This window comes from Chiloscyllium punctatum, chromosome 40 (assembly GCF_047496795.1).
Source record: "Chiloscyllium punctatum isolate Juve2018m chromosome 40, sChiPun1.3, whole genome shotgun sequence".
Classification (NCBI taxonomy): domain Eukaryota; kingdom Metazoa; phylum Chordata; class Chondrichthyes; order Orectolobiformes; family Hemiscylliidae; genus Chiloscyllium; species Chiloscyllium punctatum.
The window spans coordinates 46,773,374-46,895,269 of NC_092778.1; the positions used below are offsets into that span (position 1 = coordinate 46,773,374).

Below are 121,896 nucleotides of genomic sequence, written 5' to 3' on the forward strand. Positions count from 1 at the left end.
TGTAATTTTAAAATTTCAAAATGATAAATGAGAGATCAAAACTAAGGCTAAAAATAGTGACTAATAAATCAAATAAGTAATTCGAAGGATTCCAAATGAAGAGTTAGTGGATATGGCTACTGGGAGATTTTACTGTGGACAAGGACATGGAAGATAAAGAATATATGGATCAGATGGTGACATCTTGAAAAATGTCCATATTACAGAGGAGGAAGTGCTGGATATCTTGAAATGCATAAAAGTGGATAACTCCCCAGGATCTTTTCAGGTATACCCTAGAACTCTGTGGGAAGCTAGAGAAGTGATTGTTGGGTCCTTTGCTGACATATTTGTATCATCGATAGTCACAGGTGAGGTGCCAGGAGACAGGAGCCACAGTTTAAGAAAGGTGGTAAGGACAAGTCAGGGAATTATAGGCCAGTGAGTCTGACGTCGGTGGTGGGCAAGTTGTTGGAGGGAATCCTGAGGGACAGATGTGCACGTATTTGGAAAGGCCAAGGACTGATTAGGGATAGTCAACATGGCTTTATTCATGTCTCACAAATCATGTCTCACAAACTTGGTTGAGTTTTTTTAAGAAGTAACAAAGAGGATTGATGAGGGCAGAGCAGTAGACATGATCTATATGGACCTCAGTAAGGCATTCGACAAGGTTCCCCATGGGAGACCGGTTAGCAAGTTTAGATCTCTTGGAATAGAGAGTATAGAACTAGCTCAAAGGTAGAAGTCAGAAGGAGGTGGTGGAGGGTTGTTTTTCAGATTGGAGGCCTGTGACCAGTGGAGTGCCACAAGAATCGGTGCTGGGTCCACTACTTGTCATCATTTATATAAATGATTTGGATGTGAGCTTAAGAGGTGTTATTAGTAGTTTGCAGGTGACACCAAAATTGGAGGTGTAGTGGACAGCGAAGAAGGTTACCTCATATTACAATGGCATGTTGATCAGATGGGCAATGGGCTGAGAAGTGGCAGATGGAGTTTAATTTAGATAAATGTGAGGTGCTGCATTTTGGGAAAGCAAATCTTAGCAGGACTTATACTTAATGGAAAGGTCCTAGGGAGTGTTGCTGAACAAAGAGACTTTGGAGTGCAGGTTCATAGCTCCTTGAAAGTAGAGTTGCAGGTAGATAGGACAGTGAAGAAGGCATTTGGTATGCTTTCCTTTACTGGTCAGAGTATTGAGTACAGGAGTTGGGAGGTCATGTTGTGGCTGTACAAGACATTGGTTAGACCACTTCTGGAATATTGCCTGCAATTCTGGTCTCCTTCCTATTGGAAAGATGTTGTGAAACTTGAAAGGGTTCAGAGAAGATTTACAAGGATGTTGCCAGGGTTGGAGGATTTGAGCTATAGGGAGAGGCTGAACAGGCTGGGACTGTTTTCCCTGGAGTGTCGGAGGCTGAGGGGTGAACTTATAGAAGTTTATAAAATCATGAGGGGCATGGATAGAATAAATAGACAAAGTCTCTTCCCCGGGGTGTGAGAGTCCAGAACTAGAGGGCATAGGTTTAGGGTGAGAGGGGTAAGATATAAAAGAGACCTGAGGGCAATGTTTTCACACAGAGGGTGGTACGTGTATGGAATGAGCTGCCAGAGGAAGTGGTGGAGGCTGATACAATTTCAACATTTAAAAGGCATCTGGATGGGTATATAAATAGGAAGGGTTTGGAGGGATATGGGCTGGTGCTGGCAGGTGGGACTCGATTGGTTTGAGATACCTGGTCAGCATGGACAAGTTGGAGCGAAAGGTCTGTTTCCGTGCTATTCATCTCTATGACTCTGTAATTGAGGAGAATGACAAGGATCTAATGGGCCTGTTTCATGAGGACCAACACTACATGAGGAAGGAGAGTAGAAGAATATGTTCTTAGCATGAACTGAAGTCCTTCTGATGTGAAAACCAATTTGTGTAGATTGTATGTAGAGCCCTCGAGTTTCAGAGAGGGTTGTTGGGGGATCTGTCATATCCACCTGAGTGGGCAGAGCTAGTTTTAACACCTGAGCTAAACTTGCTCTGAAGTGATAGGTGAATTATGTCAACAACATGGATCACAAAAGAACTTGGATTCATTAATGAGCCAAGGCTGACCATTAAACTGAGGAAATAACTGGAGTGAGGGCCGAGATGAGGGAAAGCTGGACTGGAATCACGGCACCGGCTTCTCCAGGAGGAACTCAGATCCTGTTTGTTCAGTGAGAATCCACCCCTCAGCTTTTCCATTGGCAGACTTAAACGTGTACGTGTACAAACCAGAGCCAGTGGAGGCAGACAGTTGTTAAACGATCTCAGTCCATTCACATTTTGTTTTATTATTTCTCGCTATCTTTCATCTGGATATTCCTCATCTCTGTCGCAGGTATGTTAAAAAAATTCAACTATCTACATTCTATTAAAGATGCATTTAGGACAAGAGATGATCGATTATTGTTGCAGAGTTCTTGTTTCTGCACCTGTCTGTAATTTGGTTTGAACTTTTTAAACTCTGCGTTAAACGTTGCTGTTGAATCCTTATTGTAACAATAGAATTGTATTTTAAATACTTGTATGTTGTATTTAAGTGATGATATGCGTTGCCCATTTGGTTTTGCATCCTAGGCAATTATTACAACAATGTATTTTTAAAATTTAGAATAAGATTTTAACAGCGGAGCGCAATGCAGGAGGATGGAGTTAAGAAATAACATTTTAATTATTTAAAATGCATTTATCAGCGCATTGATTCTGAAATGGTCTTTTTCTGTCTCGCCTGGAGAAAGCCAGGTGACTAGAGATTTTACAATTAAAATGTTTAACTTTTCCAAACTGCACCTTGTTTTTAGTTTTGCGACAGGTTCTGCGTTTCCCGCAGCCACAAGATGCATCTTCAGCCGAGAAACGGCGCAAAGGAGCAGGGAGTGAGAGGATGAAATCCAAGCTGCCTTTCCCGTCTCCTGCATCCTCCTCCGGCCTGAAGGACAGGTTCAGCGCGGCTGCAGGAGGAGGAGGAGGAGACTGCCCGGAGATGGAGCTGCACCTGGGGACCCAGGCTACCTGCAGCAAGGGAGACAGCTGCTGCCAGGGGCGGAGCCAGCGGCCGCGGCCCCGCGGGATGCGCGGGCGCGGCGGCCGCGCGGTGGGTGGAGCCAGCGGCGGGGACACGGGCGGCCGGCGCAGGGGAGGTGGACCGAGTGCGCGCGAGCGCAACCTGCGCCGCATCGAGAGCAACGAGCGCGAGCGCCAGCGCATGCACAACCTGAACAATGCTTTCCAGGCGCTGAGGGAGGTCATCCCCCATGTGGAGGCAGACAGGAAGCTCTCCAAGATTGAGACCCTCACCTTGGCCAAGAACTACATCAAGTCCCTCACCTCCACCATCCTGTGCATGACCAAGGAACACCCAGTGGTGCCCATGCCACAACCTCCTGACAGCCAGGGTGAACCCAAAGGCTCAAGCCCACCCTTGCGCTCTCTTCGCCATCGCCAACATCGTATTCCCCCCAAGGATGAATTCATCTGGGCATGAAGCTAGAAGACCCCAAACTAGGGATTCCACAATCTCTCAATTCATCAACTCCATGCCTTCCAAGCAGACCACTGAGAATCGACTCTATCGTTGGGAGTTTAGTTGCTTGAATATTCTCAAGGAAGGATAATTTATTTTTTGCCATGTTTTTCCATATTGCCAGTATGAATCCAATAGTTGATCCATGGGAGGGCTTTTGCTCCAGAAGAGGTAACCTGAACCTTCTACTCAACTTGTGGCAATTATTGAATTGAAAGGAACATATGCAGTGCCTTCTTGGACCTTCAGAAAATGTTCTGATTGGGACTTGAGACAATGATTTTACAAAGAGCAATGTTTAATCTGAAGGGAAGTTGTATAGCACCTGGTCTGTCACTTTGATGGACACCATAGAGGCATACAATTGTAATTGTGGACTTAAAATCAGCCCATGGACAATAATGTGAAGGGTTTTATCCAGAACTGGAACTATTAATAGCCAGGAGGGTTTCAGGGACCAATGCTTGTGTCAGTTCACTTGGAAGATTAGACAACAAGTCTTTTTTTAAATGAATGAGGTGTTTCAGTATGAATTTTTAAATTTGTATTTTAATTGAATATTCAGAGCAGTAGCTTGAGTTTTCTAATTTAAGGGATGCATTGCCATCTCATTATCACAGTCGTTTGGTAAATAACTTCCCTGCAACTCGTCTAGGAAGTTAAATAGCCCAAACTTTTTAATCCCTACAAGATTGAACCCAAGCACATTACTCATTATGGTGAATCTCCTGTTCATGGATCATCCTGTATCCCACTTCATACAAACTGGTGAGTCTTCTTCTGTTTACTAAGTCAACAACACAACAAAAATGAGAAGCTACAATTTCTGACAAAACCACTTTTGAAAAAAATGTCACAAGGAAAACTATAGCTCCTTGCTCAATTAGGTTGCAGTGGGTGTGAAATTGCAGGTGAGATCCTAAATTGGTCAGCTCAGGGCATTTTAAATGATTGTAGATCAAAAAAATCAGTTTAAAGTGCACAGCAGCCACTTAGTTTCTATAGCCTGGAGCAAACCATTTATCACAATTTACCTGAAAGGTTGTTATTTAAACAGACTCCTCTTTAGCTGTACGCTTTGATTTCTCTCACTATGATGTGTTAGCTATGAGAGTGAACAAGTAGGGGGACTTTCTCAGTGATCTGTTTCTAAGCCTGATCAAGAACAGTTCCCACAGGCACAGAATACCTGTACTGTATGTGGTTCCACTGGGTTGCTGCATCTGCCTTCTGCAGTTAGGTAGACTTGGAGAGTGTATTCACTATCAGTGTGCATTATTGATAAGGCAAAACTGACCACGTTCACGTACACCATGGATGAACGGCAACATCTTTAAGAACATTTCTCTGAAATATCTTGTTTATACAACAGAGCCCAATGCTGTTTTGTTGTTCCATCTTGCAGTAATTCCAAAATTTTATTTATACAGATTGGCATGCATAATCAAACCTTCAGATTGAATTTACTAATATCTCTGATCAATTTTGACTTTTGCCAAATGAAGTAGAGGCTTCCCGTGCCTGGGTTATTTTTTGGAAATGGTCAAGAGATTATCACTCAGCATTTATCTTTTAATTGTGAAGGCTAGGTGTTAACAGGCATTTATCGTGTCAGGAATGAAACTAACAGCTTGAGTTAAGATCACCATTTGAAGTGTTTAGGATTTTATCAAGAACCCTGCGCCGTCTGAGTAGCCAGTAATTTCCAACTGTAACTGTGCTTTTAATTTCCCATGGCCATTTGGAAATTGCAAACCAAGTTACACATACCAAGTAGACTGCCCCAAGACAACCTGTGCCCAGGTGCTGCGCAATGTGGCTCTGGTCTGGAATAGATCTATTCCATAATTATATTTTAAAAAGTTAATGAGCAAAGATTTTAAGTTTGCCTGTGCTACGTTTTTTGGAAAAAGTATTGCAGTTCCAAGCTTACAATGTAAGTTATGAGGCAATAGCAGAATCTCCATTTTATTTTGAACACCTTCACAAAATGGGCTTTTCATGCTGAGCATCCCTGAGGCTGCAGTCAATAGAGCCACAATTATTTTTCTCCCAGCCAGTGATATTCCAAAGATTGTGCAGGAAATAGGAACTGTATAGTTCCAGAAAATGCAGCAGCACTTACCTGAAATAATGTGGTGCTTGACACCAACTTTGTCTGTTACGTGTTGTGCTATGGGTAAAATAAAATTGAAACATAAACTTTAAGGTATTGCTGTTTAATACTTTTTACTTGAACACTTGGGCAAGGGCATGGTGGTGGAAGGTAAAGTACAGTAATTTTTCCAAAAATATAGATTATAGAATTTAAGATTTTTTGTGTGTGTATTTTTTGTGCTATTGTCAACATCACATTGGAAATGCAATACAATTTTTGTGTCAAAAACCAATGGACATTTTAAGAAGAGCCTACATTAGTGCTACCTATTACAAAGCTTAAGAAGCCTGAAACAATCCCCTTCCCATTCATATATGACTCCATGAGTTTTTACGTGTCCTCTTGTAAACATAAGAAAAAGGAGCAAGAGTAGACCATTTGATCTTCAAGCCTACTCCGATGTTCCATATGATGATGGCTGATCATCCAACTCAGTGCCCTACTCTGTATTGGATCTCAGAGGTGGACAGAGCTGAGATTAAAAGTTCTCTCTTCACTTTACAATGGAATAAATTCAAGGGGGATAATATTGAGATTCAGCTTATCCTGGATTCCATACTTAAACATGAAAGAATCTAAATAACTTGAAACTTTAATCCTATATTTTCCCACCTTTGCTTCGAGTAGGGTAAAAATTGCTTCCATTTGCTTACTATCTCTAGTTGGAATTAGTAGCTCAAACTTTATGGGTAGACTGGCATACCATAACTCCATAATACCTCACTTTATAATCTTTTTGAAAATGTTTCCTGAGCAAGATATTCAGATTGTGCCTGTCATCAAGAATTTAGTAACACAGAATTGATGAAGTGTTCCCTGTGTAAACTGTTCCTTCTCCTCATTTTTTGAATCCATCTCTTTACAGCCTGTAACTTTTAGATTCCTGTTCCTTTTTTCAGCTTTTCTTCCATTCAACCTTGGTATGCTGTAATACTTCCTGTTGCTAATCTCTGACTTTCTACCCTGCATGCTTCCAACTTGTTCAAAAAGCTTAATTGTCCCTGTGCTGCCCTGCATTCAGTCCTGCTGACTCACTATATTTCTGTCTTCCAACACATCAAATTTAAAATCCACTCTCTTACCATGAAATCCCTCAATCCCATTTCCTTTGGATTCACCAGAATAAAATTCCATGACATGAAGACCGTTGCATTAACTTGTCCTGTTATTCCTTTAGTTTAGAAAATTGAAGGGTCATCTAATCAAAGTATTTGAAGTAATAAATTTGATTCGGGTACTAATGGATAAAGTGTTTTCACCAGTGGGGAATCTAGATCCAAGGGACACAATCTTACAATTGATAGGAGGCCATTTAGGGGAAACCTCTCTTCAAACAAGGAGAAGTAGCGATGTGGAACTCACTTTCCCCAAAATGATGTGTGTCAATTGGAACTTTCATTGATAAGGGGGATAAGTAGCAAAAATAGATAAATCAAGCTAACTACAAAGCAGCCATCATGTAATTGAAAAATGGAACAGATTTTAGAATCTGAATAGCGTCCACTTGTTCTTACATTCCTAATTTATGGCATTTTTTACATTTAAAGATGCAATCTAAATAATGCAAGTTAGTACCTTATTACAGTTCAACAAACATGGAAACTAGTGCTGCAGATTTGGATAGGGCAGTCAGGTTCATTGAGACTTCAGGGGAGCATTGAACAGAATTGCATACACATGTTGGGAGTAAAAGAATTAAAAGAAAGAGAATACGTATATAGATTTCTATGATGGCTTTCACAACTTTGGAATCCCCCTAAGCACTTTATTGTTAATGAGCTACTTTTGAAATGTAATCGCTGCAGCAAACTGCCACACCAGAGCTAATTTGGATCAGTAAGGTGATTATCAGCACTGAGGAGTACTTAGGGAGTTATGGGAGGGGTTGTGTTGTAGTTGAATCTGGCAGCTGGCGCGACCTTGTAAGTACTGCCATTCATGCTGCTGCCCACAATCAGTCAGCAGATTCTAGAAATGCCTCCTTTACCACTTCTTGTTGAATTTGGGAGCTGGTCAACAAAACTGGGTGTGCTCATTCTGCTGGAAATAACCAGGAGTAGCAAGATGGATGAATAGTGGGACTGCTCTGTTCTGGGAAAGAGAATAGCTGCCAGTGTTATGCTGGATTGAGCATAGTCATTCACAAACACAGGTAATATCCGCTTTCTACCTCATAGATATAGAACTTCAAATTGCTGACATCAGTCATTCAAAATGTGAAAACAATGCTGAATTAGAGGTAGTAATCAAACAGGTTTTCTTAAATGATTAAAGAAAATCATCAGTTTCTATACTAACAGAATTTGACAATATTCCCTTGTGTTAAAAATAAAACCAAGGACAATACTTCCCTCACTTAATGTAAAGCTGATAGAGAGTACTAATCAACAAGCTACACCAGTATTCAAGATTACACATTTAACTAGTGTCCTTAAAAATGAGGGGTAATAGCTGAGCTTATTGTGGTAGTATTGAACATTATGGTGGCATACAGAAGTACTAAGAGGGTGCCTGTAAATTCCAGTACTTTTCCCAGCCTGACCGGTAGAAAATAAACAGCTTGTATTTATATAACGCCATTCATTACCTCAGGATGTCCCAAGCACTTTGAAAAGTACCTGAATGGTTATAAAGTGTTTAGGAAACATGGCAACCAGTTTAAGCACACCAGGGTCCCACAAACGGCAACAGTTTAACAAAAAGTTAGAAAATCTGATTATTTAAAGGCTTGATTGAACAATAAATATTGTCTAGGAAAACAAGGAAAGCACTTTTGAAATAGCATCAGGCATACAAGGAAGCAAACAGAATCTTCAGTATAATGAGCTGAAAATGTGTTGCTGGAAAAGCGCAGCAGGTCAGGCAGCATCCAAGGAGCAGGAGAATCGATGATGAGACCTTCTTCAGGAAGGCCCATCTTCAGTATAATGGAACGATAACACCTGCACCTGTGCAGAATTTCCTCAATGCTGTGGGTATTGTGAGCCTGGATTTTGTGTTCAACTATCTGAAATGAGACTCAAACCCTGCCCTAAATTTCTGACACTGAGGTGAGAGTGAGGCAAAGTTGTTGCTTACATCTTCCAGCAGGATGGAGGGACAATCTGAGAGGAGGTGTTTTTTCAGTCTCCCTGAATATCTCTCCTTTGGGATTGGAGCTATTAATGCTGTGTTACTCTCATGAGGTTAGAACTCCAGCACATCTCAGAAATTGGTTTGGACAATTTGATTTCTTTTAACCCATGAGTGCTGGCGAATTTGAAAATGGAGAGTTGTAGCACTGGAGTATGTTGCAGAGATAGTGAGGGGGCAAGAATATGGAAGAATATAAAAACATAAAATTTTAACAGCACTGAGGGGTAATAGTGCACCATTAACATGGACCAGTTAATATGGATTACTAATACTTTGCACACTGTCTGTACATGTTGCTAACTTGTAAAGGGATACTATTTTCCTTTTCCAATTACAATTTCTTTGTAACTTAATGTCAAATAAACTGACTTAGAACATAAAACATTACAGCGCTATACAGGCCCTTCGGCCTTCAATGTTGCACCGATCTGTGAAATCAATCTGAAGTCCATTTAACCCACACTATTCCATTCTTGTCCATATGCCTATCCAATGACCATTTAAATACCCTTAAAGTTGGTGAGTCTACTATTGTTGCAGACAGTGCATTCCACACCCCTGCTACACTCTGACATCTGTCCTACATTGATCACCCCTTAATTAAAGCTCCGTCCCCTCGTGCTAACCATCCCCATCTGAGGAAAAAGGCTCTTACTGTCCACCCTATCTAACCCTCTGATTATTTTTATGTCTCAATTAAGTCACCTCTCAACCTTCTTCTCTCTAATGAAAACAGTCTCAAGTCCCTCAGCCTTTCCTTGTAAGACCTTCCTTCCATACCAGGCAACATCCTACTAAATCTCATCCGATCCCTTTCCAAAGCTTCCATGTCCTTCCTATAATGCAGTGACCAAAACCGTACGCAATACTCCAAGTTTTGTACAGTTGCAGCATGGCCTCATAGTTCCAAAACTCAATCCCTCTATCAATAAAAGCTAACACACCATATGCCTTCTTAACAATCTGGGTGGCAACTTTCAAGGATCTATACACATGGATATCGAGATCTCTCTGCTCATCTACCCTACCAAGAATCTTACCATTAGCCCAGTACTCTCTATTCCTGTTACTCTTTCCAAAGTGAATCACCTCATACTTTTCCGTATTAAACTCAATTTGCCATCTCTCTGCCAGTTCTGCAGCTTATCTATGTCTCTCTGTAATCTACAATGTCCTTCATCACTATCCACAACTCTACTGACCTTAGTGTCATCTGCAAATTTACTAACCCCATCCTTCTATGCCCTCATCCAGGACATATATAAAAATGACAAGCAGCAGTGGACCCAAAACAGGTCCATGCAGTATACCATGAGTAACTGAACTCCAGGATGAATATTTCCCATCAACAACCGCCCCCCCCCCCCCCCCCAATCTTCTTTCAGCTAGCCAATTTCTGACCTAAACTGCTAAATCACTCTAAATCCCATGCGTCTGTATTTTGTGCAATAGCCTACCACGGAGGATCTTCTCAATGACTTGCTGCAGCCTTTCTTGGAAAGCAAAATACTGTGGATGCAGGAAATCCAAAAAGCAATAACTGTGGAGAGAAAAAAACGATTAACATTTCAGATCAGTGACCTTTTATCAGAGTTCTCACTCTTTCTACAGATGCTACCTCTTGCACATCTATTAATTTGCAAGGTACATGAAGTTTATGATCTGTTTATTTTATTAGTGAGGAAGGGAGCAAGAGGGGAAGAGCAAATCATGAAGTTATTTTGTGCAAGTAATCTTGTGAATGTGAATTCTTTGCATACTGTAATACTTTCTTTAATGTGTATGATGCATTTTAATTTTTAAAATGCAATGGCTTTTGTGTGACTTTTTAAGGTTTAATTTCTGTAGTTTAGTGAATGGCACTTGGTACAATAATTTCCTTTTACACCATGTACATTTTAAAACTAAATATTTAAGTGGTTTTTTTTTTGCATTTCCATAAGTCAGTTGTGATTTAAAACAAGAACTGTTCAATAATTTTGTTATAAATAAATGGTTTTCTGGTATGGTTTTAGATTAAAGAAGTTAAACTGTTTTGTGTCATAGTTGTGACAATGGCTTTCAGAGGTGTATTTTTGTCCTGGTTTCTTTTGAGACAGACTGAACAAGAGGCACTGAGCAGTCTGTGGAAATGTAAACAACTTGTGAGGTACTTTTTAAAAAAAATGGTGGAACAATAGAAGCAGCCTGGATGGGTATGGTCAGCGCTCACAGACCAGGATTTCAAAGTTTTTTTTAGCTTTTAGAATGGACAGAAGCTACTGGAGTTTTGAAGAAGTAGAAGCTACTTTTTCTTCTCTCTCGGTTACAGCAAGAAGCCAGGGTTTCTGTTCCTACTGCAGGTGTTGCATGTGAGAAAATCTGATGTCTGAATTAGCCTTTTTGCTAAGGGGGTATGTTTATGGGATGTTGCTATATTGGAATAAATAATTAGTAATAGTTACTGTACCTATTATTTTAAGTTTTCCAATAGAGTTAAATTATTCTAAATTCTTCTTTCTTTTGTTGTATTTAAACTATAGTATTTTAATAAATTGTGTTTGCTTAACACTGAGTGGTTTGACTAATTGAATTGCATCTGGAACACAGCACTTTACATTTGCCTTTAAAATTAAGAAAAAGTTAGGATCTAAGCTACCTTAATATATTTTGAGGGGGTCTGGTCTGATCCATAATAGTCAATAATAATTACTGAAACATTTTCCAGATTACTCTGTAAATATGCTCAAAATAGCTTTAATCATTTGCAGTCACAGTTTATTATAGAAGGAGGTCACTTGGTATATCATGTCTGCCAGCTGTTTGAAAGAGGTATCCCTTGGACTTGCCTCCTACTCTTTCCTCCTAACTGTGCATTTTTTCATTCCTCAAAAGTATTTACCAAATTCCCTATTGAAGTTACCATTGAATTTGCTTCTAAATATGTGGTTTCTGTTTATTGATCCTTCAATCAGTGGAAACAATTTCTCCTTACGTATGCTGTTAAATCTCTCATTGACTTTATGACCAGTGAAATTGATATTCACCTTCATAATGCCCACCAATTTGCAATCTCTAACATTAACTGAAAGAAATAATTTTCCAGCCCATGAAATGCATGTGTGAAGCATTGTCATTGTTGGAATGTAGGAAATGTGGCAACACATTTGAGTATGGAGTTTGCCTACAAAAAGCAATTTGGCAATGACCAGGCAATCTTTCTAAGTAATGTTGGTTAAGGGATGCATATTGGTCACCAGGCAGGACAAAACCCCACTGATCATCTTTAAAATATTGCCACAAATATATAATGCCCACCTGAGGGAGCAGGCATGGATAACATAGCAGCCAAAAGTACTAATTGGCCTGTCAGCCTGGATTTTTATTTTTGAGTCGCTGCAGTGAAATCTGAACCCAGAGCCTTCTGATTCAAGAGTTGACTGTGCGACCCACTGAGTAATGGGTGGTACAGTTTATCGTTTAGACTTGCGCTTTGAAGATGGAATTTGGTATTATTCTTTTGGTGAACAATGATTCAGTGAATAAATTTTAAAGAACACAAGTAACAAACAAATCACTCAAATTGAAAGATGATGTTGTGTCAAAATAGTATTTACATAATACATCAGGAAGCAGCATGATACATGTTGGTCATATGGCAGATCTTTATGGCAGATTTCCAAGACTTTTCCTCCTATGACATCAGGTGCATGATTTACATATGTTAAAATATGTTTAGAGATTGAATTTTGAACTTGTGTCATATGGGCACAATGGAATTTAATGATTATCATGTATGTCTGAAACTTGCGCTTTTTTTTAAGAAAAAAGACTTTTTGGAGTGGTAATGGGAACTTGTTTGAATTGGGAGAATGTTTTGTATGGACAGAGTAAATACTAAAGAGCATCTTCTTCAGTACAGTCACTGGACTTGAAATGTTAATTTTGCTTTCTCTTCAGAGATGTTGTGAAATTTGCTGAGTTTTTCCTCCAACTTCCAATTGATTTTGCTTCAGATTTCAAGCATCTGTCGTCTTCTGTTTTTACTAAAAAGCATTAGGCTGCTTACAACGAGTGTTTTTTTCCCCTCTATGCTTATGGAAAATACTCACAACTTGTAAAGCCTCTAGTTTCAGTTTGTAGAAGTCTTTGAAGTAAAATGTATGAAACTGTTTTTCCTGGAGAAAGATGTTAGTTCAGAAAATTTAAGAAACAGGTCACATCTGTTTACCAGTTTTAAGTTGAATGTTCTAGGATAGAAGTGTTTGATTAGAATCTTGAAGGTGTTATTCAAAGCTCAGGGAGTTTCAGTTCAGTTATATATGTGAATACTCAAGGAAGAGGCTATCAGTCTCTCATGACGAGGAACTGAAAAAAAACAGATAAGTTATAATTATAAATATGATAGAGAAGCAAATGCTTGTTGACATTTGATACTGGAAAGGGATGCTATTGAGATAGATGCTGTTTCAAAATCATATTGTTATTTATAAATAGTTTGGCTTATTCTATTTTATCTTGTTTCCTTCGCATAAAAAAATTGTTATTGTTAAAACCAGATCTGCAGCATTGTGGACCAGTATTCCAGTGAAAGACCACATTATTAAATAAAAAAAAAACAGATTTCAGTCTGGCATGGGGGTTGGGATCTGAATTATCCAATAAAAACATTAGCTGGGATCATAACAGTCACCCTATTAGTAGAAGATATCAAGAGGAGACAAACACTTCCTTGCATGGAAGGGGTACAGAAAATAATCCAGAGCAAATGACTGTTACTCAGGAAGCAGATTGTCATTGGCAGCAAGTTAGAGTGGAATTAGTGTGGGTGGTGGGGATGGTATGGGTGGGGTGGGTGGATGAGGGAGGGTAATGAAAATCTCAAGGGAGGGTAATGAAAATCTCAAGACAGGTTAAAACTTCATGATTAAGAAGAGAAGGGAAAATGATTAACCTACACCAATGCCAGTAAGCTACCTGGTCATATCTGTGCAGATATATTGAAAGTAACAATTGCACCTGTTACCTTTAATCAGCATTCCTTGTGAAATGAGATTGGAACAGAGGGGTTATGGTTTGGTTGGAGATTCAACTCAGAAGCTCAAACAGGCTGGCAGAGTTGCTAACCCACTGGCAGTCAATAGGCTTTTCAAATTCTAATTAGTGAATTAAAACATTTCTTGCATTTACTGAGGGGCATAGATTCTTCTTAAACACAGGGTGCAGAACCTTGAGGAAAATCGTAATGGAAGGTGACAACAGTGGTATTTAGTGTTTCTGAATTAGAATTAATATTCTCTCTCCTGGTTTGGCAAGAGGTTTAAAAATTGAGATTACAATTTCCTATCCATTTTGAAGTATTGGTTTGATACACGATATTCAATTTCTGCACTGCCATGAAACAGTTTCAGTTAATTAACTATTCAATTACTCTGCAGAGCAGTCAGTGGGATAATGAATAATATGATAATGAATAATAAAAACAGAATGATACTATCGGACCAAGAAACTTTGTTTTGAAAACACTGGAAGATTTGAGATTTCTTTATGTAATGCAGCACAGAAGTTTGGTTCACTGAGCTATTACGTTAAAATTATTATCAGTGTTAAAGTAAGCCAGGAGTGCAGGAACAAAAAGTCTTGCAAATATTTAGGAACAGTAGATGAGATTGCAACTGTTATACGATAAGATACAATTTAACCATTTCTAAGCACAAATAAAAGATTTTACAAAAACAAAATATTGTTGATACTGGAAATCTGAAATAAAAACAAACTGCTGGAGAAACACAGCAGCTCTGGCAGAGCAGGAGAAAGAGTTAATGTTGAGTCCAAAATAACCTTTTCTTCCGAGCGTTTTTATAATGAGGAGTAAAGTCCCTCTCTTTGCCTGTTTTGCCTCCCTATGATATGTTAAGGCTCCTGGTCTTCATTCCTTCTGTGTGGGATTTAGAAGTGGAGGAGTAATCTTGTTTCCCTCTCTAAAATTCAGTCCAGTGAGCCTACACCTTAGCAAGGAGCCAAAACAACACACCTCCTTCTTGTACTACTTTATTAGGGCTATATGTTACAATGTCCCAAGTCACTTGCCAGCAGTTTGAGAGAAAATTTGAGCCATTTGGAGGTAGGACAGATTATAGAGCTAGGTTTCTGAAGAATGATTTGAAGGATGAGAGAGGCCTGAGGTTCGGGGAGAAATTTCAGTACTCATGGCCTTGGTAGCTGAAACATGATCCTCATTGTTGCAGCAATGAAAATTGGGATGTGCAAAAGTAAGAATTAATGAATTGAGAAATCTGAGGACTGGAGGAACCTTAGAGAAATTGGCTTGAAATGAGGATAAGAATTTTAAATTTGAGATATTACTGGACAAAGTAAGACAGCAAGTACGGGGTAATAAAACCCTAAGATATAGGAATAGAATTAGGCCATTCAGCCCATCAAGTCCACTCAGCCATTCAAGCTTGACTGATCTGTTTCTCAATCCTATTCTTCTGCCTTCTTCATGTGACTCTTGATCCCCATACTAATCAAGAACCTATCTATCTTTGTCTTAAGTACACTCAATGACTTGGCCTCCACAGCCGTCTGTGGCAATGAATTCCACAGAGTTTCAACCCTGTGGCTGAAGAAATTCCTCCTCATCTCAGTTATAAAATGTTGTCCCTTCACCCTGAGGCGTTGCTCCTGGATCATAGTCTCTTCTATTAGAAACATCTTCTCCACATTGAAACCTTTCAATATTCTGGAAGTTTCAATCTGATCCCCCTTCATTCTTCTAAACTCTATTGAGTACGGACCAAGAGTCCTCAACTACTCCTCACATAAGCTCTTCATCCCTGAGATCATTCTTATAAATCTGTACCCCTCACAAAACCAGCTCATCCTTCCAGCAGTTTGTTTTTATTTCAGATCCTTCCTACTCACAATATTCCAAATACAAACTGGCTCGAGCCTTATACAGCCTCAAGTCCATTGTCACATTCTGATCACTCAATCTGAACTATCAATATCCTTTCTCTTCCAGCACTGCCTAACCATAACCCCCCCACAACCCTACTATCACATAAATGTTGTCCCCTCCATACTTCAATTTAGCCCTGATGAAGTAATCTAAACTTGGACTATCATCCATGGATGCTGCCTGACCTGCTGCGATCTCCAGCATTTTTTGTTTTCAGTTCAGATTCCAGAATCGGCAGTAACTTTCTCCTATTCAGAAGTACATCACTGCTCTTGTTTTCTAGCCCTCTTGAAATGAATGTTAACATTGCATTTGCCTTCCTAACTGCCAATGAACTGGCATGTCGACATTAAGAGAATCCTGAACTAGAACTCCCAAATCCCTTTGTGCTTCAGGTTCCCGAAGCCTTCCCCATTTAGAAAATAGTTGATGACTTTATTCTTCCCACCAAAGTGCCCAACCTCACACTTTCCCCACCCTATTTCAACTTCCATTTCTTTGCCCATTCTTTGAGGCTTCTGCAGCCTCCCCTCTTCCTCAACACAACATGTCCCTCCACCTATCTTTGTGCCATTTGCAAACTTAGTAGCGACAACCTCAGTAGATTCATCCAGATCATAGTGACCTGAGACCTGATGCAGATTACGATATGACTACAGTTTTGGAGATTTGCCCTTAACATATCCATAAAATAATCTAGCAGAACACATGGTCATGATCTACTGCCTGTGCAGATGGCTTCAGCCCAGCAGCTTCTGCATCCCAGAGTTCATTGACGGAGGCCAAGTGGGGCTACAATGCCAAGAAGGGAAGTGATTTTTTTGATGTGGTAGGTGGGGGGAGGTGTTTCAGGCGAGAGGTCCTTGGGACAAAAGGGTTCAGAGGCAAAGATAGGTTAGCTTTTAGTGGTCACCTAATGCCTGCCCCAGCAAATGGTGGAGGTCCCAGCAGCTTGACAGGCAGGTCAGTTTTTGTGCCTCAGACCAGTGGCAAATTGAAGCTGTTATTTGACCATTGAAGGTTCTTAATTGGTGGCATCAAGGCACCCAAAGATCTTCTCAACTAGCACTTAATTGCAGAAGTGACAAGAAGGAGGCAAGCATAGATCTCTGTCCAACTCCCCCAATCATTTCCCCTTCTCTCCTGGTCTAACCTGCCCAATTATTTGCCCTTCTCACCACCTCCAGGGAGGGAGAATTGCACTCTACATCTTGATACATATACTGTATATTATGGAAAAAAGATCATTGTAAAAATACTTGTGCATAGGCAGTCTTAACTACAATATAATGACTCCTGCAAAACTTTGGCTCAACTTAAGTGAAAGGTAGCACCTCCTGTTGCTGCAGCACTGCCTCAGTAATGACTATCTGGCGATGCAGTGTTCCCTCCATACAGCTCCTCTTGCAGTGCAGCACTCACTCAATATTGCACCAGAGTGTCAGGCTACATTTTGTTTCCAATTCACTGTTGAGGTACTGACACTGCTATCACCTATGAACAAAAGCAAATAAAATTAGGATCCATGTCTGTGTTTTACCAAATGTGTGTGGATCTTTGCCCTTTTGCCACCCAAATGTCTGGTAGCAGCTCCTGCAACTATCCTTGGATGCCTATGTCATAACTAAAGGTGTTCCTAAAACTGTTGTATTTGGTGTCACTGGGATATTAAGGTTGAATAATAATGGTATGATCATAGTATTGATGCAACTTAAACCTCCAGGATAGCTAGAACAAGCAATGTGTATATGGAAAGGCCTTTCCTTCAGCTCATGGAGCAACTTTTACCAATGTCTGCTGACAAGAACATTTGAACAAGATTGTTTGTTTAAAATGTGGCATAGAAATATTGCAAAATTGGCAGTCCCAGATTGATTTTTCAATATTGTAACATGCAATTTTGGAGAAGATTTGTTGTGGATCAGGTTATAAGTTTGCTTGTTGAGCTGGTAGATTGGTTCTTAGACGTTTCATCACCGTGCTAGGTAACATCATCAGTTAGCCTCTGATGAAGCACTGATATTCTGTCCTGCTTGCTAGTTATCTGTCTTGATCTGTTGAGGTGTGGGGTATATCATTTCTGGTTCTTTTTCTGAGAGGTTGGTAAATGGGTTCCAAATCAATATGTTTGTTAATGGAGTTCCAGTTTGAGTGCCAGGCCTCTGGGAATTCCAGAGGCTTGTCTTTGTTTAAACTGTATATTGTTCCAGTTGAACTGGTGTCCCTTTTCGTCTGTGTATGGATACTAGTGATAGTTGGTCATGTCTTTTGGTGGCTAGTTGGTGCTCATGTATGCTGGTGGCTAGTTTCCTGCCTGTAGTGTAGAGTTTATTGTTTATATGTTTGTTGCAGTACTTGCAGGGTATTTTGTATTTGACGTTCATTCCACTGGTTGTTGGTACGGGGTCCTTTAAATTCATCAGGAGTTGGTTCAGTGTGGTGGTAGGATTATGGGCTACCATGGTGTCTAGAGGACAGAGTAATGTGGTCATCATCTCTGAGATGTCCATAATGTATGGCAGGATGGCTAGAGTTTCTGGACATGTTGTATCTTCTTGTTTAGGTCTGTTGTGTAGGAATTGACAGACTGTGCTTATCGGGTACCCGTTGTTCCTGAATATGTTGTACAGGTGTTTTTCCTTGGCTTCTCTTAGTTCCTGGGTGCTGCAGTGTGTTGTGGCTCATTTAAATAATGTCCTGATGCAGTTCCATTTGTGGGTGTTGGGATGATTACTCCTTTAGTTGAATATCCGGTCAGTGTAAGTGGCTTTCTTGTAAACGCTGGTCTGTAGCTCTCCATTGGCTTTCCATTCTACGGTGATGTCCAGGAATGGAGTCTGTTGTTGTTGTTCTCTTCCTCTTTGGCAAACCTTATTTCAGTAAGGATATTGTTTGTGTGTTTCTTCTAATTTATTGCTTTTCGTGATGACAATGGTGTCATCCACATAGCAGATCCAAAGCTTGAGCTGGATTGTGGGGCGGGCTGTTCGTTCTAACCTCTGTGTAAATGCTTCTGTTAAGAGTCCTGATATTAGTGATTCCTTAGGCGTCCCATTGATTTGTTTGTAGGTCTTGTTGTTGACAGTGAAGTGGGTTATGAGGCACAGCTTGACTAGTTTGAGAATGCTGTCTTTGCTGACGGGTTTGGTGCTGTCAGGTGTTTGTGTCCTTGGTTCATCTAGCAGTGAGGCCAGTATTCCTTTGGATAGGGTGATATTTATTGATGTGAGTAGGGCTGTCACATCAAAGGAAACCATAACCTAACATCCTCTACCTTGGTGTCTTTGATGATGTCAAAGAATTCGTGGGTGGAGTGGCTTGAGTCTCCTTCTAGGTGTTTCAGTTTGTGTTGCAGTTCCTTTGCTAGCTTGTATGACGGTGTATCTGGAAGTGAGACTATGGTTCTGAGGGGGTCCCCTTTTTAATGTAGTTTTGGTAATCCATGGAAACTTGGTTTGTTGGATCCTTCAGGTTTCATTCTTTGTATGTCTGTCTTGTTAATTTCACCTGACTTGTGAAGTTTCCTCAGGGATGCTGTAATACAGTTTTCTCACTGTGGAATTGGGTCTATCGTCACCTGTTGGTAGGTGTCAGTTCCTGCAAATAGTGTGTTTGCTTTTTCGACGTATTGTGTTCTGTTCAGGATGACAATCATGCGCCCATTGTCTGCTGGTAGGATGACGATATTTCTGTCTTTTCTGAGTCTTTCTAGGACTTTCCTTTCCAGTGTATTGAGTGTGTTTCCCTTCTTTCTTTCTGCTTAGTGTTGGTGCTACTGTCTGTCTGATGACCTGCTGGATTTCTTATGTAAGTCAGGGGTCTTTCAGGGTGAATTCCAGTGCTATTAGGAAGTCCTTTTGTTCGCGTCCCTGTGGTTGAAGTTCATCCCTCATACAAGGATGGCATTTCCCATATCTGAAAGTGATCGGTCCAACAGGTTCTTTATCCAAGTGTCTGAACTGCCAGTGTTATTGCTGTGCGTTTGCTTGGCCAGTTTTTCTTGTTAGGGCTTGTCTTTTCTTTGTCTTGGCCCGCTGTTGTTTAGCGTTGATGGCTCGTTCTAGCATACTTGTCCATTCATGGTCAGTTGCATTAGTGTAGAGTTTATTGGTGCGAAATTTCTTGTTTGTATTTGTGGAGTTGGTTGTGGGCATTGTTTATTATTTCTCGTAGAATCCTGCGGCTGTTCTTCTGGCTTGTAGGGTGTGAGACAAACAAATCGCCTAAGGGTTCACCACTATCAGGACTCTTAACAGAAGCAGTTACACAGAGGTTAGAACAAACAGCCCTCCCCACAATCCAGCCCAAGTTTTGGGTCTGCAATATGGATAACATCTTTGTCATCATGAAACGCAGCAGATTAGAAGAAACCCACAAACACATAAACAACATACTTACTGGTATTGATCTTGGTTTGCATTTTAGCTGCATTATCTTAGCTTTCAAGATCCTGAGAAACAGATCCCAATCAATGTTGGAAATACTCAGCAGATCAGACAACATATGTAGAACTAGAGAAAAGGAATGAACATTTCAGTTATTCCAAGGCTTTAAAGAAGTAAAAGGCTGCAGAGTGGGAGATGGGGAAAATTCAGAAACAGAACAAAGGATGGAGTGACAGAGTGGAAGACAAGTGATTAAGTGACAAATGTGTTGTTTTTGCAGGGCTAAACTAAGGGGTAGAGTGAATGGTAAAAGGATGAATAATTGTCGCTTAAAAATCAAAGCAAGAAAGTGAAATACAACAATAAAACCAAAGCCTGGCAAAGTGAAAGGAAATAGAGGTAGAGTTTATGATCTCAAATTATTGAACTCAGTGTTGAAATACATAAGTTGTGGAGTGCCACGTTTTTCAACTTTTCACCTTCTGTATGACAGCTATTCATCTCTTTGCCAGTGACACCTCAACACGCACAATCTTTGTTTCTTTGCTTGTCTCATTGCTCTTTTCTTTTGGTCTGTAAAATCAACACTCGTCATTTAATCGCTTCTGCTCTCCTATCACAGATCCTACATTTGTTTTTTTTTTGCAACCTCCACCAAACTTCACTGACTTGCTTTAAAACCTGTTATATACAGTATCTAATTCTTCCTTGTTCTAATGAAAAATTAATCCAAACATTAGCCCCATTTCTTTCTGCACAGAAGCTGCCTTCCTGACCTGCTGAGTATTTCCAGCATTGTGCTTTCAAATTTTCTGTATCTGCAGTATTTTATTTTTGTCTAACTAGCCTATTGTGTTAAAAGGAAGATAGTTGCAAGAATGTATGGATTGTGCCACAGAACTTGCAGTAGTTTTCTAGTGTACATGCTTTGTACACTACCTGATTTAATACATTCCTGCTCGCTTTTCTAAATTAATTCACAGAATGAGGGTGTCACTGTCTAGGCCAGCATTTATTGCCATCCCTAATTGCCCAGATGGCACTTAAGAGTCAACCATATTGCTTTGGGTCTGGAGTCACATGTAATAAAGATCATGTAAGGATTGCAGTTTCCTTCCCTAAAGGATATGAACCAGATGTGTTTTTCCTAACAATTGACAATGGTTTTATAGTGATCAAACTCTTTAATTCTAAATTTTTATTGAATTTAAATTCCACCATCTGCCTTAGCAGGATTCAAACTTGGGTCCTCAGAACATTACCTGGGTCTCTGGATTAGCAGTCCAACAAGTAATACCATTAGCCTATTATCTCCCCAGAGGTGATATGTATGGTGGGGGGCAGGGGCAAGCTAAACTGTCTGCAAAGTCTGGATTGGAATGTTTTCCATTAGTGATGCTTCATTTGTGTCTGGCAGAAATGCACTTTCCCCTTATTCCAAAGTCTTATTTCAATGGCACTATAATATAAGTTGCATACAAATGAACTGAACATGAGTATGTACAAAGACCTCTTGCAAACTCGTTGCCCTTATAAGAATGAAATTATCAATAATTTGTCATCATTCTGATTTTATTGGGACAGCAGTTGCACAATGGCAATAATTGAACTAATAACCTAGAGACAGGAGTTCAAATTCCACCATCATAGCTGAGAGAATTTCAATTTAATAAAGTTTAACATTTTATTCCAAATTGATTTACTGTCAGTATGATCATGATATTACCTGAAGTCCGCCAGGGATAAAATCTGGACAATTTGTGACTCCAAACTAAAAGCAATGGGGTTGATTCTTAACTATATCCTGAAATGGTCCAGCAAGCCCCACAGTTGTGCCAAACAAGACTGAGGTAAGTACTGAGTGTACGTATACTACACTGACGACAGCAAATCAAGAAATCGGCTAACCATGACTTTCTTGGGCAATTGGGATGGCCAATAAATTCTAGACTTGCCAATGACATTCACATGAATGAACTTTTAAAAAGTAACTTGTCAAATAGCCAATGTTTTCCTATTCTGACCTTTCAGTCACAATGCACTCATCTAAGCAAATAATCAAGATGTAGAAACGTCCTGTCACAATAGCTCTTCAAGTCAAGTTTCTTGCTGAAGCACATTTCCATTAGATACTTAGGGGAAAAGAAAAGCACAGGATTATTGCTTTTTGTCTGAATTCAAATTTAGGGCTACATTGCATGGTTAATGAGCACCTTCACAGTTATTTTGCTGAATGCATAAAATTCCATAAAGCATTTAGGAATGGAATGGATTTGCATGAACACTTCCTGTGATTGGATGTGTCAGATTTTTGCTGTGAACAATGGTTAAACAAATGACACCGTATTAGTACACACAGCAGGAAATTGGTACATTATATTATGTTTTGGTAAAGCTCTGAACACTGCATTACATTCAATATGTTGAGTAACACATTTACACCATGTCTTTGACAGAGAAAGTATCCACTTACATCACAAGGAACTTAGAATCACTTCAAAATATAGACAACACAAAACTGAACTTTGTAGCAAATTTAAATAGTTACACATAATTTAATACAAATATTTAAAACCATCAAGACCCGTATAACCTCGGTAACAACTGATTTTTTTCAAACTTTCTCTTGCATTTGATTTATTTACATGGCTCAGGAAAGAGAATGAATTTGCCATTAAAATGGTGTTCTCAAGATTGAAAATCAAATAGGGGTTGTGTTATGGCTGATTATATCCACTGAAATACACCCAATGGACAAAACGGTCCAGCTGACATTCTGCTTTTGGGTTATGAATGCATTTTTTTCACAAAATGACCGTAGGCCAATCAAATGTTTTCAAACACAAATAAATCACCAAAAGCATGTAGAGATACAATATTAAACAATTATGATGCTGATTAGAGAAAATGCATGCAATTAATTCATGTTCAGAAAATGGTCCTGCTATTTCACATTATTCTTAAGACACATCTTTTACAACTTGTGGTAAAGATAATGCAGCTGTACATCATAAAATAAGACATAACATAAAAGATACCTTAGTTAGTGAAGGTCAGAGAACCTGTGTAAAGTCAAGTCTTAATCTAGAACATTAATCAAACATCACAGTTATCAAAACCTAATAACATGATTTTCAAACATCCTGTATGAATGGTAATAGATCCTAATACTGGTTAATTCTTCTAGCTCTCAGATATTTAAAGATCACTAACTTCCCAATGGTTTGCCTTACTGTAGAAGTTACAGTAAAGAAACCAGCTATTAGACCAGTTTATCAACATTATTCAGTTCCTATTCTTATCTAGTTTTCCTTTAAATACACCTATGCTTTCATTCATCAAGTATATCCTGCATGGAAAACTTGGATAAGCTAGAGATGCCAACAAGAAGAATGTCAAAGGCAACAGCTCCTAAAAACCCGTTAAAGGTTGGGTCCTGTGACCTTTCCTTTAATAGTGAAAAATAAGTGTTCTATCTGGACATTATACCTTTCTTCCTTGGACACGCAGAGAAGAACAACTAACACAGTGGCAAGTATATTCTGAGCAATAACCAGCACTCAACTGTATACAACACCTGCAGAGAATACCTGCTCTTTGAAATGAACATGAGAACAGAAGAAGACACTCAGCTCCTTGAATCTATTCTGTTATACAATTAGATCATAGCTGTTCTATGACTTAGCCCAAATGTCTTGATACTTTTGGTTGGAAAAAAATCGATCAATCTCAGTTATAATTTGCAATTATACCAAAACAAGTGATATTTGAAAACGTCAGTTCCAAACTTTTACCCCAACTTGTGCAAAAAGCAGATTTTTACTTCTAAGGGTTTGGCTTTAACTTTTAAGGCTACATCTTCCAGTGTGAGACTTCCCCAAACAATGAAAATAGTTTGTGTGTAGCCCTTTTAATATCTTGAAAACCTCTATCAAATCTTCCCTCAAGCTTCTAGCTTCCAAGGAATGCAACTTTGAGTAATCATGCAAGTGACTTTGTAAGTAATAACCATGTTCTTCGTTAACATGTTCCATATATTATTGGATTCAATTAAATGTCTCTTCTGTCAAAGAGACATTTAACCAAGAAGTGTACTATTATATTTTCTAAAGTTGGCTCTATGTAGCCATCTTTCATCAAAAAGAACAGATAGAAACAATGTTTAACCATTAAATTCACTACTACCAACTGTGAACCCTGGTACCACAACAGCAGAGAATAAAATCTGTCAGCTCACATTCATCCAACAAACAGACTTGCAGGATGAACGATCAGGTGTTAGATACTATATTTGTCCAACTGATCTAATACATCTCTCCAGTGTGTGATCTTACTGACTGAATTTCAGAGACGGTCCTTTCACAGCCAATTATGGGTAAAGAACACTGTCCCACCTAATGAATGAAAAGTAACAATACTTGTTCACAAGAAGCAGCCTCTGACAAAGCACATTATCCTACACCATCAAATGTTGGATAGGGCTGCTAATCAGGATGAAAGGTTCCAATCTGAGGACTTCCCTGATCCTCTGAAGCTGTTTGATCTGCTGTGCTTTTTCCACCTCTACACGTTATCAACTCTGACTTTCCAGCACCTGCAGTTCTCACTATTTCCAAGTGGCTGGAGATACTCTGAGAAAGGGAGGATATGAGCAAGAGTAGGCCATTTAATCCCTCGAGCCTGCTCTGCCATTCATTATGATCACAGCTGACCGGTGAGCTCAAAACCCTAATCCCACCCTCCTTCCATATCCTTTGATCCCTTTAGCCACAAGATCTATGTTTACTTCCTCCTTGAAAACACAATGTTTTGGCCTCAACTACTTCATGTGGTAGTGACTTCCACTGGCTCACCCACACTCTGCATGAAGAAATGTCTCCTCATCTCCGTCCTAAAAGGTTTACCTCTCATTCTTAAACTACGACCCCTGGTTCTGAATTCCCCCACCATTGGGAGCATCCTTCCTGCATCTAACCTGTCTAGTCCTGTTAGAATTTTATAGGTCTCGATGAGATCCTCCCTCATTCTTCTAAACTCCAGTGAATCCAATCCAAACCGACTCAATCTCTCCTCAGATGTCAGTGCTGTCATCACAAGTATCAATTACTTGGTGAAAGTTCTGGATTCAAGCATTAGAAGCTAATATTAAACAGTTTATTTTCTTCAATGTAAGAATTGAGGAGTTTCCTCCTTATCATTTGTACATCTACCAATGAAGCATAAATAATAGTACAAAAACACCCCTACTTTGTTTTGAGTTAGTGGATTTGGAGCCTTTAACATGGGTAGAGGACAGACAAGGCCTTAATTTGATTTGAAGAATTCATGTCTCTCCTTGGTACTGTGAAATTGTCTAAGTAATGTGCAGAGGTTGCCAATTAAGAATTGTAATCTATTTTCTTTTCAAAGGAACTCATACATTTTTAAAAAAAGAATTAGGGTTTTGGTAGAACCAGAATTATTATTGAAGGTGTGACAGCAGCCTAATCTTCAACTTTACATGTGAAAATCGATAAAAACAATAAAAAAATGCCTTGTCACAAACGAGATAGAGAATAGTTACACTGAAAAACTAAATTAAAATAACAACTGATTGGACTTGAAATATATTAGCAAAGCAGTACATTTCACCACGTTAACTCAGGAGCAGATATTTAGTACAGCAGAAGTTAATGTAGATTATTCATTAAAGATTCAAATTGTGACACATGCCATACTGCAGTACTGAATGGAATGTGGCTTTTCCACTAATACATTCCCAAACACAGGTGGTATGTACCATAGCGGACATTCTATAAGACCATATGACATTGGAGCAGAAATTAGGCCATTCACCAGAGTCTGCTCCGCCATTCAATCATGGCTGATAAGTTTCTCAACCCAATTCTCCCGCTTTCTCCCAGTAACCCTATCTATTACAATCTTAAATATACTCAGTGACCTGGCTTCCACAGCCTTCTTTGGTAATGAATTCAATAGATCCACCACTCTCTGGCTGAAAGAATTTTCTCCTTATCTCTGTTCTAAAAAGTCTTCCCTTTACTCTAAAGCTGTGCCCTTGGGTCCTAGTCTCTCAGAGGGTCAGTACCTCCTTCCTGAGATATGGGGCCCAAAACTGTGCACAATACTCCAAATGTAGTCTGACCACAGCCTAATAGAGCCTCAGAAGTACATCCCTGCTTTTACATTCAAGTCCTATTAAAATAATTGCCATCATTGCATTTCCCTTCTTAACTACTGACTCAATCTGCAAGTTTACTTTGAGAGAATTCTGGACTAAAACTCCCAAGTCTCTTTGGACTTCAGACTTCCGAATTTTCACCCCATTTAGAAAATAGTCCATGCCTCTATTTGCCCCACCAAAGTGCACGATCTCACACTTGCCCACATTGTACTCCATGTGCCAATTCTTTGCCCAGTCTCCTAACCTGTCCACATCCTTCTGCAGCCTCCCCATTTCCTCAATGCTACCTGTCCCTCCACCTATCTTTGTACCATCTGCATAGTCCCCTGTAACTATGCAACGGTTCCTTTTATCTATCCTGTTTTCAGTATGTTTTAACAAGGTTTAATTTCTTTGTGAGCTGAAATGTTCAAGGTTTCCAATGTGTGTTGCATGTTATTTTCCAAACTGGGTTTGTAATGTAGAGTTTATGGGTCAGTAGTTCAAAAGGACAGGCTGTTCCTACCGCACTGATCTCATCCTTTTTAACATACAGTGCTTAGGCATTTCAATGCCACAAGATGAACCATTTTAAAATATCCTCCAACTATTAATAAAACATCCTGTGTGAACAAACTTGTGATTTAGCAGCAATATCACATCTACCATTCCCATTTGCTGTTGCTTTGCCATCTACTCCTGAAGCACACTTTCCTGCAGCAAGTCTCCAAACCTGACTCTAGAAAAATTTTACATGTAAGCTCAAAGAGTAAAGGTGTGATTTTAATAAGTTGCAGCTGGTTGGATTGAACTGAAGTCACTGGAAAGCAAAATTGGGCCAGCTGTAATTAGAGAAGCAGATATAAATGGATAATGAAGTTGTAAATAGAGAGCTTTAAAATAGGAGGCAAATGGGGGCAAAAATTGGTGGAGGATATAAATTTGGGATATTATAGGAGGTAGCTAGAAGTGGGTGGTGGTGTCAATTGGAGTAGGGTGTTAATGGTTGTGTTGTTAAATATAGGGGCATTTAATGGGGAGGGGAGAATTAGTGGCTGTTGTAAATGAAGCAGGGTGTAAAGATTGGGCAGAGAGTAATTCAGGCAAATTATATAAATAAAATACAAATATAAATATGAAACTATAAGTCAACAAGTTTTAATAACCTTCAGGGGAGACAGTTATTGGAAGAGAAAATGCAGAAAAAGTCACCCATAAATCTAATAGGGAATTTCAAATAAATTTCTTTCCCTAGAGAATGCTGAGAATGTGGAACCTGCAACATGGAGCCAGATAACAGATGCATTTAGAGTCAATAAAGGAATAGAGGTTGAGATGAAGTGGGATAGGAGGTGGTTCTTGGGTAGTGCATAGACCAGTAATTCTGAATGGCTCATTCTGTGCTATTCATTCCATGTAAAGATGAAGATAATATTTGAGTATAAATCTACCAATCTCTCATTGTAACAACAGTGATTTTTCTGTAGAAACTTTCTATCATAATCCAATCATCACCCCGTCATCTCCCTGCTAGTGAGTATCAAGACAACTGGATTTTACAACTAATGATTTTGGGTTCAATCAAATATTTAAAGGTGGCACTGTTCCTGAACTAACTGAGAACCAATGTAAGAATCTATGGGATCAGAAAAAAAATTGCTAAAGCAGGGATCAAGACAATGCATGGCAATGAATTTTTACAGATTTACAGGTGTGCCAGTTGTCCCATACATGTCAGTGTGATGATGTTAACAGAACAACTGTCTGATCCAGTAGGGGACACTGTCCTTAAATTATTTAGATTAATGCATTGTTGGGCTTTCAATCCTGGAAAAAGACTGAATTACAGATGTAACACAGTCTGATCAACATGAAATGGTATGGAACGCAACATATTGAGTTGGATTGCGAACATTTAAGCATTGTACAGTTTGAAGTAACTGCACAGGTGCTGAATTTCCCACAAAGTTTCTCTGTGAAAAGTGCAGTACAATTGGAGTGACAGCGAAGCACTGCTAATGGAGAAACATTACAAGAATATTCTACTTATTTAAGATAGGAAACAGTCTCAGATGATTTACAGAAGATCAGTACCAAACTGATAACACCGCCAAATAGAATACACAACAATTAAAGTACAAATTGTCAGCAGTTAACAGCATGTCCATTAAGTTCCTGTTGTTCACTGACTATTAAATTGCCTCTGGAATTATCACCAACAGTTCCATCTTGGTTAGGCAAATTCATTGGTGCATTATCAGATGCCATAGAAACAGGATTATGAGAAGTTTCCATGGAGTTTGCTCTGATTGTAATATGGTCCCAGCCACCCTTTAAAAAGAGAATTTCATGTTAACTTAGTGGAACATACCTCACAGTATGACACTCAAACTTAAATCGCATGTAGTTAAGGATAATTAAAGTTGTTTTATTCTGTTGATGAATTAAAATTGTGGTGTTTTCAAACATTTTAAACAGACCCTTAGAGAAACAGGCCATTTGGGTCATCATGCCTTTGCTGGTTCTTTGTTGAAAGAGCTATTTCAATACTTGCAGCCTCCAAATGCTACCCCTTCCCCAGATGTCTACAAAACCTTTTCAAGTATTTGCCAATCTCCTTTTTGCTTCTTTGTAAATGTTTTACTTTGAAAGTAAGAGCTTTGTTGTCAAAAAGTGAAAGGGGAAATCTGAAAGAGGCCTAGATCTTTCCAAATAAATTCTTGTAATCCAAGGGGACCAATTTAAAAAAAATTGTTAACAATACTAAAATTTAACAATTCAGATAATCGGAGTATGGAATGGCAGAATGTCAATGAGCTCAATTGCAGTTCTCAAAGTTCTGCCAAGCTCTTTTTGAACAATAGCATGAGGCAAATATGAAGAAATGAGGTGCATGGTTTACAGTAAAGTGATTGCTGATAGGTAGATAAATTCTAGAGGAGATTTTAGAAAAGAAGTAATCTAACATTTAAAAAGAATTTAGAAAATTATGATAAATGTGTAAAGAGATGCTTTAACAATCTTCATACGAGATTTGTGGAAGTGACTTTAATAACAGATCTTAACTGAAAACTAATAGAAATTATATCATGCTCCTCAAGGCTTCTCACGTATTTCTGAACTGAATATTAGAAACTTGTACATTTAATTAAACATCATGTTAAAAGGAAATGTTCCAGATATATATCTTATTTATGATGATTATATATAAATTACTCCTATGACATTTACAACTTGTTCACTTACTCCAATACCGTAGTCCCAACCGCTACCGATGGGCTCTCGTGGCTGGACACCCATTCGATGACACACTGTGCCACAACTCAAGCTATGGCTGCCCTGAACTTTATCAGCAACTATCCAAACCTGTATCAGACACAATAGTATATGTACTGTTGGTTACATTAATCTGAATTAACAGTCAGCAGCATTGTTATGAAGTTGAAGGCATGTACTGTACCTTTAAGAGAGAGTGAAAGCTGTTTTGCACTGAGAACTTACAAGCATCTGTCATGTGACTGCCTAGCAGGCTCAGAGTGTGCAAGAAAATTGAAAATATGTAACATGTGGCTGTGAAACAAATACCTGAGTTTTGGTTGCTATGTTTTCACAACAGTTTGAATTGAACTAATCAGTTTACATTATGCCCCAAGATACTAAAACTCAATCAAATTTGAATTTTACTGTTTTGCCACATCAAACTAATGAGACAATCTGATGTTTAGGGTATAAAGAAGCAGACATTTTGAGAGATAGCCAGAGAGAAACAGCGACCAACTGCCATTGCTAGAATACCAGCCAGGAAAACACTCTTTATTAAAAGTACCTTTTTTCATATGAAATATCTTTGCAGCAAAAGACTGAAGATGACCCAGGGAGATCTACAGCCAGAGGAAGGATGACACTGGAGAAGATAGATGCTGTCTGGTTTCTAAATTAAGTTGATGTAATTTTAATACGGGTGATTATTGGAACAGTATATTGTTATAGAGTTGGAGGCGGATAACAAGCAGTTAGGAGAAAGGAGGCTTAGAGTTGTAAATAGTTGTTGTTTAATGTTTACTTTTAGAGTTAAACAATAAATTGATATTTTTTCTTTAAATAGTGGAATTTGGGTGTTCTCTGTAACTCATATTTTAACAGATTACGAGGAGAGATGAGCTTTTCTGGGTGGTTGGTTTAATTAGCAGAGGGGTTCACCATTGTGTTGTAACACTCTTCAGTAGCACATCAATAACAATTCGCAGTTAAACAGCACCTTGATGGGAATGTATCTCATGGTTGCACAGGAATGATCAACAAAGAAAATCTGTTGCAAACTACAAAGGTATTAGGCTAGGTGATCAAATTTTTGGTTGAAGGATACAGGTTAAAGAGTTATTTTAATAGAAGTAAAAGGAATTTGACGATGGTATTTAAGAGCTGAGAACTAGACAGATGAATTAAAATCAAGTATGTTCAAGAGGTCAGAATTGGAAGAGTGTAGAGATACTTTAGGCGGTTGCAAAAATATGGAGGAAGGTGAGACAATGGCAGGAGTGAGACGATAGAAGGATTTGAAAAGAGCAAGGAAGAGAATTTTAAAATTGAGATGATACTGGATTGGGGTCAAATATATATTCTGTTAATGGAAAAGTTCAGTAAATTTGATATACTTATGCTCATGTCTTTCTGGCAGAAAGTGTTAAATAAGATTCTATTAATTGAAGTTTTAAATGCAGAATATGAATATTCAATAATATTGGCTACTCATTCTATACATCGCTAGCAGATTTAAAAAGATCTGATGGAACAGAATAATAACAAACCACACAGTGACATCATCATTCTCATTACTCAGTATCAGTGCATGCTGTATACCTGCAATTGAAATATTATTTGTTTCAGAAGCATAGGGACCAATTTTAACTCTACCTAAATGAATTGGTTTTGAATGAGTTAAAATAGGTTCCATATAACTTTTAATTCAGCAATTAAAATCCCTATTTAGTTTTCTCCTGAGGATGACATTAATCTTGTGAAGTCACTGTGTTTTTGAGACTTGGTGCAGGTTAAGATGATTTTTGATTTTACATTTTTTCCAATCAACAGCTTCCTAAAAGTCCAGATGATATTCACAGAAAAAGGGTTCTGTGCTTTTGCTCTCTTGGGAAAGATTAGGATGTGGTGAAGGGAATTCAGGTGGCCATTCTTTAAGATTCTCGGGGATATGAGGAGATTATGTCTGAGAAACGTTCTTCTGATTAGTTCTTGAGTCATTATAAGGCAACTGATAGAAGATTCAAAAGGTCAAGTGGTGACCTGGTGATCTGGACACAAGGAGTTTTACTATGAGAATCTATTCTTAGTAACCTGTGATAATACTCCATATACTGATCCCGATGACCAGAACATTTCTTAAAGTATAGGAAATGAAAATCAGATGTATAAAAATAGACCTGCATAAGTTATAAGAATTCCTTAAGTCCTTAAGGAAACTTGTTGTCTTTACCCAGGTCTGGACCTATATCTGACTCTGGTCCTCACCAGTGTGCTTGATTCTCATCTATGATTTACATTGGTCTATCATCTACAATTACCATTAAGTTGTTTGGTTCAAGAAGGCATCTTACCATCCTTTTTGAGAGTAAATAGAAATACCAAGAAGGCCTACATTCTCAAGAATTACTGCTAAAAATTGTTTCGGGAGTGCTAAATATCTGGAGAAATAGGATCTGTTTAATTTGACATAATTCAAAGATCATACAGTATACTGAGCAACTTGGGAAATGTTTGAAAGTCCAAATTTAAAATATTGAATAAATTAATCATTCATTTAATATTTCAGGACAGCAATGCTGGAGAGAGGGTATGATGACCTTGAAAATATGGCACTGGAATTACTTAATCAAATGGTGGGTCAGGTTTATCCATTCTGCAGTCCATGTTAAAATGATCATGTGCCAAAAAAATCCAGGCAACAACAACTTGTATTTATATAGCATCTTTAATGCAGCAAAATATCCCTGGCCACCAAACAAAGTTTGTCAAAATCACAGAGAGATATATTAAGACAGGTAAGGTCACCATAGTCCCAGTTGACCATAGGAGTTAATTCTCATTAGAGAGATGACTGCTGGTGCTTTAATCTGAGAGTCAACCACACCTCAACCAAGGTGAGACCTTCATAGCGACCTCAGCTGGTATGGCACCTGAACCTGGGCTGTTGGCATCACTCTGTATCAGAAACCATGATTCCAGTCAAGTGAGCTAACTGATGTCCAATTATTAATAGGAAAGAAAGAAACCCAATGTGCAAAAGATCAGAATTGAAGGTTCTGAGATATCTTGGAGAGGTGCATAGCAGGAGGAGATCACAGAAACAATGCAGAGAGAACTGAACTTGTAGAATGTTTACTCATAAGATCCCCTGGTTAGCGATGAGTTCTGTTGTGCTGAGAAAGTGGTTTTAGCAAGATATAGAAGTTGAAATATAATGCCTTATCCATCTTGTACACCTGGCCTAAACTCAGTATCCCTAGAAAACAGATAATTATGACACAGAAAAGTCTTAGAGTTTTTTTTCTTCACAATTCGATTTATGTCTACTGATGCAGAGGTTCAGAGCTGTCAGCAAAAGGACCTTACTCATTATCCTCTGAAAGTACAAAAAGAGTTGTATGCCTCTGAACACACTTTAGCATTGTTGCACTGGAGGTGAAAAACGGTTTATATTCTGGCTGATGTAAAGCTAACAATTTGGAGTTGTTAGAAACAATCATAGCAGTGTCAGGAACTCTGGAACATTGTCAAAAATGTGAATGAAATTCTCCACCTTGCAGTCAAAATGTTTGCAACAATGGGAAGCAAAGAAAGAAGTAAAATATGCTAGATACCAAATCTGATTTAAACAGAAAATACTGGAAAAACTCAACACGTCAACAGCAACTGTGTACAAAGAAACACAGCTAACTTCAAGAACTGTGGTCTCCACATTACAAAAAGAAGAAAGAAGCACTGGAGAAAGTACAAAAAAACTGTTGAAGTCCGATGCCAGAGTGGTGAGCTTACTGAACATTCTATAGCTCTTTTCACCAGAAAGAAATGACTGAGGGGTGACCTATTTGAAGTTTTATCATTTTGCTAGAAGAAATATAGATAAATTATTTTCACCTATGGAGGAGATCAAAATTTGAGGCTATAAACAGAAAACTGATAATCCAACAGGGAATTTAGGAGACACCTCTATAGCCACAGAATGGTGAGAATGCAGAACTTACTACAAACATGGAGTGGGGGACGTGAATAGCAAAAGTGAATTTGAGTGGAAGCTAAATGAAAACAATGGAGAAAGGTATGCTGAGGAGGTTAGATCAGGCTTGTCAAACCTTTTTTGTATGGTGAGGGTAGACATATTTTAAATTTTCTCTCACTCTGTGGGCCAGTGACTAAAGGTACAGTTTGGTTCAAAAGTAAATATGAATTTCAGAATAAAATTCCAATCAATAAATTGACAATTTAAAATGAGTAATTAATTAAATTGGCCTTTAAAACGTGATATTTTGGAGAGCCAACTAATTGCTTTGCCTTCATGTTTAAGAAGCAGAGCTAAATGAGAGGCAGATTATGTCCAAAGTCTTATTCACCAGGGAAGGAGAAGGGGAAAGAATAGGTGACTAGCTAAGGCTTAATGAATACTGATCTTGCTTTCATGCCTTATGGCGCATATTCTGAATTGGCCTCAGAATTCATGCAAATGTAGGTGTGGGAAGCAACCCTCCAGCCTGCTTTATGCAGGTGCTTTTGACAAACGAACAAGAAGAGGAGGAGGAATAAGAAGGTACGGGGTATGGAGGAGGAGAAATAATGAAGAAGAGCTGGAGGAGGGTAGGACTAAGTATAGCTCAGTCTCAGGGATCACAAAATCATCTTCTCCTGCATTATTCCACTTTCCCTCCTTCCCTGGCTCCACACTTCCCTTTTGCCTTCATCTGCACCCCTCTCTTTCTCACTCTGACTGAATCCCCTCTCTTTGCTTCCCTCAATTGTTCCTCCTTCAGCTTCTCTCAATCACTCCCTCTCCCTCCTTCAGTTGCATATGATTCTTCCCCACCTCACTCATTCTCTCCCTCTCTTCTACAGTTGCAAAGCTCATAGGTTTGCAGGCCCATTCCAACACCTTCAGTGAGATCCTCCAGGTGTCCAGGTACTTGCATGGGAAGGACTGAATCATCTTCTTCTTTGACTCGCTTGCTGACTTGGAACCTCATTTCCTGCGCACACCTAGGAGAGTCATTTTCTGCACACTCGTCTGACAGATGTCCCACCGTGGGACTCTGTTCTCCCCCTCAAGCAGACCTCTGCTAATGCTGATGTTATTCATATTGTGTAGGCCTCAGCCTAAACTTAGTGACCCCTTTCTTCACAGCTCTCGCTCTTCCAATTAGAAGTTGTATGTCTTCCCCATTTACTGCTTGTAAATTAACCTACATCAGCAAATGTAAGCGATAAACAGCATCTGATTGGAGGCGCATCTCCTTGGAGAATCTTTAAGCTCTGTTTCCTGAATTTGGAATCCTGGTGGTGGGCTGGATAGAACCCTTGATGGTGTGTCCCAAGGACTGCCTCTTGGACAAGCCATTGTAGGGTGGCAGGAGGCTTTGGGAAACCATAAACACAGTCATAGACCAATTGGAATGATAGGCCAATTTCTGTGCTATAAACAACAATATAATTCAATGCAAACAGTTCAATTTCAAGATCTTTCATCAGAACATTTCACTCAGATCCAATGAAAGGTCATCAACTTGAAAAGTTAACTTTGTTTTTCTCTCCTGTCTGACCTATGGAATGTTTTCTAGCATTTTCTGAAGGTTAAATGAATTCTGCTTCTGGTATGGAATATAAACAATGTCAACTGAGGTTAACACATAACCAAGCACTAACCTGATCAAGAGGACCTACAGACACTTTGCGAACATTAGTAGAAACATGCTGCCAGCACGATCCTTGAGGATAACTTGGAGAAATACCTTGGCGAAACCATAAATTACCTAAAGAAAGAGCAGCAATAATTTAGCAATACTCAACTCTTAATCATGTAGAATAATCATGTTCAGTAAAATCTTCATCTTGTAAATAAATAAATTAAAAATATTTTCTACTGATCCCTTTTTAATTTTCTTTAACTTAAAGAAAATTATTTATGTTACTGTCGAGAAAGGTAGTGGAAACAGATTCAGTAACACTCAAAAGGGAAATGGATAAATATTTGAACGGAATAATTTGCATGTCCATGGAGAAAGATAGGGGAGTGAAAATAATTGGATAAGGCTTTCAAATAATTCCTGATGAAGGGGTTTATGCCTGAAACGTTAATTGTCCTGCTCCTCAGATGCTGCCTGACCGGCTGCGTTTTTTCAACACCACACTCTCGAAGATATAAAACAACCCATTTCTTCTCAAATGCTTGGTCACCTATCCTAATATTTTCTTGTCTGCCATGGTTTCAAACTTTGTCTGACACTATTTCTTAGATGTACCTTGAATCATTTAACTATGTTAAAGGTGCTAAATAAATGCAAGATGTTGCTGAATGGAAGTTCTCTAACCAATGGACAGGACTGAAATCACTTATGGGTCAGACCTGGGACAAGATAGCAGACTCAATTTCCTGAACGACATTAGTGACTAGGACATTTGACTGGGTTTTACCAATAGTTTTCAAAGGTGCTAGTTTATTAATGTATCAGCTCAATGCAATATTGAGGGATAGCACTTAATGTTTTGATCAGGTATTTTATAAACTCATTATTGAGTTTGCTAATTTAAGGTCATAATCACTGCTCCATTTTTTTTTGGATAGCAGATATTGCTAATGATTCTGTTATTACCATTTATGCCTTTTCTGGAATCATCTTTTGTTCTTTACTTGTGCCAGTATCACACCCGTTGGATTTACATTATCTTTAATTCACTTCATCATTTAAGAACTTGTGCCTTCTACCTTATCTCCAATTGGTCATTCCTCTACTGGCATAATGTTGATTTCCAACTTTTCTCAATTCTGATATAATGTAATTGACCTAAAATATTAATCCTATTCCTCTTTCCACTAACACTGCCAGCTCTGCAGAGTATTCCTCGAACTCTCTTTTTTATAGCAATATATCAGACTGTTTAGAAAAACATTGCTATTTCACATGATGGGATTTGAACTTGACCTCTGCCTTGTACATTCAAGATGAGCAGATTCACATTCCAAATGTCTACATAACTAATCATGTTACTAGACAAACACAAAATAATAGCTTTATTGCTACTGCCCTTTCATTAGAGTGAAAGTTCGTACAAAGCAAGACAACTTACCATTTTCATCCACTGTATAAACAGATGTCTGGCCCACAGACACTTGTATCAGCTTCTGTTTGGAAGGGGGTGGAATGTGGTACCAACAATCACCTAGACAGAAAGACTTGCACTAATAGCATTTTTCACAGTCTCAGATTATCCGAAAGCACTGTATAGTCAATTAAATATTCTGTGTTCAGCCACTCTGCAATGCAGGAAGTGTGGCAATCAATTTATGCAAACTTCCACAATTTGACAATGAACAGATAATCTCTTTTGGTAGGTCTTTGGAAGATAAATATTGGCCCTCCTTCACACCATGATGAACTCCTCTGTTCTCCTTCAAAACAGTGGATGTGGGATCATGAGGGCAGACGGAGTTTCAGAATAGCATCTCATCTGAAAGATAGAACCTCTGCCAACACAACACACCCACTGGTGGTGTCAGCATAACTGTATTCAAGTCATCAAAGTGGAGCTTAAATCCACAATGTTCTGACTCAAAGTGATACTCAATAAACTATTGTTGAAAACAAGAAAAAGGGTATTACACTACTCATCAACAGAATTCCAAAAAATCAGGATTATAGTAGGTTTCAATTACTTTGTTATCTCAAACACAAACTTAGTTATGAATAAGGTTAAAAAAAAGGCTGTCTAGTTCTTTAAAATAAGTCTGACTGTGTCAGGAATCCAGATGCAATAAATCTAAAATTACTCAAAAAAGAATGACTACTTTGTAGGATTTCAGCCTCTGAGGTATGGATTTACCTGTAGGATTTTGTGGAGAGACAGAACCACGGTAGAAAGCTGCTCCATCCCTGGCAATGGCCCAAACCTGGTAATAGCCACCGATAGACACTGATGCAAATGGTTGATCTGTACCAATGTGCAGCCATGATAAACCCTGAAAAGAAAGTTAATTACTATGATATTCAATTATTGCTTTGTACAAAGCCCCACACAGATAGCTGCTCCTAATTCATTCAATAAGTGAATGGCTAGGCAAGTAACATCAGGAGCACTTATATCCAGGTCAGAAGCCAGGGAAGGAGGGAGAGTGGAACAGTGCGGGAGAAGATGATTTTGTGATCCCTGAAACTGAGCTATACTTAGTCCTACCCTCCTCCAGCTCTTCTTCATTATTTCTCCTCCTCCATCCCCCTGTACCTTCTCATTCCTCCTGAGCAGGTCGGAGTACAAAATCTAGGCTGACTATCATGACCATACAGTACTTAGAGACTGCTGCATTAGCGCATGTGCCCCCTTTCAGAAGAGATGTTAAACTTGTTAACTCAATAGTTGTATAAGCTCCCATGGGACAATATAAAGAGATGGTGTGATCTCATACGATCTGGAAGATATTTATTGTTTAACCAATGTAATTAAAACAGTTTATCTGGTTAGTGAGTTTTTGAGAAGATTTGTAGAAACCCAAACCTATAAATAGAAAGCAGGAATCATCAGCAATGCTTCGTCCAGAGGTTCACTGAAGATGTTACCTAGTATGGTGATGAAACGTCTGAACATGAACCTTCTAGTTCAGTGAGCAAACCTACATCCAGTTTATCTGGTTATTGTCATATTGCTATTTATAGGAGCTTGCTCTGTTTCCAACAAAAATGACTGCACTTTAAAAGTGGATCATTGGCTGTATAAAAACACTTTAGGATGTCCTGACTTCAAGTTAACTTTCTTTATATACCAGCATGACCAAAAACAGTTGAGCACATTGCTGTTTGTGGGATTTAGCTTGAAAAAATGGCTATTGCATTTGCCTATATTTTAGTAATGATTATACTTTTAAAAGAAATTTTGTGCATGAATCCCTTTGAGCTGTCTTGAAACTCACAATCCAATATTTTATAAACGCAAAGGGAAAGTGCATCCCCACACAAAGAGCAGCAGTTAAATGGAATAATCTTCAGTTAAAATGCTTTAAATGGCATATTTTTTAAAAAATTAATTGTTTGTTGAATAACAAATCAGCACTGGGATGTACATGTAGCAATGATCAAATGTGTTATTGCAGTGTTTTGGTTTATTTATTTGAGAGGCTTGTGTTAAGGAAGGTAAGTGGTTGGCATGAGCAATACAGGACACAGGATTAAATTCTCCACAGTTCAGCTAACGTTACTTTTTGTGGGAGATGAAGAACAGTAATTTCCAAGTTCTTGACACTGATGATGAAATGTCATTGTGGGCAAGATCCACATTATAGTGGATTCAATGGTCCAGGGCAGAAAAGGCACATTGGCCTTAATACTTCCACATTTGCTTCTTCTTTTGAAGATGATCAAAGTAAGTCATTTAAGAATTTCAAATAGGTATTCACTAAAGGTGCAAAAACTCAAAAGAGGTCAGTGAACTGTGGCTGAGAAAGGAAATTAAGGATTGTCTAAGATTCAAAGAAAAGGTTTTTAAAGTTGCCAGAATTAGTAATAAATCTGTGAATTGGGAAGATTTTAGAATACAGCAAAAGAAGACAAGAAATTGGTAAGGAAAGGAAGAATAGAATATGAATACAATCTAGAAAATAACATAAGAATGGACTGTAAAAACTTGCTAAAGGGAAGTAAAAAGGAAACACTGAACAAAAAACTGAGAGAACTGTGGATTTTGGAAATCAGAAACAAAAACAGAAATTGCTGGAAAAAACTCAGTAGGTTTGGCAGCATCTGTGGAGAGAAAGCAGAGCTAAAATGTTGGCTCAGCTTTCTCTCCACAGATGCTATCAAACCTGCTGAATTTATCCAATGATTTCTGTTTCTGTGAGTAAAAAGGAAATGTTTGGCAAAAGCAAATTAAAAGCAGATTCAGGAGAATTTATAATAGATAGTAGAGAAACGACAGATTGAATGATTACTTTGTGTCTATTTTCGCTGAGAAAGATGAAATAAATCACCCAGAATTATTGATCCAAGTGACTAGAGAGAATGACGAACGAAAAGCAATTAGTTATTAGTAAGAAGGGTGCACTGGAGAAATTAATGGGGCTAAAAATGAGTAAGTCTGCGGCACCTGATACTCTGGAGGTGGGATAAAGATATTGATATTTTGGTAATCATCATCCAAAATTCTATAGGTTCTGGAATGATTCCTGCAGATTAGAAGTTTTCAAATGTGACCCCATTTAAGAAAGAAGCAAGGGGATAAACCAGTTAACTTACAGACCCCTCAGGCTTATGTCGGTAGTGGGGAAAATGCTCCAATATCGCATAATGGATGTGATAAATGGACACATGGTTAAATATAATCTGATTGGGCATAGAAAACATGGACTTGGGAAATAGGAAATCGTATTTGACAAATCTGTTGATTTTTGAGGATGTTTCAAATGAAATTGATAAAGGGAATTGAAGAATGTATTACATTTGAATTTTAACAAAGCTTTTTGGAAAAGTCTCCAAGGAAGGTTGATTTGCAAAATTTAAGAACATGTTACAATAGGTAATGTACTCACATGAATTAAGAATTAGCTTTAGATAGGAAAGAGAAGAATAAACAGGTCATTCTTGCATTGGCACACAATGTCAGTAACTGGGACCCCAATTTTCACAATATGATTTGGACATAGAACATAGAACATAGAACAATACAGCACAGAACAGGCCCTTCGGCCCACGATGTTGTGCCGAACTTCTAACCTAGATTAAGCACCCATCCATGTACCTATCCAAATGCCGCTTAAAGGTCGCCAATGATTCTGACTCTACCACTCCCACGGGCAGCGCATTCCATGCCCCCACCACTCTCTGGGTAAAGAACCCACCCCTGACATCTCCCCTATACCTTCCACCCTTCACCTTAAATTTATGTCCCCTTGTAACACTCTGTTGTACCCGGGGAAAAAGTTTCTGACTGTCTACTCTATCTATTCCTCTGATCATCTTATAAACCTCTATCAAGTCACCCCTCATCCTTCGCCATTCCAACGAGAAAAGGCCGAGAACTCTCAACCTATCCTCGTACGACCTACTCTCCATTCCAGGCAACATCCTGGTAAATCTTCTCTGCACCCTCTCCAAAGCTTCCACATCTTTCCTAAAGTGAGGCGACCAGAACTGCACACAGTACTCCAACTGTGGCCTAACCAAAGTCCTGTACAGCTGCAACATCACTTCACGACTCTTGAATTCAATCCCTCTGCTAATGAACGATAATACTCCATAGGCCTTCTTACAAACTCTATCCACCTGAGTGGCAACCTTCAAAGATCTATGTACATAGACCCCAAGATCCCTCTGTTCCTCCACCTGACTAAGAACCCTACCATTAACCCTGTATTCCGCATTCTTATTTGTTCTTCCAAAATGGACAACCTCACACTTGACAGGGTTGAACTCCATCTGCCACTCCTCAGCCCAACTCTGCATCATATCTAAATCCCTCTGCAGCCGACAACAGCCCTCCTCACTGTCCACAACTCCACCTATCTTCGTATCATCTGCAAATTTACTGACCCACCCTTCGACTCCCTCATCTAAGTCATTAATAAAAATTACAAACAGCAGAGGACCCAGAACTGAACCCTGCGGAACTCCACTTGTAACTGGACTCCATGCTGAATATTTACCATCTACCACCACTCTCTGCCTTCGACCGGTTATCCAGTTTTCTATCCAATTGGCCAAATTTCCCTCTATCCCATGCCTCCTGACTTTCCGCATAAGCCTACCATGGGGAACCTTATCAAATGCCTTACTAAACTCCATGTACACTACATCCACTGCTCTACCCTCATCCACATGCTTGGTCACCTCCTCGAAGAATTCAATAAGACTGGGGATCAAATGTAATACTTCCAAATTTGCAGATGATTTAAAGCTATATGAAAGAAGATAATGTAGAAAATTAGAAGGTTATTCATTTTGGTAGGAAGAACAGATATGTAAAGTTTTTCTTAAATAATGAGAGGTTGGAAAGTATAGATGTGCAAAGGTATTTATGTGTCATTGTCAGTAAGTTACTTAAGGCTAACATTCAAGTGCAAAAGCTATAAGGAAGGTTTAATGGAATATTAGCCTTTGTTGCAAGAGGATTTGACTAAATGAGTAAATAGGTCTTTCTTCAATTGTGTAAGAGTTTGTTTAGAGTGTGCTTGGGAGTACTGTGTACAGTTTTGGTCTCCTTATCTCAGGACGGGTATTACTGCTACTGAGGGAATACAACAAATGTTCACCAGACTTGTTCCTGGAATGGCAGGATTATTCTATGAAGAAAGACTGGGCAAACTGATTCTGTACTCTTTAGAGTTTTGAAGAATGAGAGGTAATCTCATTGATTTCTTACAAAATATTTTAAGGGATAGACAGTATAGGCTCAAGTAAGGTGTTTTCCTTGGTAGGCAAGTCTAGAAATAGGTGACAGAGTTAAAAATAAGAATGAAGAGGAAGACTAATCTTTTTCCTCAAGGTGGAGTGTCTTTGGAATGTTTTATCACAAAGGGATGTGGAAGCTCATTCTTTGAGTATACTTAAAGTAGAAGTAATATATTTTGATTATCAATGGCAAAAAGCTTATGGGAATACTGTAGATAAAAGGCATTGAAGAGTTTGATCAGCTATGATTGTATTAAATGGCAGAGAAGACTTGACTGGTTGAATGACCTAATCCTGTATCTGTGTTCCCATGTATACTAGATTGTTGGTTGAAGGCAAATTTTAAAGAAACTGTACTGTGACAAAAAGAGATTTGCTCGTTACGAACTGTAGGCCAAAATGCATTTTCTTACTAGTGCATTTTGCTTAGTTATTCCCAGTCTACACAAGACGTCTCCTTTGCTGCTAATGGCCCACAATGCTGATGCATCATCTGCCTTCTGAGATACACATGGAATCAGTGAAATGTCCCGGAGTGCAACAGGTCCAACCTCAAACCAGGGACCTGTTGTAACTATTTTGCATTTTCTACAGAAAAGAGAACAAAAAGTACAGGTCATACTTTCCAATAGAAAAGTTCAATCAGGTCAAGACAACATCATTTCTTTCCAAATAAAATAATTACAACATTAATGTAAAAAAAGCCTTTCAATTACAATCTTTACCTTGCCCACCGTCTGCGTCGCACAAAATCTTTTATCGTCTTATAACCATGGTAAGAGCTGAAAAGACATCACATCTCACAGTTAAAAACTCATTTCACACTTGAAATCTTTAAAAATCTTACAGATGAAACTTACATGTTGTAAAACTGTACTTAAAAAATGATCAAAGCATCCCTAAAATAAATGAAAAGGTGTTTTTATATGTTGGCATCAGAAATCAAAACTTCCACTGGCAATTATCCTTCATGCTAATGGACCCAGCTACACACCCAGATTTTGAACAAGATACATACATACATTTTGCAACTGGACAACATTTAATTAGTCCCCTGCAGTCATGCACTACATCTCACAGTAAAATTTAAAAATGAAAAATAAACTTTATAGAAGTTTAATTTTCGATGAGAATTACGTCAGCACAAAGGACTATTTGAAAATCCAATTCTCATTGCATTGCGTGAATTCTGTCAAGTGAGGCATGTCATTGCTGAAGAATATTTCTCTACTTTGTCCTGCCAGTTATGGCGTTAAGCAATACAAGGTGATTCAGAGCATGGTTCTGACTGAGTGTAAACTTCCTTCGATGAAGTGTGATGACCTGATGTTTGTGCTGTGTTATTAAATCTATTCAGTACAAGAATGAAGTGTTTAGAATCTTGAACCTTTTCCACCATTCATAGTTAATTTACTTCCATCCACTTTAGTTCAATACCCTTGGCTTGAAAAAAATCTATTGATCATAGATTTGAAATTAATATGAGAGTCAGTGCTTTTAGTAGGTAAGCCTTCTAAATTTCTATCATCTTCTTTGTGCAGAGAAATACTTCCTAATTTCTCTCCAAAATGGCCTGGCTTTGATTCTAAGGCAAAAGTCTTTTTTTTAAGATTCCCTACAGTGTGGAAACAGGCCCCTCAGCCCCACTTGTCCACACCGACCCTCCGAAGAGTAACCCACCCAGACCCATTCCCCCTAACTAATGCACCTAACTCTATGGGCAATTTAGCATGGCCAATTCACCTAACCTGCTCATCTTTGGACTGTGGGAGGAAACTGGAGCACCCGGAGGAAACCCACGCAGACACGGGGAGAATGTGCAAACTCCACACAGACAGTTGCCCGAGGCTGGAATCGAACCCGCTGTGGAGGTAGCAGTGCTAACCACTGAGCCATTGTGCTGCCTGCAAGTCCTCAGGTGATGCTTGTTAGTGGTATCATGAAGGGTTGAAATGAGAATGGCAGGTGGATGGGAACCTAAGGAGGGTGAAACAGATTAGGAACAGAAGGCACATAGGTCAGAATAAAAATTGGAAGGCAAAAAGAAAAGGCAGCTAACAAATTGGCCAGAGTGCAAAATAAAGCTAAGATGACCAACAAGGTTAAAAAGTTAAGTTTAAAGGCTTTGTGTCTTAACACAAAGTATGCACAATAAAGTAAATGAATTAGTAACATAAATAGACATAAATGGCTACAATACAATTGTGCTTTCAGAGACATGACTGCTGGGTTACCAAGGATGGAAATTAAACATCCAGTAGTATTCAATATTTAGGAAAGATAGATAAAAAGGGAAAGCAGATTGGGGAGTGTTGTTAGTAAAGGGAAAAAAAAGCAATCCAGTATTGAAGTGATTATTGGCTCAGAAAAATCATGATATGGAACTGAATGTGTGGAATTAAGAAACACAAAGGCCAGAAAACATTATTGGAAGTTGTTAATAACCCCCAATAAGTGATGAACATGTAAGGGAAGACATCAAACAAGAATTCAGAAATGCATGCATAATCATGGATGACTTTAATTTATATATAGATTGGACAAACAAACTAGAAATGCTATTGTCGAGGAGGATTTCCTGCAGTATGTACCCGATGGTTTTTTAGACCAATACATTGATGACCTAATCAGAGAACAGGCTATTCTAGACTGGGTACTGTACAATGAGAAAAGAGTAATTAACAGTATTGTGTGGGATTCTTTGGAGATTTTTCCAGGATGTAACTAATTGATGAGGGAGCGCCAATGTAAGTGACATATTTAGATTTTCAGAAGGCTTTTGACAAAGTCCCCCATTAGAGGTTAGTGGACAAAGCTAAAGCACTTGGGATAAATGTGGGTTTTCAGAGGAACCAGAGAGTGGGAATAAATGGGTCTTTTCCTAAGTGGCAAACAGTAACTAATGGGTTGCCACATGATCAGTGCTTGAGACTGTGCTATTCACAATATATAAGACCATAAGACATAGGAGTGGAAGTAAGGCCATTCGGCCCATCGAGTCCATTCCGCCATTCAATCATGGCTGAAGCGCATTTCAGCTCCACTTACCAGCGTTCTCCCCGTAGCCCTTAATTCCTCTAGACAACAAGAATCTATCAATCTTGGCCTTGAAGACATTTAGCGTCCCGGCTTCCACTGCACTCCGTGGCAATGAATTCCACAGGCCCACCACTCTCTGGCTGAAGAAATGTCTCCGCATTTCTGTTCTGAAATGACCCCCTCTAATTCTAAGGCTGTGTCCACGGGTCCTAGTCTCCTCGTCGAACGGAAACAATTTCCTAGCATCCACCTTTTCCAAGCCATGTATTATTTTGTACGTCTCTATTAAGTCTCCCCTTAATCTTCTGAACTCTAATGAATACAATCCCAGTATCCTCAGCCGTTCCTCATATGCTAGACCTGTCATTCCAGGGATCATCCGTGTGAATTTCCGCTGCACACGTTCCAGTGCCAGTATGTCCTTCCTGAGGTGTGGGGACCAAAACTGGACACAGTACTCCAAATGGGGCCTAACCAGAGCTTTATAAAGTCTTAGTAGTACATCTCTGCTTTTATATTCCAACCCTCTTGAGATAAGAGACAACATTGCATTCGCTTTCTTAATCACGGACTCAACCTGCATGTTTACCTTTAGAGAATCCTCGACTAGCACTCCCAGATCCCTTTGTGCTTTGGCTTTATTAATTTTCTCACCATTTAGAAAGTAGTCCATGCTTTTATTCTTTTTGCCAAAGTGCAAGACCTCGCACTTGCTCACGTTAAATTCCATCAGCCATTTCCTGGACCACTCTCCCAACCTGTCTAGGTCTATATATAAAACTGACCTGTACGAAGGAACCAAATGCAATATTTTCAAGTTTGCTGATGACACAAAACTGGGCAGCTTTGAGAGTTGGGAGGAGGATGCAAGGAGGCTTCAAGTTGAGTGAGTAGGCAAACATAAAGCAGATGCAGTATAATGTGGCTCAGTATGAAGTTATACACGGATTGTGAAAAACAGAAAAGAAGGGTATTATTTAAATGGTGATATATTGGGAAGTGTAGATGTACAAAGGATTCTGAATGTCCTTGAACGCTAGTCACTGCAGCTAAACAGACAGGGCAGCACCAGTTAAAAAGGCAGGGTTAATTGGCATTCACTTTAAGAGGATGAGAGTTCAGGAGTAAGAACGTCTTGCTCCAAATATACAGGGCCTTGGTGAGACAACATTTGGAGTACTGCATGAAATTTTGATCTCTCTACCTAAGAATGGTTCATCTTGTCATGAGAAAGTGTAGCAGAGGATCACTAGGCTGATAGCAAGGATGACAGAATTGTCCTATGAGGAGAAATTAGTTCAACTGGACCTGTATTCATTCAAGTTTAAAAGGGTGGAAGGGGACCTGATTAAAATATATAAAATTCTAACAGGGCTGGAACAGACTAGTTGCAGGGAGAATGTTTTCCCTTGTTATTCTAGAGCTGGGGTACACAGTCTCAGGATATGGGGGTAGACGATTTAGGATTGAATTGAGGAAAAGTTGTTTCAGTCAAAGGGTAGTGAAATGCAGAACACCCCACCACAGAAGGCTGTAGAGGCCAAGTCACTGAATATATTCAAGAAAAATATTGATAACATCTAAGAAAGAATATGGCCTGAAGATAGAAGATCATACCATAATCATATTGAATGGTGTAGCATGTTCGAAGGGCCAAATGGTCTACTCCTGCTTCTAGCATCTATGTTTCTAAGGCTATGTCTCTTATCCTTGACTCTCTCACCAATTGAACAATGTAACAATTCCTTTCAAATTCTATAAATTTGAATCAAATCACAATTGAATCCTTTATCTTTTAGGGAATATAAGCAATGCTTATTTAATCTCTTTTCATAATTTAACTCCTCAGGCTCTGGTAATACTCTTGTGACTTGACATTACAACCCTTCCAAGGTTAGTGCATACATACAATGCTCAGAACTATACATCGTGCTCTAGTTCAAAGTCTGTTTGGGGGTTTGAAAGGGCGTGGAGTGATCCTCTTATGCTCGAGCTACTGTGACATTTCATGGTAGCTCACTCTAAACTTTAGGCATTTTCACTTGGGGTTGCTTGCACTTGGTGGAGATAAAAGCAAATTACTGCGGATGCTGGAATCTGAAACCAAAAGAGAAAATGCTGGAAAATCTCAGTAGGTCTGGCAGCATCTGTAAGGAGAGAAAAGAGCTGACGTTTCGAGTCTAACTGACCCTTTGTCAAAGCTAAAAATAAGGGGAGGAATAGGAGGTATTTATACGAGGCTGAGAGAAGACGAGTCATGGCTCCAGAAGGAAAGGTAGCAATAAAGAGGTGATAATGACAGTGCATAGAGAGATTATAGGGAGATTAGGAGCTGTGAATGACCAAGGCTGAAGTCAGTGTTGTGTGAAAAAATATGTGGGGGATTGAAGGGGGGGGTGGGGGGGTGGCGGTGGGAGGGGTGAAGCAGAGGCAAAATGGAAAACAGGGGAGAAGGGTAGCAAAGGGAGAAGAGGAGAGGAAAAGGGTGATGAAAGAGTGGGGAGCGAGAGAAAGAGAGACAGACAGACAGACAGACAATCAAGAAATAAGGTACAGAACAGTGAAAAAATATATTAAAAAATACATAAAATAAATGAAATAAAAATGATCTGAAATTGTTGAATTCAATGTTGAGACCGGCAGGCTGTAACGTGCCTAGTCGGAAGATGAGATGCTGTTCCTCCAGTTTGCGATGAGCTTCACTGGAACATTGCAGCAGGCCCAGGACAGACATGTGGGCATGGGAGCAGGATTGTGTGTTGAAGAGGCAAGCCACAGGAAGGTCCAGGACCTGACTGCGTACAGACTGAAGGTGCTCAGGAAAGCGATCACCCAGTCGGCGTTTTGTCGCTCCGATATAGAGGAGACCACATTGGGAGCAACGAATACAATAGACCAAATTGAAAGAGATACAAGTGAAATGCTGCTTAATCTGAAATGAGTTACTGGGGCCTTGGATGGTGAGCATGGAAGAGGTAAAGGAGCAGGAGTTGCACCTTCTGCGATTGAATGGGAATGTGCTGTGTGTGATGGGAGAGGTGATGGGTGTGATGGGAAGGTGCTGTGTGTGATGGGAGAGGTGTTAGGTGTGATGGGAAGGTGCCATGTGAGATGGGAGAGGTATTAGGTGTGAGGGGAGAGGTGTTAGGTGTGATGGAGGAGTGTGCTAGGTTGTCCCGGATGGAACGATCTCTGCGGAATACAGACAGGGGGAGGGAAGGGAAGATGTGTTTAGTGGTGGCGTCATGTTGGAGTTGGCAAAAATGGCAGAGGATTATTCTTGCATGTCAAGGCTGGTGAGGTGAAAGGTGAGAACAAGAGGGACCCTATCTTTGTTCTGGGAGGGGGTGAGGGTCGTGGCGCAAGAGATGGACCGCACGCTGTCGAGAACCCTGTCAACAACCGTAGGTGGAAGCCACGGTTGGAGAAGAAGGAGCACATATTAAGAGCACCACTTTGGAAAGTGGCCTCACCGGAACAAATATGGCCGAGGCGAAGGAGTTGAGAGAAAAGGATACAGTCCTTACAGGACGTGGGGTGAGAAGAGCTGTAGTCCAGATAGTTGTGGGAGTCAGTGGGCTTGTAATGGATATTAGTGGATAGACTATTGCTGGAAGTGGAGACAGAAAAGTCCAGGAAAGGAAGGCAAGTGTTGGAGATGGACCAGGTTGAAGGTGATGGAGGGATAGAATTTTCAGTATTTTCTCAAGCAACAGAGAGTTACATTCAGACAGGAGACTCACCCCACCGTACTTCAACAGCAGACACTGCGAAAGTTAAGAAATCATCAAAACCATAAATAAGATGCAACTGTAATCATTACCGCTTTTAAGTACTTACGCAGGAAAGTCAGCTGCATATTGCCATCCTTCCCGATCAGTCCCTCCTGGAGCATTGAAATCAATATACCAATCAGAAACCTGCCAGTGAAGAAACAAATGTATTTTTTCTACATGATTTCAAAGAAAAAGGTATCCACACAGCATATGCGTGTCTGGAGATTTGATCTTTTAGCAGGTAACATGAAAATAATGAATTCAAACTTAAAATCTAACAGCATGGGTGATTTCTCCATATTCTTCTTCTGCTATGCTGGTTTCTGCTGCCACCACCTGATAGTTGTCCGCAATTACAGAATTAACTCAGTTATGCAAGAGGCCAGAACTGCAGCAGTACGGAAATCATGAAGGGCGATAGAACTGGAAGAGGTTATAGAGATAATGAAATCATTGCAGGCAAAATCCTGACAGAACATTTTTTGTTGAATCATAGTTTTGAAATTCCTGCTAAATTACTCTAAACTGTGTGAAATAAAGGTAAAATACTGCAGATGCTGGAAATCTGAAACAAGCCCAGAGAATGCTGGAGAAACTGAGAAAGTCTGGCAGCATCTGTGGAGAGCAAAATAGAGTTAACATTTGAGTTAGGTATGACTCTTCTTCAGGACTGGAGTTAACTCTGTATCTCTCTCCACAGATGCTGTCAGTCCTGCTTAGTTGCATGTGCTCATTGCAAAGCCAAATGTTTCACATAACTGGACTTTATGTCAAATGGGATAAATTATCAACATTCATTATTAGCAGGATTTAAGAATTGTGCTTTATTACATACTTTGTAAATTGGTTTATTCAAAATTTATAGAAGAAGCGACAGGCTATTAACCGCTGTCCTCTCAACGCTAGTGGTTGAGTATGGTTGAAACAGCTGGCCCAGTAGATGTGAGTGGGAATCAATATTTAGCGAATGACAACTTCTCACAGCTAAGATGAACAGTTGAAAGTGAAGGAAGAAAAATAAAATGCCTGATGGCAGAATTTTATAGTGGTCAGTGTCTTCTAATCACTGCTTAAAAATTCACAATGATTTAAAGGTTTTTGACAACGAAAAAACATCTGCACTTGCACACTCCTGAAAATAAACACAAGTGATACAAAGTGCTTACAGTTATTGTGAATGAAGCATGTTAATTAACCTGAGTTCAGATTATAAAGGTACATGTTACAAACATAGATTAGATATGTGGAAAGTGTAGAATAAGTGGCCTTCTTAGTTGGAAGTGAAATTTTTATGACTTCTATTTCAAAGAACAGCAAGAAAGTTATTCTGAGTTCTGACCAATCTTCATCTGTCAAACAACATTACTCATACAAATAATCAATATGTCAAAACTATTTATGAGGTCTTAATGTGAACCAACTGACAGCCATATTTCTTACATTAGCAGTAACTGCATTGGCTGTAATGTATGTTGGAACCTCCTGAAGTCAAGAAAGGAAGGTATAAGAATGACAGTCTTTCTTCCTCCCCTCCGTATAAGACGTAAAACAACAGGAAAAGTGTAAAATAGGTTTTAAGATATGAAGAGAAATCTACATACCCAAGTCCACTGTGGAGGAGGTTTGGTGTGCGCTTTGGTACATTCTTGCAGACCTGATGCATCGCTCCACATGTACCTATCGGTTGGCAGTCCCCTGTGAGAGAGAAGTCTTAGTACCACTGATAGTAGTGCACATCCTTCTGTCACAGCGACTTCATTAAGACATTATCCATTATACAGAATTATAAATCAGGCTGAATTTTTAATCTCCACTGAATCCTGAATAGGAGTCAAAAAAGAGCTAAAGAGAGTGCCCCACTGGTTCTTATAGTTCTTAGGTTCCAAACGACTTCAGGATATTTTTGGAGGTGACAGGATCAGGGAGCAGCAAGCCAACTAAGTGACTTTTAATGGGCTAAATTGGTTACGTGCAATTAAAGGAGGCCAGCTGGGATTTTCCACTTGGTGTCTAGGTTCCAGCAGCAGAGAACCAGTTTAGGTCTCTGGAGGTGGGCTCCAGGTAGCAGGCTTGTTGGGTGGGGACAATGCTCCAGGTAGACCATGAGGCCTTCCTGCATACAGATGTAGACATAGGAAAGTCTGTACAATAGCTCCTCACTTTCTTTAAATTTTTAAGTTTAAATGTGAAGTTACAGAGAGGCCTATTGCTTCCCTCAAGATGGAAAGCCCCTCACTCGCCATTCCTTACCTGCCTACCATCCTTAATTGGAAGTAAGCCTGTCCTGATGCAAAAATCAGAATAAGTGGTTGTTTTCCTGCCACCTGACAATAATCTTCTGTATTATGTTCCAGCTGTTTATGGAGCACACAAGCCTCTACTCACCTTATTAGGATATCCTTCCATTCCTTTGTCCCTTGTGTTCCTTTCACTCAAGCTAAATGCAGACATACTATTCAAGTCAAATATTACCTGTTGTAGTGACTCCCAAATTCTCACCATACCCTAGGTGAACACGTTTCACCTGAATTCCTTAAAAGATTTGTTTAGATTACCTCATATTTTATATTTTGTTCTTCTGGTCTCCCCGACACATTAAAATATCCTCTCAATGGTTACGCTGTCAAAATCTTTCATAATATTCAAGTACTCTATCAGGTCAACCCTCGGTCTACATTTTACTAGAGCCTGTTCAATCTTTCCAGATTACTTTGTTTACTGTTCAACATATTTTCAGCTCAAAAACACACATTGTAATACAGTTCTGGTAATTTATACACTGCTACCATTTTGATTAGAGCAGAGACATGTTCCTAGTGGCCTGACCAACATTCAAACCATAACTAAAACTAGTTATCTAGTCGTTATTGCATTTTTGCTTATGAGTCTTAGCTGTGCACAAATTGGCTGCAACATTTCCTATACTACAATAATACTACTTAATTACTGAATTAGATGCAATGCATTTTGGGAATGCTTGATATGGTGAAAAGATTTTCCAAATCCATAAGACCACAAGATATAGCAGCAAAATTAAGCCATTTGGCATAAATCCTACTGTGCTTCATATTTCTGAAGCCTTTCCCCATTAAGGAAATTGTCCACACCTCTATCCTTCCTATCAAAGTGCATATTGTAATCTATCTGTTACTTCTGTGCCCAGGCTCCTAGCTTGTCCAAGTCCTTCTGCAGCCTCCCATCTCCTCAACATAACCTGTTCCTCCAGTTATCTTTGTCTCATCGACAAACTCAGCAACACTGCCCTCAGTTTCTTTGTCCAGATTATTAATGTATGGCGTGAATGGTTGTGGTCCAAACAACGGAGCCTGTGGAACTCCACTTATCACCAGCTGCCATCCTGAAAAAGACCCCATTATCCCCACTCTCTGCCTTCTGACAGTCAGCTAATCCTTTATCCATGTCAGTACCTTTTCCCTAACACCATGGGCTCTTACCTTATTTAGCAGCTTCCTGTCTGGTACTTGTTAGATTCAATTACAATTGAGTAAAGGTAAATACAAATACATGAGTGAGGAACTGACCAGAGTTGATTGGAAGGTGAACACAACAGGGAAGATGGTGAAGAAGCAAATTGCAGGAAGTTATGGACGTAATTCGGGAGGCACAGCAAAAATTCATCTCAAGAAAGAAGAAACATACTAAGGGCAGGATGAGGCAACAATCACTGACAAGGGAAGTCGGGCACAGCATACAAGCAAAAGAAAAAGAATACAGTGTGGTAAAGATTACTGTGAAGCCAGATGATTGAGAAGCCTTTAAAAACCAGCAGAGGACAATTAAAAAAGCAATAAAGGGGGAGATGAAGAAATTCGGGAAGATGATGAAATAAGAGGGTAAGCTAGTCAGTAATATAAATGAAGATTGCAAGAGTATTTTTAGATATATGACATTGGACCGCTGGAAAATGAGACTGGAGAAGTAGTAATGGGGAACAAAGAATTAGGCAAAAAACTGAGTCAGTCCTTTGCATCAGCCTTCACAGTGGAAGACACTAGTAGCATACCAGAACTTCAAGAGTCAGAGGCAGAGGTGAGTGTAGCGGCCATCACAAAGGAGAAGGCACTGGGGATAGAAAGGTCTGAAGTTGGATAAATCACCTGGACATGGTTTTGAAGGAGATAGCTGAGATTGTGGAGGAATCCAAGGTAATCTTTCAGGCATCCATGGACTCAGGGAGGGTCTCAGAGGACTGGAAAATGGCTAATGTCACACCTCTGTTAAAGAAGAGAGGGAAACTATAGGCTGATTAGCCTGACTTTCGGCATTGGTAAGATTTGAAGTCCATTATTAAGGATTAAACTGCGGAATTCTTGGAAGTCCATGATAAAATGGGCTGAGTCAGCATAACATCGTTCATAGGGAGGTCATGCCAGACAAATCTGTCAGAATTCTTTGAGGAGGTAATAAGCAAGTTAGATAAAAGGAGAGTCAGTTGGCAATAAAGCTTAAGTTTTAAGTAAATCTTTGTTAAGAGTCAACATTCTAACAGGAATTCAGTACAAAAGCTTTCTGCTGACACATTTGAAATTCATTTCATACCGACTACTGTATCCAGTAACAGGATTCCAACGCTGGTTTTCGTAGATGTAAACACACATCACATCTGCTTGCGTATAAATATTATCTGTACTGCTAGCCAGACCTGAAAACAAAATGGCATATCAAAAAAGTAGTTTGCAACAAAAAATCAATTTGTTACACTTTCACATTCATCGACTTTCAGACACTTGGCATAAATGCACATTAGAGAAACAAAACAGCGATATTCAACAGTTAGATCATTTGCATGGTGTCAAGTATTAATTTTCAACAATTGATAAATGAAAAGATCTTTCTTTTTTGCCCAGCGGTGGGTCAATTTTCAATTACGATAACGCAACATGCACTAATACAAAATCCTTAAGATATCACAAAGTCTTTCACAGCAGCAATTATTAAAAATGCTTTGACACACAGAGGAGGAAATATTATGTTAGCTGATTTAAAAGTAAAACTGAGATCAGTTTTAAGCAGCGTTTTAAAAAAAGGACAAAAAAGGAGAGATGGAAAGTTTTGAAGTTCATCTCCCCAGCTCTACAGCTCTCTTGAGAACTCTGCACTCCTTTAAATGTGTTATTTTGCACACCTATCACCTTCTTTCCCACATCACTGCCTTCATCTGGGCAGGGTTGAAGCTCTTTCAATTATTACAAATTCCAGAATCTTTGGATAAGGCACAAGTGATTAGATTAGATTAGATTACTTATAGTGTGGAAACAGGCCCTTCGGCCCAACAAGTCCACAGTCCGAAGCGCAACCCACCCATACCCCTACCGTTACCCCTTACCTAACACTACGGGCAATTTAGCATGGCCAATTCACCTGACCTGCACATCTTTGGACTGTGGGAGGAAACCGAAGCACCCGGAGGAAACCCACGCAGACACGGGGAGAACGTGCAAACTCCACACGGTTAGTCGCCTGAGGCGGGAATTGAACCCGGATCTCTGGCGCTGTGAGGCAGCAGTGCTAACCACTGTGCCACCGTGCTGCCCCTAATGAACCATTAGTGAACCACTAATGAAGAATGAACTGTGGGGTGGCACGGTGGCTCAGTGGTTAGCACTGCTGCCTTACAGCACCAGGTACCTGAGTTCGATTCCTGCCTCGGGTCACTGTCTGTGTTTGCACATTCTCCCCGCGTCTATGTGCGGGTTTCCTCCGGGTGCTCCGGTTTCCTCCCACAATCCAAAGATGTGCAGGTTGGTGAATTGGTCATGCTAAATTGCCAATAGTGTTAGGTGCATTAGTCAGAGGTAAATATAGGGTAGGGGAATGGGCCTGCGCGGGTTACTCTTTGGAGGGTCGGTGTGGACGTGTTGGGCTGAAGAGCCTGTTTCCACACTGTAGGGAAGAGCTCACAGTATCTCCAGAATAAAAGGAGAATTTCTGCTTAATTTCCTGATGCAAACTATATTAAATGGGAAGATGCAAAGCAGAAATTTATAGAGGATACATACTGTGATCCATGACTCCACTTAGTAGACAACTACAGAAATATTTGGGCAGGAAACCTGGAAGTATATTCATAAGATAATTCAACACAGAAGTAATGAGCTCATTGACCATAGCTCTGGGGTAGTGAGGATTGTTTATAAAATAAAATTAACAAAACGAAAGGAAAAGAATTAAGATAAATCACCTTGAAAAAAGCCACCTCCATATCCACCAGTGTAAACCCAGGCTGTGTGATCATATCCAATGCCCCATACAATTCCTTGGCTGTTGGATTCAATGATACGGAGATGTCCTCCAATCTGACGCCAATACCTATGGAAGACAATTTTAGAATTGCAGTTTGGCAGAAGGCCATTGTGACTCATTGTGCCTGCGTCAACTCTCTGATGAAACTATCCAATTATTCCCATTCGTCCACTCTTAATATGCACATATTTAATTTTTAAAGCGAGTACTCAATTTTCTTATGAAAATAAGCACAGAATTTACTTCATGTGCTCTCAGGCAGTGTTTTAGTATAAAACAATACACAATTTTATTTTATTCATCCATGAGATGTAGGCATCCCTGGATGGCAAGCATTTATTGCTTGCCCCTAGCTGCCTTTGAGAAAGTGGTGATGAGCTATCTTCCTAAACCGCTGCAGTCCACATGTTGACTCACAATGTTCTTAAGGAGGGAATTCCAGAACTTTGACCCAGTGACAAGAGAACAAATAGAGATATATTTCCAAGTCAGGATGGTGTGCGTCTAGGAGGGGAACTTGCAGCTGGTGGTGTTCCCAGGTATCTAATACCCTTGTCCTTCTAAGCTGAAGTGTTTATGGGTTTAGGTGCAATCTCAAGATCTTTGGTGAATTTCTTCAGTGCATCTTGAATATATTACACATTAAGCATCAGTGGCGGAAGGAGTGAATGCCTGTGGATGTGGTGCCAATCAAGCAGATTGCTTTGTCCTGAATAACGTCAAGTTTCTTGAGTATTGTACCAGCTGCAGCCATCCAGGCAAGTGGGGAGTCAGGGTTGAGTTACCTGCCACTGTATTTGTAGCCTCTGGCCTGTTCTTGTAGACACTGTGTTTATGTGATGAGTCCAGTTAAGTTTCTGGTCAATGGTAACCTCCAAGATATTGATAGTGAGGGATTCAGTGATGGTAACACCATTGAATATCAGTGGGCAATTGTTAGATTGTCTCTTATTGGAAAAGGTCATTGCCTGGCAATTGTGTGGTGCAAATATTACTTGCCACTTGTCAGCCCAAGCCTGGATATTATCCAGATCTTGCTGCATTTGAACATTCTCACTTCAGAGCCTGAGAGATGGAATCCAAAGATGTTGCCTTTATGTACAGGAGAATGCTTTTAATGAAAGCTTAACTTCTGTTCGGTTTTGGAAACATCTGTAGACTTCTGAAAAGTTTAGCAGATGGTGAATTGCAAGTGGAAATATTTCAAGGTGTGGGCTTTTCAAATTTCACTCTGCAGGATTTAAACATACACACTGATATCGGCACTATGCACTAAAGTATCTCTCCTTCTATCCATGTGGAAAGGAACTCAGATCAATGTCTAATGAACCATTACTGTCCATTCTGTGCCTTCAAAATATTACTGATGTCGCTGAGAAGGATTCACTGTAGATCCGCAGTTTCCCTTGGAAGGTGGTCGTGTTGGATAGGCTTCTTGAACTGCTAGTTTTGGTTTTATATTAGGCCACTTCAGAAGGCAATGAAAGGTAATCCATGACAGTGTGGTATTGAAATTACATTAAGGCAAGGTAACTGAGGCAAGTTTCCTTCCTGGAGGACATTAGCAAACCAAATTATGTTTTTAATAACAATCCAACAGCTTTGTACTCTTTTTTTTTCTGCATTCTGTTTAGTTACAAGCTATACTAGCTTTATTATTGTAAAAGATGCTGCATTATTGTTTAGTCCTGGGCATTCCAACAAAGGCAAGAGGACTTACAATTGATCACTTGGCAAAGGATGTTGTGCTGCTTCCAAATTCGGGGTTGGCTCACTGACGAAGATATCTCCTTTACATGTGACAGACCAAAGGGCCTGGTTAGATGGGGGTCCATGGAGATCTCTACTGTCACAGCATGCTAAACTCAGGACAGCGAGCTGTAGCAAAACACATGATACTATAGTACAAAATATAAATATAAGACAAGTGATTTTTTTGAATAAAATTGCCTCTTGTAGATGGCTACTAACAGCATGCATTTTTCCACCTGACCATCGCAAATAACAATTTGCATCTATATATTGTACTTTGAATGGAATTTCTTTGGAGTGCTAGCAAACAAACTCAATTCTGAACCATAAATGGAAACAATAGAATGGATGACCATAAGTACCAAAGAGGTGGCGCTTAAGGAGTGCCTTAAAAGAAGGAGAGAGAGGCCAAGGTGCTTACGGAGGAAATTTCAGAGTTTAGGATCCAGGTAGATATGCACATGGCTGCCAATCAGGGGCAATTAAGATTTAGATGCAAAAGAAGCCAGACTTGGAGATAACCAGAGATCTTGAAGGATTTTGGGCTGACTATGCCAATCAAAAACTACTTAATTTGGTGGATTAAGAAATTTTTAAAAATGCTCAGTTAGTATAGCACTACAGTGCCTTTTATAAATTTCAATGGTTTTAAATTTCAAGCACGAGGTTCGTTTTCATACTTCATTGTTTTGTGAATAAGGTGATATAAAAAAGGAGAGAAACTATTGTGCGTCTGATGCTGATATAATATTATCAGCAACTACAGAATTGCTGAGTTGTTACAGTACAAAATGAAGTCATTTAGCTTATTGTTTCAGCACTGGCTTTCTTAAATAAATAACTTACTTAGGTAATTTTCCTGCCCTTTTCCCTGTAACCCTGGACATTCTCCCTTTTCAAATTACAGTCTAACTCCCTTTTGAATGATTCAATCGATACTGACTCAACCACTCTTTTTACAATGCATTCCAGTAACCATTCAGTGCAAGAAAAAGCTTTTCTACGTGTCCTTTTTGTTTCTTTAGCAATTCTGTGTGCTCTCATTCTCAGTCCTATGTTGAGCTGGAACAGTTTCATCATATCCACTCTGTGCAGAACTCTCATGACTTTTAAAATCTTACCAAATCTGATCTCAGACCTAAGACCAATGAAAACAGTCCTAACTTCTCCAAACAAGCTTCATAACTGAAATTCATCACTCCAGACACTATTCTTGTGAATCTCTTCTTTGCTCTCTTTAATGTCTTTGTATCCTTCATAAAGTGTGATACCCAAATTTGAAAAGAATGTCTATGGATATCAGATGTTCCTTGTGAATCTAGCACACCCCTTTTCATAGCCAAATAGAATACCAACACATATTGTCACTCTCAGTGTTTTCAGGAGAGGATGAGCAAAAAATTAAGTTGTGGAAAGGGGTTACCAAATCAAATTACTTATTTCAGATGTAGCTTTTCTTGTACAATTATTCTTTCTAGAATTGATATACCTCCCTTTATAGCGAAGCATTTGCTCCTAGACTTTTCTGAGTCTAGTGAAGAAGTGTGATACAGGGCCATATCCTACAAAGTCTGTGACAAAACAAGTTATGTGCTAAGCCTCAAAGCTGCCTTTGTCTGGTCATTTTATTGAACATGACCATTGCACAATGATTTGGTTCTCACTTATACTATACAGTTCTGTTCTGCAGAGATATTGGAAAAATAAAGGCAAATAAAACGTTATATCACAGACAAGTTCCCTGGCTCGCATCTAAAATTCATATTACATCACAGACTCCCAGGTTGGTTCAGTGAATATGTAGATGACGATGAGCAAGAATTTCCCAGCTTCAATTCTTGGTTTACATTTAGTTGGCTACAATTCTCCTTCATAGGCAATGGGATCTTAGAATACCACATTCGCTGGCCAAAAGAAAAATAAAAATCCAGCAGAGCTTTTGTTACAGATCACTTTTCAGTGAACTATGCTAGGATGTTCAAACATAGACAGCCTGAACCAGCTCTGACAAGCACAAAATATAGGCTGACACTCCTGGTACTAAAGCAGAGGGAACACTGCTTTGTTGGAACTGCTGTTTTCTGGTTGAGAAAAGCAGGAGAGTTCATCCAGAAGATTTGTTCAATATTTATATCAGATTGAAACAGATTAACTTGTCACTTATCCAATTGCTTAGGGACTTTGCTATTTATAAATTGGCTGCTGTGCCATTCATCATAATGTGGATTAAACTTCAAAATTACTTCACTGACTAAGAAATAATTTTGGACATCCCGAGATTGTGAAAAGCACCATTTAAATTGCTGAACAGAGGTGGAAATGCTTATCTCTGACATCTGTATGCTTTTCATCTATTCCTTCAGTCCTGAAGAAGTGGTGTATTCAACTCGAAATATTAACTTTGTATCTTTCTTCACAAATGCTGCCAGACCTGCTGAATCTTTTCAGCACCTTCCGTTTTTATTTCAGATTTCGAATATTTGCAGTATTTTGCTTTTACAATATTAATAGCTTTCCTTTCTTAAGAACTAACACAGAATCTTTATATTCTTGTTTTAATGTTGCATTACTCCCTTCCACTTATAAAGTATCTGTGAGAATAGCATTGCAGCCACTGAAGAATTTGGAAATGAATAATATTCCCAGCTTTGACGACATGAAACAAAAGTAGAAACTTCTGAAGAAAATCAGCATGTCTGGCAGTATCTATGGACAGAGAAACAGAGTTAAAGGTTTGAGTCTGACATTAGTTCTTCAGAACCTACTTTGAGGGCTTGTTGGACTCGTACCCCTGAAGTCAAGGCATCAATAGGTACATGCTAAAACAAAACCAGAAATTGCTAGAGAAACTCAGCAGATCTGACAGCATCTACGTAGAGAATGCAGACTCAACGTTTCATATCCAGTGACCCTTCTTTAGAACAGAAAATGTACAGAGCTGACTGATACCAGCCATGTTGGCAGTGACATACAATTCTGATCCCAGTTATTGCAAGGTATTGCAAAGTATTTGCAGGCCATTTGGTATGGTCCACTTGCGGCTGTTTCAATGCACCCTATTAGTACTTCACTAATTCTTTCTACCTCATTTTCTGGCTTTCCCTTCAATGGAACTATGCTATTTTGCTTCAACTGCTTCTTGTGATAACAAGTTCTACATTCTAACCACTTTCTGTGTTCAGTAATTTCACCTGAATCCAATGTCCTTGTTCACATATAAAATGGCTTTTATCTTTCCCAATTAACAGCAAGCTGTTTTTCAACTGCTGGATTCAGACAGCAGGAATCTGTCAACATGCGATTCCACCATCACAAAGGCTACTTATATAGGTAGTGATTCTGTGCCAGAAAACACACTGACCTCCAGGAAATGGTTAGGATACGGAATGATTTCTCCTTCGATCACTTACCCAGTCATACATTTCTTGCTCTGTAGTTGTTGCCAACCTGATTGGCCATCTCTGCTTTGTCCGCTCAGGAGTATAAATAGCAAATGAGTGTTTTGTTTCATTAGCAATCGGAACCAAAATTGTAATTTCATTCGAAAACACGTGAAGGTACTGTAAAATTTAAAAAAAAATACATCTGACATACGAAAGAATAGTAAAATGTTAGATATCGACAAAGAACACTCAAAGAGTGATTATTTCAGAAAAATCAGCAGTGTTCATAAAAAAGGCATCTTTTATCTTTGTGCTTCATGTACTCTTATTCTCCATGAACATATGTTTGTTAAATAACTTAGGGCTCAATACCTCAGGCTAGTTTGGTGCAACATCCAATGAGCCACCAATTTGGGACTTTATCACTATGAAATACTGCTGGGAGAACACAACTGTAGGCGGATTACCACCTGTCCACTCACAGGGAGAACTTTTTAATTGGCTTTGTAACTTCTCTTGAGTATTAAGGCACACTTTTCTATAATCACAAGTCACCCAGGGCACTTGAGAACAAACTCTCCAAGCTAGGCTCTACTGAGCCAGGTGATGCAAGATATATTGGTATGATTTGACCAAAAAACTGCTATGCATTCCTAACAATGAGATGATTGAAACTGAACTCTCTTCCACAAACAACACTTCTTGCTAGATCAGCTTTTAATTTTAGTTCTGAGATAGATACATTTTTTTCTTAAGCAAAATATTTTAGGGATATGAGCCAAAAGGCAGATCTATGGAGTTAGGCCACAAATCAGCCATGATCTCATTGAATGCTAGACCAGGATCAAAGGGCTGAATAGCCTACTCTTGCTGCTATCTAATTGACAACTTTCAAATCTTGTGGGAAACGGGAGGGGCAGGATGAACATCTACTCCAAACTATCCTTCCATTATGTTCTTTCATTTGTTACTCTCTTGAACTCCAGCAAATAAGGAGGCAATTTAACCCCTCTAGCTTGTTCTGCTATTCAATTAGAGCAGAACGGATCTGTATTTTAACTTTACTAGTATCTTGGCTCCTGAACCTTTAAGGCTCCATATTCAACAAGAATTTATCAATTTTTGTTTTAAAATTTTCAGTTGACCTGAATCCAACTGAGAATTGCACATTTCAACAGAGTGAATGACTGTCCTATCAGATCAAAAACCATGGCTAAAGAAACAAAAGTTACAGCCTGCAGATATGAAGATACATGGTGTAGGAGGATCAACACTGGAAGTATAATACAAGTAATAGTTCAACATAAAATGTGCCAGAAGTTGAGAATGTATACATTATTCATAATCAGAAATTTTCATTCTTGACAAAGAAGGTGTGCTTAGTCTTTTATTTCATTCAGAAGTCCAAATGCATAAATTGTTCACAGGATTAGGCTAACTCACCTCCAACTAAGTTTATGATATGCTCCATCAAGTTCTTTTGGGAAAGCATCAAAGTGCAGCGCAGAAGCAAAATGCTGGAAAGACTGTATAAGATGACAAACATAGGCACCATCCCAAAGTTTATTTCATGTACCACAGATACCCAACTACTTGGGTAGAAACTGTATCTCCTTTGAACTAACCTGCTTTTTGTTTAATATGTAATGAATAGGACTGAGTGTCACAGGAATAAACATTTATATTTTTGACCAAGACAAACAAGAAACCTATACGATAATAAAAGAAGAACTGTGGATGTTGGAGATCTGAAACAGAAACAGAAATTGTTGGCAAAGCTCAGCAGTAGTTTCTGAGCTGCTATCAGTTCTGTTGAGGAGTTATCAGACTCTAAACGTTAAGGCTGCTTTCTTCCCACAGATGCTGCCAGACCTACTGAGTTTCGTCAGCGATTTCTGTTTTCTTTTCAAGAGTTGGTGCATGTATGGAATAAGCTACCAGAGAAGGTAGTGTACGCTAGTACACTTACAACATTTAAAAGGCATCAGGAAGGGTATATGAATAGGAAGGGTTTAGATGGATATGGTCAATTAGAACTAGATTAATTTAGGATAGCCAGTGGGCATGGACAAGTCGGACCAACCTGATGATATGCTGTACATCCCTATGACTCTTCCAAATTGTAGTGATCAGGCTAATACTAATGATTACATTTATTTACAACTAAAGATAATTACACAGAAGCCCTACAGTTTTTAACTTACATAATACTTAGATTGCTACAAGGTTAGACCTCACCTACAGCACCAAGAATTCAATTCATGATTGTTATCCATTTTGATGTTTTCATACATTTTAGCTTATTTAAACAGCATGATTAAAACTGTTCTCCAAATATCTCAAATTCCAATCCATAAGACTGAATTATGTAGTGGAATAAATGAATTCCCCTTGAAGCAGCAAAGTACATTTGACAAAGACTCTAGTTTCTAACTCCTACCATTCAGTTCTGTTTCTGACATAAAGATAGCTGGACTGCAGAATCTACAAACAGTACTCACCTTCTTCTCATCATTGAATGTGTAGTAAATGAAAAAGATCCCATCCCGTTTTCCATCATTCCCTGTAAACTGTTCCAGTGCTACCCTGACATCTATCCATTTGTATGGCTTTCCATCTCTCCACCACTGCATTGCTCCTTTTTTTATCCATACGGACTAGGCATAACAGCGTGGTATAAGAGGGAAAAGAAAAATTATGGATCACTGGAAACATGTTTATCCAACTATAAATAATAAGCAACATTCTCACCAGTTAAAAATCCTAGCTCACAAGGGTAGAAAATCACATGTTAAACAAATTGAAATATGCAGCTCCTTAAATGATGGTTACTTTGACATATTACAACACAACAAGAATAGCTCTGCTTTACAAAAATAACTTGAGGTTTAATCCCCTGGCAAAACATCTCTTATAAATTAAGCAAAGATTAAAAACATATCTGTGAGAAACATTATGATATCATAGTCTAGATATTCAATTTATCCTGCGCCAGCTGGCGATCTGTAGGTATTGTCTCTGAATCAGAAGGATATGTTTTAGAAACATAGAAAATAGGAGCAGGAATGATCATACTGAATGGAACAGCAGGAGGCCATTCAGCCCTTTGAGCCTGCTGTTTCATTCAATATGATCATGGCTGATCACCCAACTCAGTTCCCTGTTCCCACTTTACTCCCATACCTATTTCAGAGGTTTAAGCACCCATTTAGGCTGGATGTACAAAAGGAAAGTCACATACTAGGATTATTAAATATTAAACTGAGATCCTGTCAGCATCACATTTCTGCTTGTGGGAGTACACTGTGCAAATTGGTGCAATATATGCTGCATTACAACAGAGACTGCATTTCAACAAATGCTTGAATATAAAATGCTTGGGATATCATGGAAAAGGAATATAAACACGAGTCTTTTAAGATGGTAGAATCACCTTACCTGTTCAACTGCTTGCTCATAATGTTTAAAATCCTCCAGTTCCCGTTTGGACCGTTCAGTTAACTGATGAATTATCTGTTTCCGCCAAACTGTCTGCTGGGTGCAGCTAATAGGCATTGAGAATGACAGCTGAGAAAACGGCTGTCCTGCAAAACCACGGAAATAGCATATGGTGGAACAAGTCACTCTCTTTTTTTATTTAAGATTTTAAAAAAGGGTCGTTTTGACATTCCTGTGACCTAAATCTGACGGGAAACAATATAAGCAACCTGTTTGAAGATAACACATTTGTGATGTACAATACCAAAAGAAAATTTAAAACTGAGAATTTTTTCTCACAACAATGCTTTTGAATCTCAAATTTTAACTCATCCATTCAAAAAGACTGCAATCACCAAAGGAACACAACGATAGTCAATGGCCACTTGCCCTCTCGGATCTTTATCACTGTTCAAAGAAATTGTAGTCTAGATTTTCTCTACCGCCGTAAAATCCTGGCAGCAGCAGGTGGTGAGTAGAAAGGCCAGTTTTTCAGAATGAGAAATAAGGGGCAGCAAACCACTTAGTTGAGCCTATAGGGCATTTCCCACTCCTCCATCACATCTCTCAAACCACTTTGTTCTTCCCACCTAGCCTCCAAAAAGGATGACTGATCCCTACCCAACCTGAAAGCAGAGAGCTTCCCTGGGTTCCAATGTCAGCCACAATCTCAGAGGGCTTCCTAGCAGTCCTAGTTGCGCCCACTACTGTGTTCACTGAGTTATAAGGAGAGGGTGGGACATTTTTCACTAGAGCATAGGAGGTTGAAGGGTAGCCCTGCAAGAGGTTTATCAAATCACTAGGGGCATAGATAAAGTGAATAGTAAAGGTATTTTCCCCTCAGGTAGGGGAGTTCAAAATTATTAATAAGGTGAGAGAGAAAGATTTAAAAAGCACCTGAGGGGCAACTTCTTCATACAGAGGGTGGTTTGTAGGAGGAATGAACTGCCAGAGGAAGTGGTGGACAGTTACAATATTTAGAAAACATTTGTACAGGTACATCTATAGGAAGGGTTTAGAAGGATTTGGGTCAAATGCACAAGTGGGACTAGTTTGGTTTGGCAAACTTGGTTGGCATGGTCAAGTTGGATCAGAGGGTCTGTTTCCATGCTGTATGACTCTATAACTGTGACTGTGCCCGGACTGCTAGTTAATCACATTGGCTGGCAGCTCTCAAGAGCAGGACATATACCAACCATCAGGGAGAAACTGAGGACTGCAGATGCTGGAGAGTCAGAGTCAAAATATGTGGCATTTGAAAAGCACAGTAGGTCAGACAGCATCCGAGAAGCAGAAGAGTTGATGTTTCAGGCATAAACCCTTCAATCGTGACTTCCACCCACCCTCTGAGGACCCCCTCTCCCGCCTCCAACACACTCCATCCTCTTGGTCACCCCATGTGGGCCTCTTACCCTCCATATACAAATCACCAGATTTTTAAAGTCATCCCCATTTGCTACCTCTGTGTGGGCAAGCTTTTTAAAAGTTTATCATCTTGAAAAAGGTATTTCCTCAGAGTAGCATGACCCTTGTAAAATTCAGAGCTATTCCTATCCTGTGACCTTACTTGATATAGTTACATTTGCCCCATATTCTGTGATACCTTCAGTTAATGAAAATCACCATTCTTTGATTTAAAACTACTGGTTGAGTCAGCATCAAAGGTGTTTTTTGGAACAGATTTCCAACCTTCTAACACTATTTTGAGTCTTAACTTCATTACCGAAGTGCCTGGCCTTAGATTTTAGGCTATGACTGTTTAGTCCAATATGGTGTTTAATAGTTAATGAAATAATTTCAGAGATTTTACTTCCATTACAGGACCTGATTTAACTTTGCAATTGTTTCAATCAGTATTTCCTTTCATTCTATTCACAGCTTAGTTTGAAGCTATTTTTCAGAGAATTGCCAGATCAAGAGCAGATTTGATGGTTACAAGGGGCTGACAGGTAAACTCGACGTGCTTTGGGTTAGAATGTGGATTAGCAGAATTATTTTTATAGAATCCTTATAGTGAAGACAGAGGCCATTCAGCCCATCGAATCTGTGCCGACCCTCCAAAGAGCATCCCACTCAGACCCACTCTGCCACCCCATCTCCATTGCCCCACATTTACCCTAGCTAATCCACCTATCCTGCACATTCTGGAAACTGTTGGGGCAAATTTAGCATGATCAATCCACCTAATCTGCACATCATTGGACTAAGAGAGGAAACCAGAACACCAGGCAGAAACCCATGCAGACATGGGGAGAACGTGCAAACTTCACAAAGACTGTCACCCACGGTTGGATTTGAACCAGTACTCCTGGCACTGTGAGGGAGCAGTGCTGACCACTGAGCCATTGTAGGTGTGTTTCCCCTTTGATGAGTTCAATTTTAAGAGGATGTAAGGTGGGAGGCTGGAAAATCCAACTCCTGAGGCAATAAAAATACAAGTGAGGGGTTTAGCAAATGAAGAAAGAATGGAAACTTAGTTAAGACTGCTTTCAATAAATAAAACATGTTCAGGACAGTGACTCTAGGGACAGATGTAATTTTCATTGGTGCATTAACACTATCATTATCAGCTGTATTACTCAGGAGTAGTATAACAATAAGAATGTAAGAGACTGACTACCTGACTGGGCAGTGAACCAGTTCAGCTGGGTGTGAGCTTCTACTTCACAACCTCCTCCACTGAGCCAGGCCCAGAGTGGGCGCTCATCAGACACGTAGTGCTCTTCAATTCCAAAAGGATAGGTGCCTACAGAAGAAACACTGGATGTTTCAGCCGGGTCTGAGCTCATTGTGTTTGAGATTGAATGAGCAATAATCAATTCAGCACCATCCTGCAATGGTCCCCCTTGGTCCGTCAAATATGGAGCTTGGGAAACAGATGGTTCAGCAACAGGTTGCACCCATTTTTCTGAAGATGCTCCCATTAAAGGGATGGTCTCAAATACATTTGCAACATCAGCACATTTTTTCTCAATGTCAGGACTGGAAGCAACGTCTCCATCTCCATCTCCACTGGCATGGGGACAACTTGCACGCTCACCAATTGTCTCGAGAATGTTTTCAGTTTTCTTTGCCAGTTTGTCCATTTCTGAGGAGAAATCGACTTCGCTACTAATGGACACTTGTGATGGCAACCTAACTTCATCACCAAAGAAACAGCCAGCACTAAAATGAAGAGCAAATCAAAGTTGTAAGTACTTAAGAGTAATTGGCAAAATGAGGAGAAACCTATCATACAGTAAGTTATCAGATCTGGAACATAGTACCTGACAGTTCACTGAAACAGATTGAAAAATGAATTTCTAAAGGGAATTGGATAAATGCTTGAAAAAATTGCACAGCTCTGCACAAAGAACAAGAAAATGAATCTAATTAGTTAGCTCTTTCAAAACGTCAACATAGGCACAATGGGCTAAATGATTTTGTTCTCTGCTATAAACAGGAGGCAATGGTATCATGGAATTATCGCTGGACTACTAATCCAGAGACCGAGATTATGCTTTGGGGACCTGGGTTTGAATTCCACTATGGCAACACCACCATCATGCCAGAGTATGACTTATTCCAATGTCAGGACCTCCTGCTGATTACCATGTACCAGCAGACACAGATACTCTTCCCCACAACTTGCAACTCTTCAGACAGTGAAGCAAACCATAGCCAAATGCTGTAAGGCATGGGCAATATCCAGGTTTGGGCTGACATTCATGCCACACCAATATCAATATCAAGCAATGACCATCGGCAACAAGAGAGAATCTAACTACATCCCCAACACATTAAATTGCATTACCATCATTTAATCCACTCCTATCAACATCCTAAGGGCTGTCAGTGACCAGAAACTGAACTGGACTAGCCTTATAGATAGTGTGGCTATAATAGCAGGTCAGAGGCTAGGAATCCTGCAGTAAGTAACTCATCCCCTGACCCCCTCAAAACTTATCTACAAGTCGCATGTCAGAGGTGTGATGGAATATTCTCCATTTGTCTGGATGAGTACAGCTCCAATAACACTCAGGAAACTTGACACTATCCAGGAAAAAGCAGTCCTGTTGATTGGCAATAGGTCCATAAACATTATCTCCCTCCAACATTGAAAGTACAGAAGCAGGGGTGTCTGCCACATACAACCACATTGCAGAAATTCACCAAGGCTTCTAAGGACTGAACCTTTTAAACTTACAACTACTGCTATCACGTAGGACAAGGGCACCAGAGGGATGGTAGCATCACCACCTGTAAGCCACTCACCAGCATAACTTGATTCACAGGGGCAGCCCACTGGAAACCAAATTCCATTATTCCCAGTGCCATCATAAAAGTTAAAGGTTTTAAACTAGAGTCATTCCGCATGGAAACAAAACATCTGGCCCACCATCATGTCTATACTGACCGTAAAACACCAAATTACACTAATCCTATTTATTCGTACTTAGTCCGTTGCTTACTGTGCCCTAACACTTTTAAGTACTCATCCAGAAGCTTCTTAAATGTTGCGAGAATACTTGCCTCCAACACCCTCTCAGGCAGCGCAACATATACCTACAACCCTCTGAGTAAAAAAATATTTCTTGGATCTCCTCTAAACCATTTGTTCATTACCTTAAACATAGTCCCCCTGGTCTAAGACACATGTGGCATGAGATTCTCACAATCTACTCTGTCTAGGCCTCTCATAATTATGAACCCTCAGTTAGATTATGTTTGGAATGGACTGGTTGGACTTGAAGGGTCTGTTTATGTGCTGTATAATTCTATGAACTTCTCCTTTATTAGTCTTAACGTATTCTAGAACTTCACCATCCTAACTGAAATCCCTGGCTACAATGCCTTTCTCCTCTGTGAATACAGATGAGAAGTGTTCATTTAAGACCTCACCCATATCCAATGGCTTCATGCACAGGTTGTCACTTTGGTCTCTAACAGGTCCCATTCTTTTCGCTTGCAATCCTCCTGCTCTTAATATGCTTTTAAAAAGCATTGGGGCCTATACAAAATTTCCAAACATGCCTGATTTTCAGTCCTAGGTTGACAGAAAGCATGGACCAAATTTTTGTACTATACAAGAATTTCTATTTATTACGAGTAATTAGATTCTAGTCACAAGTTGTAAACCATTGACATAAAGTGCTACTAATTAAAACTCGGACTTCCTTAAAACCCCACCCCAACACACAGACAAATAGGTCTATGTATAGGGCAAAAAAACACATGGATGGAAGGGGAAAACTGGACAGATAATTCAGTAATATTTGTCCACAAGATCTGTTGGGTTCGTTTTTGCTGATATGAAAGTTTCTTTTTGGCTTCCCTTTTCTGAATGCTTCCACTATTTCCAAGAAGCATGGTAAAATTTCTCTGATTTATCAATTAAAAGTCCACAGCTTTCAGCAACTGCTGGGGAAAGATTAATTTGTTTTCTTCAAGTTTAAAGTGAGTTTTGACTGCTGAAAACCAAGAGATAGCCCTTGAGCTGAGGCAAAATCCTTCTCTATCTTGCTCCAGCTCTAAGCTGTTCAGTTAGCTAAGAACCAATCACAGGGTTGTTGGCAAACAAAAGATCCTGATCATTAACAACTATGCATTAGCCCATAGACCAATCAACATCTGTAACCAGCTGCATCTGTACACAAGTCCTCAGCTCCTCCTCATGTGCAATCACTTCAACTGCAAGTAATTACAGGTCATTCTGCTTATAATGCACGTTTCATTAATGCAAATTCGCTATAATGTCATTGATTCATTGAGGACACTGTTTCTAAAACAAGGGTATATTGGTTATATCGCAAATCCAACCCCATTAATTGAAATGGTGCTCCTGTTATGCGCTTTTCTTATTACGCAGGATTGCATGAGAATGTAACTACCATGTTATAGCAGAACTGACTATATTTATGATACCTGATGGGAATCAGGTTTCTCACTTTCCAAAACATGCAGCCAGTGTTTCAGAAAAATTTAAAACAGTACCTTTTCATTTCAGTCCACAGTTCTTTATAATCCTACTTGAAAATATATCAGTTGCTTCACTTCCCTAGATCCAAATGTTTCTGCCTAGCTCTTTGCCTAACAGTACTGAATTTACCTTGACCAAACAGGTTCAAGATGGCAGCACATTATCACCATCTCAAGGGTACTATGCATGGGCAATAAATTCTATTCCACAAACACCATGGATAAACAAAATACAAGATTCTGTGACATATTATGTTGTATCAGTGAATATTCAATGAACATGGAAAGGAATTTTCAGTGCAAGAATTTGCTAAGTTAAACCTCATTATGAGAAGCAGGGACTCTCTTTACATTTCATTAAATTGGCTGAGTTTAAAATAGAGACTTGTCACTAGAAAATGGCTGATTCTCAGTAGACTGAAATAGCTGATAGTACTCCAACTTAGACATCAGCTACAAGCAATCAAAAGTCTCAGAAAACCTGACCACATGACTATTATAATTACAAAGGAAGGCTTGCAGTTTGTCAGAGTAAATTGTAATCAGTGGAAGGAATGGAATTATTTCAGTAGACAGAAGTTTCTTGAGTGTACTGCAAATTTAGTATTTTTTGTCCAGAGAAACAGCTCAATTTAATGGACAATTTGGAAGCTATGTAATCCTGATGTATAATGCAGAACTTTACCAGAAATAATTGCACCCATTATTAACCAATCTTACACAAAAATCAAAATAAACACAGTAGACTCGGTGTGTGTAGACTTTGGCGGACAATGGGACGAGTAACAACTAGTTAGTGTATCAATGGTTAACATGTCACTACTGATGGGGTGTTACAAATGCTTAATTCCATTGGATGATCAGAATTGTAAGTTGCTGTTTAAAGATTCAGTAAGATAAATATGGGGAGAAATTATTTCCCCTGGTATGAGGAATTAATTTGAAAATTTGAGCTACTACATTTAGTGGTGATGGCAGGATATAGTCCTGTTGTGGTTCTGTTTGCCGAGCTGGGAATTTGTCTTGCAAACGTTTCGTCCCCTGTCTAGGAGACATCCTCAGTGCTTGGGAGCCTCCTGTGAAGCGCTTCTGTGCTGTTTCCTCTGGCATTTATAGTGGCCTGTCTCTGCCGCTTCCGGTTGTCAGTTCAAGCTGTCCGCTGTAGTGGCCGGTATATTGGGTCCAGGTCGATGTGTTTGTTGATAGAGTCTGTGGATGAATGCCATGCCTCTAGGAATTCCCTGGCTGTTCTCTGTTTGGCTTGCCCTATAATGGTAGTGTTGTCCCAGTCGAATTCATGTTGCTTGTCGTCTGTGTGTGTGGCTACTAAGGATAGCTGGTCGTGTCGTTTCGTGGCTAGTTGGTGTTCGTGCATACGGATCGTTAGCTGTCTTCCTGTTTGTCCGATGTAGTGTTTTGTGCAGTCCTTGCATGGGATTTTGTACACTACATTAGTTTTGCTCATGTTGGGTATCGGGTCCTTTGTTCTGGTGAGTTGTTGTCTGAGCGTGGCTGTTGGTTTGTGTGCTGTTATGAGTCCTAGTGGTCGCAGTAGTCTGGCTGTCAGTTCAGAAATGCTCCTGATGTATGGTAGTGTGGCTAGTCCTTTGGGTTGCGGCATGTCCTCGTTCCATTGTCTCTCCCTTAGGCACCTGTTGATGAAACTGCGAGGGTATCCGTTTTTGGCGAATACTTTGTACAGGTGTTCCTCTTCCTCTTTTTGTAGTTCTGCTGTGCTGCAGTGTGTTGTGGCCCTTTTGAATAATGTCCTGATGCAACTTCGTTTGTGTGTGTTTGTGGTCTCATTCGATGTAACGGCACTGTTCACCTCCATCGACAAAACACTAGCCAAAGAAACAATAGCCAACCTGCTGGACAGACATAACAGACAACAGGACGTTGAACCTATCAACAAAGAAGGCATACTTAAACTACTGGACTTGTGCCTCACAACACACTTCACATTCAATAACCAAATATACAAACAAATCAACGGAACACCCATGGGCTCACCGATCTCTGGACTCTTAGCAGAAGCAGTAATGCAAAGGTTAGAACAAACAGTCTTACCACAACTTCAACCCAAACTCTGGGTCAGATACGTGGATGACACCTTTGTAATAATTAAAAACACAGAAATAGAGAACACACACCAGATCATCAACGCCACACTCACAGGAATCCGATTCACTAGAGAGGAAGAAAAGGACAACCAACTCCCATTCCTAGACGTGATGGTACAGAGAATACCGAACGGAGAATTCACCACAAAGGTTTACAGGAAAGCCACACACACAGACCAAGTCCTAAACTATGAAAGCAACCACCCCAACACACACAAACGAAGTTGCATCAGGACATTATTCAAAAGGGCCACAACACACTGCAGCACAGCAGAACTACAAAAAGAGGAAGAGGAACACCTGTACAAAGTATTCGCCAAAAACGGATACCCTTGCAGTTTCATCAACAGGTGCCTAAGGGAGAGACAACGGAACGAGGACATGCCGCAACCCAAAGGACTAGCCACACTACCATACATCAGGAGCATTTCTGAACTGACAGCCAGACTACTGCGACCACTAGGACTCATAACAGCACACAAACCAACAGCCACGCTCAGACAACAACTCACCAGAACAAAGGACCCGATACCCAACATGAGCAAAACTAATGTAGTGTATAAAATCCCATGCAAGGACTGCACAAAACACTACATCGGACAAACAGGAAGACAGCTAACGATCCGTATACACGAACACCAACTAGCCACGAAACGACACGACCAGCTATCCTTAGTAGCCACACACACAGACGACAAGCAACATGAATTCGACTGGGACAACACTACCATTATAGGGCAAGCCAAACAGAGAACAGCCAGGGAATTCCTAGAGGCATGGCACTCATCCACAGACTCTATCAACAAACACATCGACCTGGACCCAATATACCGGCCACTACAGCGGACAGCTCGAACTGACAACCGGAAGCGGCAGAGACAGGCCACTATAAATGCCAGAGGAAACAGCACAGAAGCGCTTCACAGGAGGCTCCCAAGCACTGAGGATGTCACCTAGACAGGGGATGAAACGTTTGCAAGAAAAATTCCCAGCTTGGCAAACAGAACCACAACAACGAGCACCCAAGCTTCAAATCTTCTCCCAAACTTTGAAGGATATAGTCCTTCTTATAAAGAGTACTGGAAATATGGAATTCTGTCTCTAAATTACATTGAGATTGGAAATCAATTGAAAATTTCAAAAACAGATGAATAGATTTTTGTTGGGTATCAGTGGAACAAAGGCAGGTGAATGGAGCTACGATATAGATCGCTGCTTATTTAAGTGAATGATGGAACACGTTTGAGGAGCTGACTAGCCTCTTTCTATTCCTGTTCCTTCCATTTATCTCAACATTTGTATGTGTATGTTGCAAATCCACGTGTCTTTGATGGGTTACTGTACCTTGCAAGACTGGTAGCACTGCCTGTACGAGAAGCTCGGTCATGCTCTCTGCTAGCTACTATTATTTTCCAAGCTTTTCCACTGTATTCAGTTGGTGTCACTCCATGACGGAAATAAATATTACGGTCTTCATAACCAATTCCCCAAACCTTGGATTAGAACAAAAAATAAAATTGTGTAAGTGGCACAGTACAGCCTGCTGTCCAATTTAATTTAAGCCAGCTGGCAAAATAAAGTGTTTATGTATAATAACATATTGATAGAGGAATTTCAAAGCTAAACTTAGTTAATATAATTACAGCCTTGAGCATCACCCACAACAACCCACTGAAATAAATTGATCAAAATTGTTTTGAAGATAATTTTGAAAAGATTTAGGAACAAAGTAGAATAATTAAATTCAGGTATAAATAAAACTGGGAAGATTAAAACATGAAAACAAATTGCATTATGTAGACACATTTGATTTGAAACAATGCAATAAAACTTTGTGCCAGTTTAGTGTTTTAAGACCAACATCCAACTGGTCTTAAAAAGTACGAGGACTGTCAAAAAAGGAAATAAAAAATTATTCGTACCTGATCATTTAATCCCACATTCACCATTACCATCTCTATATTCATACAAATCCAGCCTGTTCCGACAGGGTTCTCAGAGCAAACACCTCTTCGAAACCAGACCTAGTGACAGAAAAACACTGCTTGCAAAATGATACATACATTTTTAAAGTGTTCAACACATTTTGAAAGAGGAGACAGAGATAAACTATTTCAAGGGCAGGGGAATCAGTAACCAGATTTAAGTTTACTTGCAAAAGAAAAGAGAGCGATGAGGAGGACTTCTTTAAAACCTAGTGATCTGGAAAGCATCTTCTGCAAAGATGGTGCGAGCAGATTCAATATTAACTTTCAAAAGGGAATTGGATATATAGTTGAAAAGTAAAAAAAACAGAAAAAAGGACACAGGAGTATAATGAGAGTGCTCTTTCAAAAGAGATTGTACAGGCATGATGCATTTTTAAAAATTAGATTAGATTCCCTATAGTACAGAAACAGGCCATTTGGCCCATAAGTCCAGTGACCTTCTGAAGAGTAACCCACCCAGACCCATTCCGATGTTTACCTCTGACTAATGCACCAAACACTATTGGCAATTGAGCATGGCCAATTGACCTGACTTGCACATCTTTGAATTGTGGGAGGAAACCGGAGTACCCTGGAGGAAACTGGATTTAGTAAAATAAAAACAAAAAATGCTGTACGCACTCAGTGATGCAAGCAGGATCTGTAGAGAGAATCTGATTCATAATCAATAATCCCTTAATTGGAAATGGAAGTTAGAAACTTAATAGGATTTTGCAAGCAAGGTGTCGGGGGTGGGTGGGGCGAACAGGAGGATAAAGGGAAAGCCTATAATATGGTGGTGGGCAGAAGAGGTTAATTGGTAAAAGGTTTCAAATTACAAAAGCCAAAGCGAAAAGTAATGGACAGTTATAAGAAACAAATTGAACTCTGGGGCTAGCTAGCACCTGTCTGAATGCAAAGTGATTGAGTAAAGAACGAACCAAGAAGGAACACGAACTAAAACCAAAACAGAGGTTAAGATAGTGATCTAAAATTACTGCACTCAATGTTGAATCTTGATGGCTACAGACTACCGAGTCACAAGGACTCAAAATCTAAACATGAAATAGAATTTGAGACTGAGCCACATAAGGAGATGGCTCAGCAAGCAAACAACAGCTTATACAAAGAAACAGGTTTTAACAAGCATCTTAAGGGAGAATAGAGAAGCGTGGAGATTCAAGGTTTCAAAACTTCAAGACCTAAGCAGCTGAGGACATGGCTTCCATTGTTAGGGCAATAAAATCAAGGATTCACAAGGGGCCAGGACTGGAGCAGCACAGATATCTTGTGGAGTTGTGGGGCTGGAAGAGATAACAGAGAGTGACTGAGTGCCACGGCCACGGAAATGAAAATTTCAAAATTAAAATGTCACTGGATGGGGTGTCAAGTTGCAATTACAATGAAGATGGATGGAGAGGAATTGTGTGATTTAGAATACAGGTTGCTACAATCAATGAGAGTAAAATACGCTGCACTTACAGACAAATTGAAATGTGCAATGCCTGAGAACAGGCTGAAATTCCACAATAATAGGATCATACTTGGAGCAGTAAACTAGATACATTGTTATCTGACTATATCAAAAGTATTCTGGGTTCTTTCCTCGGCTGTTCAATAGTTCTACTTTGAGGTTTATATCCTTTTATTTGTCTTCAAGTAATTTATTGAAAACATTTTCTTCAACATTGGTTTATTACAACATGTAAGCTTCATTCTAGAACAATGGGAAATTGACAAAGTACCAGGAGGGCAACAGAGTGGAAAGAGATTCCAAAAGGTATTTGGGAGGTGATCAGATAAGTTTTGAACAAAGAATGAAAACTGAGTTAATGAGATACAGAAAGAGGACAACTGAAAGTGTCTTTACAAGAGAGGGCAACATGGAATTAGAACAAATAGATAAATTATTTGCTTGGATTGCATCTGATGAACAAAGCAAAATATTAAGACAAACAAAGAATGGAAATTTCAAAAGTGGTAGTTTGCAACATGTATTTATTAAGGTGCCCTTAACACAATCACAAGGAGGTTCACACAGTTGTGTTATCAAGCAAAATTTTACTCTTAAGGAGATATTCAAGCAGATATCAGAAAACTTGGTCAAAGGATTGGTTTTAATGTAGCATAGAATCAGAGTCGTGGAAATGAAACAGACCTTTCAATCCACCTGTCCATGCCGACCAGATATCCCAACCCAATCTAGTCCCACCTGCCAGCACCCGGTCTATATCCCTCCAAATCCTTCCTATTCATATACCCATCCAAATCCCTTTTAAATGTAGCATTTGTACTAGCTCACTTCCTCTGGCAGCTCTTTCCATACATGTACCACTCTCTGCGTGAAAAAGTTGCCCCTTAGGTCTCTTTTATATCTTTCCCCTCTCACCCTAAACCTATGCCCTCTAGCTCTGGACTCCCCCACCCCAGGGAAAAGACCTGTCTATTTATCCTATTCATGCCCCTCATAATTTTGTAAACCTCTATAAGGTCACCCCTCAGACTCTGACGCTCCAGGGAAAACACCACCATACTGTTCAGCCTCTCCTTGTAGCTCAAATCCTCCAACCCTGGCACCATCCTTATAAATCTTTTCTGAACCCTTTCAAGTTTCACAACATCTTTCCGATAGGAAGGAGACCAGAATTGCATGCAATATTCCAACAGTGGCCTAACCAATGTCCTGTACAGCCACAACATGACCTCCCAACTCCTGCACTCAAAACTTTGACCAATAAAGGAAAGCATACCAAATGCCTTCTTCACTATCCTATCTACTTGCGATTTCACTTTCAAGGAGCTATGAACCTGCACTCCAAGGTCTCTTTGTTCAGCAACACTCCCTAGGACCTTCCCATTAAGTGTATTGGTCCTGCTAAGATTTGCCTTCCCAAAATGCAGCACCTCACATTTATCTGCATTAAACTCTATCTGCCACTCCTCAGCCCATCGGTCCATCTGATCAAGATCCCGTTGTAATCGGAGGTAACCTTCTTTGCTGTCCACTACATCTCCAATCTTAAAAGTAAAGAGGGTAAGATGGGTATAGGAGAGAATTTAGAGCTTCAATTCTAGGCAGTTGAAGGTACAGCCACCAACAGTAGAGAGATTAAACTTGGGAAATGTACGGAGATCTTAACTTACAGAACACAGATATGTCAGAGGATTGAAAGGCTGGATCTAAACAGACATAGGGAAGATGAAGCCAGGGAGGGACTTGAAAAACAAGTTGAAAATTTTAAAACCAAGGTTTATGGATGTGGTTCCACTCAAGTGGGCTGCTTTGTCCTGGATAGTGTCAAGCTTTTGGAGTGTTGTTTGAGCTGCAACCATCCAGGTAAATGTTGGACAGGCTTTGTGGACTCAGGAGATAAATTATTCACCTCAGTATTCCTAGCATTTCACCTGCTCTTCTAGTCACTGTGTTTAGGTGGTAAGTCTTATTGAGTTTCGAGTCAATGTTAACCGTCAGAATGTTGATAGTGGGGGATTCAGTGATAATGAAACCATTGAATGTCAAGGGATGGGAGTCAGATTGTCTCTTATTGGAGATGATCATTGTCTGGCATTTGTATGGTCTAAATATTACTCTGCTTTTGTCAATATATGGGGCCACATAAATATATGTTGAAGACCAAAGTAATTGTCTTTAGTCCATACACAAGCTCTGTTTCCTTGTAACTGCTGTCAAAATGCTAAATCAAACTGTTTGCAACCTTAGGGTCACATTTAAACTCAAGGTGATATTTGACCTTGTATCAATGTCACGATGAAGACTGCCTATTTCCACCTCTGTAAAATTACCCAACTTTGCTTCTGCCATAGCTCATTTACTAAGACCCCAATCCATGAATTTATTTTCAGTAGGCTTTAGTATTCCATTGTACCATCTGCCCACATTCTATTTTGTATCAGCTTTAGATTTAAAATTTTGAAATCAAAGTGTTACTAAATTGAGTCCTGATGCAAGGGGTGACGGGTGAGAGGGGACTCATGAAAGTTAAGACACAGTGTAGCAGAATTTTGGAAAATTTCAAAATTATGAAAAATAGAATGGAGGCAGATGGATAAGAGTACTCTTGCTTAAGGAGCATATCGAGGGAGGTCAAATCCTGGTCACCAGGGAAAGGGATGGAGATTAGGGCCAAGCCAAAGAGTTGATTTAATCTTGTGTTTACCTCTGATGATGTACACTTGAAGCTCACGAGGGCAAAATTCATGCAGAATGGGGGACAGAGTGCGTTGCCATTCAGCCTGGGGTTTCTTCCTCTCTGAGGCCTGTGTGTGGACAGGCATTGTGGAAGAGTAGGGAAAGGTGAACAGCTGGAAGTGTGCACAATTCACTCTTTCACACTTAAACACAAACACAGGTCTCTCTTGATGACAGACACTTTCTCTTGCTTTCACTCAATGTCTGTCTGTCTGTTTCTCTTTCACACACAGTGCCTCTCTCACACGCTCACACTTCCCTCTCTTACACATGCATACAGTGTCACCCTCATGCACATATGCACACATAGACACATACTTTCACACGGTGTCTCTTACACACTCAGACATCCCTCTCTCACACACACTCTTGTTCTCTCGCTCATTCACATAAACACACACATTCTTGCATTCCTTCATTCACACACTATCTTGTACTCTCTCATGCACACACACATGCTCTTATCTCTATCTCTTACACAAACTTGCTCTCTCACACATACACACCCTTAGAACCATAGAGATGTACAGAATGGAAACAAATCTTTCAGTCCAACTTGTCCATGCCAACTAGATATCCTAAAACATCTACTCCCATTTGCTAGCAGTTGGCCCATAACACTCCAAACTCTTCTTATTCATTTGACTATCCAGATGCCTTTAAAATGTTGCAATTGTACCAGCCTCCACAATTTCCTCTGACAGCTCATTGCATGCACGCACCATCTCTGCATGAAAATGTTGCCCCTTACGTCCCTTTTATACCTTTCCCCTCTCACCTTAAACCTGTGTCCTCTAGTTTTGGAATCCCTTTCCCCATGGAAAAGACCTTGGCTCTTCAATCTATCCATGCCCCTCATGATTTTATAAACCTCTAAGGTCACCCCTCAGCCTCCAATGCTCCAGGGAAAATAGCCCCAGTCTATTCAGCCTCTCCCTATAGCCCAGACCCTTCAACCTCGGCAACATCCTTGTAAATCTTTTTTGAACCCTTACAAGTTTCACAACATCCTTCCTATAGCAGGGAGACCAGAACTGTGCGCAGCATGCCAATATTGGCCTATGCAATGTCCTGTACTACTGCCACATGACCTTCCAACTCCTATACTCTATAAGAACTCGGACGACAGAGTAGTTGTCCGTGCAGTCGTGATACAGCCCTCAGAATCAAGAGACTATCTGCTTCCTTATGCTGATGGAGGTCTCTAGTCCCAGGCAAATATTGAAGTCACTGTCCTCCATGAATGGGGAGTGAACCCGGTCATGAACAATCAGCTATCATCCAGCAGCCATTGACAGGAAGGGAATGGAATCATTCTGTTAGATCCTGAGCACAAGGGACAGACCATGGTTTTTCTCTCATTATAATTACAACATTTAAAAGGCATTTGGATGGGTATATGAATAGGAAGAGTTTGAAGGGATATGGGCCAAGTGCTGGGAAATGGGACTAGATTAGTTTAGGATATCTGGTTGGCATTGACGAGTTGGACTGAAAGGTCTGTTTCTGTGCTGTATGTCTCTGACTATTTGTCTCCTTTGCATACACACAACTCTTATCAACTTAAAGAGCTGCACTATTTAAAAATATTGTTTGGCTTTAGAAAGCAGATATAATTTGAGAAAGCTCACAGCTGGTTCACAATGCCGTCCACCACTAACCATCCTCTAAGAGCTCACTATTATTACATCTTGTAGTACAGCAATGACTGTGCAGAAAACAAAGGGTCCATGTTCAAAATTGTGGTTTATGATTTATTTCCTGGTCTCAGCTGAGGAACCCCAAACCAATGCATATATTATTTACAATAATATTGTGGATGTAGGTTTGCTCGCTGAGCTGGAAGGTTCATTTCCAGACGTTTCGTCACCCTACTAGGTATCATCTTCAGTGGGACTCAGGCGAAGCACTGCTGAAAATTCCTGCTTTATATGTTTGGGTTTCTTTGGGTGGGTGATGTCATTTCCTGTAGTGAAGTCACTTCCTGTTCCTTTTCTCAGGGGGTGGTAGATGGGGTCTAACTCTATCAACAAATACATTGAGTTAGACCCCATCTACCACCCTTGACAAAAGGAACAGGAAGTGACTTCACCACAGGAAATGACAACACCATCCCAAAGAAACCCAAACATATAAATAGAAAGCAGGAGTTTTTAGCAGTACTTCACCTGGGGCCCACTGAAGATGTTACCTAGTAGGGTGACAAAATGTCTGGAAATGAACCTTCCAGCTCAGTGAGCAAACCTACATCCAAAACCTCGCTAACAATAATATTGTATAGACTACCTGCAGTTTGTGTACTTACTCTTCTGTCCCGTGTGATAGCCCATAGTACATTAACGCCCACTGATACCTGAACAAGACCATTTTCAGAGTTTGGTGGTTCAACAATCTTCCAAGAACTTCCTATAGATCAAGTAACAGAGAACACATTTATAGCATCCGTAACATGACACCCAGTGGAAAACTGCAGTGTCTTGGGCTATTAGTTGACCAAGATGCAGCAGTTTAATTTATGAATAAATAAATGAAAAGACAAGGCTTTTCATCTATTCATAAAGACTTTGTGAAAATTAAGTCCGAAGAAATATAATTTTATCAAAAATGCCTCAACATGCCACACTGAACAGTAAAGCACTGGCCTCTCGGTGAATTCCCGTTGTCCAGATTTTTTCATAATTTTAAATTACTTAATCTGGCTGTTTCCAAACATGACTAACAGTTAAACTCTAGCCCTAAATTGTAAATCCATCTTCCTGGACCGCTGCAGTATTCACATACCCAAAACATGACTTCCTCATTTGTCATCAAATATGAGGTCAGTGGCTGACTGCATTGATTAATTTAACAACCATGTCTCATACTTCTTTTACTAGCTTACAGCTTTCAACCACACTAAAAGGATCATATTACTATCTTTGTGTCAAAGAGGTTTCCATTATTGGGTGGAACCTTTTGCTGTTCCAAGGAGTGACAGGCATTGCAGCTGTCCCTTGATTGGAGAGTGATGTCTATTTAGGGTCACAAATTTCTGTTCTGAGTCTTTATGGGACTGAATCGGCTGAACAGGTCTTTGGGCACATGGCATAGAATGACTCATGGGGTAATGGGATTTGGTGTGACGGAATGTCTTCCTTTTCTTTCCTTCTGTGCTTCTGCTCTGCCTCATCAGGATGACATTTGGAAGCATGATGTTGCTTGATGGAACATTGCAGAAAGTAATAATGTCATTTGGGTTATATCTAAATAGAGTGTATGCTTTAGTGTTCCTGATTCACAACATCTACAATACAAAAATCTAAATTTCAATGCACAAAGACCATTTGCTGAATGAGCTCTTTCTGCACTTTATACTTATTTGCAATTTTAGGTAGACACTTTCTTGCCTGCATATTCAATGAGATTCCTAACTTTGATATTCTATATCAATATATTAACAATAATTACGAGTGCATTCATGCTAAACTCAAACATTGTATACCTTTAGGATTCTCTCTGTTTATTCCATCCCTCACAATCAGCTGACCTTCCCATAATACAGCACACAAAAGATCTCCCGGTCCACAAGTTATCTGAACTACTTCCCCAGGAGTCTGGATTTCAGTCCATATAGAACCTTCAGGATTCTGGTCATTTATATTTTCTCTATAGAATACCTGAAAGAAACCAAATGCTAAGTTATACATCACACTGGTTCAGGTCAATACCTTTTGTTCTGAGGAAAACATTTGTCCTTTCAAAAGACCTGTATGTCTTAAAACAGTCTTAAAGTATTCTTCTGGATTCAACGTTTAACTATAGTACTTGCCACAAAACTTGTAGAGAAACACAAACATGTACTGAAATTATGGGCAAAACATTTTGCTCTCTCAAGTGACAAGCTTGGAAGTAGGAAGGGCATTTAATGACTCCCATCCTGGCCTAGGTCCTCCATGACCCTGAAACTGATGGCAGGATGCTGCTGAGCGCACGAGCTGCTGGTGTCTGATTGGCCAGCAGTTGTACCCGAGAAAAGGGAGTAGCAGTCTCCCATCAGCAGACAAGATCCCCTACAGCAGGAGGTTCAGCCTAGTGTCACGTCTGTTGTACATTTGTTGTTAAATTGCAAAGACTGGCAAGTATACACATTCTTTTTAAAAAGTGATAGAAAAGGGATATGATTCATGGTTTCAACACCAGGGTAGGAACACTGCCTTCAATGTAGTCTGTGGTGACTACTGCAGAAGAAGGGGAAGGCATTCACATTCTTGATTGCTAGCCAGTCACTTCAGGTGGAATTGAATCTGCATAGTTTTGGTCATGTTGCTTCTGCAAATATTTTCAGATTAAACATTCCCATGACAATACCTCTTTGAATTTACTGTACCTTTCCTTGTACTGTTACTGCCCAGACTGAAAGATGTCCTAAAGGTTCATCAGTGATTTCCCATCCTCCTACTGCAATATCATTAAAGGGATCTGGCAGTGGTCCAGTCTCTTGTAAAGGAATCTGATTTTAAAAAATCTCAGTTAAAAACAACATGCAACAAGCTTCTACTTTGCTGTTTCATTCCAAATTGATTAATTTAAAAGCATTTAAATTTAAAACAAAACACTTCACATTCACTATATGAATTACAAGGCATACTTGCATTGACATTACTGTAAAAGTACATCATGGGATCAAAATCTTATGACTTTTTTCACATCATTAACAATTGTGGTTCTTTTGGTTTTATGTTACTGAACTCTCAGGTTCCAAATCAGATTGTGTTTCTATAATATCAGGAATTTCAGCACAGTCAAGAGATAGTGTTAGCTGAAGGGAAACCCAATGTACAGGACGTATCACCAGCTGCAGTAACTTGAGCATTGGGTTTTTGGAGTTACTATGGTGCACCTGCCAGGCTTAGTTACGTGGATAAAACATACAGTGGTCACACTGTAGATTAGGGGCTTGCAGGCAGATAGGGAATCAGTGACCACCTGGCAGTTCAAGAGAACCAGGCAATTGTGTAACAGTTCCTTGAGGTCTAGTTCAAGAATCAGCTTTCCATTCTGGATACGATGAAGGTGATGGTTCCTCAGAGAATGCAGCAAGCACTAGGCTTGTGGCACCATTGGTGGGCCAACTGTACAGAAGGAAAAAAAGAGTGGAAGAATATTAGTGACAGGGCATACATTAATTATGGGAACAGATTGGTGTTTTATGGCTGTATATGTAATAGAGCTGAGGCTGAGTTCCAGGGGATGGAGTGTTTTGCTAGTGGTGGAGCAGGCTTCAAAATTGCTCTTCACAGGTGTGGAACCAGGAGAGATACAATACCAGGATCCACCAAATACTGGAATAGAGAGTAGTAAGTTCATAGATGGAGTTGGAATAAGGAGAATAAAAACATTGAGTCAGGATCACACTGCATTTATGAGAATTGCAGAGAATAGAAAATAAGATTGGTAAGTCACAGACACAGATTGCCACACACAGTATAATGTTATAATATTAAGAGAGACTTGGCTGAAGGATGGGCAGGTCTGGGTGTTAGATATTCCTGGTTACGGTATCTTCAATTTATTTGGTTAGAAGGTGTTCAAGGAAGTTAGCTTAGGAAGAAAAGGATTAGGGGTGCTAGCTTTGATTAACAGGATGTATCAAAAGGTTCAAGGTCAAAATTGATATGGTTAAAGGTAAGAATCTAAAAAGGTGTAACTACATTGCTCAGCGTAGCCTCCAGACCACTAGCTTGTGGATAGGATGTTGAGGAACAAATCTGCAAAGAAATCATAGAGAGGTCCAAGTATTACAAAGTATTTATAATGGGAGACTTCAATTACCTAAATATACACTGGGACAGTGGTAGTGTTAAGGACTGAGGAGCAAGCATTCTTTGAAGATATTCAGGACCATTGTTTTACAACAGCATAGATCAAATCCAACAAGAAAGGCAGCACTGCCATAGCTGGACCTCGAAAATGAAATGAGCCAAGTAGTTTAAGTCTCATTGAGAGAATATTTATGTGACAGTAATAATTTGTAGTGACCATTGTATCAGAAAATTTATGATTACAGTGGAAAAAGGACAATGGATAATCTGGAGTAGGGATAATTAACCGGGACAGAATAGCGGGGCAAGAATGGAACTGGGTTAAATAGACTGGAGTCAAAAGTTGGTGGGATAAACTATACTTGAGCAATGTACTTCCTTCAAGAAATGATTCAGCTACAGTCATGGTACATTCGTTCAAAACAGAAAAAGTAGGGCAAGTAAATCCAGAGATTCCTGGATGAAAATGGAGATTGAAGTTGGAGTAAAGAAGAAAATTTGTTCTTCTAATAAGTGTCAAATAGAAAATACAACTGAGAACCAAGTTAAACTTAGAAATTTCAGAGAGGAGGTACAAAAGTAAATCAGAGAAGCAAAGAAGAAGTATGAAAATAGACTGGCAGCTATCATATCAATGGGCATATAAATAATAAAGGGTGGTGAAAAAGAGTAGGGCTACTTATGGACCAAAAAGGAGACTTAAATGTGAAGGCAAGGGGAAATGGCTGAGGTATTAACTTCATACTTTGCATCTTCCTTTACCAAGAAAGCAGATATTATCCAGCCCATTGTGGCAAAGGAGGTAACTCAGCCACTATAAAGCTTCAAAATTGAGAAAGAAGAGATATTAGATAAACTATTGATATTTAGACTTGACAAAAACCTAGGACCTGATGTTAGGTATCAAGGATATCGAAAGAACTATAAGTGGAAAATGCAGAGGGACCGGCTAAATTCTTCAGCCTTCCCCGAATTAGAATGGATGCTAGAGGACTGGAGAACTGCAAACTTTATACTCTTGGTCCGAAAAGGCTGCAAGGATAGGATCAACAATTACAGAACAGTCGATTTAACTTTGGTAGTGGGGAAATGTCTGGGATAGAATTAATTGCCATATGGACAATGTGAGCTACTTAAGAAAAGCTAGAATGGATTTATTCAGAGAAATTCATGTTTAAATAACATGCTGGAGTTATCTGAAGATGGAATAGAGAAGGTTGATAATGGTAATGCACTTTATGACATGTATATGGACTTCAAAAATTGGTCAATACTGTACCACATAATGGAGAAAATTTCTAGCTCATGAAATAGGATGTCAGTAGTAAAGCTGAGATAAAATTGGCTGAGTGACAGGAAATAGTCATGAATTATGGATATTTTTCAGTTGGAGGAACATTTGCAGTGGAGTACCCCAAAGTCGGTATTGGGACCCTTGTTTTTCCTGATTTATATTAACAATCTAGATCTTGGAATAGAGGGTCAATTTCAAAGATTGCGGACAGTACAAAACATGGAAGCACTGTAAGCTATGAGGAGGACTGGAGAACTTCAAAATAGCATCAACAAGTAGTGGAGTGGGTGGACAGGTGGCAGATGAAGTTCAATTTAAAGAAGTACAAATGTATTTGAAGGTGATACATTTTGTTAAAAAAAAGCATGCAGGGAGTGTAAAGATGATACCAGTCTAAAGGTTGTGCAAGAGTAGAGACACCTGGGTGTACATGTGTATAAATTATTGAAGGAAGGTCAGGTGGAGATAGCAGTTAACAAAGTATACAGTATTCTAGGGCTTATTAATAAGGACATAGAGAATACGAGTAGGGATGTTATACACAACCTGTATAAGATACTAGACCTCAGCTAGAATATTGTGCTGAATTCTCGGCAGCATATGTTAGAAAAAATGTGATGCATTGCACAGATTGCAGAAGAAGTTTACAAGAAAGGTTCCAAGAATGTGAAACTACTGTTGAGGATAGATTGGAGAAGTTGGGATTGTTTTTCTGAGAAATGAGAAGGTTAAGAGGAGATTTTGTTGACATTTTCAAAAATCAGGAGAAATCTGGATAAAGTAGATAGGGAGAAACTGTTCCTACTTATAAAAAGCATTAAGAATGAGAGGGCACTAATTTGAAGAGATTGCAAAACAGAAGAATGATGATGTGGAGAAAGAACTCCTCCACACAGGTCTAGAATGCACAGCATGAAAGTGTGGTGGAGATAGGTTCAATTGAGGCATTCAAGAAGGTGATTATTTGAATAGTAACAATGCACAACGACATGGGGAAAAGACAGAAAAATATACCTTGAAATCATAATGCTTGCTGGAAAGCTGGTGCAGACATGATGGGCTGAATGGCCTCCTTCTACACTGTCACAATTATGAGATTCTTCATACCACCACTGGCTGGTTGCCAATTCTGGACAAGTTTATTCTTGAAGATTTTATCACATGTTCACCTGCCTCCAGTTTATTGGCCCACAACTGGCTGCCCAGAATGCCATTGTTGTAGTCACCATTCCCTGTACTCTTGCAATTGATCATCTAGTATATTAATTTTCATAAGTGTCCCTCTTAAGGCATTTTAGAGGGGTGATGGTCATGGAAAGTTTGATGTTAAGCCATATGAGAGACTATAGTGCTTATAGGATAGTCTACAACATGATGTGAGAAGAAGGTAGAAATGCTCTAAACTATTGGAAGTGGTTTTGCTCGGACACAACTTAGTTGATGTAAAAATACGCGAAATGTGTAACACTTTTCTTTCGGCTGAATCAAAAAATAATACAGCATGGAAGTAGCCCATGTGACATATCATACCTGTCCTGGTTAGTTATGTTGTGTAATTAACTACATGAGAGATCAAGTAGTCAATTTTAGACTTTGTGCTTACTAAGCTCCATAGCAGAACAAAGTTCACATAAAATCAGATTCATTCTTTTCCACCTTACCTGTTGGTTTTCCACCTTGAAGAAAGATTAATAATATTTTTTGCTAAAATTAAATTAACATTGCTTAATTGACAAAGAAATCAGCACACATTACCCACTAGACACACCAAAGGTAACTCTTGCAATACTATCTGTATAGTATTTTCTAACTAGGTCCAACCACATTGTAGGTTTATAATCCTACAAAAAGCAGCAAGAATGGGCATTTGCAGGATACTGAATGCAAAAACAGGGAAAATTCATTCAATGTACAACAGAGTAATTTATTCACGAATAAGTCCACATATTCCTGTCATGAGTCATTTAAAAGGCTAACTCTGAAAATTCAAAGAAAAATCTATTCTGGAGGATAGACTAGTCTACAAACCTTTGCCCACATGTCACATGCATTGTATCTTCTGTATCGGATCCATCGCCGTCTACGCACACAAGAATTCCACCGCTTGTCTTTTGTGTAAGTGGCAGGAAAATCAATGGCATATGTCCAACCCTAAAATAGGAAACACAATCAGCTTTGGGTAATGCAAAGACCATTGGACTAAGTAGCCTCTTTCTTTGCTCTAAAGCCTATGGAATCCTTAAACCATGCCAGTATGGCTAAACCTATGAGAACATTAAAATGCTATCAATTGGAAGCAAAGTTGATAAAACAAGAGGAAAATTAGTACAAAACAAAAATCAGATATCATTAATGAGTGGGATTTTCCATTATCAAGATTCTGTAAACAATTCTGAGGCACAAGATGAAAGTCAGTTTGACCAAGCAAGGAAGAGAATGAGAATTGCTGCTTTTCCTGATGCTGAAGCTATGCGAACGTGGATCCAGAAGGCTCGAGACAGAACATTCCCATCTCTGGACCAATTCTGCAGGAAAGGAGGCTCACTCTGGCAAAGGGGCTGGGTCACAAGCGTGTAGTAATAGATGGTTGGACTAATTCAAGATCATGCATGACCTAGTCTTCGGTTTAAAAAACAGTGATGGTGCAACAGTAAAACAATCAATGACATGATTGCAAAATGGTCATGCCCACATTCTGAAAGGGTATGTGCCAAGAGACATTTTTAATGTGGATGAAACCATATAATTTCAACATCATTAACCAGATTGCTCTTTAATATTTAATGATGAAATGTGCAACTGTGGAAGGTGAAATCAAGACAAATCACTGCCATTATGTTGATGCAGACCATGGCACTGAAAGGTTGCTGCTACTGATGATAAGCAAGTCAAAGAAGCTATATTACTTTGCAGTACAAGTTAACAAAACTTGTACTGCATTTTTGAAGCATAGATCAGAAATCTGGTCAAAATGTATCAAACAAAGCAAGCTTGGTCTTACGGTGACCAAGCCCGAGCCAATGATTTAGGGCTGATTAGGAACATAAAAACTCATTCCAAAGGTAACTGATTTTTCATGTTGTCATGATCATTGATAAGAAGCAGAAGCCCAACTCAAATGTTCTAAAAATCACATTAATGAAGAAGACCTGGAAAATGGTGACACGAATACACACAAGACACTAAGAAAGAGGTGGAGCATGTAAGGCCAACCAGTCCAATGACAAGGCTCTTTTCACTCACCTACAGGAGGCCAGCATGGATATTCCAGTGGAGTCATGGAGCACAGAAACAGACCCTTCGATCAAATTTCCCAAACTAAACTAGTCCCATTTGCCTGCTTTCAGTCCAAATCCCTCTAAACCCTTCCTACCCTTAACAATGTTTCCTTTGAATCCTCCCACTTCCTCCAAACAAAAGGGGTAGCCATGGGCACCTGCATGGGCCCCAGCTATGCCTACCGCTTCGTCAGGTACGTGGAACAGTCCATCTTCCGCAGCTACACTGGCACCATTCCCCACCTTTTCCTCCGCTATCTCAATGACTGTATCGGTGCCACCTTGTGCTCCCGCGAGGAGGTTGAACAGTTCATCAACCACCAATATCTTCAACCCTGACCTCAAATTCAACTGGACCATCTCGGACAGCTCCCTCCCCTTCCTGGACTTCTCCATCTCTATTTCCTGCGACAGACTCAACACAGACTTCTACTTCAAACCCACTGACTCCCACAGCTACCTAGACTACACCTCCTCCCACTCTGCCTCCTGTAAAATCGCTATCCCCTACTCACAATTCCTCTGCCTCCGTCACATCTGCTCCCAAGAGGACCAATTCCACTATAGAACATTGCAGATGGCCTCCTTCTTCAACGATCGCAATTTCCCCTCCACATGGTCGACAACATCTTCCAGCGCATCTCCACCCTTGAACCCCACCCCTCCAATCACAACAAGGCCAGAACGCCCCGGTCCACACCTTCCACCCCACTAACACCTGGATACCATACATCATCCTCCGCCATTTCCGCCTCCTACAAACAGACCCCACCACCAGGGATATATTTCCCTCCCAACCCCTATCTACCTTCCACAGAGACCATTCCCTCTGCAACTCTCTTGTGAGGTCCATGGCCCCCACCAACCCACACTCCATTCCCAGTACCTTTCCTTGCCACCGCAAGAAGTGCAAAACCTGTGCCCACACCTCCCTACTCACCACCATCCAAGGCCCCAAAGGATCCTTCCACATCCGACAGAGATTTACCTGTACTTCCACACACATCAACTACTGTGTCTGTTGCTCTCAGTATGATCTCCTCTACATTGGGGAGACAGGATGCCAACTTGCGGAACATTTCAGAGAAAGTTCTGGGACACATGCACTTCAGAACCCCACTGCCCTGTGGCTGAATACTTCAATTCCCCCTCCCACTCCACCAAGGACATACAAGTCCTAGGCCACCTCCACCACCAAACTCTAGCCACCCAATGCCTGGAGGAAGAATGCCTCATCTTCCGCCTTGGGACCCTCCAACCACATGGGATCAATGTAGATTTCACCAGTTTCTTCATTTCCTCGCTCACTCCCCCTCCTCCCTGCCCCCAACCCCCCAACCTTATCCCAAAAACAACCTTCCAACTCAGCACCGCCCTATTGAACTGTTTACCTGTTCATCTTCTTCCCACACATCCACTCCACCCTCCTTTCTGACCTATCACCATCACCCCCCACCTCTATCTACCTATTGCATTCCCAGCTACCTTCCCCTGAGCCCCACCCACCTCCCATTTATCTCTCAGGCCCCTTGGGCCACCCCCTCATTTCTGATGAAGAGCTTATGCTTGAAACGTCGGCTCTCCCGCTCCTCGGATGCTGCCTGACCAACTGTGCTTTTCCAGCACCACAAATTTAGACTCTGATCTCCAACATGTGCAGTCCTCACTTTCTCCTATTCATGTACCTGTCCAGACGTCTTTTAAATGTTCTAACTGTACCAGCATCTACTTCTTCCTCTGGCAGTTCATTCTGCCTATGGATCACTCTCTATTTTAAAAAGTTGCCCTTCAGGTCCTTTTTAAAGCTTTCTTCTCTCATCTTAAAAAGTGTCCTCTAGTTTTGAACTCCCCCACCTTAGGGAAAAGACCTTTGTTATTTACCTTATCTATACCCCTCATGATTTTATAAGCCTCTATAAAGGTTATCTCTCAGCCTCCTATATTGCAGTGAGAAAAGTCCCAGCCTATTCAGCATCTCTTTATAACTCAAACCTCTAGTCCTGGTAATATCTTTTCTGCCCCCTCTCCAGTTTAATAATATCCTTCCTATAGCAGGGTGATCAGAACTGTACACACTTCTCCAAAAGTGACCTCACCAATGTCCTGTACAACTGCAACATGACATCCCAACTCCTATCCTCAATGGTTTGAACAATGAAGGCAAGCAAGAGGGAAATGGGTCTGGGTGGGTTACTCTTTGGAGGGTCGGTGTGGACTGGTTGGGCCGAAGGGCCTGTTTCCACGCTGTAGGGAATCTAATCTAATCTAAAAAGTCAAACGCCTTCTTTACCACACTGTCTACTTGTGATGCAACTTTCAAAGAAATATGTACCTGAACCCCTACGTATTCCTGATTGACAACACTCCTCAGGGCTCTACCATTAACTGTATAAGTCCTGCCCTTGTTTGTTAGCAAATTGCAAAACCTCGCATTTATCCAAATTAACCTCCATCTCCAACTCCTCATCCTATTGGTCCAATTGATCAAGATTCTTTTGTAATCTTAGATAACCTTCTTCACTGTCAACTATACCACCAATTTTGGTGTCATCCACAAACTTACTAACCATGCTTCCTAAATTTTCATCCAAATTGCTTATACAAATGATAAACAAAAGTGTTCCCATACCAATCTCTGTGGAACACCATTGCTCACAGGCCTACAGTCTGAAAAACAACCCTCTGCCACCATCCTCTGTCTCCAGTACAGATAAGAATGGAAACCTTTGCTGAGACGGGATGATCTCATACACTGTACAATGAAATGAACAGATAAGGCAATCACAGATCAGAACATTCTTCAACCAAAGAGTCCAATAACACTGAGGGGTCTAACGAATGCCTACCTATTCACCTAAAAGCTTTCCTAGCTGAAATCACAAAGACCATAGGAGATGCTGTAGCATATTTTCACTGCAACAAAAAACTACAGAAAAACTTTAACTACATTGTGCTACAGCCTGTGACATTGTCTTTGGATGATTGACAATGCACTAAGCAGAAAAACATAACGGAATTTTTCTAGAGCTAATTCCCAACATTTTTCAATGCCTTTATGATACAGCGTTAAGCCATTGTAAGATAGTACAGGTGAAATGTCACTAGTCCAGTGCTTCCAGGTAGTGTGAAAAATAAACAAATGCTGGAGTTCATGAGAAAAGATACAAAGTATTAATCAAACAGACAATCTAGAGGTGAACTTGAGGGGAGCACATAGAATCATACAGTTACACCACAGCAGGAAATCATCTTGCACATCTGATCTGCCATGACTCTACGTTATTAACTGAAACTATATTTTCCTTTTTATAAATTCTTAACCAATTCATGAAAAAAAACTTACAATTCGTCCTTCCAGAACAGATCTTAAACCTTTGTAACTTTGCTATGTAAAATTCTGATTGGGAAAGATGGAAAATCAAAAGAGGATACAGGCAACCTCAACACACTGCTGTCTGCTTGCTTGGAATACCATTCACTCATGTTTATCATAACCACAAACACTTGTACCTTCTTACCCCTTTTTCTGTTGGCTCTCCTCCAATATTTTCATCCACGTACCAGTCAGATTCCCACTCCCATTGCGGTGAAGCAAGTTTAAACTCATTTAGTGGTTGATGGATCAAACCTGTAACATCACTCCATTGCCAGCGGTCACTGGGTAGAAGGCGGTCACTGAAACCATCCACAGGATTCCATCGCTACATTGAGATTAACAAAACATATCTCACAGGCATAATATGCATAGACACTACACACTTTTAACAAGTCTAGTTATAGAATTTTACTTTAATTGTTACACAGCACAGCCACAGATGACAGATAAAACGTTTCACTATATTTCTTTTGTAAAATCACATGACAATAAATGCTATTTTATTCATATTTCACCTTCTCGCTTGATCATATCTACTTTTGTGGTTATTGGTAGCTATGGCTAGAAGTAGCTACATAAGAAATTTATTCTGTTCAGAGGGCACAATATTGAATTTGGTCTCAGTTGGTATTTAAATGTGAAGGCACTTTTATGTTGTTACAGAACAGTCAACTCTAAATGACTAGAACTCATGCAGTCAATAGCACTATCAAATATCAGATTTGGATTTTAAAATGAGAATAGAACTTTAAATGAACTCCACAAAGTCCTGGCCAATTTTCCTTCTGCCACTGACATTATCAAATATAAAACTGATGAACTAATCTCAAAATTTTGCTGTGGGATTTTGCTGTGTGAAAAAGAAACAACTATAACTAAATGTACTTCAAAACAAGTTATTACATTTGAAAAGGTTTGTGACATTTCAGAAATAGTTTTCCCTGGAGCATCACAGGCTGAGGGGTGATCTTATAGAGGTTTATCATGAGGGGCATGGATAGGATAAATAGACGTAATCTTTTCCCAGGGGTGGGGAATCCAGAACTAGAGGGCATAGGTTAAGTGTGAGAGGGGAAAGACATAAAAGAGACCTAAGGGGCAACTTTTTCACACAGAGGGTGGTATGTGCATGGAATGAGCTGCCAGAGGAAATGGTGGAGGCTAGTACAATTGCAATATTTAAAAGGCATCTGGATGGAGAGATGAATAGGAAGGGTCTGGAGGAATATAGGCCGGGTGCTAGCAGGTGGGACCAGATTGGGTTGGGATATCTGGTCGGCATGGACGAGTTGGACTGAAGGGTCTGTTTCCATGCTGTACATCTCTATGACTCTAAATGTGTACAATGTTGTGCATTTGGCTTCATCTCAGCCAATGAGTAGTACTGAGGGCATTCAGGAGGCAAGACAAGTGCCCTGTCTCGTAAAAGGGTAAAACAAATAACAATATAAATTATCAGCATGAACAAAAGGCTATCTAATTTTAAGTGTCCATACCTGATTTTCATAGGTCTCTTCTTGGTAATGGATTGGGACTTCACTTGAATGGACGTAGACATAGATCTGATGGTCGCATGCAATTCCCCAGCAGCACTGCTTAACAGCTGCCAATCTCTTAAATTGTAAGCTTTCATCTTTGCACAACTCCCAGTACTGTCCAGCTGTAGAGAGGCTATAAACTCTTCCATGTACATCCACAGCCCATAGAAGGGAACTAGGCATGCCACCTTCTATTAAGGAGGAGTGAATTCCATTAGTAAATTTGACTGTCTGCTACTGATCACCTCCTATCAATCAATCCTCATGTTTTTCCCCAAACAATTTCCCAAGCAATAACTTATGAAAGCACAAGCCAGAAACATTGAGTAACCCTGAACAATCTTCTGTAATCTGGCAGAATTGATAATAATCTGTTGAAGCCATACTAAGTAGGAACAAACTGGGAACAATGCTCAACTGGAACAGTACTTGAAGTGATTCTGAAATTTCTGTGGTTGCCAATGCAGCTTTGATTTTGAAATGTCTGTTATTGAATAATCTTCTGATGCATTTGGAGAAATCCAGAAAAAAAAACCTGCTAACATTGGGCTTCATTAGTAGTTAGTAGATTAATGTGAGTTCATGGTACAAAGTTTTTATCACAGGAAATCTTGTTAGCAGGTTTATTTGATGGCTTTCACTTAGGACCTGCTTATAAACAATAAAGCACATTTAGTCACTGCTCCTATTTTCAATCTGATCCACAGCTATCCCTGTTAGTTCTATAACTTTTCTATATTCTAGTCCAATTTTTAGAAGTTAAATTAATCAGGAGGCAGCTGACAGCACAGATAGAAATGTGGCAGTAAATAAAGATGGCTTAAGGAGAGACAGAAATGGCAGTTCAACATTCCAGGTTGCAGTGTTTTCGGATAAGAGAGGCATAAAAATGAGTTGGGGGGGGGGGGGCTAATCATTTTGGTCAAAGAAATAATTATAGCTGCGAGGAGGAATGATATAAGATGAGATATTAAAGGGTTAATTTGCTTTGTTGAAATTGGATGTCCTGAGGCTAGGGTGGGATGTCTCTGTCTTACAGGTAGAATGTAGGGAATTTACATTCCCATCCTTTGCCATTCAGAATCAATTGCATGGCCATTTCCCAGTTATTCAAAGTAAAAGAATTACATTATCATCTCCTATTCAGAAATCAATAAGAACATTGCCATTAAAATTCTGACTATTCCCTGCAGTTAAAAAAACCTATTCACAACAGATTTGACCATTAAGGGATGATTTACATTACACTGTTTCTGGAAATGATCAGGTCACTGCATTGTGTCTTGAGTGGCATGTGACTATGGGGGGGGATGGCTGGGGGTGTCTTGTGGGCATTACTGACTGTGATGTAAAGATCTTGTATAAAGGAAGGACTGTTTTCTTTGTTCTGGGAGAGATCCCTTGACTTGGCCTTGCAAGTGTTGTGAAGTGTGTTAAAGGGTTCCTCTAGAAAGCTTGAGCTGTACTTGTCAAATAAAATTTTGCTTGTTCACAGAAGTTGGCATCTGCAGTTGCATCAAGTGTGTAAGAACCTCAAGAAAAAGAACTCAACAGATATATTAAAAGGATCATCAAATTAAGTTATATGAATTGAGTTAAAGAACAAGAAAAAGAGGTTAATCTCATTGCTGGGAGTGTACTGCAGACCCCCAGAGTTGGCTGCACGGTGGCACAGTGGTTAGCACTGCTGCCTCACAGCACTAGAGACCCGGGTTCAATTCCCACCTCTGGCAACTGTCTGTGTGGAATTTGCACATTCTGCCTGTGTCTGCCTGGGTTTCCTCTGGGTGCCCCGGTTTCCTCCCACAGTCCAAAAATGTGCAGGTTAGGTGAATTGGCCATACTAAATTGCCCATAGTGTTAGGTGAAAGGGTAAATGTAGGGGAATGGGTCTGGGTGGGTTGCTCTTCGGAAGGTCGGTGTGGATTTGTTGGGCCGAAGGGCCTGCTTCCACACTGGACGCAATCTAATCTAAAAATGTTAGGAAAGCAAGCACATAAGCAAATCTGAGAATTGCAAAACAATAGATTAGTAATAGGAGAGAATTTAAACCACACCCATATTAACTGAATGGTTTTGGTGTGAAAGGAATTGAGGAAACAGAATTCTTGAGGTGCGTTCAGTAGCTCACTTATGACCGATACATAGCAAGTCTAAAAGTGAGGGCACAACTCTGTACCTAATTTTAGGAAAAGAAGCTGGCCCGATAGGTGTCCATGGTAGAGCATTTTAGTGGTAGCAATCATAATTTAGTTTTTTTTAAATGTAATTATGGAAATGGACAGACAGGACATTAGTTAAGAGTTCTAAATTAAAGCATGGCCCATTGTACTAAGTTGAAGATTTGTTTCAGTAGAATTGGAATGCAAACAGCTAAATGATTGTAAATCAATGTCAGGGCAAAGGGGAATACTCAAAGTGGAGATTCAAGAATTCAAAGGAAGAGTATTTTAACAGTGGTAAAGGGGGAATGACCAAATCTACAGCCTCCTTGATGTCAAGGAGCTTAGAGGGTAAGATAAGCAATCCAAGAACTCAATACTGCAGAAGACCAAGAGTATAGAAAGTGGAGAATGTAATCAAAAAGGTAATTGAAAGAGCAAAGAAATAGCAAAGAATATGGGCAAACAAAATCAACATTAACCCACGGATGTTTTATCAACACATCAGGAATAACAGGATAACTAAGGAAAGCGTAGGACTCATAAAATACCAGAAAGATACCCTAGGTGTAAAAGCAGATGTTGATATGGCTCTTAATGACTACTTTGTATTTTCTTCACAAAAGATGGGGATGGCAGAGAATTTGCAGTTAAAGAGAAGAAATTAGAATTTTTGAAAGTTTTAAAAGTAGGAACAGAGGCTGTTCTAATGGGGTTAGCATCCTTCAAAGTGGATAAATAACCACAGGCAGATGTAATGTACCCCAATCCATTAAAAGAAGCCGGGATAAATTAGCAGAAGAGTGGGTTTCCTCCAGGTGCTCCGGTTTCCTCGCACAGTCCAAAGATGTGCAGGTCAGGTGAATTGGCCATGCTAAATTGCCCATAGCGTTAGGTGCATTAGTCAGAAGGAAATGGATCTGGGTGGGTTACTGTTCGGAGGGTCGGTGTGGACTTTTGCCGAAGGGCCTGTTTCCACACTGTAAGTAACCTAATCTAATCTCACCATTTTTCAATCCTCACTGGTGAGGATCGGAGGATAGATAATGTTTTATCTTTGGTTAATCAGACAGTAAGGGATAGACCAATGGCTACAGGCCAGTTGCTCTCACCTCAGTAGTGGGCAAATTAATGAAAGCAATTCTGAGGGTCAGAATAAACTATCACTTGGAAAGGCACAAATTAATTTAAGGATAGTCACAAATTTAGTAAGATGATGCTTAACTAACTTGATTCAATATTTTGAAAAAAGCAGCAAGGAAGTACGGTATTCAACACAGCTTTCAAGCTGTGAAAGGTACTCAGACATTCCTTTGCCTGTTCAAATTCTTGTCTTTTTTAAAGAAACTTTACGGAGGAGCTACCAGAGTGCTGAAATTTAGAACAAACTTCCGATTAAATTCAATATACTGCAAAATTTCTTGTTATTTCTTAAGCATGGGAAACTTTAAAAAACAGTCCTTAATTTTGCTTCTCAAGGTGCTATTTGGCCTTGTTTCAGTGTAGCTTAAATAAATTATTTTTACGATGACAAATTCATTTTAGCCAATTTTTTTAACTAAATCAATTTGTTCAAATGTTGCAAATATTTGCATTTGGTTGAACAAAACCAAACTGTGTATATACAACACAATCTTTCAATGACCTTGTTGGTTAATATAAAAAATTGCTGTTGCATTTTCATTCTAAATGTCATGATTTTGATAAAGTCCATTGGGGGTTACAAAGCTGATATTTCTTTGGATGTCAATGAAACTTAAAAATATCTCTTTAAAAAGTCAATCTGTATAATGCACTGTGCTTATTTAGTCCTCTCTTTACATTCCTAAAATCATGGAATTGGATTGAACCTCCTTTATTAATGAATTGACTTTGTAAAATTCTGTCTGGTTTCAGCATCATCATAATAGGTGAGCTCCAATTAGGTTCAACAATGTCACTCCCATCATGGTCTTGATCTCTTCCCTCATTTGGGCTAACTTCTCATGAGTATCAGTATGTAAGAACCTTCTTGGTAATGCATTAACTACATCAACATCATATATGACCAAAAGGAATTTTCCCTGAGCTATGAGTCTATAATAGCTTTTATAAGTTGCCTCAATAATTTTCTGGAAGATAGTATATTATTCCACCTTTATTTTTTAAACATATGTTGCATTATTCATATTATCCAATTTGGTTATTGGATGGCTGCCTTTAGAATTTTCAATACCAGAGTGATTTTCAAATCACTGATATTTTCATTTCACTCTCTACTTTGTTCACCACTGTAAATATACTTTTGTTCTGACTATCCTCCTTGTCATAGTATCATTTTAACATATTAATATGACACTTACTGATTTTTTTTGCCTCTCATCAGGGATACTCACCAGAAAACTCACATTATTGAGTTCCTGTTTGAATTGCTAAGATCAAGTGAACTTCTAACGATTAGCCTTTTAAATAATTTGCTTAGCTTTTAATGGATCCTGGAGATAGGTAACTGTACTAAAAACTTTGTCACCAGCTTTGGCCTTTTTGGTTGCTCTAGTTTTCATTGTTTGTGAGCACTTTTCAATTTTTTCCACAAACCGCGTATATTTTGCTTTGCTCTTCTTAAAACTTGATGCATATGTCAGTAAGGTACTCTCACCTTTAGGTTATGACTTTTGGTTTTATTGATTTAAGGGAACCTCTTAAGACATGCTTATATATCAGTTCAAAAGGGACCCAGTATGAGCATTCTTATTGGCAGCAGAGACAAGGGAATTCCTTTGTCTCAATCCTTAGTACATTCTTGACAATATGTTCTAATCGTGATCTTTAAATTTGGTGTCATCTTTCATATGCTCCTTATGATTATGAATGATAAGCTAAAGACACAAATTGTTTCATTCCCAGACTATTCATTATTTCTTTGAATATTTGTGATATAAAATTTGAAGTTTGATCTGATTATATTTCTTTGGGTTATGCATATCTTAAAAAATTGAACTGACCTTGTACTACTGTTCCATCATAATTTTCTCTAAAGACATTGCCTCAAGAATTCTTGTCAAAGCATCCATAGTTGTTAAAAGATATTGATTCCCTCTTCTTGCTTTAGGTACAGGTCCCACACATCCTATTAAGACACTGTTAAATAGTTCTTCTAGAGCTAATATTGGAATAAAGACACAGGTTTAATTTATGGTTGGGGTTTCCCCAATTACTTGACGTGCATGGCATGCCTGGAAAATTTAACTACAAATTTATACAACATATTTTAGTATTTTAGCCTGCAGTTTCCTGAAATCCTAGTGCCTTGTCATTGGAATTTCATGAGCTATTTGTAAAATTTCATGATGATTCTCAGATGGAACTCCCAGTCAATGAACTACCAGCCAATGTTCATCATTAATATTTGATATTTGTGGTGGTCTCTACATCCTCATTGGGGCTTTGTCTTTTAAATAGTAACACTCAGGTATTGGTTTTGATTCAATTTCCACGTAGGTCATTTGATACAGCTTTCTCATCTTAGGTTCTATCTGTTGCATTTCTATTAAAGCAGATAGGCTAAGCAGTCAGCCTCAATCTGTTCACCTTCATTGTTTCTTACTTCAGTTTTCAAAATAATATAAAAATAAAAAACATGTTGTTTCTCTTTGTAGGGACTCTTCCTGTCTAACTCTATAGGATATTACTCGTGATATGTACTCACAACATAATCAAGGCACAGTGCAGGATATTAATCATATGGCATCTCAATTTCTGTTACTTCCATTGGATGTTCCAACATCCTCAGTGAAGCCAATATTTTTGTTGTTCCTAAGGTTGTTCCTAAGATAAGACCAATTCCATCTCCAAGAATTTGTTGCACTACTCCAACTACTATTTCCCCATTTACTAAGTCACATTTTATTCCAATTCTACATAAGGGGGGCACTTTATAACTTCCGTGTATATGGTCAATTAATTTTCTTTTCATCATTAGCTCCTCTGAAAGACAAATCATATCATCAGCATCTGACTTACTTTAATGTCTCAGTTATTGGTTTTCCTTTTGATTGGAAGAATAAGGAAACACCAATTTCATTGAAATAAAAGTATTCAGAACCTCCGAAGGTGTGATTTAGCAATAATAAAGAAAAAAATTGCTTGACTGCCCTGAGCCATCTCACCTTTCTTAGAAGGTCCTGAGGGAACAAACTCGACCTGATGTACTGCTATAGTTTTTAAAATTTTTGGACAAACCACTCAAATGTTAATTTTGATCTCTTTCTCTGTATCTTCTCTGCAGCTGTATTCTGCACTCTACTCTGCTATCCAGATGCACTTTCTATGGTATGATCTGCCTATATAATATGCAAAACAACACTTTTCACCATATATTGGTACATGTGACAACAATGAATAAATCCATTTCCTTTTCTGATGTGTTTTATTGAGGATTCCTCAGGTATTCTTACTACTGCAATCAGTATCTCATTTAAATTCCAACAATTACGTTTAGTGTGTCAAGTCTTATCACAATAGAAACATGTTACTTTCTCAATATCATCTTTAGATCCTAATCTTTTTCCCTTTGTTGCTCTAGAAAAAAAACAATACATTTTCCTTTCCAAGATTTTCTATTCATTCAGTTTTCCTTTCAGAATAAGGAGAGACTTGGATAGAGCGAATGTGGAGAAAATGTGAATTCTAGTAGGCAAGTTCAAGAACTTTTAAATGTTTTGCGATTTACATATGAAAGAACTGAAACCAACATGTTCATTCTAAGAGATGAGAGACTTAAGAAACAATCCAAGTTTGTTTTCAATACATGTACATAATTTCAGTTTACACTATAAACTTTTGCTATAAATTCTGTGTCTTATGATCTTACACCCCACAACCACCTGATGAAGGAGCAGCGCTCCAAAAGCTACTGCTTCCAAATAAACCTGTTGGACTAGAACCTAATGTTGTGCGATTTTTAACTGAGATATCATAGGTACCCATACAACTGCTGCTTCTTGGATCTTTGGTGCGAGGCACTCATCTAAATAAGTCTTATGGATTGCTGACATACTCTTCAGTAATCTGATTTATTTTCTATTCTCAATTTGTTTCACTTACATCAGTAAACAAAACCACTGATCCAACAGCATTTTTCTTCGCTTGCAAATTCTACAAAGTTATGACGAGGTTTCTTTCTTATTCCTCTAAATTTTAAGTGGTAAGGTTCAGGGAAGTGCATTGCCCTTATAAGGTCAGTTAAGGTCACCATTGTCCCAGAGAACATAGGGCAGCTCTCTCATTAGAGAGAGAGACGAGTGGTGGTACAACTGGAGGGTCTCCACACCTCAGATGAGGGAACAGGTTGATAAGGAGAGTTCTTCATGGTGACCTAAGCCAGTATTGAACACATGCTGTTGGCATCACTATGCTTTGCAAGTGCAGACAACTAAGCTAACCAACCACCATCCTTATAACAGCGCCATAGTCTGCAGATTGCTCTTCTGACAAACTGTTACACTTATCAGGATACTCTGTAACATTAAGGTCCAAGCATCTTTTGGCAACTTCAACTTCACAGCTAGCTTTTTAAATTAGCTGAAAGATCTTTCAACTCCATAGTTGGTAAATGTAGGTACTAAATACAGATCTGTAATTAAATCAAATCCCTCATTAGAAACAGAACTGTTCTCTGAACTACTACCTCTTCATTTTTCCTTTACTTTAAGCTTTCCTCTGACCAAACACAATGTCTTATGTGTACTAAAAAGTGCTGGCGATCACAGCGGGTCAGGCAGCTTACATGGAGAGAAAGCAAGCTAACGTTTCCAGTCTAGATGACCCTTCATCCTGTAATCTGCAGCAATTTTTAGTACAGATTCCAACATCTGCAGTATTTGCACCTACACGATGTCTTCTTTCCCTGCCTCTTTGGAGTTCAAACATTTTAACGTTAGTTTCCTTTCTATTTTCTCTCTTTCTATTTCCCTTTATTCTTGTCTTCTTAACTTACCCTTTCTTTACTGGTTAATTCACATTTTATTAAATTTTTAAACTTAATTTTAGTTAATTTGAGCAGTGATACATTATTTCCTCATTTAAAATTCTAAATGCTGGGTAATTACTTAAAGCATTTTATCCTCGAGATCCTACTTTTATTTCCAGCTGTAATTTATCTGCTAACCTTCTCAGTTTAGCCTTAGTCAAAGATTGAAATAATCCACTGTTACATCTTCTAATTCTAGTAGTCTTAGCAACAGTCAAAACCAATTTGAAATCCCAATGTGTAACATACTTCATAACTATCCCTTTTTTTTATGCTCAGTACCTCCACATTTGTGTTTTTAAAATTCATAGACCCTGCTGAAACTCAAAAATTTATGATCCCACAGACTTTGTTTTGATCCCAGCTGATCTCAACTGGACAAATTAGACCTCAAGAGTAAACCTGGCTTGATAGACCATAAATTGTTTTTTTTGTTTATTGCAGAGGTCACTCACTGACCAGTTTCTCATGAAAGTGCCAATGTACTTTTAGCAAAAAGAACATAAATTTTATTATACAAAAAGGGAAACATGAACTATGTTGCATCATACAAGAACAATTTGAAATGGGATCATTACAAATAGCAGAAGGAAAAATTCAACTGTTTTGTCCATAACAACAAACATATAGGCACTCAAATCTTAAAGTAAAGATTAGAGTGGTGCTGGAAAAGCTCAGCAGGTCAGGCAGCAACCAAGGAGCAGGAAAAGAAAATCGACGTTTCAGACAAAAGCCCTTCATCAGCAAGGACTCAAAACTTAAAGTCAACCCTATTTCCAAGCTAAAGCTTCTTGTAATTGATTTCTGGAGCTTTCATTTTACTGACTTTTATGTCCATTCAGAGCAAGCACATGGGTTTTCCAAATATTCAGCTCCCAGCAGTATTCTGGCCAGTTTCTGACTAGCTTATTTCAGCTGCCTTTTTTTTTAGTACCCACAGACACAGATTTACTCAATGATGCTTGTCTGTCTCCCTATAATCACTGAATACCTTAGTCAACAACCTAATTTTCTTTACTTTTTAAATATATTTTAAACTAGGAACTCCCAGCTCTACTCCAAGTCTGCAAATGCCCTCATTATTAATATATAAACAAACCTGAAACATGTTAGCAAAGTTCTCAAACTCAAAAATGAAAATAAAACCATGTCTTAAAATATACAATATAAAAATTAAAATTAAACCTGAAGCTATACACCATTCTTCCAGTCTACTGTATTTGCTGCTCACAATGTGGTCTCTTCTACATTGGAGAAACAAAGTGCAGACTGGGTGACTGCTTCACAGAGCACCTATGTTTTGCCTGTAATAAACACCCTAAGCTTCCAGTTGCCTGCCACTTCAATACACCACCTTGGTCCTTGGCATAACCATACCCCAAACTCTGCACACCTGGTTATCACATTTTCTGCTATTGTTAGCTGCTAATTGTCCCCATTAGTAGCTATATATTCTCCCAGGCTGATCATTGTCCACTCCTTTCTCTCTCTTTGGGCTCTATCCACCTATCATCGACCCTTTACCTCCGCCCCCTCTCCCCTGCCCCCTCTCCTCTCCCCTCCCCCCTGCCCCCTGCCCCCTCTCCCCTCCCCCCTGCCCCCTCCCCACCTTCTCCACAAAAAACAAATTCTCCCTGCTACCATCAGGAAGGGTAACTGGACCCAAAACATTAACATTTTTCTCCACAGATGTTGCTAGACATGCTGAACTTTTGCAGCAATTTCTGTTTTTGTTTCTGATTTACAACATTTGCAGTTTTTTCAGTTTTTCCTTGGAATGAATGTCCACAGATCCCTGAAGGTAGCAAGATATGGTCATATGCATTTGTCAGTCAGATGAGGTGTGAATGACACAAAACATAGCCATAAAGAATTTCCCAGAATTCAGCTGGCTGTTAATATAAACAACTTACATCAATAAGGTATTTATATTTAATGTAGTTTAAGGCCCCAAGGCACACGGAGATATCCTTGATCAAGCACGATAATTAAATCACCTAAGGATATGTTAGAGCTACCAGAAACTTCCTGATGAAGGGCTCTCCTGCTCCTCAGATGCTGCCTGACCTGCTGTGCTTTTACCAAAAGCTAGGTCAAAGATATAACATTTAAGGACCATCTTAAAAAAATGATTAGGTTTAAGGAAATAATTCCAGACCTTAGGCCTTTGACAACTTAAGGCTGATTTCTGAAGACAAATGAATCTCTGGACAAATAATAGGGGAGGCAATGGCCTGGAATCATTATTGCAGAACTGTTATTCCAGTGATCCAGGTTGTGTTCTGGGACTTTGATTTGAACCTCGCTATGGCATGTCAATTAAAATCAGGAATTAAGAATCCAGAGAAGACTGTGAAACCATTGCTGTTTCCGTGCTGTACATCTCTATGACTACGACTCTAATTCACTAACAGCCTTTAGGGAAAGAAACTGCTATCCTGGCCTGGCCTATATGTCACTCCAGACTCACGACAATGTGGTTGACTCTTAACTGTCGCCAGGAAATAAATACTGGCCTAGCCAACGATGCCCTCATTGCATGAATAATTTTTTTAAAAATGTCTTCATCAACAAATAGGTCACAGTCCGACCGAGTAACCCATTTCTCTGGGGTTAGGTCCCTAAACAGGTCCGAACCCACTTTCTCAAGATGAATCAGAGTTCAATTAAGGGGATCTCCTTTAAATGGATCAGAGCCCACTCTTGAGGGGACCAACTTTAAATAGATCAAGTTCACTTTCGAAGGGACCACCTTTAATTGGATCAAATCCTTCTTGAGGTAGCCAATGTTAAATGGCTCATAGTCCACACTCAAGGGGACCACCTTTAAATTGGCCAAATCACACTCGCCAAGGGGACCACCTTTAAATGGATCAGAACCCACTCTTGAGGAAAACTTCCTTTAAATGGGTCACACCCCACCCTTGAGGGGGGCCACCTGTAAATAGGTCACACTCCACTCTCGAGGGGACCACCTTTAAATGGGTCAGAGCCCGCATTTGTGTGAATGGATCTTCCATAAATCGGATCTCATCTTTGCACATGACTCCAGCTCACCCCTCCGATCGCCAGGGAAAACAGGCGCTCGCTGCCGACTCCGAATGGCACCCTGATAAATAAACAAACAAACAAACAGACAGACAGACAGACGAAGGTAAATTCTCACCATTCAAACCGGACTCGGCTTCCGGAACCTTCTTCCTTGACGACCGCTGTTGAGCCGTTGAGATCCCGCCCCTCAGTACGCTTGATTGGTCGGCTCCATTGACCCTAAGATTGCGATTGGGCACCCACAGGTCAATCAGGTGGGGCTGTTACGTACTTCACGTGCCCGCCCCCTAAGCAGCTGGTGCTGAAGGAGATGCAGTACTTTGCGTTCTGTCCACAGATGCTGTTAGAACTGCTGAGTTTACCAGCTATTTCTGTTTTTGTTTATAATTTACAGTGTCCACAATTCTTTGGTATTTTTTAGATACTTTCTCATTCAGCTTAAAGGAAAAGGACCTTAGAGTACTGAAGAAAGATGGGTGAAAGTTTGGGTACAGAAATATTCTGAAAGAGAGATTGAAAACCTTAACAATATAAAAAGAACTTAAAATCCTGAGGGATCATGTAAAGGTAGATGTGGAGTGGACATTTCCTCATATATGTGAATCCAGCATTCAGAATAAACCTAAAATCACAGGTTGCCTATATGGGACAAAAAATTCAGATTTTTTTTCTGAGGGTTCTAAGTATTTGGAACTCTTCTGAAAAAGTGGTGGAAGCAAGGTCCATGAATATTTTTAAGGCAGATGTAGATTGATTCTTCACGGATTTGATACAGTGCAGAAGAAGACCACTGAGCCAATTGTGACTGAACTGCTCTATAAGCATCATTATCTACTACCAATTAACATATCTTTGCACAGATGTTATTACACATCTTTTAGAGCAAGTGGGAGTTAAATCCAGGTCTACTGTCTTAGAGGTAGGAATATTACCACTATCTAAAAAATCATCCAATACCCTGTTGAATGTGTCAGGGTCATGCAGCATGGAAACAGATCCTTTGGTCCAAGAAGTCCATGCCAATCATAACTCCAGACAGTTTGGTCCATATCCCATCAAATATTTTTTTATTCATGTACTTATCTAAATGTTTTTTAAATGTTGTAACTGTATCCACAACCACCACTCCCTCTAAAAGTTCATTCCACGCAGAAACCACTGTGGTTAAAAAAAAATGCCCCCATGTCTTTTTTTAAATTTTTCCCCTCTTACCTTGAAAATTTGCCCCATTAGACTTGAAATCTCCCATCCTCGGGAAAAGCGACAGAAATGCACTTTATCTGTAACCCTCATGATTTTATAAACATTGAAAAGGTCACTTCTCAACCTCCTATGTTCCAGTAAAAACATGTCAGCCTCTCCTTATAACTCAAACCCTCCATTCCTGTGAACGTCCTGGTAAATCTCTTTTGAATCCTCTTCAGCTTAATAATATCCTTCCAAAAACAAGGTGACCAGAACTGGATACCGTACTCCAGAAGAGGCCTCACGTACATCCTGAACAACCTCAATATAACATTCCAACTCCTATACTCAAAAGATCTGAGCAATGAAGGCAAGCATGCTAAATGCCTTCTTAACCACCCTGTCTATATGTGATGCAAACTTCAAAGAATTGTGTGCCTGAACCCCTAGTCTCCCTGTTCTGCAACACTACCCAGGGTCCTACGTGTGATTGTGTAAGTCCTGATGAAGGGCTCCGGCCCGAAATGTCGATTTTCCTGCTCCTTGGATGCTGCCTGACCTGCTGTGCTTTTCCAGCAACACACTTTCAACGTTGTATAAATCCTGTCAATTAAAGTCAGTTTAGAGGTGTACAGCACGTAAACAGATGCTTTGGTCCAACTCATCCATGCCGACCAGCTATCCCAACCCAATCTAGTCCCATTTGCCAGCATTTGGTCCATGTCCTTCTAAACCCTTTCTATTCATATACCCATCCAGATGCCTTTTTAAATGTTGTAATTGTACCAACCTCCACCACTTCCTCTGGCAGCTCATTCCATACATGTACCACCCTCTGTTTGAAAAAATTGCCACTTAGGTCCCTTTTAAATCTTTCCCCTCTCACCTTAAACCTATGCCCTCTAGTTTTGGACTCACCCACCCCAGGGAAAATACCTTGTCTCTTTACCCTATCCATGCCCCTCATGATTTTATAAACCTCCATAAGATCATCCTTCAGTCTCTAATGCTCTAGGGAAAACTGCCTCAGCCTATTCAGCCTCTCCCAATAGCTCAAACCCTTCAACCCTGGCAACAATACTTGGTTTTAAATTATATTTTGGGAGAACAATTCTTATTAAGTAAGGGGTTGAAAGGTTATGAGGTGTAGGTGGGAATGTTAATTTGAGGTTACAATAACATCAGACATGACTCCTGCAATGTTGGGGGGCTGATTTTATTTGCTTGGTCTCAACCACAACTCTCTTCCTTTGGGCTAATTATTATCCACTGAACAGTTTCTCCTGTACCTTAGACATAGAAATAAAAGTGATATATTAAAATATTAATGGTAGTTTGACTATGCTAGTGTATTTGCTGCAGAAAAAGCTGTGGTTTCCTTTTGACAATCATGTGAATTTTGCGAGGCAACCTTATTTTTTTAACTATGTTGACACGCATCATTAGCCACAATGTAAGTGTGGAATTGCAGTTACTGTGTCTCATGTTTCCAGAGCTCGTCTGTTAGTAAATAAGAACCTGAGATAGGCTGCTAGTCTGCTTTGTGGTCACATGATACACTAAAGCTGTAATTAATCCTTAGCTATGTAGGTTGATAACAGACACTCTTCTTACTGTGAAAGAAAAACACATGGAGCTTTTGTCTCAGATTTTAAAACCTAGATCTTAAAAATGTGTTTGGAATTGTCAGCAGAATTAAGCCTTTAAAAAATGTATTTGCTGTAAGTTACATTTGTTACATTCAAAATCAAGTGCTGGAGGCTGGAGACTTTTAGATATACTATATTCATGTACAAAGTCAAAAATCACATGAACCCAAGTTATAGTCCAACAGATTTATATGAAATCCCAAGTGTTCAGAGACACACCTGACGAAGGAGTGTTGCTCCAAAAGCTTGTGAATTCAAATAAACCTGTTGAACTATAATCTGGTAAGATTTTTAACTTTGTCCATCCCAGTCCAACACTGGCACCTCCACGTCACATTCAATACATTTGCAGATTCATTATGAAAGAGTTTAAATTTGATAGTGCAGTATAATTTTATTTCAACACAGCATGCCTTACTTTTCTAAAAGTTATAGATTATATTTATGGTATTTTTATATTTCATATCAAAGCATTCCATCTATCTGTAAGAATAATAGGGTAGTTATGGTAGGGGATTTTAATTTCCAAACATCGACTAGGACTGCCATAATGTTAAAGGTTTAGATGGAGAGGAATTTCTTAAGTGTGTACAAGACAATTTTCTGATTCAGTATGTAGATGTACCTACTAGAGAAGGTGCAAAACTTGACCTACTCTAGGGAAATAAGGCAGGGCAGGTGACTGAGGTGTCAGTGGGGGAGTACTTTGGGGCCAGCGACCATAATTCTAATTAAAATAGAGATGGAAAAGGATAGACCAGACCTAAAAGTTGTAGTTCTAAATTGGAGAAAGGCTAATTTTGACGGTATTAGGCAAGAACTTTCGAAAGCTGATTGGAGGCAGTTGTTCGCAGGTAAAGGAACGGCTGGAAAATGGGAAGCCTTCAGAAATGAGATAACAAGAGTCCAGAGAAAGTATATTCCTGTCAGGGTGAAAGGGAAGGCTGGTAGGTATAGGGAATGCTGGATGATTAAAGAAATCAAGGGTTTGGTTAAGAAAAAGAAGGAAGCATATGTCAGGTATGGACAGGATAGATCAAGTGAATCCTTAGAGTATAAAGAAAGTAGGAGTATACTTAAGAGGGAAATCAGGAGGGGAAAACGGGGACATGAGATAGCTTTGGCAAATAGAATTAAGGAGAATCCGAAGGGTTTTTACAAATATATTAAGGACAAAAGAGTAACTAGGGAGAGAATACGGCCCCTCAAAGATCAGCAAGGCGGCCTTTGTGTGGAGCCACAGAAAATGGGGGAGGTACTAAATGAATATTTTGCCTCAGTATTTACTGTGGAAAAGGATATGGAAGATATAGACTGTAGAGAAATAGATGGTGACATCTTGCAAAATGTCCAGATTACAGAGGAGGAAGTATTGGATGTCTTGAAACGGTTAAAAGTGGATAAATCCCCAGGACCTGATCAGGTGTACCCGAGAACTCTGTGGGAAGCTAGAGAAGTGATTGCTGGGCCTTTTGCAGAGATATTTGTATCATCGATAGTCACAGGTGAGGTGTCGGAAGACTGGAGGTTGGAAAACATGGTGCCACTGTTTAAGAAGGGCGGTAAAGACAAGCCAGGGAACTATAGACCGGTGAGCCCGACCTTGGTGGTGGGCAAGTTGTTGGAGGGAATCCTGAGGGACAGGATGTAATGTATTTGGAAAGGCAAGGACTGATTCGGGATAGTCAACATGGCTTTGTGCGTGGGAAATCATGTCTCTCAAACTTGATTGAGTTTTTTGAAGAAGTAACAAAGAAGATTGATGAGGGCAGAGCAGTAGATGTGATCTATATGGACTTAAGTAAGGTGTTCGACAAGGTTCCCCATGGGAGACTGATTAGCAAGGTTAGATCTCATGGAATACAGGGAGAACTAGCCATTTGGATACAGAACTGGCTCAAAAGTAGAAGACAGAGGGTGGTGGTGGAGGGTTGTTTTTCAGACTGGAGGCCTTTGACCAGTGGAATGCCACAAGGATCGGTGCTGGGCCCTCTACTTTTTGTCATTTACATAAATGATTTACATAAGAGGCACAGTTAGTAAGTTTGCAGATGACACCAAAATTGGAGGTGTAGTGGACAGCGAAGAGAGTTATCTCAGATTACAACAGGATCTGGACCAGATGGGCAAATGGGCTGAGAAGTGGCAGATGGAGTTTAATTCAGATAAATGCGAGGTTCTGCATTTTGGGAAAGCAAATCTTAGCAGGACTTATATACTTAATAGTAAGGTCCTAGGATATGTTGCTGAACAAAGAGACCTTGGAGTGCGGGTTCATAGCTCCTTGAAAGTGGAGTCGCAGGTAAATAGGATAGTGAAGAAGGCATTTGGTATGCTTTCCTTTATTGGTCAGAGTATTGAGTACAGGAGTTGGGAGGTCATGTTGCGGCTGTACAGGACATTGGTTAGGCCACTATTGGAATATTGTGTGCAATTCTGGTCTCCTTCCTATCGGAAAGATGTTGTGAAACTTGAAAGGGTTCAGAAAAGATTTACAAGGATGTTGCCAGGGTTGGAGGATCTGAGCTACAGGGAGAGGCTGAACAGGCTGGGGCTGTTTTCCCTGGAGTGTCGGAGGCTGAGGGGTGATCTTATCGAGGTTTATAAAATCATGAGGGGCATGGATAGGATAAATAGATAAAGTCTTTTCTCTGGGGTTGGGGAGTCCAGAACAAGAGGGCATAGGTTTAGGGTGAGAGGGGAAAGATATAAAAGAGACCTAAGGGGCAACTTTTTCACGCAGAGGGTGGTCCGTGTATGAAAAGAGCTGTTAGACGATGTGGTGGAGGCTGGTACAATTGCAACATTTAAGAGGCATTTGGATGGGTATATGAATAGGAACGGTTTGGAGGGATAAAAACCTGGTGCTGGCAGGTGGGACTAGATTGGGTTGGGATATCTGGTTGGCATGGACGGGTTGGACCGAAGGGTCTGTACATCTCTATGACTCTGCTACATACAATGAAGAGTTTTCTTCAGATTCCAGTCCCACCTTACACAGTAGAGTGGGAGCCTTAAACAGTGTCCTTCGTTCATTAAGCCTTGGCAGTAGCTACCCCAAATTTTGTGAATTCCCCAGCATGTAGTCTTGTACCTTGTAGTGTGTCACCTTTCAAAATTGGGTCCTGGACAGCTCTTGAGTTATCTGGATCTGGGCTACTCATTGATCTGTATGTTTAAAATGGAAAGTTTTTGCCCTGTCCTCCACTCATAGTTTATCCTATCCCTGCTCTTGCTTTTGTAGCCACAGCACTTACATGTCTGGTTCAGATAAGTTTCTGATCAATGGTCTGACTCCCAGGATGTTGCTAGTGGGGTGGTCAGTGATGGTAAAAGTCAAGAGAAGATGGTTGGGTTCCTTTTTCTTGAAGATGATAGTTATCTAACATTTAATGTGGTCCAAATATTGCAAATTTGGACGCAGTAGGCTCCCTTAAAGAAATGATGGGAGATGGAAGGGAGCTGTTTCTCTAAAACAGAATGTGGCTGGGAATGCTCAGTTTTAAAATAGGCTGGGACTTTTTTCACTGGAGTGGAGGTGGTTGAAGGTGACCTTATTGAAGTTTATAAAATCATGAGGAGCATAGATAAAGTGAATGACAAAGGTCTTTTCCTTCAGGTGGGTAAATTCAAAACTGGGGAGCGGAGAAAGAGATTTAAAAGGACATGAGGGATATCTTTTTTAAATTAGGGTGTTTGTGTGTGGAATGAATTGCCAGAGGAAGTGGTGGAAACAGGCACAGTTACAACATTTAAAAGACATTTGGATAAGTACATGAAGAAGGATGGTTTGGAGGGATATGGGCCAACCACAGGCAATGGGGACAAGTTTATTTGGGGTTATGGTCGGCCCTGAATGGTTAGACCAAAGGATCTGTTTTAATGTTGTTTAACTCAATAAAATCTAAAATAGAGCAGGGTCCCTTTAAGGACTGTTGCGGAAGTCACATTGCCTGCTGTCACGTGACAGGTATCTTGTGATTTTGTATCGAGTTGGGGTGGGGGGGAATCCCCGGAGTGCGCATGCCGAACGTGGTGTAACAATCCCCGGGAGACAGGGCGGTGATTCCCCGGGTCGTGGTAGAGGTTCGCTGTTGCCCACTCCCGAGCTCTTGGGAAACCCTCCCGTACAGAGAGGGTTCCCCATTCTGTCCTGGCCCACAACCTCGCTCCGGGGCTGAGCGACGCCTGCTGCCACTGGAGTTCCGTCGCCACTGTCGCTTTCTCTCGGCTCTTGCTTTCCATCTCCACCCATGGATAACAAGCCCCTCTTGCAGGAGAGGCCACCCGCGTACGCTGCGGTGCCGGAGAGGGGCTACGACTACGGCCAGACCTACGGGACCATCCCACCGCCTGGATACCAGCCCCCTCCATACTCTTACCCGGCTTCAGGTGTGCCCACCCATTTCTTATTTATATTATGTACACAGGCATAGCCAATCTAGTCCTCCACTGGAGCCGCAGCAAAGTCATGGCAGGGTGTATGTAATTGCATTGAAACTTCGAAATCACCTGACAAATATTCTTCACGTTTCCCCTCAGTGCTGAGAGTTTAACAGTAATTGTTTGGAGAAGCTGGGTAGGCAAGACTGTTAGTTTTGTCGTGATCAGTTGATTCTTTAAAATCGCAAATAATCAGAAATTAACTTTTGAGTTTTAACCACGCCGACATTACTTTAAATATTCTGGGGGCGGCACAAGGTTGACTGTTAAATTAATTGATGAAACTGGTCTGTTCTTAATCTTGCTGTATGGATTCATTTTCTTTAAGTTGTGTTTTATAACTTAAATGCCAGTTATTTTGATATTGTTATTGATATTGCTTTGATATAGGATTATTTAAATGAAGATAAGGTTGTTTTGGGTGGGGAGAAGAGGGGATGTAATTACTCTATGGAATTTAATCAGGTTTTGACTTTTTTTGTTTTACAGGTTATGTACCTCCAGCCCCTGCAGGTATCCAGCCCCCTGTGTGTCCAGGATCAAACTACTCAAACACTTATACTATTATTCAGCAGCCAGCTGCAGCTTCAGTTGTAGTGGTGGGTGGCTGTCCAGCTTGCAGGTAACAATGATGCACGTTTTATAAAAAATGCTATGCTTTTTTATGAATGAACTTACAATTTTGAAGAATGTGTCCTCCAGAAAGCTATCAATTTTGAAGCGTCATGGTAAAGTTAGGAATGTTTTATGACAATGTGTATGCTTCATTTGAGTGAACAAATATCATTGAATAGTTTCCTTACAGTGTGGAAAGAGGCTATTTGACCCATTGAGTCTGCACTGACCTTCCAAACACCATGCTGCCTAGACCCAGCTCTCCACCTGAACCCTCTAACCCTGCATTTCTCATGGCTAAACCACCTAAATTACGTGCCTGTAGACAGTACAGGCAATTAAGTTAGCTAGTCCACCCAACGACTTTTATTTGGATCATGGGAGGAAATTGGAGTACCTGGCAGAAACCCTCAGATAAGGAGAATTGTGCAAACTCCAAAGTAGCAAAATTGCGACCTTGCACACTCCAATCCCTGCTACGGTTTAAATTAACAGCTTCCTACCCATCCTTGTGATGGAAGATCTGTCAACCTGGGCTAAACTGCCCAGTACATTGTGCAACAGCTCTGGACTGCAATTTTATTTTCTACTCAATCTATTCTGAAATGTTACCAACCACTTCTGAAGCAAATGGAGCTTGAACCTGAATCTGAGGTAGGGACACTACCACTGCACTACAGGCATCTTCAAACAAATGAATTAAGGTGTTTCATTGTCCTTGGACTTCATATTGACTAAGGGCATCCCCAATGGAAGCAGGTTATGTCCAATGGTTCCTGAACATTTTTCATATCTACCATGGAGATGGGCCCACTTATCTGGATGTCAAGTCTGGGATCTTACTCTAGGCCCTTGAATATCACAATCACAATACTCCATGAATTTATCTCAGGAATATGGGTGAGGGGAGGCTAGGTGTTGTGGTGGAGCTGAACACTACTCAACTCTATTCCCCACCTCCTCAAATGTCACCCCACTGTACCCCCAGGCTGTATGTTGGCAGTATTCAGATGTGCCAGAAACCTGTGGCCATGACCATTACAGAATCACCTCCTGACCTCAAACTTTCAGGGATTTGTGGAGGTCTGCGTGAATTTCAGCTCTTAACTGGTAATGTATTGCCCTGTACTATATCAACACAATTTTTATTTTTACTGTTCATATTTGGGTAACATTGTTTGCATGTTTTGAAAGCAAGCTGTTCAGAGATGTCTGGAATAGGTGGGATTTGAATCTGCCTCCTGGGTCAGGATTATACCACAAGTGGCCCTTATGGGTTATATGGATCAAGAACTTTACTGTTCATTGAGCTCAGCCACAAATTTACTAAACTGCTGTACAGTCAGTTCTAGTGTAATGGTAGTTCTGTTCTCGTGCAATCACATTCTAAAGAAAATCATAATAGCAGCACCATTTTAAACTAATGGGGCTGGAATCTCATTAAAACCAGTACATGCTTTGAAACTGTGCTTTAGAAAGTGTCCCCAATTCAAGTGTTAACAAACTGTTATAGCAGAACAGCCTGTACAGCCACATAAAGTTGTTCTATGTGACCTGTTGTCAGGTAGAAAACCTAGCAGCCACTGGCTAGTCCAGTGGTACATTCAAATATTACATCCACAATGCACTGAGGAATATCAGAACTTATGCTTAATATTTAATGTTTTTTAATCTAGAGATTATTCAGCGGATGCACAAAATAGTGGCCTATAACACACACCACTAATGTTTCAGTAAAAATGGATTAGAATTTTTTTTCTTGCCTCTAGGTTGGTCCTCTAACTTCAGTTTGAAATTTTACTATTGATATGTGGCTTGTTCACTTTATACCAAACAAAATATTATTTTGTTAATTGTACGTCATACAATTTCACAGTCCTATGATGCCATTTGACCCCATTATGAAGAAAAACTCAGTGGAATGAACCGTTGGCTAGACTTTAAAAGAAACCCTGCATTGAATTTAGGTTTCCACTTGTATGTAAAACTGAAGTAGTGGGTGGTTTTGCTGGTGTGTTTTCCAGACTGGTGTAGGAGCCTTTAGCTTGGACTATTTCCTCCATTCTTTTAAGAAAGGCAACTTGAACACTTGCTTGCAATCCTGGTTTGAGATTTAAATTTAATGACTGGCAGTTTGATAAGTTTTGTGGCTCTTTTCTAAAATGACTCTTCAAGTTCTGTTGGGCTAAGCCAGCTTGATATAGCAATATTTCTTCATGAAACTTGATTATATAGACTCTGAAAACTCCCATTATTTTGGAAATTTAGTTTAGGTCCTCTTCCCTCAAACCATATTAAGCTAATAGAAGTGCAAAGTCTCTCTATAGCAGAGCAGGCTTTGATTATTTCTTCCCAATTGTATCAAAACTATGACATTATTAATTTAACATACAATATTCATTTTTGAGGCCACTGTTTATAATAAAACCCTTGGTCCAAGTCATTTGGACTTTATTTACAAATAAAACATTTCCATTGGGTAGAATTAAGTTTCCCATTCTTTTTTCGATAGAAATGCAGTTAAGTGATGGTTATGTTGAGCTGGCATCATGTACAAAGATTCCAGCTTTGTCAATTTGGCTTTTTTGTTAACTTGTTCTTCGCTTCAGTCTTCATAAATGCAATTATCATGACCATCTTTTTAACCACAGTTCTTTTAAAGATAGGTTGCCCTGTAATTTTTTTTCTACCTAATTGATCATGGTGCAGTTGGGTGGAATCCTCCAACTGCTAAAACTCTGGTGCCCCATTTTCAATTGTTTCTGTATTCATAACTATTAGTGGCCAGACTCCTCTGTACCTCAAGTTTTTACCTGGTGAGCTGCATAGATGAGGAATGGCCCAGAGTAGGTCCTCAGGTTGTGATCAGTTTGGGGATAATGTGAATTGGTTGCTGTGCATCTTGGTTAAATCCACAAAAGTGTGAAGACAAACAGGCCTGCCAGAAGGCTCCTGGTTTGATTCCTGACCTCAGCTGCTAACCAAATAACAAGTTTTAAATTACCAAATCTAGTAATGCTTTGCTCCCTGATATGTCCACTTGCTGTACAATGGAATAAACACTTGCATTTACTCAGTGCCATTCACAATGCATGGCATCCAACATTCTTTACAGCCAATAAAACTTTTGAGCTGCAGGGAGTTGTAATGTAAGAAACATGGTAGCCAATTTATAGACTACAAACTCTTGCAAACAGTAGTGAGATAATGATTGATAATGAAGTGTTGATTGGAAGGTCAGTTGGCTGAATAGTGGGTTTGCAGTGGTGAGTGATGCCAGCAGCATGGGTTCAATTCTCACATTGGCTGAGGTTACCATAAAGGCTTTCCCCTTGCCTGATGTGTGGTTAACTTCAGTTTTACGCACCACCAGTGAGCAGCCCTATGGGTCTGGTGACTTTACCACTTATTGATTTTGAGTGATAAATATTAGCTGCTTTACACAGGATCTTTTACAGCTAATGCCTCCTTGATTTTAAAATCTCACCCAAAGACTCTACCTCTGACAACATACCACTCCATTAGTACAAGTCTGAAACTGGATCTTCCATCCAGATCTCATGGAGTGCAACGTGAACCTACAACCTTCTGATTCCAAGGCACATGTTATCCACTGTGCCATGGTCATCAACAGTTGTTGTGACTGTTCTCAAGTGGGAAAATAAGTTTTGGCAATTTAAATTATTTCACTGTTGGAATAAAATCTGGTGAAACTTGGCATGTAGGGAACTGAGACACAGCTGGCATTCTAAAGCTTCCATAATGATCGACTTCCATGTAAACTGAGAATCTATTTTCACAAGTGGAATCTCACTTCTGTAAAGTGAGTAGACAAGTTCCAACTACAACTGCATATCCTTCAGAATTCAGGGTCTATTTCTGAACCTTTATTATCCTGAGGAAAAGGGTCTGATGGAAAGGAATATTGGAAAATGTTAATTTAGTTTTTCTCCCTCTATCCTGTGTTGATCTGCTTTCCTGTCATGAATTGTTTGGAGAGGTTTATACAATGTGCAGAAATTGAAAATAGACAATCTGATTCCAGTTCAGAGACTTTTATTTTCCCCAGACCCTATGGTCTTCCCTTTTTTTTTATTTGTTTGCTCATTCTATTTCCTTTTCTTTTGATCCTTTCTTGCCCTCTGTTCCCTAATTCCCTTCCTTATTTCTCACTCCTGTTTTGCATTCCTCTGCCCCTCCTGGGCTTCTGCATCTGCGTTCCTCATGGCTCCTGTTCTCTTGCATTTTTCTTTCTCTTACACCCTCTGTCACCCAGGTCCTATCTATAGTCCCTTGACCTCTATTGCCCACTTGTCTCCTGCACTCCTTCCCTGTTTTGACTTGTTCCCTGCCACTGCTTCTCTCTACACACCCTCCCAAACTCTGTTCCATCACACTATTTTATTTTGGCTGTTGCACGGTGCCGCTGCTCTCAAACACCATCTCTTTTGGTGTCTCAATTGCGCTCTCGGTCAGACAAAAAGGATGGGACAGACTCCACTCTCTTGCACTGCCTCCTTCCTGTGCTCTAGCACTTCTACACTCTTTTCTCTTGTCTCAACATTAGCTTACTGGTTCCTGCTTTCCTTCTGTCTCTTCCATAGATTGCACTTGTGCTGTTACCCTCCCCTCCTTTCCCTGACTCCTCCTCTCAGACCTTCCCTTTCTTGTGCACTCTCCCTTGCCTAACCTTTCACTCTAGCTTTCTTATGCCTTTGCCTTCCCCTACCCCTTGCATTTTGTCCCTCCTGTAGTTCCAACCCATTTTCTTTTGCATTATTGTGCACTCTTTACCTTCATATCCTCCTACCCCCCGCCGTCATTCCCTTGTGCCCCCCTCTGCCGTAGTGTGTGAGCGTGTGCTGACTGTTTTATTTCTAGCTCAAACGGAGACAGAGAAAATTTCCTGTTGGTCACCTGACTTCTTGGAAATGGTGCTTCAAATTGAAACCTAAAGTCACGGAGGGAATTAGTTTGGCATTTTACAATGATTCACCCTGGTTGGGAATGATGTTCCAAGTGCTACTTTTACTGGACGACTTAAAATCAACATGTAGTCAAAGTTAATCAGCACTTTGTGTAGCATTTTGTAGCTGCATTTGAATGTTTGTTTGCTTTGAGTTTTATGGCTGAGGAAAATGGGAAGTTGTCTACTATTCTTGATTTTTAAACAAATCTAAAATAACTTACCCTTTCCTCATATTAGAAATAATTTCAAATCTTGTTGTGCTCTCTTTCTTGCTGTGTTGCCCACACCAATGTTCCAATATGAATTATCTCTTCTTTCTAATGCTTTGGCTAAAAGGATTATTTTTAACCTGCCACCGAACCAATCCTTTTCATTTGACTCCAATCCAGGATAGGAAACTTCCTAAACCACCACGTTTGATTCTTGCAGTCAAGTACTCTGACCCTTATTCTGGGTAAACTTTATCATTTTGTAATTCAATTTTTATTCACTCTAACCTTTTTTGCTCTAAAGTGAAGAAAATGTAGCTTAAATTCTGCCTGTAGCTGATGCTGGGTTACAACTGAACTTAATGCATTCAAGCAATCAAAGTTTTATTATGTTTAATGTGAGATCCTGTTTTAATGTAGTTTATTGACTACATAGTCCAAGCCAATGGTAAAGTGGCATGTTAACTGGAGAGATTTCACTATCATAGCAATAGATTTTTTCCCTTTCCAAATGTTGTTAGGGATCCCTGGTCATCCAATTGCAGTGATAACTACCAAATAGACTCAGACTCAGCAACCAATCACATTAAGATTGTTCACAAAGAACAAACCAGTAAGTGAAGTGCACAGATTATTTCACTCAAATTTCAAGTAAACAAAGGTTGAGATATAACAAATGGGAACTAAAAGTTAAATGAACTTTTAAAATTGTACTTTTGATTGTAACTTGTTAATTGGAAACTTGTTGATCTGCATATAAATGTGTTTTTTAAAAAAAGTGAATTTTTGGTCAAGTGTAAAAGTGCAATTTCTGCTCTTGGTTGGGAGGGTGGGATGTCACAAGCCAAAGCAGGATTGACTTGACTCTGTTGTTGCCCTTGAGAAAGTGGTAAGACATTTTCTACAAGTGCAGTCTATATTATGTACAGCCAATATCTCCTGAGGGAGTTTTAGGATTTTGACCAGGTGACAGTCAAGAAATTACATCTGCTGCCATCCTGACTTAGAAATGTATGTAAGGAACCTGTAAATGGTGTTCCTATACATGATGTCCTTGTCCTTAGTGCCTTCTAAACCCAATACCTCTATCAAAGAAACCTTGATCAGTTGCTGCACTGTAGGAGTGAATATTGAAACTGGTGGATGGGCTGTTCAAACAGGCTGTTTTGTCCTCCCTGCTGTCAATACTCATTCTCAAAGCTGCACTCAATTAGGCAAGTTGGGAGTATTCCATCACATTAATTTGTGGCTTGTATATAGTGGAAGTACTTGAGGAGTCAGTAGATAAGTTATTTATATAATTTCCAGCTACTGGCAATGTTCATGTAGTGATCTAGTTCAGTTTCTGGTCAAGATAAAGGTGAAGTTATCACATTATGACTAGACTTGGGGTGTCTTCTCATTGGAGATGACTGGTGATGGTTTAATCTGAGATTCACCATCTCTAAAGTGAGAAGAGAGGTTGAGAAATAGTCTTTTTGCGGAGACCTCAGCCCATGTGGAAATTGCATCTATGCTGTTGGCATCACTCCGAATTGAAAGTCGGCCTTCTAGCCAACTTAGATTTTCCAAATAAAGTAAGAGCAACTAGAGAGAGAATACGGCTTGGATCTGTGAGGATCATCAGTGCTGAACCTCTGGAGTGGAAGAGATACTAAATATTTTTCAGTATTTACTGTGGAGAAAGAAATAGAGGCTAGAGAACTTGGGGAAATTGATGTTTTGTAAACCGTTCGTATTACAGAAGAGGAAATGCTTGAGCCTTAAAATACAAAGGGGAAGATAAATGTTGGGAACCTGATCAAGCCTATCCCAGGACGTTGTGGGAAGTTAGGGAAGAAATTGTGGTGCCCCTAATAGAAATAGTTATCCCGCCTACAACCACAGGTGAGGTGTTGGAGGATGGCTAACCTTATGTCTTTAGAGGCTGTAAGGAGAAGCTTGGGTCTATGAGCTTGACATTGGTGAGTAATTTGGTGATTCTGAAACATAGGATTTACATGCATTTGGAGAGGTGAGGAATGTTTTGGGATAGTCAGCATGGTTTTGTGTGAGGGGAAATCATGTCTCAAACTTGAGTTTTGAGGAAGTAACCAAAATGATTGCGAGCAGAGCAGTATATATTGTTTATGTGGACTTTAGTGAAGTGTTTGACAAGATTCTGCATGGTGTACTAACTAGTACAGTTAGATAACATGGGATACAGACAGCTCCCAAGGAGGAGCAGAAAGTTAGACAGTGGCTTTGCTTTTCCTAATTTTTAACTGCACATAAGTGGACTCCAGAAGTTAGTGCTAGTTTTCCTGGTTGCAATGGCAGCATACACTGACCAATCACCATTTTTGCCCTTGCTCCTATAATTTAAAGATTTGGAATTTTGTGTACATCACAAAACTGCAGAGATGGTTGGTTTGGTTGCGCCTTCTCTTCTGAGAGCCGAAAGGGATGGGATAGAATCAGTTTTAAGACTAAACTACTCTTTACAGTATCTACCAACCTGCTTTTGAAATTGAATAATTTCAATTTTCTGCTGTCCTGAAACTCTAGTGAACAGCCAACTAAGGAAAATGAAGTACAAATTCTTCTGGCTCGTAAATGAATTCTGTACAATTGGAGCAGTACAGATCTGGTCTTCTACAATGATTTTAGTCTTGTGGTATTTGCTTGGCTCAGTTGGAAAGTGCATTCTTCTGAGCCAGAAGGTTGATTTCAAGTCCAGTTCCAGGATTTGGGGACACATGCCAGGTCCACACTGTGGTTAAAGGATAGGAACATGATTTAGTTTGGCTAAATCCCTTCTGAAGTCATAACACATCTATTCAGTTTGCACAGGATCCTCACTTGGGTGAGGCACCCAAAGCTGCAGTGAAATTCTTCATTTGGATCTGATTGACGTCTCCTGCATTTAGTTATCTTGATTTCACATTCTCAATGTCTTTTCTCAATAAAAATCTGTTCTGGCATTTTCAGTTGTGCCTCCAGCCTCTCTCTCATATGAATATCTCCATATTTCTTACTCTATATGTAAATGCTTCCTGTTATCATTCTTTTATTCATTCATGGGTGGAGGGCATCGTTGGCTAGGGCAGTTAAGAGTCTCATTGCTGTGGGTCTGGTGTCGCATATAGGCCAGACCAGGTAAGGATGGCAGTTTCCTTCCTCAAGGGACATTAGTGAACCAGACGATCAACGACAGATTTGTGGTTATTATTGAACTCTCAATTCCAGATTTTTATTGAACTCAAATTCCATTATTTGCCATGGCAGGATTCAGACCAGAGTCTTTGGATTAACAGTTTAGTGATAAAACCACGAGGTCATCACCTCCCTTTTTTTTTTAAATAGCATTAGATAAAATAGTCCAGTTCAAATTTTAAAGATCATATTTGTTCTGGATTTCTTTCCGATGGAAATAGTTCACTCTAAGGCATTAAATTGTTTTAATCTCAATTTAGGAAATACAAGCCAACCTGTGTCCAATTGGTACTTGGAATTTAGTTCTATTATCACCAGTATTCCTCTGAAACTGCATGTACATAATTTTGGCTGCAATAAAAATGGGGAATGTGGAGTGAGTTGACAATTTTTAATTTAATTTGTTTTCTTTTAAACAGGGTTGGTGTTCTGGAAGATGACTTCACTTGCTTGGGTGTGCTGTGTGCAATATTATTCTTTCCAATTGGGATCCTATTTTGTTTGGCTCTGCGACAACGAAGATGCCCAAACTGTGGAGCCAGCTTCGGTTAACTGGATCAAAGTGACCAGCCTATCTGTGGCCAAATTTAAATTTTTTACTGTAAATTCTCTACCATTGTGTATAAACTACAGATGACTTGCCTTCATTCTGTGATTTAGTTTGAAATTGAAATTGAAATTTGATCTTTAAAAACAAAAGCATGACAATTGAATGCCTGCAAGTGACTATAATTTCTCCATTATGAATAGTTCAAATGTACAGGCAAAAATTGATTCTCCATTTTACTGTTTCCTTAAATTGCCCTTGAAAATGGTACAATTAAATCTGCATTCTTGTATTACTATTTTTAACTAGCTACTTTTGTCTGGTTGTTAAACAGAAGTGTCAATAATGGATCAGGAATGCCTTTGGCAACTTGGATAAGATGTGAATTGCAAGCCAGAGTTTAAATGTCATTTTGTTTGCACACACCTATCAACAGGTGAGAAAGTCTCGCATGGATGGGAGCCATTTCTTCCATTGTGGAAGAACTATCTAGTTAGTCCCATTATCCCTTGTTTTTCCAGCAGTCTTGCTTGATTCTTTAGTTTGAGGATTTATACAATTCTCATCTTAAATTTGCAATTAATTTTCCACCCTTTCAGTCAGTACATTCTAGAGCATAGCTCACTTTATTAAATTCCCAGCTCTCTCT

At 39.6% G+C, this 121,896-nt stretch overlaps 3 protein-coding genes across 5 annotated transcripts; 2 read left to right on the forward strand and 1 right to left on the reverse strand.

The window, feature by feature from the left end:
- Nucleotides 1–2,234: 2,234 nt before the first annotated feature.
- Nucleotides 2,235–11,234, forward strand: bhlha15 (basic helix-loop-helix family, member a15). Its single transcript, XM_072559820.1, has 2 exons — nucleotides 2,235–2,357; nucleotides 2,821–11,234. Exon 2 carries the CDS (start codon nucleotides 2,904–2,906, stop codon nucleotides 3,501–3,503), a length of 600 nt encoding a protein of 199 aa, XP_072415921.1. The 5' UTR covers nucleotides 2,235–2,357; nucleotides 2,821–2,903; the 3' UTR covers nucleotides 3,504–11,234.
- An 11,448-nt stretch (nucleotides 11,235–22,682) lies between these two features.
- On the reverse strand, nucleotides 22,683–104,609 carry tecpr1a (tectonin beta-propeller repeat containing 1a). Of its 3 annotated transcripts, XM_072559822.1 has the most exons (27): nucleotides 104,551–104,609; nucleotides 98,359–98,516; nucleotides 93,171–93,403; nucleotides 91,817–91,999; nucleotides 87,049–87,171; nucleotides 82,292–82,414; nucleotides 81,407–81,581; nucleotides 80,231–80,331; nucleotides 77,894–77,986; nucleotides 73,671–73,772; nucleotides 73,093–73,241; nucleotides 66,288–66,832; nucleotides 63,629–63,774; nucleotides 62,692–62,847; nucleotides 60,218–60,367; nucleotides 56,776–56,933; nucleotides 54,994–55,121; nucleotides 53,352–53,454; nucleotides 50,393–50,486; nucleotides 48,856–48,935; nucleotides 42,702–42,758; nucleotides 42,390–42,564; nucleotides 37,427–37,562; nucleotides 36,674–36,766; nucleotides 35,252–35,358; nucleotides 29,573–29,692; nucleotides 22,683–28,657 (listed from the first exon to the last, which is right to left on the reverse strand). In XM_072559822.1, exons 3-27 carry the CDS (start codon nucleotides 93,393–93,395, stop codon nucleotides 28,472–28,474), a joined length of 3,708 nt encoding a protein of 1,235 aa, XP_072415923.1. In that variant the 5' UTR covers nucleotides 93,396–93,403; nucleotides 98,359–98,516; nucleotides 104,551–104,609; the 3' UTR covers nucleotides 22,683–28,471. The 3 variants fall into 3 exon arrangements, with proteins under 3 accessions (XP_072415923.1, XP_072415922.1, XP_072415924.1); XM_072559821.1 differs by lacking the exon at nucleotides 98,359–98,516 and having other exon boundaries at nucleotides 104,551–104,608; XM_072559823.1 differs by lacking the exons at nucleotides 77,894–77,986; nucleotides 98,359–98,516 and having other exon boundaries at nucleotides 104,551–104,608.
- A 6,636-nt stretch (nucleotides 104,610–111,245) lies between these two features.
- Nucleotides 111,246–121,539, forward strand: bri3 (brain protein I3). Its single transcript, XM_072559828.1, has 3 exons — nucleotides 111,246–111,661; nucleotides 112,202–112,334; nucleotides 121,120–121,539. Exons 1-3 carry the CDS (start codon nucleotides 111,523–111,525, stop codon nucleotides 121,250–121,252), a joined length of 405 nt encoding a protein of 134 aa, XP_072415929.1. The 5' UTR covers nucleotides 111,246–111,522; the 3' UTR covers nucleotides 121,253–121,539.
- Nucleotides 121,540–121,896: the final 357 nt, after the last annotated feature.

Bases quoted from the DNA above. Each gene is read 5' to 3' on its own strand.
- tecpr1a (XM_072559822.1), bottom strand. From the start codon at position 93,395: ATGCCTAGTTCCCTTCTATGGGCTGTGGATGTACATGGAAGAGTTTAT. The intron at 73,242-73,670 runs GTACGAATAATT...TTCTAATCCAAG, and splicing joins ATGTGGGATTAAATGATCAG to GTTTGGGGAATTGGTTATGA. The intron at 66,833-73,092 runs GTACAGTAACCC...TCTTCATTTTAG, and splicing joins AGTGCTACCAGTCTTGCAAG to TGCTGGCTGTTTCTTTGGTG.
- bri3 (XM_072559828.1), top strand. From the start codon at position 111,523: ATGGATAACAAGCCCCTCTTGCAGGAGAGGCCACCCGCGTACGCTGCG. The intron at 111,662-112,201 runs GTGTGCCCACCC...TTTGTTTTACAG, and splicing joins ATACTCTTACCCGGCTTCAG to GTTATGTACCTCCAGCCCCT. The intron at 112,335-121,119 runs GTAACAATGATG...TCTTTTAAACAG, and splicing joins GGTGGCTGTCCAGCTTGCAG to GGTTGGTGTTCTGGAAGATG.
- bhlha15 (XM_072559820.1), top strand. From the start codon at position 2,904: ATGAAATCCAAGCTGCCTTTCCCGTCTCCTGCATCCTCCTCCGGCCTG.